The sequence below is a fragment of the Canis aureus genome, chromosome 13 (genome assembly GCF_053574225.1).
Source record: "Canis aureus isolate CA01 chromosome 13, VMU_Caureus_v.1.0, whole genome shotgun sequence".
Classification (NCBI taxonomy): Eukaryota; Metazoa; Chordata; class Mammalia; order Carnivora; family Canidae; genus Canis; species Canis aureus.
Window position 1 is genome coordinate 20,633,563 of NC_135623.1, and position 104,423 is coordinate 20,737,985.

The 104,423-nt window shown below is 45.7% G+C and overlaps 4 protein-coding genes, 3 long non-coding RNA genes and 1 pseudogene across 20 annotated transcripts; 5 read left to right on the forward strand and 3 right to left on the reverse strand.

Moving 5' to 3' along the window:
• Positions 1-4,170: 4,170 nt before the first annotated feature.
• On the forward strand, positions 4,171-7,404 carry LOC144282040 (uncharacterized). 2 transcript variants are annotated; one of them, XR_013350409.1, is made up of 3 exons: positions 4,171-4,472; positions 6,433-6,656; positions 6,873-7,404. It is a non-coding gene; the product is annotated as an uncharacterized LOC144282040 (long non-coding RNA). The 2 variants fall into 2 exon arrangements; XR_013350410.1 differs by having other exon boundaries at positions 6,513-6,656.
• Positions 7,405-14,691: 7,287 nt separating this feature from the next.
• On the reverse strand, positions 14,692-32,465 carry NSUN4 (NOP2/Sun RNA methyltransferase 4). 3 transcript variants are annotated; one of them, XM_077845115.1, is made up of 6 exons: positions 32,310-32,465; positions 27,819-28,162; positions 22,451-22,605; positions 19,782-19,942; positions 16,784-16,908; positions 14,692-16,194 (listed from the first exon to the last, which is right to left on the reverse strand). In XM_077845115.1, the coding sequence occupies exons 1-6, from the start codon at positions 32,400-32,402 to the stop codon at positions 15,918-15,920; spliced, it is 1,155 nt and encodes a 384-aa protein (XP_077701241.1). In that variant the 5' UTR covers positions 32,403-32,465; the 3' UTR covers positions 14,692-15,917. The 3 variants fall into 3 exon arrangements, with proteins under 3 accessions (XP_077701241.1, XP_077701243.1, XP_077701242.1); XM_077845117.1 differs by lacking the exon at positions 32,310-32,465 and adding an exon at positions 31,335-31,491; XM_077845116.1 differs by lacking the exon at positions 32,310-32,465 and adding an exon at positions 28,906-31,262.
• Positions 21,077-30,399, forward strand: LOC144282041 (uncharacterized). Its single transcript, XR_013350411.1, has 3 exons — positions 21,077-21,577; positions 27,232-27,345; positions 27,778-30,399. It is a non-coding gene; the product is annotated as an uncharacterized LOC144282041 (long non-coding RNA).
• On the forward strand, positions 32,238-43,327 carry LOC144282038 (uncharacterized). The gene is made up of 2 exons (XR_013350402.1): positions 32,238-32,550; positions 43,103-43,327. It is a non-coding gene; the product is annotated as an uncharacterized LOC144282038 (long non-coding RNA).
• Positions 43,328-45,308: 1,981 nt separating this feature from the next.
• On the reverse strand, positions 45,309-55,179 carry UQCRH (ubiquinol-cytochrome c reductase hinge protein). 2 transcript variants are annotated; one of them, XM_077845119.1, is made up of 5 exons: positions 55,021-55,151; positions 50,838-50,864; positions 50,202-50,349; positions 49,930-50,091; positions 45,309-45,521 (listed from the first exon to the last, which is right to left on the reverse strand). In XM_077845119.1, the coding sequence occupies exons 3-5, from the start codon at positions 50,262-50,264 to the stop codon at positions 45,489-45,491; spliced, it is 258 nt and encodes an 85-aa protein (XP_077701245.1). In that variant the 5' UTR covers positions 50,265-50,349; positions 50,838-50,864; positions 55,021-55,151; the 3' UTR covers positions 45,309-45,488. The 2 variants fall into 2 exon arrangements, with proteins under 2 accessions (XP_077701245.1, XP_077701244.1); XM_077845118.1 differs by lacking the exon at positions 50,202-50,349 and having other exon boundaries at positions 55,021-55,179.
• Positions 55,180-55,228: 49 nt separating this feature from the next.
• Positions 55,229-73,230, forward strand: LRRC41 (leucine rich repeat containing 41). 3 transcript variants are annotated; one of them, XM_077845110.1, is made up of 10 exons: positions 55,229-55,716; positions 59,503-59,589; positions 60,268-60,338; positions 66,603-67,746; positions 70,288-70,548; positions 71,098-71,262; positions 71,355-71,453; positions 71,997-72,119; positions 72,344-72,419; positions 72,520-73,230. In XM_077845110.1, exons 1-10 carry the CDS (start codon positions 55,518-55,520, stop codon positions 72,737-72,739), a joined length of 2,445 nt encoding a protein of 814 aa, XP_077701236.1. In that variant the 5' UTR covers positions 55,229-55,517; the 3' UTR covers positions 72,740-73,230. The 3 variants fall into 3 exon arrangements, with proteins under 3 accessions (XP_077701236.1, XP_077701238.1, XP_077701237.1); XM_077845112.1 differs by lacking the exon at positions 55,229-55,716 and adding an exon at positions 55,851-55,909; XM_077845111.1 differs by lacking the exon at positions 55,229-55,716 and adding an exon at positions 57,373-57,806.
• On the reverse strand, positions 66,538-101,491 carry RAD54L (RAD54 like). 8 transcript variants are annotated; one of them, XR_013350396.1, is made up of 19 exons: positions 100,852-101,491; positions 100,672-100,758; positions 99,414-99,533; positions 92,309-92,369; positions 91,456-91,591; positions 90,940-91,009; positions 90,549-90,837; positions 90,200-90,324; positions 83,535-83,685; positions 79,935-80,061; positions 78,662-78,736; positions 78,389-78,519; positions 77,765-77,875; positions 77,492-77,615; positions 77,062-77,140; positions 76,574-76,753; positions 73,652-73,815; positions 71,676-73,559; positions 67,368-67,805 (listed from the first exon to the last, which is right to left on the reverse strand). XR_013350396.1 is itself a non-coding variant. In XM_077845114.1 (18 exons), exons 1-18 carry the CDS (start codon positions 100,852-100,854, stop codon positions 73,349-73,351), a joined length of 2,244 nt encoding a protein of 747 aa, XP_077701240.1. In that variant the 5' UTR covers positions 100,855-101,491; the 3' UTR covers positions 66,538-73,348. The 8 variants fall into 8 exon arrangements, 1 of the variants encoding a protein (XP_077701240.1); XR_013350395.1 differs by having other exon boundaries at positions 67,368-70,124; XR_013350397.1 differs by having other exon boundaries at positions 67,368-70,124; positions 77,492-77,582; positions 100,852-101,490.
• Positions 73,379-80,743, forward strand: LOC144282037 (large ribosomal subunit protein eL38 pseudogene; annotated as a pseudogene).
• Positions 101,492-104,423: the final 2,932 nt, after the last annotated feature.

The window sequence follows — 104,423 nt, forward strand, 5'->3', positions numbered from 1 at the left end:
AACCGCCGCCCCGCCGCCCCGCCGCCGCCCGGAGCCCCAGCTCCCAGCTCCCAGCTCCCAGCTCCCGGAAGACGCGACCAGCCGAGGCCCCGGCGGGAGAGGCCGGGCCCGACGATCGGGCTCGCGGACGTGGTCAATCCCCGCACACAGTTGAGAAGCATCTTTCCAGGCCCCCCTCCCTGGGCGCCCACCTGCCCCGTGCTCGTGCTCGGGGCTTCCCGGGGCACCGGTGGGAGGGGCACAGGAAGGCCCCTGGGGAGCCCCGCTGCTGCCCCTCCCCTGTCCCAACCCCGGGGCCCAAGTCTCTCTCCCAGGGCTTTTCTTCGTGGCCAGACCACCCATCACTTGTCCTTTGGCTCAGCCACCTCCTACAGACTGGCCTTCTCCCGTCATGGGCCCTCCCGGACTCTACACACGGTGAACGCCTGGTCAGGACTCTGGGGACCCGGCCCTCTTCATTAGGGGGTAGGGGGTGGGTTACCTACAAACAAAACACTCCCATCCAGGCCTCTCTCATAGGACTTTATGTGCTTTTGTCCTCCCAACAGACCTATAAGGAAGGCATTTTTAATTTTTTTAAAGATTTATTCTTACATTTTTAAAAAAGATTTATTCATTCATGAGAGGCATAGAGGCAGAGACACAGGCAGAGGGAGAGGCAGGCTCCATGCAGGGAGCCCGATGTGGGACTCGATCCCTGGACCCCAGGATCATGCCCTGGGCTGAAGGCAGGCCCAGAACCGCTGAGCCACCCAGGCATCCCCAGAAGGCATTTTTTATTCTTATTTTACAGATAAGGTAACTGAAGGCAAGAGGGGTTAAACAACTGTGGGTCACACACGTGGCTGAGTAGGGACTGAAACTCAGCTCTAGTGCCAAACCATTGCTCTTAACCATCAAGCTTTACCATCATTATGGCCCCCTGGAAATGAAACCCTGTGGGATGCAGGGTGGGAATGTGCTTTGTGGCTGGAAATGCTGTCTGCTGAAACCCTCTGCGGTTAACTCCAGTTCTATGTTTACCTCTCTGAATCTGTGCCTTAAGATGTAAAGGGTAAGATGGTTATGATGCCTATCTCACAGGATTGTTAGCTGTATGTGAGGTCCTTTATGATGGATGCCTGACACATAGTAGGTCCTCCATAAATGTTTATTGACTGAATAAAGGCCTACCTGCAAAGAGCCTAGATGTGGTAAATAAAAAATAAAACTATCAGTGGGGTGCTTGAGTGGCTCAGTCCATGCGTCCACCAGCTCTTCATTTTGGCTCAGGTCATGATCTCAGGGTCAGGGGGATGAGTCCCACCACCGGTGCAGCCCTCCCCAGCCCAGAGTTTGCTTGAGATTCTCTTCCTTCCCATTTGTCAGCACCCCCCACCCTCTCTCTCTAAAATAAATAAAAATAAATCTTTAAAAATAAAACTATCGGTTATTTTTAACAGCAAAATGGTTTATTTGAGAATAGCAGAGAGTTGCAACTCCTGACAACCAAGCCAGGCCAAAGCCACAGGCAAGTCTAGGAAACAAAGTGGACTCTCTTTTACAGAGGAAAGGGGGAAGTTAGGAGGGGTTGTGAGAAACAAAAAGTCCATTGGAGTAAACTGAGAAATTGAGGTATAGCGGCTTTTCATTGGCTGAGCTGTTGCTGGGAGAGGAGAAAAACTTTCTTTCCTCCAGCTGGGTAGTAAAATAGTAGGAATTTTTTTTTTAAGATTTTATTTATTTATTCATGAAAGACAGAGAGAGAGGGAGGGAGAGAGGCAGAGACACAGGCAGAGGGAGACGCAGGCTCCATGCAGGAACCCTGACATGGGACTCGATCCCGATCCTGGGTCTCCAGGATCAGGCCCTGGGCTGAAGGCAGCGCTAAACTGCCGAGCCACCCAGGCTGCCCAAAATAGTAGGAATTTTTAAGATGTGTCTCATCCTGTTGGTTGTGCAATTGAGGAGCGATAGGGCGGGAGAGCTCTTCCCTCTGACCTGGTGACTCCACTTGAAATGAGGTTTTCCAAGGCACCTGGCCGGCTCAGTTGCTAGAACATGTGATTTTTGAGCTTGGGGGTCATGAGTTTGGGCCCCACATCAGGTGTAGAGTTTACTTTAAAAATAAAATAAGGGATCCCTGGGTGGCGCAGCGGTTTGGCGCCTGCCTTTGGCCCAGGGCGCGATCCTGGAGACCCGGGATCGAATCCCACGTCGGGCTCCCGGTGCATGGAGCCTGCTTCTCCCTCTGCCTGTATCTCTGCCTCTCTCTCTCTCTGTGACTATCATAAATAAATAAAAAATTAAAAAAAAATAAAATAAAAAATAAAATAAAAATAAAATAATAAATGCAGTTTCCTTTTGTGAGTTTTCACACATGGTATTGGAAGAATCTGAACCTGAGGGTCTTCTTGTAAGTCGCTGTCAGGCCCTTGAGCATATTCTGGAGGGGTCCAAGGCCTTGTGTTTTTAAGTCTTCAATCCCATTTGAAAGCTGCCGAGTTCCTACTTAGTAACCCTTTGTAAGTTTCCCTGGACCTCAGTTTCCCTAGGAGAGCTGATAAAGCAGGATGATGGAAACCCCAATCTGAAGTAGGTCTTGCAAGGTCATTTAAATCCATTTCCTGATAGATTAAAGGGATTCTAGCCCTCGATTCAACAATTAAACGCTTGGCTTTCTGGGTGACCTTGGGTAACTCAGTTTTCCCTTTTGTAAAATGAGAAGCATCCTTTCTGACACGCTCTCCCTCTCAAGAAAGAATTTAAGATTAAAGTGGAGACACCATGGCCATTCTGAGGCTTAATCATGAAGTTTGTAACCTGCTGTGAGTTGGGCCAAAATTTGTTAATTTAGGAGCACCATTGACAAAATACTCACTTGTATTTCTTTGCTGTGATGATGGTTGCTCTAAGTAGTAGCTTCCTGGGGGCATATTAAACAAGATTTAATTTATTTTTTTAAAGATTTTATTTATCCATGAGAGACAGAGAGAGAGAGAGAGAGAGAGAGAGGCAGAGACACAGGCAGAGGGAGAAGCAGGCTCCATGCAGGGGGCCTGATGCAGGACTCGATCCCGGGACTCCGGGATCATGTCCTGAGCCAAAGGCAGGCGCTCTGAGCATACCAAGCGTCCCAAGATTTAATTTATGGAACAGATCTGGGGGATCTGGGTGGGGTCTGGAAGCCAAGATAGCAACTCCTGGATCAATTCTAATGTGCAGGTCAAGGTGGATGCCACTTCATTCCTCTGAGAGAGGGTCCCTTCACCTTCTGACGTTCTGTGGTTTGATTCAACAGACTGCCACTGACTCCTGCTACTAATTAATAGAACTCTTGCTGTGAGCTGGGGAAATGGAGGCAAGTACCAGACCTCAGATGTGGCCTTGTGGAGCTCAAGGTCTGGTTGGGAAGGAAAAAACATGCATAGACCAAGAGACAAAGATATACTTTGGTGGAAACGCAGCAATCATACTGCATAAACCCAAAGAGCCTTTGGATGCTGGGCCCTGGGCTAAACAACCCTTGGGGGAAGCAGATAGAACAGATACATAAAGCTCTGCTCTGAGGTTAACGTGTCTGGCAACCCATCCCTGTTGTGTGACTGTGCCCACTTCCTTACCTATAAAATGAGGACAATAATGGTAACCTCTCCCTCAATTCTAGTATTATAAGAATCAAAATGAGTTAATGCACATAACACAGAACAGGACCTAACATATAGCAAGGGTTCCGTGCATGTTAATCATTGTATTATTATTATTATTATTATTATTATTATTATTTATCATTAAAAAAAATAGAGACCTACAGAGAAGGGTTTTCTGGCCTGAGAAGCCCAAGCTCAGGAACCAGACTGCCTGAGTTCAACTCTTAAGTTTGACACTTGCTTACCAAGTAACCTTGAGGGATGCCTGAGTGGCTCAACTGGTTGAGTACCTGCTTTTGGCTCAAGTCGTAACCCCTGGGGTCCTGGGATCAAGTGCCACATAGGGCTCCCCATGGGGAGCCTGCTTCTCCCTCTGCCTGTATCTCTGCCCCTCTCTGTGTGTCTCTCATGAATAAATAAATAAAATATTTTTTAAAAACCTTGAATAAGTCACTTTAACCTCTTGTGCCTCAGTTTCCTTATCTGCAAAATGGGGGATAATACTAGTGACTACCTCATAGAACTGGAAAGATTAAATGAGTGTAATCAAGGCAAGAGGTTAGAATAGCACCCGGCCCACTGTAAGAGCTCAGTAAACATTAGTTCATTAGTAACCAGAAATGTGATGCAAGCCTACCAGTGTCTGGAGAAAGTAATGTGGAGGAGGAGCGGGAGGCAGAGGCCATAGAATGGAAGAGCGAGCACATGCGAGGATCCAGGGGGGATGGTTCCCAGGGCTCCACCTGTGTTATCCAGAAAACATCCACTAATCAACACCATACCATTCTGTGAGCCAGAACAGCATGTACCTGCACTCAGGTGGTACAGGGAGAGTTGTTCCAGGTAAGAGCAATCTCTCAGGCAGGTCCTGGTGGCTCCTGGAGCAGGCGCAGGGTGTCCTCCCCCATTAATTGGTGACCTTCAGCAAGTCATCCCTGTGTGTCCTCCGTGGTTGGGAAGACAGGTAATACCCTGCCAGGTCCCCTGGGTGGTGGGAGCAGGGTTGCAAGAAGGGCAAGGAGAGCTTGTAGAAGGGAAGGGAGTTTCTCAGATTCCAGAGGGTTTAAAGTCCATCTTTGTTCTGGGGGTGAGAACACAGAGTGTACCCCTGTTGCCAGCAACTGCTCTGCTTCTCCATTTCCTTTTTTCTTTTTTCTTTCTTTTTTCTTTTTTCTTTTTTTTAAGATGAGGCAGAGACACAGGCAGAGGGAGAAGCAGGCTCCATGAAAGGAGCCCGATGCGGGACTCGATCCCAGGATCCCGGGATCACCCCCCGCCCCAAGCCAAAGACAGATGCTCAACCACTGAGCCACCCAGGTGCCCTTTCTCTGTTTCCTTTCGCTTATCTGAGCCTTTCCTCGGTACTTCAGGGGTGGGCAGGAGAGGGACACAGCCCTGCTCCAAGGAACTCACAGTCCCACAGGTAGGATACCATACTCTGAAGCATTACTTGTGAGGTGCTTTATAATTTTAAAAGCACTGTCTTTGACCTCAGTTGTCTGAGCCTCTTTACCACCTTAAAGACCCCCCAACCCCTACACTGTCCTCTGGGTTAGGGAAGTCTGTCTCCCATGGTAAGATGATTACATAAATGACCCCAATACTCCACCCCTTTCTAGCTCTATGCTTTTTGTAAAATAACTTTATAGCTCCTCCCGTCAGGGGGTGTAATCTATTTTCTCGCCCTTGTAAGCCTGGGCTGACCTTTGGGGCTTGCTTTAACAGAGTGCAGTGCAAGGCATGCTGTGCTAGTTCTGAGCCTAGGCTGCAAGAGTATTTTCTTTCCCTTTCCTGGAAGCCTGCCACTACCATGAGAACAAGTCATGGCAAGCCAGACTGCCAGAGGATGAGACCATATGTGAAGGAACCTACTCAGCCCAGTCGTCCCTGCTCAGGCCCTTAACCCAGAGGAGAGGGCCCAGCCAAGATAAGCAGAGCCACTCACATGCAAATACACGAATGAGTCTAACCAAAACCAGCTTAGCTCTGCAGAACCACCAGTCCCCCAGTAGGCTCAGAGAATAATAATGGTGCTTAAACCACTACTGTTGAGGCTAATTTGTCACAAAGCAATAGCTAACTGATCCCCATTGCCCACATGACAACAAGAGACTTGCTCAATGCTAATATAGCCAGTGTGTTTGTCTGGGGCGGGGGGGGGGGCAGGGGTCCAACCATCCGTCTAACCTGATCTTTGAGACTCGCTGCTGACACAGATATCAAGACTTTTTTTTTTTTTTAAGATTTTATTTGTTCATGAGAGACACAGAGAAAGGCAGAGACACAGGCAGAGGGAGAAGCAGGCTCCATGCAGGGAGCCTGACATAGAATCTGATCCCAGGTCTCCAGGATCATGCCCTGGTCCTAAGGCGGCACTAACCGCTAGGCCACCCAGGCTGCCCAGACATAGAGACTTTAGAACTGTTATTAAAAGTCCCTATTTGTTAGCTTGGAAATACATCAACCACACCTCACCTTAAATCTGTGTTCCTCAACCTGCTGTAGCCCATGCCCTATTTGGACATTCATACATGCTCTGCTTTCTCGTTCCTAAATGTATTTGAAACTGTGGGGTAAGTTTCCTCACCATTCTGCCCCTAAGATTCCTTATCTGTAACATGGGGATATTGTACTACCTCAGTGGTTATGAGAATTAAATGAGTTAATGTCAGTAAAGTGTATAGAACAGTGCCTGATGTCTAGCAAAGGCCTTATTAAATAAAATAATAAAATAATGTGACTAGAAATGAGCCACAGCAGTAGCAGTTTTACTAGGGAAACATTTTTATTTTGATCCTGAAAGCTGCATATTTTTCACTTGGATCTGGTGACATCAGTATGAGTGTTGAGTCAGCTCATATGCCATAAGCTCTTCTCTCCAAGACGGCGTGGGAGACATCACCTCGTGGGTGGCAAAGCAGTTCTTGAAAGCCAGACGTGCGGAAAAGCACACGCATCCCTTCTTGAGAAGCACTGGTGGACCATTATTACACATTTACCTCTTATTCCACAGAGAGCATATTCCTGGTAGGTTGCATGGAAGTCAAATCCTAACATAAATCTGTGTTAAAGCTCATCTGGGGAATCATTTTGCAAAGTGAAGATGGCTTTTGTAAAGCAGATCAGTATCCCTTTGAGGGACATTCGAAATTTTGACTAGAGATGGATTTAGTTTCTTTGTATCTAAAACAAATCTGCCACCCAAGGTTCCCTCAAGGGACTCCAGTCCTTCTCTCTTTCCAGGATCCCCCCACAACTTCCAGGGCTGTCTGCTGCTGACCCTCAGTACAACCCCAAGAGGCCTCCTCTCACTTGGCCTCTTGCCCTTGGCTCTCCAGGGCTGGGACCTGTGTGATTCCTGGCTCTACCGCGGTGAATCTCTTTGAAAACTGCAGGTGCAGAGCTGTTCTCTGCAGTGATTCTGATGTCCCTGTGCTGGCAGTCTGGACGGGCAAGTACCAAGCTCTCTGGCTTCTTCCCTAGCAGGTAACAACCTGCTTAGAACTTCCTTCACAATGTGGTTTATGTATACAATGGAATATTCCTCAGCCATTAGAAGCGAAAAATACCCACCATTTGCTTTGACGTGGATGGAACTGGAGGGTATTATGCTGAGTGAAATGAGTCAATCGGAGAAGGACAAACATTATATGGTCTCATTTATTTGGGGAATATAAAAAATAGAGGGAATAAAGGGGAAAGGAGAAAAAATGAGTGGGAAATATCAGAAAGGGAGACAGAACATGAGAGACTCTGGGAAATGAACTAGGGATGGTGGAAGGGGAGGTGGGCGGGGGGTGGGGGTGACTGGGTGACGGGCACAGAGGGGGGCACTTGACGGGATGAGCACTGGGTGTTATTCCATATGTTGGCAAATTGAACACCAATAAAAAATAAATTTATAAAATTAAAAAAAAAGGAACTTCCTTCACAAACTGGGGCATCCAAGAGAGAACCCACAGTTCTAGCAGATGCCCACTTTTGGTTCTGGTAGTTGGGTAAACACAGATAGGGCTAAAACTCAGTATCTCATGATTCTGGTAGGCTGTTGGGATGAGCACAAGTATGAAGAAGGGTCCTAACTAACTTCTCAGCCTTCCTCAAACACTAGTCCTCAGTGTTGTCCTGTGCCTTTGATACACTATTCCCTTGACTTCTTTTTAAATTTTTTTAAAAGATTGTATTTATTCATGAGAGACACAGAGAGAGAGAGGCAGAGACACAGGCAGAGGGAGAAGCAGGTTCCCTGAGGGGAGCCCGATGCAGGACTCGATCCCAGGACCCCGGGGATCATGACCTGAGCCAAAGGCAGATGCTCAACCACTGAGCCACTCAGGTGACCCTATTCGCTTGACCTCTAATGCCCAGTGTTCCTCCATACTCTTCTTCTAACCACCCTTGCCTGGAACACACAATGCCTGGAAACTTCTATTCATCCCTAAAGACCCAATTCAGAGGCCTCGGGTTCCAGAAGGCAGATAAAGCTCACAATTATCTTCTCCATTAAAATAAGAGAGGAGGGGCAGCCCTGGTGGCATAGTGGTTTATCTCCACCTCCAGCCAGGAGTGTGATCCTAGAGACGGAGGATGGAGTCCCACATCAGGCTCCCTGCATGGAGCCTGCTTCTCCCTCTGCCTGTGTCTCTGCCTCTGTGTGTGTGTGTGTGTGTGTGTGTGTGTCATTAATAAATAAATAAATAATCTTTTTCAAAACTAAATAAATAAGAGAGGGGATCCCTGAGTGGCTCAGCGGTTTTGCGCCTGCCTTTGGCCCAGGGCGTGATCCTGGAGTCCCGGGATCGAGTCCCACGTCAGGCTTCCAGCATGGATCCTGCTTCTCCCTCTCCCTGTATCTCTGCCTCTCTCTCTCTCTCTCATGAATGAATAAATAAATCTTTTAAAAAATAATAAATAAACAAACAAATAAATAAAGTAACAAAAATAAATAAATAAATAAAATAAATAAATAAATAAAGTAACAGTCCAGCTTTGAGTCTGGAGAATACTCTGGAAATAAAGTGCTCCAGTCTGGGAAGAGCAACCAGTAAGGGCATTAGGGCTTAGTAGGAATGGAACAGAAAGGAGTTGTACTCTGGTCCCCTATGATAGATCCAAAAGGAGGGGGGGACATTGATATTGTAGGAGTCCCAATGAACTGCCCACTTCTTGGTCACACTCCCTTCTCCTGACCAGTCAGCCCTCTGGATCAGGGGAGAGGCCTCCCGAGAGGAGGCCATCCTACTATCCTACTCAGCTCCATAGGATATGCACATCACCAGCACCTTTACCCGCCTTTGCCTGTGGTCCAGTCTTTCTTTTGTTCCCTCGGGTACAGATGATTGAGTCCATCACATTCCTCAGTTTATAGCACATTATCATAATGGATCCATCCAAGCCCCCCTCATATTTAATCCATTTATTCTTTTTATCTTTGCACCCCAATCTGGTCCTCCCCTTAGCCCACCTAGGCAACCACTGATCTGCTGTCCATCACTACAGATTGGGATGCATCTGATATTTTCTCTTCTTCTTTTTTTTTTTTTTTTTAAACATTTTTTTAAATTTATTTATGATAGTCATACAGAGAGAGAGAGAGAGGCAGAGACACAACAGGCAGAGGGAGAAGCAGGCTCCATGCACCGGGAGCCCGATGTGGGACTCGATCCCGGGTCTCCAGGATCGCGCCCTGGGCCAAAGGCAGGCGCCAAACCGCTGCGCCACCCAGGGATCCCTTTTTTTTTTTTTTTTTTTTTCTCTTCTATTCTCTCTTTAAAACGTGGAGGTGGGCAGCCCGGGTGGCTCAGTGGTTTAGCACTGCCTTTAGCCCAGGGCATGATCCTGGAGATCCAGAATCGAGTCCCATGTCCAACTCCCTGCATGGAGCCTGCTTCTCCCTCTGCCTGTGCCTCTGCCTTTCTTTCTCTTTGTGTGTCTCTCATGAATAAATAAAATCTCTTATAAATAAATAAATAAATAAATAAATAAATAAATAAATAAATAAATGTTTTTCATAGCTGACTATGCCTGCTGCATCAGTCAGGACAGACCAAGTTCTACTCCAGTAACAATACAAACTTTCCGTGGCTTCACACAACCATGGCTATTTTTCACTCTTGCCACAAGCCTCATGCAGGTCCATGAGGGCTCCACTTAGCACGGTCACCTGGGCACTCAAGCAGATGCAGATTCCATCTCAACAAATGTTCCTGTGTTGGGTATGATACAGTGAATCTGATGCTCACGTTCAAAGCTTCCATCCAGAAATATAGAAGAAAAACACCATTTCTGCTAATATCACATAAAGCAAGTCACAGGGCCATGCCTGACTGCAGAGGGAGTGGGGATGGCAACTCTGCCCAGGGCCTGGGAGGATGAGTAACTTGGGAATCTATGAAAAGTCCTATGGCCTACCATACCCGCAAAACTGATTTCATGGCCACTGATGAGTCATGCTTGTGAACCATAGTTCAGAAAATACTAGCTTCAGGGCACCTGGCTGGCTCAGTCAGTGGACTGTGCGACTCATGATCTTGGGGTTGTGAGTTGGAGCCCCATACTGGATGCAGAGATTACTTAAAAATAAAATCTGGGAGGAAAAAAAAAAGAACACACTAGTTTGAAGGTTTCTTTTTTTTTTAAGGTTTTTTTTTTTAAGATTTATTTATTCATGAGAGACACAGAGAGAGAGAGACAGACAGATAGACACAGGCAGAGGGAGAAGCAGGCTCCATGCAAGGAGTCCGATGTGGGACTCGATCCTCGATCTCCAGGATCACACCCCAGGCTGCAGGCGGCGCTAAACCGCTGCACCACCGGGGCTGCCCAGTTTGAAGGTTTCTTATGGTGATCTGCAATCCGGACCACAACTTCTTACTACTGGCCCAACTCTACCCCTGCAGACACTCAACACACCTCTGCCCACCCTGCCTCAGAACAGTCCTACTGAGGAAGGCGTCTCTCTTCCCCAGGTGTTCCCCTCTCCTGGCTTAATACTCTCAATCCCCTCAACTCCTCTTCCCAGGCTGAGATTTTCAGTTTCCTCTCCTCCTCAGGCCCTCCCCACCTGCCCATGTACCTCCTAATGTGTCATCTCAAAATGCAGTCTGAGCTGCCTGCATTCAGCGACTCTCATACTCGGAGGGATGAAGCCTGAGCAAGCTGAAAGAGAGGACTGACCTTCAGAGGCAGCTTTGTTCAGCCTGTTATCTAATTTCCTCATTCAGCAAATACTATTGATATATTCCCAGCGGGAGGCCCAAGGAAATCTGATCGGATCATTTTCTGGCTTAAAAATCCTATGACGGCTTCCAATTACTCAGGATAAAACATCACTCCTTCAAGTGGCCTGCAAGGCCTGGGTGCAGTTGGCTTCGGCCTGCTTCTCTAACCTCGTGTTCCACAACCATCCCCTTCTGTTTCAGCACACTAGGCCACTTTCAGGTCCTGGAATATACCCTCCCTTGCCTCACAGAGCAAGCTTCACAGTCATATGCCTTGTTCTCTTGAACATGCCCCACATCCCCTTCTGCCTCCTTAACTCCCTCCTCCTCATCCTCAGGCCTGTTTAAACCTCTCTTCCCCCAGCTAGGTTAGGTCCCCTGGGTGAACGCACTCCACATTTTTCTCAGTACTCTGCTCACTTTCCACTTAGTTGAAATTCATTGGTAGTTACTTGTCTAGCTTACCCACTAGATTATACAACCTGTGAGAAGAACCACCTTGTCTGTTTTGTTCACCACTGTCTCCAGCATATAGGATTGGACCTCACACCCAACAGATACTGCCTACCTCATTAGGTACCAAGCGTGTTATTGGCGCTTGGGGGTTAGGGCTGCAAAGAATACTAGCTTCCTACCCCAAATAATTCCTAGTCTGGGGATTGGCCGAGGAGAAAAACAAACATAGGAAGTGCTACATTCATAGGATATACAGAATGCGAGGAAGCAGAGAGGAAGGAATAATTCGGTCTACTTTAGAGAGAGCAAGAAAGAATTTTCAGATTGTGTAATTTTTTGAAAGTGACAAGTGGTCTAAGCTTGTTTCCTTACCTATAAAATGGAACTACAAAGAGTATCTATCTCTCAGGGTTTTTGTGAGGACAAGAAAGAATGATGTCTATAAAACAGGGCTTAGCATCAGCCTGGGACAGACAACCGCTCAGCAAGCAGTAGTGATTACTGCCACTGCTGTTAGGAGTGAGGCATCAAGGGTAGCAGCAGTTCCCAGCTTGGGCAGCAGGCCCCTAGCAGCACTGTGTTGGGAGGTGAGGACTGCACATGGGAAGGAAGAGCAGGTTGGCAGAAGAGAGAATAGTGATTTGAGTTATTCCCCTTGCCCTCCTCTAAAGACTCTCAAATCCTGAGACCTTCTAACCCAAAGTTTTTGGTTATTTCCCTAAAAGTTTTCACCTTGGGGTTTGTGGATGGTCTTCAGGGAATGCTCAAACCCCTGAGACTATGTGTAAAATGCATTTTCCCCTGAGAATGCCAAGGCTTTTACCAATCTCTCAGATTTATTATCTCTGCCCCCCACAAGGTGAAGACCACAGACCCAAGCCATCTCTCTAATGTAACCCATGGCTGCCCCAACACTTGGTCCTCTGCCAAGGATGGGTTGTTGGATATCACACAGAAAGGGAAACTCACAAAGCAAGACTGAGGCACATTGCTAGGCTTCCAGGTCTCTAGATAGAGCCCCTCCCACAGTCCATATCAAGCCACATTTGGCATTATTATACTTTGTGACCTTATTCTCTACCCCCTCCTCTATTTCTTTGATCATCACATGCACAAAATTGAATTAATCATAGTCCTTTTTCATTATACATTTTTTTCATGTACATCCTTTAATGCATAGCTTTTTACTAATTTAGTTGACAATAACCTAATCTAACAATATGTTCCCTCCAGCTCCAACCAATCCCCCTTACCTGGGAACCATTATCTTGAATCCCACAGTGAGAATCCTTCCATCCTTTTTACGTAGTTTTACTGCATATATGTTCTTTAAAAAGGTTTTTAAATTCTTAGTTGTATTTAACTCTAATAACATGAGAGAGATGCAAATTAAAACAATGAGATGCTCAGAGATACCAACTGGAATATAGTTTAAAACTGACAATACCAAGTATTAGCAAGGATGTGGAACAAAGCATTCTGTCTTTGGTTTGAATCACCATGGTCTGTGTAAGGAATCTTGGCTTTGAGGGAGCTCAAATTAGAAGTTCACGGAAAGGTTTTTATGCTACTCTGGCCATATAATCAATCAAGCCAGACACCCATAACCAGTTAGGCCAGTTATAAACCATCAGTAAAGAAAGTGACCCTGGGAGTCATCAGGGGAGCTTCAGACTTTTTTTTTTTTTTAAAGATTTTATTTATTTATTCATGGGAGACACAGATCGAGAGAGAGGCAGAGACACAGGCAGAGGGAGAAGCAGACTCCATGCAGGGAGCCCGATGTGGGACTCGATCCTGGGTCTCCAGGACCATGCCCTGGGCCGAAGGCAGGCGCCAAACCGCTGAACCTCTCAGGGACCCCGAGCTTCAGACTTTAAATGGCATATTAATAATTCTAGAATAGGCTAAACTATAGTGAAAGCAGATCAGTGGTTTCCTGGGACCAAGAATGGGTGGGGGGAAAGGAATTGAGTACAAAGGAGCACGAGGAAGGTTTTTAGAAGATAGAATTATTGGAGATCCCTGGGTGGCTCAGCAGTTTAGCACCTGCCTTCCGCCCAGGGCATGGTCTTGGAGTCCCGGGATCGAGTCCCACGCCAGGCTCCCTGCTTTTCCCTCTGCCTGTGTCTCTGCCCCTCTCTCTGTCTCCCTCTCTCTGTGTCTCTCATGAATAAATAAGTAAAATCTTAAAAAAAAAAGAGAGAGAGAGAATTACTTTCTATACTTTATGGTGATTGTTATTATGTATAATTATCAAAATTCATTAATCCATTTAAAATTGATCAATTAGGGAATCCCTGGGTGGCTCAGCGGTTTGGCGCCTGCCTTTGGCCCAGGGCGCGATCCTGGAGTCCCGGGATCGAGTCCCACGTCAGGCTCCCAGCATGGAGCCTGCTTCTCCCTCTGCCTGTGTCTCTGCCTCTCTCTCTCTCTCTCTAAGTCTATCATAAATAAATAAATAAATCTTTAAAAAAATAAAAAAAAATAAAATTGATCAATTATATTGTATGTAAATAATAAATTTTTGTTTTCTTTTTTTAGAGGGCATCATTGCTACATTTAATCTTTTGGGATTGAACTTTTTTTTATTTAATATTTAATTATAAAGATTCATCCATATCATTATGTAACACTGTGCTTCATTCGACAGCCATATAATATTCCATTGTGTGAATATTCCAGTTTATTTGTCCACTCCACTGCTCATGGGCATTTGCATTTCCTTTTGGAATTGCTATGAACATTCTTGTACAAATCTTCCAGTGTATATGGAGGAGTTTCTCTTGGATTTACTCCTAATATTGGAATAACTGGGCTGTAGGGTAAGTAAATGTTCAATTACAGGAGATATTCAAACTTCTTTCCAAAGTAATTCTTTGCTTTTCCAAGCTGGGTCAGTCTGTCCAGGTTAGACTGGGACCCCAGGGGCAGGAGACCCAATCTCTTCCTGAATTAGCATTGCTTAGCATTCAGTTAGCACCAGGCTGGATACCCAGGAGGCCAAGGGCAGAAACCCAGGCACCTGAGGCCTCCCAGTCTCAGCCAATACTAAAAGCAAACAGCAGGCAGGCACCACATATCACACACAGAAGATAATTAAAGTTCTACTCCCTAGAGCTCCCTCTTCCTAGCTTCACTTGATTTTGAGTATGAAAGATCTTCTACGGCCCTCAGTTATACTGCAAATCCCAAGAAAAGAGAAGGCTTAACCTTATCCAAAATCCTTCTCAGCTGACACCTCTAATACCAAAACAAGAATTGGCAGGAAAGGTATAAAGAGCAAAATGAGTGACAGAAAGAGGAAGAGGAGGGATAAAGAAAGTGGGGAGAACCAAGAACACAAATGTTCTAGAATTATGCTCCCTTTTCTACACAAGGATCAGTTTTTCAGAAAAAAAAATTTTTTAATTAAAAAAAGCAGTATTTTGCAAGTGACCACGAGCAATTTTTAATATCTCTACCATTAAGGGATTACCTTTTTATGTTCAAGTTACAAAAACAACATAATGAGCACACAGTCAGCAATGATATAATATTGCCCCAAACTTCACATCCTCTGGAAGGTGAGCCCTTGTGATACTGGGGAATAGCTCTCAGGGATTTGGTCGTGGGCCAAACAACTGGAGCTCAGCCACAGATCAGGAACAAGAAAAACAAAGCAAAAAAAGCATAACATAACAGAAAAAGGCATCAGGAGATGCCTAGGTGCTCAGCAAAAGGAGGAGAGCTGCCATAAAGACAGATGAGTCTCATCTCCCAGCTGCTACTACACCTCCAACAGCTCCCTGGCTACCTGTCCTACAGGAGCTCAAGGAATACTTGCTAGATGAATGAAGAATGACAGAAACACACAGAAGAGGATCATAGCCCTGTGGTGGCAGCAGCTTTCTCAGCCACACGGGGCAGCAGTGCTGTGGACAGCAGGAGGTGGCTGCAATGATGCAGCTCGGGAGAGCTTTCTCCATGCAAGTAAGCAGATTATCATGATTGGCTTAACATTTTTAGTTGCTTGTTCCTTAAATTAGATCATGGGCCACCTGAAGAAACTACGGAGGCTCGCTTGGGCGTGTTGGTTGCTGAGGACTGATCACACAGAACTCCAAGTGTGAGAGGTGCTCTGTAACCAGAGGTCTGTAACCAGGCCGAGTTCCTGGGCTTCGGGGCCCTAGGAGCTAGAGCACAGTAACAGCAGCTGGTACAAATGGAACTAACAGTACTTGGACCAACGTGAGGCCCCAACTACAGCCCCAGTGTGTGGAGCTTCAACAGTTTTATTGGCTAAATGCTTCTTCCCAAGTTTACAGCTTAAAGCATGGGCCTCGTCACTGGCTCCTCCTCCTAAGCCCCTAATGGGGCAGGAACCTTTAGCACAGGCCTAGAAATGGGAGGAGAGGGTATAATAAGTGAGTTAGAAACCTGCTGATGCTCCACAACTGGACAGCAGGATGGAAAAACTCCTATTTTCTAATGATGGAAACTCTCTCTAGAAAGACAAACAGGATGGAGATAGGACCCAGGGTGCAGCTTTGCCACTGGTCTCAGTTTCTGGTGCCGCCATGGGAGTATACCCTTCACCTCCCCACACCAGGACTTCGGGAATAGTGTGATGCTAGGTCAGCCTACACATTTTGCAAAAGTACATGGGCCCAAAATTGGCCAAGAGGTTTGGAATTACCAGCTCCCCAACCTGGCAGGATGGGAAGAAAGAAAATGTGTCCATGAAAAGCTTTCGGAAGTGAGTCAGGTCTTCCACCTGAACCTTGATGCTGTATTGATTGGCCAGGAACTCTATGGTGCCTTGCACCACATACTCGTTCTGTAAGTGTGACAGTGAACAAGTGGAATAGACAATGTGGCCTCCTGGTTTGGTGGCGAGGAGTCCAGCCCTGAAACCAGAAAGAGAAAAACAGGTGACTACTGAGTTCCCAGAAGCAGGAGGACAATGGAAGGAGCTGGAAGCATGGTGAGTGGAGTCTACTATGGGATGGGCAGCTGTGTTAGCCTCTGAAGCCCCTTCCACAAAGATGCCCCTGGAAAGTCATTCTCAAAGCAGGGAACAACCTGGCCCTACTCCACAGGCCCTCCTCCGGAAGCAATCCCCTGAACTCTGACTCTGGTTATGGTCCAAATTCTGACATTAGCTGTGCATCGAGTCTTTACCAGCCCTACAGAGCCTTGACTTCAGTAACTTTTTTCAAGCTCTCAAACTTGTGCTACTCACTGGAACTGGGACGAGCAAGGAGGTAAGGTAATGTAATGAATCTGTGCGGCCCACCGTGCTCTGTGTGTCCTACCACGTAGGGCTTTCACACTCCAGAGGACCCTCCTATCACGTCTGTCTCCTCTAGGTTGTTCCTCAGCCAGAAGACCCTTCTGTGAGTGATGGTTGTGGCAAGAGCTTCCAATCCCCCAGGTGACCAGCCCCCCGGAGCCCTGTGGCACCGGGGCCTGAGTTTTTGTAAATCTGTTACTCACGCGAGCAGCTGCACCTGAAGCATAGGCAACATCTGCCGTTCCTTCTTCCTCGACCGCTGAAAGATGTTGTTCTCCTCCTCACGAAGAGAATGGCGGTCTGTGGTACAGGGCACATCCACCAGCACCTGCCAGAAGTGTTGAAGGGTATACAGTATCAGAGCTCCTTACAGGCTGTCTTCCTTATACCCTTGCCCCGAGAGGTTTCACGCAGTGCTCCCTCTGCCCATCCTTCAGATGCAGAGAACCTAACAAAGCTTCTCATTTTAACCTGGTTATTTCACAGATAACTGTGAAATAATGAGTGGTAACACAGTATATTTAGGTATACTTGTGGCTGGTCAAAAAACCAAAGCCAATGCCCAAATAACTATAATTAAATAACTAATATTGACCTAGAAAGAAGTCTTTTTTTTTAAAAGATTTTTATTTTTAAGTAATCACTACACCCAACATGGGGCTCGAACCTATAATGCTGAGATCAAGAGTTGCATGCTCTACCAACTGAGCCAACAAAGTGCTCCTAGAAAAAGTCTTTCATCCTTTAGGGTTCTGTCTTTGGCTCCGTCTTTAGGTACTTGAATGAAACATCCAATTTACAGATGATACAATGCCCAGAAGGTAGCTAATATACTGAATAACAGGATCAGGATTCAAAATTATTTTATGCTGAAACATCATATCCAATATGGAAAAATTTTAAAGTGAGAAATATAAAATCACTCATGCATCTCCACTAAGAGCCTATATATTCTGTGCTAGGCACAAGAAACAAAAACAAAAATTAAAACAACAAAAAAGGGCAGCCCCGGTGGCGCAGCGGTTTAGCACCGCCTTCAGCCCAGGTGCTACCTCTTTCTGTGTCTCTTGTGAATAAATAAAAGCTTTAAAACAACAACAACAAAAGTCCTATATTTATGTTTCTTTTTTTTTTAAGGTTTTATTTATTTATTCATGACAAACAGAGAGAGAGAGAGAGGGAAAGGCAGAGACACAGGTAGAGGGAGAAGCAGGCTCCATGCAGGGAGCCCAACATGGGTCTCAATCCCAGGTCTCCAGGATCACACCCTGGGCCAAAGGCGGCGCTAAACCTCTGAGCCACCAGGGCTGCCCTATATTTATGTTTCAAAAAAAAATCATCTGTGGAAGAGATCTATGAATTTTAGTTAAGCAGAAACTCCAAGTAAATTAATAATGATAATGAAAGCATGCAAGCACAAGTTGAGTAATGATGATGGCTATGTGTCTAATCTTTATGGCCAGGTACATGGCCAGGTACTATCCTATGTGCCTAATCTTCATGGTCAGGTACTACGATGATGGCTATGTGCCTAATCTTCATAGGCCAGGTACTACGATGATGGCTATGTGTCTAATCTTCATGGCCAGGTACCATGATGATGGCTCTGTGCCTTATCTTCACAGGCCAGGTACCATGATGATGGCTATGTGCCTAATATTCATGGCCAGTACTACTATGATGGCTATGTGTCTAATCTTCATAGTCAGGTATTTCCTAAAATACTCTCAAGGAATTGTCTGGATAATCCTATGTAGCAATATTTCCTACTTTACAAATGAAGAAGCTGAAATTTCAGCAAGATGAAGCAACTTGTCAGAAGTCAGTAAGTGGCAACCCTGGGGTACAGAAACAGGTTAGGTGGACAGGAACGGTCATGCTCTATCCACTCTGTTCTGCTGCCTCCATGTCAAAAAAGCTGAATACGGGATCCCTACACAGGCAAAAAGCAGGCCTCTTAAGCCTATCCAACATTCTATAAGCCTTAGAGTGGTTGAGGCAGAATGGTGAAAACGGAACAGGTCAGATCAACGAGTCAGATGACAAGAGAGACAATAGCTATATATTTTTTATATTTTTAGAAGCATATGTTTTAATAAATACTTTTATAATATGCCAATTAAAAGAAAATGCAAATAACTTAAAAATAGGAAATGACTTTCAACATCATTCATAATAAGAGAATGTAAATTAGATGCTATCAGTTTGGCAAAACCCAAAAAGTTTAATAATACTAGTGGTGGCAGGATATGAGAACACAGTACTCTTACACATTACCAGTAGAAACAAAACCAATGTAACCCCCCCAGAGAGTGATTTAGTACCCTCTGTCAAAATCTTGCATCCATATAAACTGTTATCCAGCAAAGATACTTAAAAAGCATAAAAGTAAAAAGGACTGAACCTCAGGGTATATTATTAAATGAAAAAACTACAAAGTTCAAATAGTGAGAATAATACACCACCATTCCTTTATTCAAAAATACACACACACTGGAACACCTATGTGGGCTCAGTCAGTTGGGCATTAGACTCTTGATTTCAGCTCAGGTCATGATCTCAGGGTCATGAGATTGAGCCCTACATCAAGCTTGTACTGAGTGTGAATCAAGCTTGTACTGAGTGTGGAGCCTGCTTGAGACTCTATCTCTGCCCCATGCTCTGCTCACACACATGCATGTGTGCACACACTTTCTCTAAAACAAACAAAACCCAACAACACACATGCACATTTGTATTTGTATATCCACAAATAATACTTCTTAAAGGATACAGATGAAAACAAGCAATGATCATCTGTGGGGAGAGGAAAGATAGCTGAGAGACAGAAGTAAAAGGGAAGCACCTTCTGAATTTTACACCATGTGCTGTATTAATATTCAAAAATAAATTAGGTTATTCATACTTATTTTAATGAGGGCTTCTCACCAACCAAAGAAGTTGAGAAATAAAATAAGTCTAATAACTCCTTTCCCACTCAGGTTCAAACTCTTTCCTGCTAACTGTCTTTAATGAAGATAACACCAATGATTGTGCAGATGTGCAGACTCTGTTCTCCCAATCACCCACAGAGCATGGGCCAGGTCCAGAAATGACCGTACATCCTCAAACATGGAGGTCTGGATCCCATGAGAATTCTCAGGGCCTGGTGCTGGGATGGGAAGGCCAGATTTGGCTAGCCGGATGTCAGGAATCACTTACCCGGTCATAGGTGTCTCCCTCCAGTTCTCCCCACTTCCTGCCATCCCATGAGGTGACTCGAACCCGATTTCTATCCCTGATATCTTGAGGCACATAGCTGCGAAGGACCCTCTGTAGTCTGCCTGTTCGAGAAGTGGACAGATCATTGGCAGCGAGATTGCCTGTAGGAATAGAAATTTTTTTTTAAAGATTTTATTTATTTATTCATGATAGACATAGAGAGAGAGAGAGGCAGAGACACAGGCAGAGGGAGAAGCAGGCTCCATGCCAGGAGCCTGACGCGGGACTCGATCCTGGTACTCCAGGATCACGCCCTGGGCCAAAGGCAGGTGCCAAACCGCTGAGCCATTCAGGGATCCCCAGGAATAGAAATTTTAACATTGTGAGCAGCCCCGGTGGCTCAGCGGTTTAGCACCACCTTATGTAAGAGAGAAATAAACTTTTTTTTAAAAATATTTTAAATGTTTATTTATTTATGATAGTCACACAGAGAGAGAGAGAGAGAGAGAGAGAGAGGCAGAGACACAGGCAGAGGGAGAAGCAGACTCCATGCACCGGGAGCCCGACGTGGGATTCGATCCTGGGTCTCCAGATCGTGCCCTGGGCCAAAGGTAGGCGCCAAACCGCTGCGCCACCCAGGGATCCCTAAAATTTTCTTCTTTAAGCCAGTTCATTGATTTTCTATTGAATATTACCAAACCTAATCCATCTATCTTCTACTTTCCTTTTTGTGACAGACACAAATTCAAGAAATTGGTCACTTTGGGGCGCCTCGATGGCTCAGCTGGTTAAGCATCTACCTTCGACTCAGGTCGAGATCCTAGGGTCCTGGGATTGAGTTCCACGTCAGATTCCCTGCTCAGGAGGGAATCTGCTGTTCTCTCTCCCTCTGTCTTTCTCCCCCGGCTCATGTGCTCATGCTGTCTCTCAAATAAATCAATAAAATCTTTAAAAAAAAAAAAAAAAAAAAGCTTGCTTTGCTCTTGACTCTACCATAAGAAAAACCTTACTGCAAGTTTGATGATAAATGGTGATTGATACCTGGTCTCAGAGTCAAGAAGTGAAAGAGTGAAAGGGAGAGGCAGAACAATGGTGAAGAACTAGAGGGCACACCTTATCCCTTATCCGATGGGAGCAATCCACCATGCACCAGTTTAGTGTTTCCACACAGACCTAGAGTCCCAATTTTTGAGGGAACTCAAAGAAGTAAAAATTGGATTCTTTGCTCAGGAGGAATTTGTAAAAGGATGTGAATGGAGAACAGAAAAGCTGGGTTCTGGTTCTGGCTCTATCTCCAACTCAGGTAAAAGTTAAATTCTTAAATCTCTTCAGAGTCAATTTCCCCCTCCATAAAATACGAGGACTCTCTTGGTGAGGAGCTGGCATGGGGGCAAGGTGCTGGTAACTTAATACAACTTACAAGAGCAACTCTCGATTACTTCTCATTGGCCCTTCTTCTGCCTCTTAGAGTCCAGATCCTCCTCTTCTAGGTAACCCTACCTCACTCAACCTCTTTCTGATGGATTCCCACAGCACTGGGTCAGATCAGTCCAGCACAGAGGCTGGGCTCCTACACTGGACTCCTTAAACCATACTAACACTTTTTCTCCTCTGCCTCTGCACTACCAGAAGGGAAGACAAACATGGTACCATGCAATCACCCACAGGGCCTACCGTGAGGCTGGAAGCTAACTCAAACTGTGCAAGTAATTGGCTGATGAGACCTGGAAGACAAGGGGCCCAGCCCATCAAAAAGTCTAAGGCATAAGGCAAGAGAAGCCTGGCTGAGTTCCAAGGTGAGTGGAAAACCCATAGCCCCCCTCTGGATATTTCTCAGGTCCCTGTGGAACGAAAGGTGCCCATTTTAAGGCAGGATGTCAGCAAGTAGATAGCTGAAGTGAACATCATGGCGCACATGGCCCTGGCTGGTGGCTGCACTACTGAGATGAACAAGACTTGTGCCTGTCCCTAAGGAATTCATGCTTAGAGCAGGAGAAGATGCATACACCGTAAAGCTCTGACACAGGCTAATGTGCTAACAGTTGCAAGAGTGACGCCCGCGGCATGGGAGTGTAGGAGACTAAGGCATCACTTTGCAACCGGCTAGCAAAAGTCATAAGGGAAGACTTCCAGGAGGTGGCACCCTTGAGCTGAGGCTTGAAGGCTGAAGGCTTCAGACAGGCCAGCTGGGATAGATAAGGTGGCGGGTATTCTAGAGAGAAAATGGAACATGAGCAAAAAATGGAGGCTTATTCAAACAACAGAGAGTAGCAGAATGTGGCTGAAGCACACAAAGTCTGGGGAAGAATAACAAAGCTTTAAAGGGTGGCTGCAGCCAGATCTTATTGCTTTAGTTGGCAGACTAAGGAAATGAACTTAATCTTAGAGACAAAAGAAAACAGGAGTAGAGGAGTGAAAGTGTCATGTGTAGATTGATCAGGGCCCTGGTTTAATCTGCCTTCAGAGACCTTGCTCTGCTCAGCAATCTTTCTTGGCCAATTGACAGAGGAAGAGAGGAGAAAACTGCAAACAAAAATCCACCACCTTAGCAAGCAGGCACTATACCCCGCCTCTGACCTTAGGACCAGAGAGCCCATCCTACTTGGCAAGTCCCTGACTGGGTGAGGTAGGGGGCCCTCCCTGCCCAAGACACCAACCCTCTGACTTACGGCAACAGCCAGTCTGAAGCAGTGCTAGTGTCTTCCCCCCAGGGGCTGCACATAAGTCAAGCACAGTGTCACCAGGCTGCAGACCAAGGGCTAGGACAGGCAGCAAGGAAGCAGCATCCATCAGGTAGTAGTCCATGACACCCAGGCTGCCAAGCCTAGAAGAGAAGAGACCACCTTGAAGTCAAATTCCAAGTCAGGAGACCCACTGGAAGTCAAGGCCACTAAACTCATGCTCTCGGGGACTACTGAGTCTACTCAGCAAAAACTCATTTCTCAGAACCACTCACTCACTCATACAGCAGCCAGAGTAACCCATTTAAAACACAGATCGAGGGGTGCCTGGCTGGCTTAGTCAGTGGAGCATACAACTCTTGATATCAGGGTTGTGTGTGTGTGTGTGTGGGGGGGGGTGTTGCTGTTTTGTTTTGTTAAGGATTTTATATATTTATTAGAAAGAGAGAGACAAAAAAAAAAAAAAAAAAGAAAGAAAAAGAAAGAAAGGGAGAGACAGTGCAGGCATTAGGAAAGAGAGGGAGGGGCAGCCCGGGTGGCTCAGCAGTTTAGCTCTGCCTTCAGCCCAGGGCGTGATCCTGGAGACCCAGGATGGAGTCCCACGTCGGGCTCCCTGCATGGAGCCTGCTTCTCCCTCTGCCTGTGTCTCTGTCTCTCTCTCTCTGTGTCTCTCATGAATAAATAAATAAAATCTTAAAAAAAAAAAAAGGAAAGAAAGGGAGCAGCAGAGGGGGATGGAAAGGGACAAGCAGACTCTGCACTGAGTGCAGGGCCAGATGTGGCACGCAGTCCCAGGACCCCGAGATCATGATCCAAGCCAAAACCAAGAGCCAGAGGCCCAACTGACTGAGCCACCCAGGTGCCCTGAGATTGTGACTTTGAGCCCCATGTTGGGTGCACAGATCACTTAAAATCTTTAAGGAAAACAAAACAGCTCACAGATTAATTCACTCTTATCCAGCCAAGCAATCCATTTCTTAATTGCCCTTCCTTAATTAAGCCAGGCACGTTCCAGTCTGAGGCTTTTGTAGCTGCTCTACTTTCTAGCTATAAAACTCCTTCCCTGGGACGCCTGGGTGGCTTAGTGGTACAGCGTCTGCCTTTGCCCCAGGGCATGATCCTGGAGTCCTGGGCTAGAGTCCCACATCGGGCTCCCTTTATGGAGCCTGCTTCTCCCTCTGCCTATGTCTCTGACTCTTTGTGTCTCTCATGAATAAATAAAATCTTTTAAAAAATAAAAATTAAAAAAAAATAATAAAAATAAAAAAAATTAAAATTAAAATTAAAAAAATAAAACTCCTCCTCCAAATAGTCCTGACTTGATTCCTCACTTCTTTCAGTCTCTCCTCAAAGTTCTCTCCATAAAAGTTATCTCACCAGAGAGATACTGGCATTCCCTGACTACTTTATCTGAAAATTAGCACCCCTTACTCCCATCACCTCCTAGCTCTCTATGTTACATTATTTTTCTTTAAAGCACTTATTGTTCAAAAAATTAAATACTTAATTAAAAAATTACAAAAGCACTTATTATTCACTTTATATGTACAGGGGTGTGTGTGTGTGTGTGTGTGTGTGTGTGTGTATACTTTCCTTCTCCTCCTCTCCCTTTAGAATGAAGGCAGAGACTTTGTTCATTCACTGTAATAACCCCAGCACCCGAAACACCACCTGGCATACTGGAGGAACTTGGTCTTACTGGAGTACGTATTAAGATACAAAATGCTTTGTTGCCTTAGAGAAGAATGCCATCTGTTGTGCCTCTCACAGTTACCTGAGTCAGCCTGCTGAAGAAATAGGCCCTCATTAGGTAAAGGAAGGGAAGGAAGGGAAGAAGGGAGGAAGGGAGAAAGAAACGGGAGCACCCCAAGAGAAGAAAAAAGAACAAAGCAAAAGCATGGAAGCAGGCAAACTCATAGCTCCTTTCAGAAACAATGAGAAATCTTGTGTCATAGAAATACAAAGTGGATGAGACTGAGGTTGAAAAGCACATAGAGGCTGGATTCTAAAAAGTCTTAAACCCTATGCTAGGGAGTTTGGACTGTAACCTGCAGGCAGCTACCCAAGTTTGTGAAGAAAGTAACATGATCACCTAAATAGAATTTTAGAAAGCTAGGTGGGCCAGAAAGAACAAATTAGAAATCAACACCAGTGAGAAGGCTGTGATGAGTCCAAGGCAGGAAGACAGGAGCCATGTGAATAGAGAGAGAGGGATGATGGACAACAACCTAATGGGCACAGAAGGACTCTTCACTCCCAGGCCAGTTGTCATAAGCCATTTCCTGCTCCCGAGACACAGCTCAGCCACTGTGGACAGACTCAAGGAGACAGAAGCCTGATCCTTGCTGCTCTGATGGGAAGGCTCTAGGAGAAAAATGTGACAAGACAGGAGACATAGTACCCTGGAGGGTCTGCTACAAGAGCTACAGTCCCCAGGCTTGAGGTGGTGACACCTTCACAAATAGGCTCAGACTATGGTGGGATATTTTCAAAGTCGAATCACACTAGGATTATCCCTGAAACTGTGTGCCTCATGCCTCACAGAGGAGAATGACAAGAAGTCTGAGAAAAGCACAGAATTCCTATCACACCAGCACGGGTCTAGAAAACCCATTCTCATCAGTTCCTTCCTTTTGGAAGCATCGTTCAACCTTTTTTTGGGTCACAGACAGAATCTGCTAAAAGCTATAGTCCTTCTTTCAAAAAAAAAAGGGGGGGGGAATCCCTGGGTGGCTCAGCGGTTTAGCGCCTGCCTTCGGCCCAGGACGTGATTCTGGAGTCCTGGGATCGAGTCCCACGTCAGGCTCCCTGCATGGAGCCTGCTTCTCCCTCTGCCTGTGTGTGTCTCTGCCTCTCTGTGTGTCTCTCGTGAATAAATTTTAAAAAAAATTTTTTTTAAAAAGGGACAATTTTTCAGACAATTTCAGGAGATTCCTGGACTCCCTAAATATATCCTTGACCTCCTGAGAGATTAGGATTCCCGATTTATAGGGAACCTATCAAGACAAGAAGGAAACTCAAACCTCTCTGCGTAGAAGCCAAGCACCTCAGGCAACTTAGGAAACCACATGGTGCTGTGTCCACTGTTCTGCCTAAAATCAGTGCCTCCAAACTGGTCTCCAGCCCTGCCCCAATCTATCTCCCTCTCACCCGCATTTACTAACATGATCTTCCTGAAGCATAACTTTGATGAGTAGAACACCGCCAGTAAGGGAGACTGTGAGCCCTATATTGGAGGTGCTGTACTAGTGTCTCAGATACATCACTTCATTTATTTATTTATTTTTTAAGATTTTATTTATTTATTCATGAAAGACACAGAGAGAGAGAGAGAGAGAGAGGTAGAGACACAGGCAGAGGGAGGAGCAGGCTCCCTGCAGGGAGCCTGATGTGGGACTCGATCCGGGGTCTCCAGGATCACGCTCTGGACCAAAGGCAGTGCTAAGCTGCTGGGCCACCAGGGCTACCCCATCACTTCATTTAGACCTCACCATAACCCTGTGAGGCAGGAGAACCCAGATTCCAGAGAGAAACTGTCCGGATCTCAAATCCAGCCAAACTGCTAAACAGTTGTGTGCCTTCGGCAAATTACTTGACTTCTCTGTGCATCAGCATCCTCATCTGTAATAAGGGTGGCTACCAGACAGGATTATTTTGAAGATTAAAGAAATTAATATTAAAAAAATAAATTAATAGAAGCCAAGCGCTTGTATAGTAGTTGGCACACAAGCTATAGTATCAGTGCCATTATGTTCCAGATGAGTTTCCAGATAAGGAAACCAAGAGTCAGTTATCCAAAGCTATGTGTCCAATAAGTCATGAAGGCAAAATCCAAATCTAGGTTTTCTTGACTCCGAAGGCGGTGCTTATAACCACTGTGTGTTATTGCCTTTCCCCTACTCCGTAACCCTTCCCAGTAGTTCTCTAGAACACATCTTAGCAGTTTACAACAATATGGCTAAAGGGTGCATGGTCTGAAGCCATCCAACCCTGGCAAGTACAGCCATTTATAAGCAACCCTGGGCCATCAGGAAAAACCTTCTCCCAAAGCTGTAAGTTCCTGGCATTCAAGATTCCCAAATGTGGCCCCTCCACATACTCTCCAGCTTTGCCTCCTAGTTTTCCTAAGCATGCAGCCTTCCTTCAAACCAGTAGCTAGAACTATATATAGTCTTGCCTCTCTCCAATCTGCTTTCCACACAGCAGCCTGAATTTTGAAAATTCAAAACTGGTCATGTCACTCCCTTCCTTAAAACTTTTCATGGCTCCCTCTTCCTTTTAGAGAAAAAGTCTAAAATCCCATATGTCCTAGAAGACCTTCAAAATCTGGCTCTGCCACCTTCTGTAGCCTCTCACCCCCATCCCCATCCCCATTTAATTCCTATTCATTTTCCAAGCTTTAATTCTTATTCATTTTCAGGTCTTCACTTAAACTTCATTTCCTCAGAAAAGACTGGGTTAGATCTCCTAATTATAAAACTTCATAGTATCTTGTACTTTTCCTTTGTAGCACTTATCACAATTATAGTTTCTTTTTTTTTTTAATTTTTATTTATTTATGATAGTCACAGAGAGAGAGAGAGAGAGAGAGGCAGAGACATAGGCAGAGGGAGAAGCAGGCTCCATGCACCGGGAGCCCGATGTGGAATTCAATCCTGGGTCTCCAGGATCGCGCCCTGGGCCAAAGGCAGGCGCTAAACCGCTGCGCCACCCAGGGATCCCACAATTATAGTTTCTTAATAGAATAGTTTCTCACTATATATAAATAGTTTCTCACTAGACTGTAAGTTCCATGAGGGCTTCAACTTCATATACACCTGAGCACTGGCTGAGAAGACCAGAAGTCCCCTCACCAACAACCCCTCTGGTACTATGTGTCCCAGGTAAGTCTCACTCATTCTTTGCTACTGTGAGTTTATTTGTCCTACTCATCTGGATGGGTGGCTATGAGGGCAAAATAAGAAAGCAGTTGTAAATAATACACATTTTAACTGTAGAGGGTATAATAAGTGCTCAAGTCAGAGACGCTGTCTTCCATAGGGGGCATCAGAGCAGAACAGGTTCAAAGCGCAGGTTCTGGAGTCAAAATGCTGCAGGTCTAAACACTAGCTGTACCACTTGGTATCTCAGGGACCTAAAGCAAGAACGTACCTTAACTTCTCTGCACCTGTCTCCTCAAATGTAAAAGAGGAACAATAATATTACCTACCTCAGAAGGCTGTTGTCAGAACAAAGGAGATAATGCACACACAACACTCAGAAAAACACCTAGCATATATAAGCACTCGATAAATATTTTTTCCGTCTACTTCCAGAAGACACCCAGGACAACCCCAGCCATGGCTCCAGATCCTACCTGGCAGGAGGGAACCGACTGACATCCCCTCTGGCAAAAGTGAAGCATCGAAGGTTCGGGCTGTAGGCCCCAGAAGCTTGAGGTGGAGTTGTAGTTTGGCCACTCTCTGGCTCTGGTTCCCCGTGGGAGATGGCTTCACTCACAAAGTCCCTGGCATTCAGCTGCTCCAGCTCCCCACTCACATGATCCCAGGCAGCAAAGTTATTAACCAGCGCACCATACTTCTGCTCTGAAAGGAGACTGACCCGGATGGATGGCCAAAGATCACCAAATTGCACACTGTAGGTCATGTCAAAATTCTGCAGAGCCAGTTGGGTGGCAGGAAATTTGGGCTCTGTGGCAGCCTGAAAGGAAAAGAATGGGTTTAATGATCTTCCAAGTTTTTTTTTTTTCAAGATTTTATTTATTTATTCATGAGAGACAGAGAGAGAGAGAGGCAGAGACACAGGCAGAGACACAGGCAGAGGGAGAAGCAGGCTCCATGCAGGGATCCTGATGTGGGACTCGATCCCAAGACTCCAGGATTATGCCCCAGGCCAAAGGCAGGTGCTAAACCATTGAGCCACCCAGAGATCCCCCCAAGTCTTGCCTCTCCCTACCACCTGACCTCACCAATACCTCAGAGCCCTGCAGTAAACACAGAACCAGCTAGTGCCCACTCCTGCCTTTGCATCCTGCCTCTGCCAGCCAGAAAAGAAGTATGAAAGAGAAAAGTACTGGGTGCCTGCCTTTCTAAATCAGTTCCATGAGGGCTCCGAGTTGTGAGGAAAAAAGCTGTAGCTCTCACAACACCATGTGTGGGTCACCCAGAAAGGGGGTGATCCTTGAGGCCCGGGAGGAAGAAGAACTTAAGAGAACTGGGAGCTCAGGATAGGACTCTGAGGAAAGTCTACAGAAGGTTGGAAGAAACTACGAAGGCCCTGGGGGAAGCTTCAGCCTGAAAAACAAAAGACGCTTTCTTTCTCAACAGTCCTTTCATCTTCTAAAGCATTTTCTTGTCTCCTAGCTTCTGTGGGCACCAGAACAGCTCAGTGAGATACAAAAGATACCCACCTTCCACATTTGGTGGAGAGATACAGTAACTTACCTAAGGTCATGCGATGACGGACACCATAATGCTTAGAATCACAGGGCTGAGGGTCATTTGGGGAGAGTTCCTAGACCCCAGGAAGGTGGGATAAGGAGAATTCACAGAAACCTCGTGGTGTAAACAAAAAATGGGGACTTCTGTGGGGGTAGCAGAGCAGGACTGGAATCAGGCTTGCAGAGCAGAAACACAGATTAAAAGGAAAATGAAGATGTTGGCTGTGGGGTCCCTAGGTCGGGCCAGGTTGCCACAGCTGGGACACTCGCTCGGGCTAGCAGTCCTAATAATATTAATTTTGCTCCAGCCTGCACTTTGGGTTTGGTCCTCTGGCCCTCATTTCTTGTTATGGCGGGGACTCTTGCTCCGACCATGACTTCTGCTGTGACGACCATGACTTCTGCTGTGACAGGGACTCTGGCTCTGGCCTTGACCTTTGCCAGGGCGGGGACTCTTGCTCTGGCTCCTGCTGTGGTGGGGACTCTTGCTCTTGCCCCGCCGTCTGCCTTGGCGAGGACTCTTACTTTGGCTCTGATTTTTGCTACACTGTGAACTCTCACTCTGGCCCTGATTTCCGCTACCCTGAAGATTCTCACTCTTATCCTGATTCACGCTTTGGTGGGGACTATTGCTCTGGCTCCTACTTCTCTTTCGACCAGGACTCCTGTTCTGGCTCTGAGTTCTTTGAGGATGGAAACTCTTGCTTTGACTTCGACTTCTGGGGTGGTGGGTATTCTCATTCTTGCTGTGGCTGTCACTACTCTGGCATTCACTAATAATAACAGTTGAACTACGGCTGAGATTAGAGCTACAGCTAGAAGTCTTGGATGAAGACAAAGGACTGCTATAGGGGACCTGAGGGCACTCTTTGCGGGGGCCTCGAGGGGCCACAGAGTAGACATGGAAGCCACAGGGCATAGTATCAGGGTGGCATCGGGGTTGGGGGGCAATGGGTAAACACTGAGGATCAAAGGGTGTCCGCAAAGGGATAAAAGAATAGATGTGGGTGGAACAGGGAGGTGGCACAGGCAGGCGACGAGGTTGGGGTGGGCACTTGGGAGTGCTATAAATGCCACAGGGGGACACTATGGGCAGCTTATGACACTGAGGGGGGCCAAGGAGTGGGCAGGGATCAGAAGTTGAGGGAACCACAGAATATACATGGGTATTGCATGGGGGTCCTATGGGGAGCCCACAGGGGCTGCTCTGAACATAAGTATTGGGTGGGACAGAACAAAAAGGAAGGCGAAGGGGAAGACAAGTGGGGATAACAGGTTTGAGGGTCCTAGGGATCACAGTAGGTAAGGCAGTTCTTTGGGGAAGTTCTTTGGGGCAGGAATTTGAGCAAGTGGTAATGGATGTCACCATACAAGAAGGACCAGAAGGGTGGGAGGGAGGTGGAGGAGAGGCACAGGCCTTAGGAGGCCTGGGCTGTTCAAGAGGACTGTGCTGGAGAGGAATGATCAGGGAGCGACATCTGTGGGGAGGACACGGTGGTTTTAACTCTGGGCATTTGGGGGACTTCACTTGTGGGCAAGCTGGGGTAGGGAGAGGTGGTTCATTATAGCTTCTGTGGGGGGGTGACTGGGGTGGAGATATGAACTGGTTGCCGAGGGGGGAAGGGAAGGAGAAGACAGGATAGGGACAGTGAGAGGACAGGGGAAGAGGCAGTTCCGGGGGACAGGGGGAACAAGAGAGTGTGGTGCCTGGCTCCACAAAGAGGCAAGAGCTCCCACCAGTCTCCCAGGTGAAGACGGACTCACAGCAAGGCTTCACAGGAGCCTGGGATGGGGGTGAGCAAGGAGAGCCAGTAGTCCTAACAGGCAGGCGGATGGCACAGCAAGGGCCAGCAGGCGCAGGGGTGTGGGCCTCTTGAGAAAAATGGGAATGGTGAAAGGAGCCCTCCTGAGACGAGCTGGGAGGGCAGGATGTGCCTGCCTGAGAAGAAAGTGGGGGGCCACAGCAATTTTTCCCAAGGGGCAAGTCAAGCTGTGGTTTAGGTTCACAAGAGTCTGGAGGCTTAAGGCAACCTTGGCAAAAGCTGCCAGAGGGTGGGGAACATGCTGGGGAGAGAGGAGGGTCATTATAACTTTTGCCTGAGGACCAGGTGCAGAGCACAGGTGAGAAGATGGGCCCAGTTTCCAAAACCCTGTGAGAAAGGGGTGGAGAAACCACAGATCTGATCTCCATGGGCCGGTGAGCAAGAGGAGGTGAAATAACCAGGCCAGTTGCCAGGGGCCTATGAGCAACAGTAGGTGAAACAATGGGGCAAGTCCCCTGGGGCCCAGAGGTGACAGAAGGTGAAATCATGGGGCCGGTTTCCAAAGGCACATGAGGGAGGACCGGGGAAGTCACCGGGCTGGTTCCCAAGGGCCGATGAGGAAGAGGAGGGGAAGTCACCGGGCTGGTTACCAGGGCCGAAGGGTACCCACCACAGTAACAGAGGTAACTCGGCTGGTCAACGCAAGGGCCTCGGGGGCAGGGACGCGGTGTTCTCGGGGGACTGATCCAGCTGCAGTAAGGCCTCTGCGGACGAACAGGGGGGGACCCCAGAAGGCCGAACCGGTCAAAACAAGGGCTCGAAGGAGGCGAACGCAAGAGGATGGGCTCGCGGCAGCAAGGCCTGGCAAGGACTGGAGAACAGGGTTCTAAAGAACATCTCACGGGGCGCAGCGCGGGCTGGGGCGGCGGGGACGGGGGCGGCGGCGGGGAGGGAAGCCGTCTGGGTCGCGAGGAGGGCGAGGCGGTCAGCGGGGAAAGGCCGGGCCCACAGGGGAGGCCGCAGAAAGGGTCCCCGGAGAAGTGGGGGGAGTCGAGCGGGTGGGAGGAGTCGCTGCACGCTTCGCCTGGGTTCGGGGAGAGGCCGGGAGGGTGCGCAGGGTGATCGCTGTAACCCTTCCTGGGCGCCAGAGGCACCCCGAGGGTAAGGATGGGGTTGAATCCTTTCCCGGGGGGCGGCGGAGACCCAGGGAGGAAGGGGTTGTCGCTAAAACATTTTTCGAGGGGGGAGGTCGGCCGGGCTGAAAGTTCTAGGAGGAAAGGCGGAGGAGAGGTCATGGGGGGGGCGGGGTAGGAAAGGAAGGGAGGGAGGGGCGCAGGGAGGGATAGTGGGGGCCAAGGGGAAGGTCGCCCGGAGGCGGGGAGCAAGGGGCTGTGACATAACTGAAAGAATGAGGGCGGGCGATGACGTAACTTAGAGGGGCGGAGTCGGGAGGGCGCTGACGTAACCGCGGCGACAGCCCCAGCCTTGTGACGAAATAAAGGGGCGGACGGAGGCGAAGACGTAACAGACAGGAAAGGGGGGGGCCTCGTGACGCCCCTGCGGGCGGGGGAGGGCGGGGGCGTCCCGGAGGCCGGGCCGTGGAGGCGCCGGGGCAGCTTTGCGGGGGGCGGCGGCCCGACGTTACCCATTTCTTCTTGTGCCGGTGTCTCCGCGGGACGGTCGCGAAGTGCGCGCGCTTCAGCACGTCCCGAGCTCGCCTCCCGACCAGCGCGGCCATCGCCCGCGTGCAGCGCCGAAGAATTCCGGCCGGAACCCGGACGGCGTACGCGCGGGTTCCGGAGACGCGGCGGCGCCGCTCCGGGCGCAGAGAGGCGGGGAGTCGGGCGGCCCCTGGAGCCCCGGGGCCCGGCCCACCCTGCCAGCAGGTGCCAGCCCGCCCGCCAGGGGTCTTCCGTGGGTGCTCGGAATGGGGCCCCTGCCGGGAGGTCTGGGCTTTAGGAGAGACTCGGTTAAAGCCCCAGCCCACCGGTTGGGGGAGGAGCGAGGCCTGGGACCGGCGGGTGAGCCTGAAGCAGCGGGGCGGGGGCCGGGGGGCCTCCAGGCAGAGAAGGCGAGGCCAGACTTGTGGGCAGAGGCGGCTTTAGAGTGAAGCCCACGAAGCTTGAGGTTTGAGAACCTGTCACTTGCGGCGCTCCTTTGGCCCTGGGCTTAATGATTGTTTTAAAGAAGGCCCTCGAATTGTGTAAGCGGTAGTCGCCACAAAACTTGACTCCACCGTACGGGGCCAGTAGAAAGGATATGATCAGGTAGGGACTTTTAAAAATGGGGATCCCTGGGTGGCTCAGCGGTTTAGCGCCTGCCTTCGGCCCAGGGTGTGACCCCGGGGTCCTGGGATCGAGTCCCGCGTCGGGCTCCTGCATCTCCCTCTGCCTGTGTCTCTGCCCCTCTCTCTGTCTCTAATGAATAAATAAATAAAATCTTAAAACAAAAACAAAACAGATCATCCGGGGGCTTACTGGTTGGTGCATACACGTGTACTAGGTGTTGGGAGAGAGCGTGGGAGCTCCGTGTCCCTTCCCTATACTTTGCACTATGCATCTCCTCCATCTGACTGTTTCTGAGTTATATCCTTTTTTTTTTTTTAAGATTTTATTTATTTAATCATGAGAGACACACAGAAAGAGGCAGAGACACAGGCAGAGGGAGAAGCAGGCTCCACGCAGGGAGCCCGATGCGGGACTCGATCCCGGGTCTCCAGGATCAGGCCCTGGGCCAAAGGCGGCGCTAAACCGCGGAGCCACCTGGGCTGCCCTGAGTTATATCCCTTAATAATAAACGAGCGATCTAGTGAGTAAGGGTTTCCTGAGATCTGTGAGCTGCTCCAGCCAGTTAATAGAGCCCAAAGATGGGGCCCTGGGGACCTCATCTCTAGGCAGAGAGTCAGCAGTACAGATGTGAGCGGTCAGTAAAGCTGAAGTATTCAAAAGATATCAGCCACTATTTCAAACTCCATCAGAGTCCTGTCAGTTTCAGGAGGCAGGAAATTAGGTACATTTTTATTGGAGTTACAGGAGTGATGAAGCAGGTGTGAATTTTAAGACCACAATCTCTTCGCTACCATAGAAAATTAGAAGTAGTGAGGAACCCTTGTAGCACTTTGAGCTTTTCCAGTACTTTATGGATTGTGAACTCCCAAAGCTGCATGTGAATGAGGGAATTTTTAGCCTCTGGTCAAATTGTATTCTTCTTGATGTGGGTTGTAAAGTCCCCGTGAAAAACATATACCTTTATTTCCTCATTTACAGGAATAGTTACCGAAACTTTAAATATCATAAATAGAATCTTGTGTTTATCACTAAAAAAAAAATCATCTGACAGTTGATAATTATAGTAAGTAGGCTTACAGCAGGGAGATCAGATGAGAGAAGATGATTCTGGATTACTGTGGTGCCAGTAAAGGTAGAGAAAAGGATTGATTCCACTTAAAATACAGGGAGAATTAACAGGACTTGCTGATTGATTGGCCCTATCTATCTAAACTAGTATATCCTACACCACCAGTTAATAGCTGCCCTCTTAACCTGCTTTTATTCTTATAACATGTATTTTTTCATACAGTCTGCTAAATTATAATTTTCAAAAGGTGGAAACATAATCCTTATACAAAGATAAAAAATACCAAAGATTTTATTCATCATAAGAAACTGCTCCTCCATCATTAGCCTAAGTAATGAGGGAACCAGTTAGATGGTAAGGCTTGTTCAAATGAGAACTTGAGTTTCAGAGATTTAGGTTATCAGCCAAAGGAATGCTGAAATGAATTTGTTAATAGTTGCAAAAATGTTGATATCTTATTAAGTAATAAACTGTAATGTTTGGGATTATTGCTTCTACCAGATGGAAATCAATCCCATCTCTACTGATCAAAATTCTATTGCATCACTACGGCTAGGAATCACTTGCATTGCCATTGGTTTTCTTTTCTTTTCTTTTTTAAGATTTTATTTATTCATGAGAAAGAGAGAGGGAGAAGGGCAGAGACACAGGCAGAGGAAGAAGTAGGCTCCACGTGGGGAGCCCGACATGGGACTCAATCCTGGGTCTCCAGGATCACTCCCTGGGCTGCAGGCAGCGCTAAACCGCTGAGCCACCTGGGCTGCCCGCCATTGGTTTTCTACAAATTAACCTAACACCTACAAAGTTGTGCAGTACCCTAGTCAATATAAAGTTGATCCAAGGTATATCCTAGCACTATGTAAAGGAGCACCCAGTAATTCTCTTCTGCCCATTTACAAATTCTGAACAATTCTTCTTACCAGTTTTGCCCTCACTAGAATGTAAGATTTTAAAAATCAAGGATTTTCTTTAATTCATTGTTGAATTATCAGCACCTAGAACTGTATGTGGTACATAGTTGGCTCTCAATAAAAGTTTATTGAATGAGTGACTGAGTGAAAGATGAGTTTGTTACAGGGACCTAGGAGTTGTAAGATGGAGGAAGGTATGTACATAGAGAAAAGCCTTTAAAAAAAAAAAAAAAAAAAAAAAAAAAGCTCATGGCAGCCTTTTCTGACCACAGGTCCTATCCTCATTTAGAAATTTAGAAGAGTTACAAATGCATTATTTTACAAATATCTGGCAAATTAATGTCTGGCTTTTTTTTTTTTTTAATTCATGAGAGAGAGAGATATATATATATAGAGAGAGAGGCAGAGACACAGGCAGAGGGAGAAGTAGGCTCCGTGCAAGGAGCCTGACGTGGGACTCGATCCGGGGTCTCCAGGATAGCGCCCTGGGCCAAAGGCAGATGCCAAACCACTGAGCCACCAGGCATCCCTCCAAATCCTAATTTTGCTTGAAAGCTTAATTTTTATCTAAGTACTATCAATTGTTTTTCTTGAAGTGACAGGCTTACATTGTTCATTTTTCAAGAAAATGCTTTTAAAATATATTTGATTTCAAAATATATATATATATATATTTGATTTCTATTGATGTTCTATCCTGACACTTTGCTAAGTTAAATTATGTTTTGGGGGCAGGCCGGGTGGCTCGGCGGTTTAGCGCCAGCTTCGGCCCAGGGTGCGATCCTGGAGACCAGGGATCGAGTTCTGAGTCAGGCTCCCTGCGGAGCCTGCTTCTCCCTCTGCCTATGTCTCTGCCTCTCTCTTTCTGTGTGTGTCTTTAATGAATAAATAAATAAAATCTTTTTAAAAATTATGTTTTGGTAACTTTTTTGGAAATATCTTCACCTTTTCTATACATAATGTCATGTCTTCTATAAAGACACTTCTTTACAATCTGAATTCATTTTTTTCTTTGCATTATTTTACTATTTATGATTTACAGTACACTGTTCAATATAGGTGGTAGTAGTAGAGTGCCTTGTTCCCATTCTTCAGGGGAAAGCATTCAGTATTTCATCATTATATATGATGTTAACCATAGTTGTTTTTACAACAGATGTCCTATACAAGATTGAGAAAGTTGCCTTCTTTCCTAGTTAAGATTTTTTTTTAAGATTTTATTTATTTATTCATGAGACACACAGAGAGAGAGAGAGAGAGGCAGAGACGCAGGCAGAGGGAGGAGAAGCAGGCTCCATGCAAGGAGCCTAATGCGGGACTTGATCCCAGAACCACTGGATCAAACCCTGAGCCAAAGGCAGATGCTCAACCACTGAGCCACCCAGGCATTCCCCAACTTTGAATTCCTGTAAAAAAAAAAAAAAAAAAAAAAAAAAAAAAAAAAAAAACAGTTCATGATGTATTACTCTTTTTATATATTGTTAAATTCTTACATCTCTGTTGATGGAGGATATTGTCCTGAAATTTTCTCCTTCTGTAACGTCTTTGATTTTGATATCAGGGTGATACTGGATTCATAACATGAGTTTGGGAAGTCTCCCATCATTTCTATTTTTTGAAAGAATTTTTATAGAATTGGTATTATTTCTTCCTTCAGTTATTACTTTTTCGTTTTATTTATTTATAAATAAATGACCCCAAGATCAAGAGTCACATGCCCTTCTGAGTCAGCCAGGTTCCCCACTTCCTTAAATTATTAATAAAATTCAGCAGTGAAGCCATCTGGGCCTGGAGTTGGGTGTTTGGGTGTTTTTTATTTTTGTTTTGTTTTGCAGGGGTGGGAAATACAGGGTGAGAAGGAAGGGAAGGTTTTTTAATTATGAAGTCAATTTCTTTCATTGATGTAGGGCAGTGAATTTCAACCAGAGGTGATACCCCTTCCCAGGGGACATTTGGTAGCATCTGGAGATATTTAGGATTATTATAATCAGATGGTGCTTCTGGCATATAGTAGATAGAAGCCAGGGATACTGCTGAAAACCCTATCCCCCACACAAAGAATTATCTAGCCCCAAATGTCAAGACTGCTAAAATTTGAGAAACTGTTACAGGGCTATTTGAATTTTTTAATTCTTCTTATAGCAGTTTTAACAATTTGAAACTTTTATTTTTTAAAGATTTTATTTATTTATTCATGAGAGATACAGAGAGAGAGAGAGGCAGGCAGAGATACAGGCAGAGGGAGAAGCAGGCTCCATGCAGGGAGCCCGATGTGGGACTCGATCCCGGGTCTCCAGGATAACACCCTGGGCCGAAGGCAGGTGCCAAACCGCTGAGCCACCAGGGATTCCCCCCCCCCTCCTTTTTTTTTAAAGCAATTTGAGACTTTTATTTTATTTTTTTTTAATTTTTTTAATTTATTTATTTATGATAGTCACACAGAGAGAAAGAGAGAGAGGCAGAGACACAGGCAGAGGGAGAAGCAGGCTCCATGCACCAGGAGCCCGATGTGGGATTTCATCCCGGGTCTCCAGGATCGCGCCCTGGGCCAAAGGCAGGCGCCAAACCGCTGCGCCACCCAGGGATCCCAATTTGAGACTTTTAAATAATGTGTTCATGTAAGTTGGAGATTTCTTCCTTTTAGTGTCTGTAGCAAGGGGCATCAAACTATAGCACAGGCCAGATTCAGCCACCCAGGCTGCCCTACTATCTGAATCTTTATAGAAAAAGGCTGCTGACCCCTGATTTGTAGGATCTGTAGAAATGTCCCCTCTCTCATCACTGATATTGGTAAATTGTATCTTCTCTCTTGGGTACTTTTATCAGCCTAACTAGAGGTTCATTTTATTGAACCTTACAAAGAAACAATTTTGGGGGGACGCCTGGGTGGCTCAGCAGTTGAGCATCTGCCTTTGGCTCAGGGCCTGATCCTGGGATCAGGGATCGAGTCCCACATTGGGCTCCTTGAATGGAGCCTGCTTCTCCCTCTGCCTATGTCTCTGCCTCTCTCTCTGTGTCCCTCATGAATAAATAAATAACTTTAAAAAAAATAAATAACTTGGGGATCCCTGGGTGGCACAGCGGTTTAGTGCCTGCCTTTGGCCCAGGGCGCGATCCTGGAGACCCGGGATCGAGTCCCACGTCGGGCTCCCTGCATGGAGCCTGCTTCTCCCTCTGCCTGTGTCTCTGCCTCTCTCTCTCTCTCTGTCTCTCTCTCTCTGTGACTATCATAAATAAATAAAATTTAAAAATAAATAACTTAAAAAAATTTTTTTTGGTTTTGTTGGTTTTCTCCTTTCTTTTCTATTTCACAGATTTCTATTCTTTATAATTTCTACTTAATGTGTTCTTTTTATTGCTAACTACCTTTTAAATAAATTTTTAAAATAAGAAAATATTCTATGTACCCATGTTATTTTGTTTCTTTCATTTTTAAAAATTCTAGTTAACATTATACATATATATATAATGTTATAGAATTATATATATATATATATATATATATATATATATATATATATATATAATTCTAGTTAACATATTGTGTAATAGGGCAGCCCGAATGGCTCAGCGGTTTAGCGCCACCTTCAGCCCAGGGTGTGATCCTGGAGACCCGGGATTGAGTCCCACGTTGGGCTCCCCGAGTGGAGCCTGCTTCTCCCTCTGCCTCTGCCTCTCTCTCTCTGTGTGTCTCTCATGAATAAATAAATAAAATCTTTTTAAAAAATTTACCTCTTTCAACACTACTTTTTTTCTTTCAACACTTTTTTAAAGATGAGTTTTCTTTTTTTGTTGTTGTTAAATATTTATTTATTCATGAGAGACACACAGAGAGAGGTAGAGACACAGGCTGAGGGAGAAGCAGGTTCCATGCGGGTAGCCTGTTGTGAGACTTGATCCCAGGATTCCGGGATTATGACCTGAGCCAAAGGCAGATGCTCAACTGCTGAGCCACCCAACCGTCCCTAAAGATGAGCTTTCTTAAGTGGGCAGTAATTCTTGTCGTGCCTCTGTATGTAATGCATCTTTTCTTTTTCAAGATTTTCTTTTTTTCACTGGTTTTCAGCAATTTGGTGATAAGTGACTTGATGTGATTTCCTTTTTCTGTTTATTCTGATTGGAGTGTTTTGAGACTAATTGGAGTCTGTTGAGCTTCCGGTAAATAAAGGAGCTTATAATTTTCGTTATACTTGGAAAATTTCAACCATTACTGTTTCAGATTTTTTTTTTTTCTGTTCCAGAACATCTACTTAAGCTCTTTCATTTGTACATTCCTCCAAATAAAGTAATTTGGGGCACCTGGGTGGTTCTATTAAGTGTCTGCCTTTGGCTCGGGTCATGATCCCAGGGCCCGTGATCTAGTTCCACATTGGGCTGACTGCTCCACAGGAAGCCTGCTTCTCCCTCTCCCTCTGTCTGCCACTCCCCCTGCTTGTTCTCTCTCTCTCTCAAATAAATATTTTTTAAAAATTTGGTATCCCCCGGTGGTGCAGCGGTTTAGAGCCTCCTGCATCCCAGGACATGATCCTGGAGGCCTGGGATCGAGTCCCACGTCAGGCTCCCTGCATGTAGCCTGCTTCTCCCTCTGCCTGTGTCTCTGCCTCTCTCTCTCTCTCTCTGCATCTCTATGAATAAATAAATAAAATCTTTAAAAAAAATTTGGTATCCCCTGCTCAGAATTTTTTTCCCTCTCTTCCTTTCAACTCTCTCCCACCCCTCAACTTCCTCCTCTGTCTTCTGGGCCATTTGATACTGTCTCACAGCTTGCTTTTTCATTGTTCATCTATTTTTAGTGTTTTTCTCTTGTCCTTCAAGTTTGTATAGTTTCTGTTGCTGTATCTCCAAGAACATACAAGTACACCTATTCTTTTTCTTCCTCAGTGTGTAATATTTGCCAGTCTTGTCCAGTGAATTTTAAATTTCAGATATTGTGCTTTTTTTTTTTTTTTTGAGAGAGAGAGTGTGTGAGTGTGAGTGGGGGAGGACAGGGAAAAGAGAGAGTTTTTTTTTTTAAGATTTTATTTATTCATGAGAGACACACACATACACACACAGAGGCAGAGACATAGGCAGAGGGAGAAGCAGGGTCCTCGCAGGGAGCCCGATGGGGGACTCGATCCCAGGACCTGAGATCACGCCCTGAGGTGAAGGCAGACAGTCAGCCACTGAGCCACCCAGGCGTCCCTAAGAGAGAATAACTTAAGCAGACTTGGCGCTGAGCACAGAGCCCATCCAAGGCTCTATTCACAATCCTGAGATCATGACCTGAGGCAAAATCAAGAGTCGGACGCTTAACCGACTGAGCCACGCAAGAACCCCCAGATATTGTACTTTTAAGCTCCAGAAATTCTATTTGATTCATTTTATATTTTTCATTTCTCTCATTATGTTCATTTCCATTAAATCCTTGGGCACATTTGTAATAGTGCTTTTTTTTTTTAAGATTTATTTATTTATTCATTCAGAGAGAGCGAGAGAGAGGCAGAGACACAGGCAGAGGGAGAAGCAGGCTCCATGCAGGAAGCCGGACGCGGGACTCGATTCCGGGTCTCCAGGATCACACCCCGGGCTGCAGGCGGCGCTAAACCGCTGCGCCACCAGGGCTGCCCTGTAATAGTGCTTTCAAAGTGCTTGTCTACTATTTTTATCATCTTATCATCATGTGTCTGTTTTTATTGACTATTTTTCTCCTGGTCACATTTGCCTACTTTTTTTTTGCATGTCTAGCGATTTTTTATTGAACACTTGATATTGTGAAATTTACATTGTTGAATGCTAGATTTTGTTGACTTCTTTTAAAACATCTTGAACTTTTTTTTTTAAGATTTTATTTATTCATGAGAGACACAGAGAGGGGGCCGGGCAGAGACACAGGAAGAGGGAGGGGAGAAGCAGGCTCATGCAGGGAGCCTGACATGGGACTTGATCCCAGGACTCCAGGATCATGCCCTGAGCGAAAGGCAGGTGCCAAACCACTGAACCACCCAAGGATCGCCAACATCTTGAACTTTGTTCTAACAGGCAGTCAGGCTTTTTGTGAATCAGTTTGATCTTTTCAAGGCTCCTTTTTAAGATGGGGTATAGCCTATCTTGAGTGGCCTCTTTCTAGAGCTAATTTTAGTCCTATTACTGAAGTATCTTCTGGAGTTTAAGTTCAATGCTCTAGGTGTTTAACAAGTTCAAAAGGAATTCCCCACATTGGCTGGTCAAAACTCAAACATCGCCCAATCCTCTGCTAACTTTGGGAATTATTCAGTTTATGGATACCCAGTAGTTCATTGCCTGGCTACACGGAGTTTTGCCCTATTCATTTGCTGCTTAATATTTAGCAACAGACTCAAGCATCCTCTAAGCAGAATTCTGGAGCTCTTTCTCTGGGTAATTCGTTCTTTCTATGGTAACACTAATTAACACATTACTAACCATTCACTAAAATCTGAGTAATGAGTTTAGGGATGTTCACTATAAAATTTCAGCTTTACTGTATGTTTGAAATTTTAATGAGATGTTTGAAAATAATCAGATTATATACAACAAATACAATGCCACCATTTATAAAGGTATTTGTGAGATTATACATCATCATGAAATGAGTTCTAAATCAGAAATGGCTGGGAAATACAGGCCATCCCTGTAACTAGGACAATAGAGTGAAAGACCTTCTAGATTCAAGTGGCACTTCACCCTATTTTTCCAAACATAATCCTTCAAGTTCTCAGAAGCTCCACATTTTCATCTATGAAGCTTCTGCAGTCTTGCTGGCTATACTGAATATCAGTTACTTCTGAAGCACAAGGTACTCATTTTTGCCATGGTTCACTTTATAACTATTTGCATGTAGTCTTTTTCATATGCAAACAGATTGCAAACTAGTGAGCCAAAGACAGCCCATAGATGTGTTTTATTTGTCCTAACTTGTCCTACCTAAAAGTTAGCTGTCAGATTACCTGGGTGGCTCACGTCATGATCTCAGGGTTTTGGGATTGAGGCCCGTATCATGCTCACTGCTCAGCAGGGAGCTTGCTTCTCCATCTCCTTCTGCTACCGTTCCCCACCCCTACCCCCACCCCTGGCTCCTGCTCTTTCTCTCTCTCAACTAAATAAAATCGTTAAAAAAAAAAAAAGTAAAAAATAAACTGTCTACATTCAAAAACTGGGAAATGGGGAGGGGAAAAATAAATAAAAATTAAAATTGGGAGGGCACCTGGGGTGGCTCAATTGGATAAGTGTCTAACTTAGGCTCAGTTCATGATTTCAGGGTCCTGGGACTGAGCTCTGCATTGTGCTCCCTGCTCAGCAGGGAGTCTGCTTCTCTTCTCTCTCTGCTCCTCCCCACCCCACTCATTTTCTTTCAAGTAAATAGAATCTTAAAAATAAAATCTTCACAAAAATAAAAATTGGAAGATTTCATATAAAACTTGGATTTCTGGCTCCTTAACAAGTAATCTGGCAACACTGGACGTACATTTCTACATAGCAACAGCTGACTGCATTTGGAGAAGCCTTTCTCCAACACCTACAGGGCCTAATTCCCTCAGTTACTATTCAGGTGGTTGAATCTGCAACTCCTAGACCTCTGTTGTCTAATATGGTAACTACTAGCTACATGTAGCAATTTGAACATAAAGTAATTCAAATTTAAATTATAATTAAATAAATTTAAAACCTCAATACCTCAGCCATATTTTGAGTGCTTAGTAGCCGTGTGTGGTTAGTGGCTACCATATTGGATAAGACTCTGCCACAGGGCACCTGGGTGGCTGAGTTGGTTAAGCATCTGCCTTTGGCTCAGGTCATGATCTCAGGGCCCTGAGATCGAGCCCTGTGTCTGGCTCCCTGCTCACCGGGAAGTCTGCTTGTCCCTCTCCCTCTGCTCCTCTCCCAACGCATGCTCTCTCTCAAATTATTTGACAGAGCCAGTAAGCACAAGCAAGGGGAATGGCAGAGGGAGAGGGAGAAGCAGGCTCCCCACTGAGCAAGGAGCAGGATGCAGGATCAGGACCTGAACCAAAGGCAAATGCTCAACTGACTGAGCCACCCAGGTGCCCCTAAATAAAATCTTAAAACTCTGTTCTGTCTCCCCAGTTAGAAGAACATCTTCCCTATCTTTTGAGTAACATACGTTACTAGCAGTACTGTGGAGACTCACCACTATTTTCTGTTTTTATAGGAAAATATGCCAAGATCTAACACGAGACGTGGGCTTGCGAACCGTTCACAACACTGGCTGTTACGTCTCAAGTCTGCCCCTATTCTACACACTTATTGAGGTGGTTTTTTTTTTCATAATTTCATTACACTAATTATGTTAACTGCCATCTAATTTCAGACCCCATTTGTTTTACCAATTGCCCCAATAATGTCCTTAATAATAAAAAGATCCAGTTTATAATCACATGTTGCCTTTAGTTGTCTCTTTAATCTCCTTGTGTCTGAAGCAGTTCTCTCTCTCCTGGACTTTTACCAACTTGAGACAGTTAGGATTATTTTGTATTATATCCAGTTTTATAAAATGTCCCTCAGTTCATCTGTTTAGATTTAGCGGATCTGTTTTTTTGTAGAAATCACGGTGATGCTGTGTTTTTCTCATTGCTGCCTACAGTACAGCTATTGGTCTCCTTAGTGTGATGTCAGCTTTCATTTCAACTATAGTGTATACATTCTCCTTTTGTATTTAAGATGTATCAACTTCCTCACCCTTTTTTTTTAAGATTTTATTTATTTGACAGAGAGAGAAGGAGCACAAGCAGGGGGAGTGGCAGAGAGAGAAAAGCAGGCTCCACACCAAGCAGGGAGCCCAATGCAGGGCTTGATCCAGGACTCTGGGATTATGACCTGAGTTAAAGACAGATGCTTAATTAACTGAGCCACCCAGGTGCCCCTCACCTTTTAATTGATTCATTTAGCTATATTAGTATGGAATCATGGCTTATTTTATTCAGTGAGTTTAAATCCAGTATTATCATTATATATTATGATGCTCACATTGTTCTGGATTTGGCTAGTAGTTTTTGTGTACTTCCGACATGTCCCTATTGTTCTTTGAGCATTTTTTTTTGCTGGAACAAACAAAATGTTCCACGCTTATCTTATACTTTCCAGTCCTGGATTCACCCATTTCTCCAAGGAGCCTTGGTTCCTTTTACTGGAGAATTAAGCCTTCTATGGGCTGAGCTAGAGAAATATACATTCCCTACATATACACTCTAATGTCTATATATACTTACATCGAAATCTATATTTATCTAGTTTATAAAAATACCTCAATGCTGCTGGGTTCCTTCTGGCTTTTTCCTTTTCCCTAATTGTAACTCCATTCTCTGCTAGTACTTATTACCTTCAATATATTAACTAAGTATTCCCCCACCACTCTATGTATGTAACCAATCTCCCATTACCAGCACTGCCTACCCCAGTGCCCTTTTCTCACCCGTCTTAGAATCCAGTACCTCTCCCTTCACAAACGTGTATCTTCCTCATTCCTTCTTAAAACACGTATATTTTTTTTAAAAAACCACCTTGTGGGGTGCCTGGGTGGTTCAGTCAGTTAAGCATCTGCCTTGGACTCAGATCATGATCCCTGCGTCCTGGGATGTAGCCCCAGCTCAGGCTCCCTGCTTCTCCCTCTGCCCACCCCCACCAACTCATGTTCTTTCTCGCACACTCTCTCAAATAAATAAAATTTTTGTTTTTTTGTTTAAAAAAACAACCTGGTTGGACACTGAGACCAAAAACTGTCAAGACACTTTTGTGCTAGGAGATTTTCATATGGACTGGGTATTCAATGAAATTAAGCCATCACTGTTCATTTTAACTGTGACTTTGGCATCAAAGTACATTTTTTATTTTTTTTAAGATTTTATTTATTTATTTATTCGTGAGAGACAGAGAGAGAGGCAGAGACACAGGCAGAGGGAGAAGCAGGCTCCATGCAGGGAGCCCAATGTGGGACTAGATCCAGGAACTCCTGGATCACGCCCGGAGCTGAAGGCAGATGCTCAACCGCTGAGCCACCCAGGTGTCCCAACATACATCTTTAAAAAGTCTTTATCATTACACATTGTCCTTATCATTACACATACACATTGGCGGGTGCCTGGGTGGCTCGATTGGGTAGGTGTCTGACTTTGGCTCAGGTCATAATCTCAAAGTCCTGGGATCAAGCCCGGTGTTGGGCTCCCACTGAGCACTGAGCAGTTGGCTTGTCCCTCTGCCCTTTCCCCCAGGTAGTACCCTTGCTCTATCAAATAAATAAAATCTTAAGAAAAAAAGAGAGATTTGCTAGGTGATGAGTACCAGGGAGTTGATTATTGTTTACCTAGTCTTATGTTTGAAATTTTCAAATTAAAGAAAAAAAGGAAAGGAGGCAACAGGTCTGCAGATCATTGGACTTTATTAAGAGGAATCACTGCTAATTACTTAGAAGCTACTGTCTAAGCCAAAATCCATGAGGTCCACATGAACATACAGTTAGACGGATACGAAACAAATGCATGGTCAAAACCATGAAATATCCTGATGCCCAGGTGATGAAGGCTGGGGTGAAGTATGCACATTTATTTCAAGCTGTTAAAGAGTTTGTGGGCCACCTAGATGGGAAAGAAAAGGATGTCATCAACTGGCAGCTTTAATGCCATAGCTTACAAGGTCCTTCATGACCTGGAACACACTACTGCCCCTTCTCTCTCCATAGCGTTCCCACATACCCACACCCCTAAGTGCTAGTGAACTACTTTTAGTTACATGAATACTATTTCCCTTCTACCTAGAACTCTCTCCCACTTTTTCACCTTTTAGCTTTCCTTTAGAATTTAAGTTTACATGTCATTTCTTGTAAGCCTTCTCTAAACGAACTCCTACCCCACACGTCTGTCCCTCCTCTGTCTTCCCCACAGAAACTTATACCTCCCATATCAGTGTTTATTAACGTAACAAATATTTATATAATATCTACTATATGTCAGGTGCTAAGGGAGCTACATTGGTAAACCAGGCAGTATCTCTGTCTCTTGAGGAACTTAGAGACTAATAACAGAAACATAATACACACATGAGGTTAACTTACTGAGAAATGCTCTGAGGAAATTACGAGAGCAGGGGGTAGCGGAGTGGGAGAAGTGGCTTTAAATAGGAGCATCAGTGAAAGCCATCCTGAGAAGTTTATACCCGAAAGAGTTAAGTATTCTACTTTTTTTTTTTTTAAGATTTTATTTATTTATTCATGAGAGTACAGAGAGAGGGAGGCAGAGACACAGGCAGAGGGAGAAGCAGGCTCCACGCAGGGAGCCTGACGTGGGACTCGATCCGGGGTCTCCAGGATCAGGCCCTGGACTGAAGGCGGCACTAAACCGCTGAGCCACTGGGGCTGCCCTCTACTTGTCTTTTATGCTGGTTCAACTAAAGGAAGGGACCATGCCTATTTCATTCATTCCTACATCTCAACCCAGTGCTTGGCTCATAAACTATTTAAATAACATGCAATTTATCATTTTAACTATATATTTTTAAAGTAAGCTCCGTGACAAATATGGGGTTCAAAATCACAACTCCGAGATGAAGAGTCACACTCTCCTCTGAATGAGCCTGCCAGGGGCCTTTCTTTTAACTATTTTTAACTCTACATTTCTTTCTTTCTTTTTTTTTTTTTTAAAGACTTTATTTATTTATGAGAGACACAGACATAGGCAGAAACACAGGCAGAGGGAGAAGCAGGCCCCTCACAGGGAGCCTGATGTGGGACTCGATCCGAAGACCGGGTTCATGCCCTGAGCTAAAGGCAGATGCTTAACCACTAAGCCACCCAGGCGTCCCTAACTCTACATTTCTGTGGCATTAATTTACACTAGCAACTATTAATTTTCAGAATTTTTTCATATTCTCAAACTGAAACTAAATAATCCCCCATTTCCCCTCCCTGAAGCCTGACAACCACCATTCCACTTTCTATGAATTTGATTACTCTAGGTACCTCATAAGTGGAATGACATGTTTTTTTGTGATTGGTTTGTTTTACTTAGCATGTCTTCAAGGTTCATACAGGTTGTAGCACGTCAGAGTTCCTTCCCCTTTTAAGGCTAAATATTTCATTGTATGTCTATACTGTAATGGATATTTGGGCTGCATCCACCTTTTAGCTATGAATATCGCTATTAACATGCATGTACAAGTTTCTGTTCAGCTGAACAGAGTTTCAGTTCTTTTGAAACTATACAACCAGGGATCCCTGGGTGGCGCAGCAGTTTGGCGCCTGCCTTTGGCCCAGGGCGCGATCCTGAAGACCCGGGATCAAATCCCACGTCGGGCTCCCGGTGCATGGAGCCTGCTTCTCCGTCTGCCTGTGTCTCTGCCTCTCTCTCTCTCTGTGTGACTATCATAAATAAATAAAAATTAAAAAAAAAAAAAAAAAAAAAAAAGAAACTATACAACCAGAAATGGAATTGCTGGATCATATAGCAGAGTTTAATTTTTTTAGTAAAGTGCTTGATTTCTTTTTATTGCCAAATAATATTCCATTATAACAGATATATTACATTTATCGGTTTCTCAATTGGTGAACACTTAGGTTTCCACTTTGTGGCTATTGTGAATAATGCTTCTTTGAATATTTGTGTACAAGCTTTTGTATAGACATATCTCTCCATTTCTCGAGTATATACCTTGGAGGGTTACTGGGTCATATGTTAACTTTTTGAAAAACTGCCAGACCAGTTTCTTTTTCTTTTCTTTTTGCCAGACCACCTTCTATAGGGCTATACCAATCTATATCCCCAACAGCAGTATATGAGGTTTCCAATTTCTCCACATCACCAACACCCATCTATTTTTAATGATATGAAGAATTACAGATGCACATTTTGTATATAAATTTTCCTTCTTTGGGGCAGCCCCAGTGGCGCAGCGGTTTAGCGCCGCCTGCAGCCAGGGCATGATCCTGGAGTCCTGGGATTGAGTCCCACGTCAGGCTCTCTGCATGGAGCCTGCTGCTCCCTCTGCCTGTGTCTCTGCCTCTCTCTCTCTCTCATTCTCTGCATTTCTATGAATAAATAAATAAAATCTTAAAAAAAAAATTAAAAGTTTAAAAAAAAATTTTTCCTTCTTTCCACTAAAATTATGTTGAAAAAGGAATGTAATACCTCTATTCATATTTTATATTTAAATGTACTTATGATTCCATTTTGTTTAAAAATCTGATAGTATATACAAGAAAACAGGGTTATCTCTAGGCAGTATAATTCAGTTACATTTTTTTTTTTTAATTTTTATTTATTTATGATAGTCACAGAGAGAGAGAGGCAGAGACACAGGCAGTGGGAGAAGCAGGCTCTATGCACTGGGAGCCCGATGTGGGATTTGTTTTTTTTGTTTTTTTTTTAAATTTTTTTAAATTTATTTATGATAGTCACAGAGAGAGAGAGAGAGAGAGAGAGAGAGAGAGAGAGAGAGGCAGAGACATAGGCAGAGGGAGAAGCAGGCTCCATGCACTGGGAGCCCGACGTGGGATTCGATCCCGGGTCTCCAGGATCGCGCCCTGGGCCAAAGGCAGGCGCCAAACCGCTGCGCCACCCAGGGATCCCCCGATGTGGGATTCGATCCCGGGTCTCCAGGATCGTGCCCTGGGCCAAAGGCAGGCGCCAAACCGCTGTGCCACCCAGGGATGCCAGATTTTTCTATCTTTATAAAATATCTTCCTTAATGGTCACAATGTGTTTAATGGGTGGGGTGCATATGCATTTGTGTATTTCCACTGTATATTACAGAATTAAAACAAAACACCTATGTTGGGATTTATTTTTTTAAGTAAGCTCCACACCCAACATGGGGCTTAAATTTATGACCCCAAGATCAAGAGTTGTGTGCTCTATGGACTGAGCTAGCCAGGTGCCCTGGGATTTTTGAAGCATAAATAAAATTGGTTGAATGGAGATCATTAACTTTTTCAGAGGGGGGGAAAAAAAGTCATTTATTTTTTCTTTTTTACCTTTGACCCCCTTCACACATTTCTCCCTATGTTTTTGATTATAGCCATCCTGATAGGTGAACTGATAGTTCCATTGTGGTTTTGATCTGTATTTCCCTGAGAGCTAATGGTGTTAAGCACCTTCTCATATGCTTATCAGCTTTAATATAAGCAATCATATCAAACTTTTGCCTACTCTGTAATTTATTTAAAATACCTGTTACATGGGGGCACCTGAGTGGCTCAGTCGGCTGAGTGTCTGCCTTCAGCTCAGGTCATGATCCCAGGGTCCTGGGAGTGAGCCCCACATCAGGCTTCTTGCTCAGTGGGAGCCTGTTTCTCCCTCTACCTCCACCTGCCACTCCCCATGCTCGTGTGCTCTCTGTCAAATAAATAAAATCTTTAAATGAAATACCTGTTATATGTAAGAGTCAAATACAAATTTACTTAAAAAAAAAAAAAAAGAAAAGAAAAGAAAAAGAAAACTTTTTGGGATGCCTGGGTGGCTCAGCAGTTAAGCGTCTGCCTTTGGCTCAGGGCATGATCCTGGAGTCCCAGGATCGAGTCCCACATTGGGCTCCCTGCATGGAGCCTGCTTCTGTCTCTGCCTCTTTCTCTCTCGGTGTCTCTCATAAATAAATAAGTAAAATCTTTTAAAAAAAGGAAAATAATACTTTTTGGACCAACTGCAATGTATAAGACATACTGGAGAATGTAAACGATTTTAAAGAATAGCCTACCACTTAAAGGTACAAAATCCAGCGTTTCCACTGTTTAGCAGTCCAAGTTGGGACATTGTTTCTCTTCTTTAAGCCTCAGTTTCTTAGTTTCTGTAAAATGGGGCTAACGACACCTATCTCCAGTGAAAGTAGTAGAATTAGGTAAGATTATTTACGTAAAGTGCTCAGCACTGTAGCTGACGTGAATGGGCCAATAAGTAAATGCTTACTGACAGAACTGCCCCTAGTGTGGAAGGTTGTCAGAACCAGGTTGGCCTGGCCACCAGAAGCGTTCCCCTTCCTGACTTCCAGCTAACTTACACAGTGGTCCCTTGCATGCAGGAAGTCAAAGAGCTCCTCTGTGCAATCCTCCTCTGTCTGTGACCTGGAGGATACACGCTGGTCACAGAGCTCTAGCCGCTCCCGAGCCTTTACACATTTCTCCAGCTGCTCGCATTGCTCTCTCACTGTTGTTAGGGGATCCTAAAGGAGAAACAGAGAAAAGAACCAAAATGGGGGTTTTAGGAGGAGACTCACAAACCATCTGCTTTGATTAATACAACCACCAAACCAAGGTGCTGCCTCTGAATTACCGTGCAGAAGGCCAGCTGGCAGAGCCACACTGCCGCCAGAAATGGCAGAATGGGGTCTCCCATTCAATTCTGATGCTAAGTAGTAGGGGAAAGTTTCACATTCCTGCCTTCCAAGGTTGCCAGTATGCACTGAAAGCCTCAGTCCTATCTGAAAAACAAGGTGGTAAAGGAAACCTAGCCAAACTTGAAGTAGATCTATAGGAGGCCTCACTTATTAACACATTATTTTGGGATATGTAATGTCTGTGAATTTGAATTCCCCTCATCTGAGAGCCAGGCCTACATGCCCCAGCTGCCCAGCTAGAAGGGCAATGTTAATAAGGAGAAGGGCTACATAAGAAAAGTTCCTTCCAGAATCCTTTATTAAACCGCAAAAAGCAGATAGAAAATTGAATACCAGGCCCTCAAGATGCTGCTGTGCTCTCTCATACCATGACTAAAGCAGCTCCAAACCCAGAAGATTCAGCTTCCCAGGCCCACACCCCCAAACACTCCACAGCACAGACAGTACTAAAGGCTTTTTCCACTTCCATTCTCTCCAAGATGTCAAGTAAAGACTCCTTAAAATGCCCTTAGAGTTTCATGAAGCTCAAACTTCCTTTTACTGAGATGTTCCAAACCTGAGACGACTCTTACCACTAATTCCTCCTCCTCCTCTTCCTCCTACAAAAGGAAAACAAAATTAATGTCAGCAGCAATTTAGGACATATATTCCTAGTCATACTGGTGTTGTAATTACTGAGGAAAAACACTGTATTAATTGTTTTTAAATTTTCTCTATTTTATGATGCTTTGACATTTTAGAGGTTTTGCTAATTCTGGTGTGAAAGCTCCTCCCAGGGGACAATACCTTTCATATGTAAACCAACCTATCCAAAACACCACCAATCACTTCATCTCCTACACTAAACCAATTATTGCTCCTGCCCTAATCACCCTAAGGGCCAAGTACAAATAACTAGACCACCCCTATTGCCCCAAATTATTCAAATAATCCAGTCCTAAACTTTCCAGAGCTAACCTATCCTGCCTCACCCATTCTTTCCCTCAGAAATCAAGAGCTGATTTCCCTTGCTCTTTCTACTGGCCCAGACACTTCTCCATGTGGCCCTGGGTAGTATGCCTTCCCCTCCTTCTCTTGGGATCCATAAATAGTAAACTCTTCTTTCAAAAAAAAGTGTCTTGGGATCCCTGGGTGGCTCAGAGGTTTGGCGCCAGCCTTCAGCCCAGGGCGTGATCCTGGGGAACGGGATCAAGTCCCACATCGGGCTCCTTGCATGGAGCCTGCTTCTCCCTCTGCCTGTGTCTCTGCCTCTGTGTCTCTCATGAATAAATAAATAAACAAAATCTTAAAAAAAAAAAAAGTGTCTCCATGTCTATAGTCTATAACCTTACCATGCCTAATTAAAACAAACCCAGAGTACATTTCAACAAGGACATACTATCCACTTTCATTAGCAACAACCTAGTGTGTAGGACACTCTACATAAAGTAGGGCAACTGGGGGCTTAGTCAGTTAAGCCTCGGCCTTTGGCTTAGGTTGTTATCCTAGGGTCCTGGGATCCAGCTCTATGTTGAGCCCCACATCGGGCTCCCTGCTCAGGGGGAGTCAGCTTCTCCCTCTCTCTCTGCCCCTCCACCCTGCTCACACTTTCTCTTGATTTCTCTCTAACAAATAAAGTATATAAATTACTTTCATATCTGTAATTTGATTAATCACAACAGCCCCTTAAGGGCTCCACTTTACAGATAACAAACACTAATTAGACATTTTCTTTCTTTCTTTTCTAAAATAAGCTCTACGCCCAACATGGAGCTTGAACTCACCAACCACCCTGAGATCAAGAGTCACATGCTCTTATCTACTGAGCCAGCCTGGTGCCCCAATTAGACATTTTCTGATATAAATTCAAGCTGATGTTCACATGAAATTTTTGTTTGAAATTCTGGTAGGCCCTAGTATTACCAGAAATAGCTCAGTTTAGTCCTTCTATCCAAAACGAAATTAGGAAGAAAACTAACATTTTTTTCTAGACTCTGAACTTGAACTAGGAATATGAAAATAGCCAAACCTAAACTTCGTTAGCCAGAGCTTAACTAAAAACGTTAGTCACTGCTTTTTGACTTGCTGAATTTCCAGGTCTCTACATAGACTATGAGCCTAAGTGCATCAAAGGTCTACAGTACAGTGCTCCATTCACAACCTTGGAAATACCACCTTCTACCTATTTACTTCTGATTCAGGTACACAACCTCAAACTTTGTTTCCTTTCTTCCTAAGAGAGCAAAAAAATCCCTATGGAAGCATCATTATAGGTCTAAATCTGGAGCACAATAGAGTCTGATCAATATTTCAGCCTGTTTGCCTGCCTGCACATCCATGTATCCACATTTGGGGGAAGGGAAAGAAAAGGTATATAGGAAAATACCAAGAACTAGTTCAGCAATCCCTCATTATGTTTTCAAAAATCCAACACAATCTGCTTGTCCCTACCATGCCCTTTGGGGAAGAGACCAAAACTCAGGAAAGCTGGGAGGGCTAAGGCTGCTATTTATCCTCAAAATTAGCAAAGATCTCTTCTAAACATGAAGATTTTTAGGATGTCAAATTCTAGATTTACTTTTTTCTTTTTAAAAAATTTATTCATGAGAAACACACAGAGAGAGGCAGAGATACAGGCAGAGTGAGAAGCAGGCTCCTCACAGGGAGCCCAATGTGGGACTCGATCCCCAGACTGGGATCACACCCTGAGCCAAAGGCAGATGCTCAACCGCTGAGCCACCCACGCGTCCCAAATTCTAGATTTTCATTAAGGTTTCTTACCCTTGCTCTTTAAAAAAATTCATACTGAAAAAATTCTTCCAAAAAACGGAAATCAGGGATCCCTGGGTGGTGCAGCGGTTTGGCGCCTGCCTTTGGCCCAGGGCGTGATCCTGGAGACTGGAGATCGAATCCCACATCGGGCTCCCAGTGCATGGAGCCTGCTTCTCCCTCTGCCTATGTCTCTGCCTCTCTCTCTCTCTCTGTGACTATCATAAAAAAACAAACAAACAAACAAAAACACAAAAACGGAAATCATATTGTTTCAGTTAGAGACCCGAAATTTGGGCAGCGGGGGGCGGGGGGCGGCGGGCGGCTCAGCAGTTTGGCGCCGTCTTCAGCCAGGGGTGTGATCCTGGAGACCTCGGATCGAGTCCCACATCGGGCTTCCTGCATGGAGCCTGCTTCTCCCTCTGCCTGTGTCTCTGCCCCTCTCCCTCTCTCATGAATAAATAAATAAAATCTTAAAAAAAAAGAAACCTGGAATTTGTATCCTAGAAACAAGACCTTTGTATCATTTCTCTACTAGCAATGCTACTACATTGATCATTTTGATAATATTGTATGAAAAAATATTAGGACATGTAGAAAAACAAATCCAAGTCTGAATATGGACTACTTCATGTAAAATTTCCAGTCAATAACAAAAACCAAGGTCACACTAAACAAAAAGATGTAATGTCCAAAAGGTATAGGTTCTTCATAAGCCCTTAGTTTTTAAATATATTTTATTTGTTAGAGAGAGAGTGCCCAAGTAGGGGTAGGGGTGGACAAGGGGCAGAGGGAGAGAGAGCAGACTCCCCACCAAGCAGGAAGCCTGTCGAAGCTGGATACCAACACCCTGGGATCATGACACAGCTGAAGGCAGACATCCAACCAACTGAACCACCTGGGCGCCCCAAAGACCTCAGTTTTCTTAATTTTAAAACTGACTCCTTGCTTTTTCTCATCTACTGCTGTGGTAGGAGTGCTGAACTTTCTGGTATACTTCCTGCTGAACATCCTGAGGCTGGTTCCATTTCATTCTGCTCCTCTTTCTGAAAATAATAAGACTAGGAAAAATCTTGGGATAAACTAGTTTCCATCTGTTTTGAACCCATAAACCTGGAACAGCTGCCCTGAAGGGACTAGAGAACAAAGGATAGGAAATGTGACTGGAAAACAAAGGTAGCTGGCTTCTGTAAAGCTGTGAAGCACTGTGGCTAAGTCTTGGTTGGGTCAGAAACCATGCTGCTTGGGTTCAAGTCCTGGCTCCATGATTTCCCAGCTGTGGTCCTTAGAAAAGACATTTAACCTTTCTGTGCTAGTTTTTCATCTGTAAAATGACAATAAGAACAGTACCCAATACTCACCTTCTAGGACTAGTGTGTCGCTTAAACGGATTGGTACATATAAATAACTTGGAATAGTAAGCAGTCAAAAAATAATTATTAAATTGGCATTCTTACTCTGGCAAAGAGCTCCCTCTTCCATCAGCACAGAATTATACTGCACATTCCTACACTGTCCTCAAATATATCTCCCACCTTCACCCCTACCGAAAAAAAGAAACCACCACTTCTTTACAGAAACTAGCATAAGGCCAGATCTTCGGAACCTGCACAGAAAATGTGGCAGGATTCTTGACCCGAGTGGAGAGAAGCACTAGGGCTGGTCAGCCTGCTCTCTAAACCTGCCAAACTAGGGTCTCGGAACACCTGACCGACTAAAAATAAAAATACAATTTTTACAAAAGTTTAGGCGACACAGCATTTCTTTGTCGCTACACCTTCACTGCATTCACAGACGGGGGAAACCAGGAGCTAGAGAAAGGCTAGTCATCTACTTGTCCAAGATGAATCGACAAATTCTGGGGAAGGGTCAAGGGAACCAGCAATCCGGACGGTGCAAACTCCAGGGGCGACTCCAGAGCCAACAGGGCCCGGTGGGTTTTGGCGGGCTAGGTGTTGAGCCTCCCTCCGGGCAGCGAAGAGGGTCGAGTCGGTCGCCCTGCCTTACCTCCTTGGGATCTCCGGACCCGGTCAGCATCTTTTGCTCGTCCTCCAGCCCCATGTCCCGCTACAGTTCTGAATTCAACACCAGCAGCAACAGCGGCACCTACTCCACTTCAGGATCAAGAAGGACTTGTAAGGGTCACTCGGCGGATATCCGGCGGTCTGGCCGGAAGTGCGGCAGACTCGTCGTAGTCGCGAACACACGCTCCGATTGGCATCTACTACCGTCCATACGCAGGGGATGGGGGGAGCTGGTATTTGCACCTGAGGAGGATTTGCTAAGAAATATCCCCTTCACGGCGCCGGGGCCAACTACGTCGATCTCCGAATTTATTTAAGATTTTGGCTCCTAAGAGACTTGGGAAGAATTCGGATTTATTCGGTGTTCCTTTAGCGCAGTTCCCAGTATTACCCACATCGCTGATGAAACCGTCCTAACTGCTGACCTTTTCAAGATGGCGGCCCGCGGGCGCCACTCTCGGGCTCGCGCACCTCCCCAAGATGGCGGCGCCCGAGGCCTGGCGCGCCCGGAGTTGCTGGTTCTGTGAGGTAGCGGCGGCAACGACCATGGAGGCCACGTCCCGGGAGGCGGCGCCAGCGAAGAGCTCGGCCTCGGGCCCCAGCGCTCCCCCCGCCCTGTTCGAGCTGTGCGGGCGGGCGGTGAGCGCCCATATGGGGGTTCTGGAGAGCGGGGTGTGGGGTAAGTCGCGGGGTGAGGGGCTACCTCTGGCAACGAGCGGAGGCGGCCCAGCGGCCGGGGGGCACGGGGGGCGAGGCCGGGAGGCCTGGGGCAAGGCCCAGCCCGGGGCACTAGAAGCCACACCGTCGGGTCGGAACATGAATTCCGTGACTGACCGGGCTGTGCAGAGTAAAGGCGGGGAGCAAATCGGCAGGTGGAGCCGCGCCGCGGCCTGGCTGGGGGGCGCGGGGGGCGAGGCCAGGAGGCCCGGTCTGGGGCCAGACGGGCAGGGCCCGGGCGGCAGAAGCTGGAATGACGGGCCGGCCGTGGGCACCGAACTGACGCTCGGGGCCAGCGGGGCTGCGGAGTCTCGGATGCCGAACCGACGGCCAGGGATGGCCCTGCCGCTCGGGGGCGGGGGCCGAGGTTGGGAGTCCCGGCCTAGGGCGAGGAGGCCAGGCCCCGGGCCACCTAGCCTGACTGACGCGCGGGGCCTCCCGCGTCTGCTTGACAGACCGCGGGTGCCGAGCCTCGGGAGGGCAGGCTGATGGGCGAAGGCAGCCCGGCGGATGGGCGAGCGAGGGGCCGGGGAGAGGCCAGAAGGCTTGGAGCGCCGCGGCCTGTCCGACGACCCAGGCTTGAAGGGAGCGCACTGACGACCGGGGCCTCGGGTGCCAAACTGCTTGAGCGCCCGACTGACGGGCAGAGCAGCGAGCGCCGGAGGCCACTCGGATGGGCCTGCGCGGAGGAAGGGCCCCGAGCGGGGAAGGGAGGCCGGAGCGGGTCCAGCAATCGAGGGAGGCTCGAATGAAGGACAGGCGGGAAGGGCCAGGGAGGCCCCCCCGATCCCGGCGAGGAGGGGGCGCGTCGCGGCGAGGAAGCCTTGGGCTGAGTGGGAGCGACAGGAGGCCCCGGCCTGAGCTGCCGGGACGGTCGGGCCGGGGCTGAGCGGCAGAGGCGGGCCCGCGGCGCTGGGCGGAGGGGCCCGGCGGGACAAACTGACGGGCCGGGCCGGGCCGGTGGGCCTGGGAGTAGGGCGGGCGGCGCCGGCCAGGTAGCGCCGGAGAGGAGGCCCGCAGCCGACGGGCACGCGGAGGCCGGGCTTTGGGGTGGGCGCCCCTGGACCCAGACTGGCAGCTGATGAGAAAAACTCGAGTTGGCCTTGTGAACCCTGATGGTGAGAGTGAAAGAGGAGAGCGAAGGCTCTGGGTGGGGAGGGGAGGGGGGGTAGGCCTGCCCGCACAGGGGATGAGGGCTGAGGGCGGCCTTGGGCCTGACAGACTGGTGGTGGAGGGGGTGGGGTCCGAAGTTGGGTGAGGAGATCCAGGCCAGGCCTAGGGCCCAGAGAAGGGGGAAGGAGTGGCAGGAGAGGAGGCCTCAGGCCGTGAGGGGGTGGGGTTCTGAAGAAGGCCTCGGGAGTGGTGGTAGTGTCTTGCCAGGAGGAAGGCCCTGGTAAGGTCAGGTTGAGGGCTTGAGATCCTGGGATTGGGGGCATTGGGGGGGTTGCACCTGGGGAGGTGGCTGTGAAGAAAAGGCCCTGGAGTTTGGGGGGTTGGGCCTCCAGGAATAAGCTCGGAGACTGTGGAGACTGGCTAAAGAAGGCCCAGGGATGCGGGAAGGCCCTTGGTGAGGTGGGGGTGGGGCGCTGGTCCTAAAGAGGCCCAAGTGTCTTCCTGTAGTGGGAAAGACTGTTAGAAGTCCTCAAGCTGGTAGGGGGAGGGGATTGTGGAGGCCCTATGCCAACAGCTGAGAGAAGAAGGGTCAGACTGACCCATGGGGAATAGGAGAAGCCTCAGTGGAGCTGGGCAGGGGGCTCTGGAAGGTCCTGGGAAGTGGAAGAAGGCAGAGAAGACTGGCTGTGTCAGCCTGGAACTTCTAGGATGCTAAACTTGGCTAGGAGGGAAGAGGACTGGGTGAGGAGGCCTGGAGTAGAGAAGAGGAAGCATTAAAGGTATAGGCTGGAAAGACGGAAGAGCCTTGCTTAAGAAGAATGGAGAAAAGAAGAGTGTGAATAACAGGGGATGAGAATCCCCAGTGGCTGTGAGAGAAAATGGCTAAACAGAGCAGATTGGAGGGGCAGAGGAGAAAGAGCTCCTATGGGCCTTGCCCAGGTAAACACACAGAAAAAGCTGAATCAAGGTAGGCCTCTTAGGAGAGCCAAGTAATAGGCCTGCTGAGAAGCGCTGTTTTGGAGGAAGGTCCCTGTGTGGGCTAACAGCCAAGAAAGGCTTCCTGGAGGCAGAGGACTAGGGTTGCTTTGTGTAGCGAGAGAGAAGGGTAAAGTGAGTAGAAGCAGCAGGAAGGGACACAACGAGGAAACAAGTAGAATCGGTATGTTGTACCTTGAATGCCAGGATATGGAGCTTGGACTTCATCTTGAATGCAGTAGGGGGCCTGCCTACGTTAATGTAGTAGCTTAGGGAATTAATACTTTCATTCAGGAGGTACATCGAGTACTATGTACAAAGAATCATACTAGACTCTTGGACATCAAAATCCAAATATTCTACAAGTAAAGAGAAAGGGAGATCATAGAAACAAAGTTTTGAAAGATTTTCCTTAGAGTTAGTATACTCTAAGATTTTAGACTTGTTCTTGACAGGACAGAGGCTATTGACAGGATAAGAATAATAATAGACAGACGCCTGGGTGGGTTAGTGGTTGAGCTTCTGCCTTCAGCTCAGGTTGTGATCCCGGAGTTCCAGGATCGAGTCCCACATCGGGCTCCCTGCATGGAGCCTGCTTCTCCCTCTGCCTGTGTCTCTGCCTCTCTCTCTCTCTCTCTGTGTCTCTCATGAATAAATAAATAAAATATTAAAAAAAAATAATAGACAACATTTAGTGAGCTTATTAGAGCCAGGCATGGTCTTAAAAAGATTACAAGCATGAAAAAAAAAAGATTACAAGCATGATCTTCTTTAATTTTTATAACAATATTATGCGGTAGTTATTATTACCTCCATTTTAAAATTGAGGAAACCAAGTCTTAAAGATATTAATTTGCCCAAGGATTCATGATTAACTAAGGATTAGAATCAGAGTTTCCCCCAGTTTTGTCTAACTCTAGAGACTAAACCATTTAGCCACAATACTATAAAGTCTCTCAAATCTAGACATCAGCAAGAGCAAGTTGTTCTTATGATATGTTGAATTTAGAGTTAGGGCCTAGTTATTTCTATCGTTCATAGGAAAGTACTAGTTCAGGATATAGTAGGGGCCCAAAGAATGGGAGTTGCCAGCCTGGAAGAGTGGGATGGGAATTCAGGAAAGGCTTAATGAAGGGCACATGATACTTGAAAGATGAGTAGTTGATGTGCTGAAAATGGCAAGGACATTCCTGGTAGAGAGCAGCATGACAAAGGTACAGAGGCAGAAAGCAGTGTAACATGTTAGGTTAGTGAAAAAATTAGTTTAGTATGGCTGAAGGAGAGGAGGCAAAGCACAGAGCTGGAGAATTAGTTGGGCCCAGATTATGTTGGAGATTTTTATTACCCATATTCAGTAGGAATGGTGTTAAATGCAGAATGGTTCATTATGCTGGGCAGAAGTGAACTGACCACCTCCTCAATGAGCATATCATCCTGCCTTATTATCTCACCCTTGAAGATGTGCATGCCCCTGAAATTCCAGCTGCCAACTAAGTGGCTGAAGATAAGTAGACTAGAGTTTGAATTAGACTTAGGTTAACTTCTACGGGATTTATTTGCCAAATGAGAAGTCTGCCCTTCTTTTTTCCTTTCCAATAGGGTAAATAATGCTTGGAACCCTGGGAGAAAAAAAGTAAATTTTGTGTTTTGGTTTTTGTAGCCCTCCCAGGCCCAATACTCCAAAGCATCTTACCTCTGCTCAATATATATTACTTGGAGAGGATTGAGGAAACTGCCCTCAAGAAAGGTGAGTGTCTCTCTCTCTCTCTTTCTCAGTCAGTGACTGTAAGCAAGGCACCATGATGTTCTTCAGGTAAATATTACACCTGATACCTGTGTAGAACTTTGTGCTTTTCAAAAAATTCCCTCATACTGACTTTCTTAGGTTATTCCTCACAGTGTCCAGTGAAACACAAAGCAAGTAAATGATTCCAGTTATACTAATAAAATTGAAACCACAGGCACACCACATGAATAACTAAGCTGGCTTAGCTAGACTGAAACCTAGATCTTCTGAATCTTAGTTTTTCTATTTTACCTTGCTGTCTTCCAGACCCCTCATTGTACAGATCTGTTAACAGCTAACATTTATCTAATCCCGATGTGCCAAGTGCTGTCCTAGACACTTCACCTGGAGAAACTCATTTAAACTTTCTAACAATTTTATGAAATAGCTATTATTAACTACATTTTACAGATAAGGAAACTGAGGTACAGAAAAATTAAGTAAACTTGCCCAAGATCACACAGCTAGAATGTGGTTTGCTGATATTTAAACCCAGGCAGTCTATCTGTAGAGCCAGTGTTCTTTACTGGCCTGCCATATCGCTCCTGTGAACCCAGAGAAAGACAGCATTAAAGGCTAATGTGCGAGATTCGTGGTGGCCAAAGAGCAGCCAAGTAAATGTGATATTTCTCCCCACAGGCCTCTCCACTCAGGCCATCTGGCGCCGACTATGGGATGAACTGATGAAGACAAGGCCTTCCAGTTTGGAAGTAAGTGAAGGCACCAGGGAGAACTCTGGCTTGACCCTGCACAGTGAAAGCAGGAGTAGCTTACAGACGCAAACTGGGGACTGGGAAAGTGCAGGACCAGGGGTGGCGTGACTTTGGGAGGAGGGCTCTGATGGCTTGTCACCAGGTTCTTTCCATTTGGCATTTGTCACTGACTTGCTTGCTCACCATGTTTGCGGGTAACACAAAACAGGGAAGGGTAGTGATCACAATGGATGGCAGAACCAAGACTCATAGTGGTCAAACCTACCAAGATGCAAATTAGCAGAATAAACCAATTCTTCACTTGAATCTAAAAAATTCTAATTGCATGACCTTAGGGTAGGAGGTGCAGGGGGTCTGGCTTACCAGCAACTTGTATGAGAAAGATTAAGGTGGTTTAGTCAGTAGTGTGCTAAAGCCACTCATATAATGACTCTACTCTAAGCTGTGTGAATTAATCTAACTATAAGCTAAAGGACTATGGGGATAATAGACCGGCCTGGCTCTGCAGTTGGCAGGCTACCCCTGGAGTATGGAGAAAGAAGCCAAGGCCATATCACGTGAGTCACGTTTGGAAGACTGGAGATGTTTTTCCTGAAAAAGAGAAGACCTGGGGAACATGAACTGTCTTGAAATATTTGAATGATTCTCACATAAAAAAGGAATTAATAGACTTGTTCTGGTAGAAGCTAAAAGAGAATAAATTTCTGCTAAACCGAACGTAGAACTTTTTTTTTTTTTTTTTTAAGATTTTATTTATTCATGAGAGACACAGAGAGAGAAGCAGAGACACAGGCAGAGGGAGGAGCAGGTTCCCCATGGAGAGCCCGATGTGGGACTCTATCCCAGCACCCTGGGATCACTACCGGAGCCAAAGGCAGACACTCAACCACTGAGCCACCCAGGCGCCCCCTGGATGTAGAACTTTTAAATTCTGAGCTTATTGGTGATGAAACAAGCTAATGCCAGAGGTAATAAGCTTCCCATCTTTAAATGTTCAAAAAGAGTCTAGATAACTACTTGACACAAGGGTAAAAGACTTTCAGCATTTTAAAAGAAGTCGGGCAAGATGACTTTTAGGGCTCCTATTAGTCCTAGATTCTATTATTCATTGGTTCAGATATAGCTCACTCTTACTTAAGTAGAATTTCTTTTGCTGCTCCTTATAGTGATAGGACAGACTGAGTTCAATAAACATTTACTAAACTTAACCACATACCAGGTCTTATGTTAGATATTGGAAGCACAGACATGGTCCCTTTCATGTTTAGCAAAGAAATCTGCAAACAAATACATTGTGCATGGTATAAGGATAAGTGGTTCAGTGACAGTAGCAAGGAGGTTGAGTGAGAAGGGAGCATGACAGTCTTTCCTGGGAAGTAGTATTTGAACTGGGCTTTAAATGGTGGATGAGGCCAAATGATAAGAAAACAAGTTCTTATCAGGAATTAGAGTCTTAATTTCTGGGGATGCACTGGGTTCAGTAACATTCAGCTCCATATCCTTCAGCTTTCCCATTTCTAGATCTGGACGTCACTCCTGAAGCTCAGTGTGATAATGCTAAGGCCCAAGAAAATCCTCAGGCAGCATGTACATGAATTGGGCCTTATGAGGAGGAGAAATGGATGCAAAATAGAAAACAAAGTTTCCTGAAACTTTTAAAGATGCATGAGATTCACTTTTTCCCAGTGTTTCCCAAATAGTATGGTTGACTAACAGATGATGGAGATCATAAGGTCTTTCACATAGAGTAAGCTTTTTTCCCAATATTATCTCAAGCATCCTGGTAGTTTGTTATCTTTTCTTGTTCTGGAGCATTTCAGAACATTAAGGAAGCCCCAGGCTTGATGGCCTAACAGTCTCCCTAGACAGAGGTCCTTACTTGGATCATATGCATTCCAAAGGGTACTGCCTTCTGCTTCCCAGTTTTACATGACAGTAACCTTAACTTTGTAAATCAGAAACACTTACTGAGTGCCTGCTCAATTCCAGGTGCTGTTCTAGGTTCTAGGGATATAGTGGTAAACAAGATAGGGATAGCCCCTGATTGCTTATAAAGAAATATAATTTCAAACTGTGTAGTACTAGTGTATGTGTATTAAGAGATCTGTAGAATAAAATAAAATAATCTGTAGACAAAGCAATGGGGAAATGAAGGAGTATTCAATAAAGGATTCTCTAGTTATTAACTATTTGGAAAAGATAAAATTAGAGCCTCATTTTACAATATACTTAAATTATTTCTATATAGATTAAAGATTAAATTGTAAAAAGTAAAAGCACAGAACAACTAAAAAAAGAATAAAGGTGACTGATTATCTAACCTCAGGATGGAGAGTGTTAATTACTAAATTACACTTTTTTAAAAAAAGAAGGTATGGACATATTTGGCCATATAAAATGCCAACACTGTAAACACAATTTAAAAGGTACATAAACTAAGAAAGAATGTTTGCAACACTATTTGTAAAACAAGAGGATAGAGGGAATGAGACAAAAGCAAACTATCCTAGTAGAATAAGTAAAGACGGGGCCAAGTCACAAAATATACAAAAATCTCCAATAAAGTGAAAAATACTCAACCTCAATAATTAAAAAATGGGAAAGTATATAACTCTTAAATTAGTAAAGCCTTGGTTTGTTTCAAAAGATAATTTCAGGAGTGGGTAAAACTTGCATTTTAATTTGTTATTGGTGGGAGCAAAAATGTTATGTAACTTTCTTGGTGGGCAGTCTGGTGATAATTATCAAGAATCTTAACAATAATTATTAATTATTAATTATTAATTTAGAATCTTAAATATTAATTCTTTGGGAGTGCCTGGGTAGCTTAGTTGGTTAAGCATCCAATTCTTGATCTCGGTGTCCTGAATTCAAGTCCCGTGTCCAGTCCCATGTCCAGCATGGAGCCTACTTAAAAAAAAAAAAAAGTTATATATGTACACTTATATTATTTGGGTAGAAATTCTATTTCTTAGAATTTATAGTATATAAAAATTGAGATACTCCTGAAGATTTCCAAGATGTTCATTATAGCAACTATTAAAAATCTAGAAACAAACTTATTCAGTAATGCAGGAATTATTAAGTATATAGTACATTCATATTTTCAACATATTAATAAAGTCATATTTTGAAAACATTTAAATATACCATGGTACAGTATTTTAAAAGCCCAGCATCTGAAACTGTTCAGAGTTGTCTCAACGTTATAAAAACAATTTTCTATAGCTATTCACATTTACATATACCCTCCAAAGAATTGGTTTACAGATTTTATCTTTCCAGAAACAGTATTTCTGTTATCAGAAAAATAGTGGACAATAGTTAATGAACATTTGCTCTTGTTTACAAGAAAATATTATTCCCTAGTTTGTACACACACTTCCTCCCCAACTATGCCTGAGCCACCAGCCTGTGGATGGGCCAAGGATTGTGTTGGTAGGTAAATGTCATTTCACCTCGGTGGTATCTCATTTCCCCTACTCTTGCCCAAAAGAACATGTTCAAATCACTTTGCATTCCCTGAGCAATACTGTACAAGCCCACGAAATGAGCAGCTTGGACTAGATCTCTTAGCTGTTTTTCAGCTTTGAAATTTTAGCAGAGATTCTTCTAAAAGGTGATGATGGAATAAAATGCAGTAATTACTGTTGATAATTGATTGAGATAGTTGTCATAACCAACTTTAGATACTCATTTAATCTTTACAACTCTATGATATAGGTAGGATATATTCCTCACTTTATAGGTGATGAAACTGAAGCAGAAAGAGGTGAGGTGGCTTGTCTGAGGTTATAGTTACTGATGGCAGACCCAGGACTCAACTTGAGGCATGTGGCTGTGGAGTGCATGCTCCTAACCACTATGTCCTGCTGGTCTCACTGCAGTTATTGTATCTGGGGTGTTCCAGTTTCAAATATTCTCACATTGTCTTCATCAACCAATGAAATGTGGGGGGGGGGGGGACCACACTAATAGTTATCTAAACTACATGTTCCACATGCCTTATGGTCAGAAATAGCTACAGTATCTTGGTTCATATCTTTGTCCGTATTTTAGGCCCAGAATGTCTCACTTATGAAGTTGAAGCCTTGCTAGGTTACCTGCAAGTGTTTTCCAAGGCTGTGAGCTTGGGCCAGTAAATGTGTTAGCAAAGTGTTAGAGGTAGAATTCAGAAATACCCTCTCTGCTTCCATTTTTCCATTTGAGGCTGAGTGGAGATTTGGTTCCCAGGTATTTTTTCCTGGTCCCCCAATTCCCCCCCACCCCCGTTGCTAGTGAGAGAAGTCCCTCCCTCTTTTTGCTGCCATGCAGTTCAAACATGAAGAAGTCATTCCTAATTATTACCACAGCAGGCAGTGTCATGGGGAATAGGCAGGGCAAAGGGAATGACACTTCTGCTGAGAACAATGGGAGCCCAACTCCTGCCAAAAACCTCAGACATAAATTGAGGTCCACTCAGGTATGAGGGAGTGCATAGAGGAAGGTTAAGTACCAGAGAAGTGCCTTTTAATCTTGGGGAACCTCAGGCTCCTGCTACCATTTGCTTCAGGCTAAACAAGCACCCTGCTTAACAGGCTCTGCCTCCATCAAGTCCATTTCATATTGCCCATCTGGACTAATTATTAGCAGGAGCAGAAATAACATTTTGTATTTTAGTTTATGAAGTGCTTTCACTTGCACTCATTTGATGTTCACAACAAACCTGTGAAGTGATATTATCCACATTTTATAGATGAAGAAAGGTCTAGATAGTGGCAGAGATGACATCTGTATCAGTTAACAGACTTTCTCCTGTACCTGAGAGAATGGAAACTTAAGGACGTCTCTGCCCTTTTGTGGTGGTAGGATGGGGGTGGAGGCAGTAATTGCTAACCTTCTCTATACATCAGAATCATCTGGAGGTGGTTTAAAAAATAAAGGTGCATGGGCCTTACTGCAGATGTAACATAGAGAACCCTCAAGTCTGGATACCTGGCATATGAATTTTCAAAAAAGAAAAGCTCCACAGTCCGTTCTGATTTGCACCAAAGGTTGAGAAACACTTGCATTCAGAGTTCTTCTAAATGTACTGGAATAGTCTGATGAAGTCTCATGCATCAAAGCCAATAACTACTGCCTGGAGAAAACCAAAGATTTGGACCCTGATCTCCAGGAATTTTTAATCTGGTTGGGATAAAACACGTACACAAGCAGAGACTCGACACCCTAAAGACAGGTCTACCAATGTTTAAGACCTGAGTCAGAGTATCTGAGGAGTCCCACAAGAGGCAGAGCAGAAAGAGGCTCACGGAGAGAGGCTGAAATGAACAGCCTCAACAATAGTGAAAGGTTAGTAGGTCCTCTTAGGAAGCCGGCAATGAACAGCATTTCTGGCAGATGTAGGAAAGGGCAAAGGAGGCACGTTTGGGTCAGTGTGGTGACCAGTTTGGCTGGAGCATAGCATTCACGTGAGCAAGATGTGGGAGATAAAGCTGCTCAAATAGAGGTCATTTTGTACAGGGCTTTCCCTGCCAGGCTGAGGAACTTCAGATTGCCCCTCAGTAGTGGATAGATATGGGGGTGGTGGGCACTAAAGCAGAATGTAATCAGACAGGTTTTACAAAGATTGAGTCCAGTGGATTTGTGCAAAAGTTTGGGAAGGGGAAAATGAGATAGAGGAACAATCTGGAAACTAATGAAGTGGTCAGGTGTGAGGTGATAAGGGTCCAAACAAAGGTGGTAATGGTAAGAATGGAAGGTTGGGACCAGGTTCTAGAAACAGACATGGAAGAAGTTACGGGATTGTTTCATCAGCACTAAAGCAAAAGCATCTCTGGAACCAAATTTCCTGAGTTCGGTCTTGATTCTACCACTTATCTGTATAACCACAGGCAGTAACCACCTTTGTGCCTCGTTTCTCCTGCCTATAAAATGGGGCTAATAGGGACGCCTGGGTGGCTCAGCAGTTGAGTGTCTACCGTCAGCTCAGGGCATGATCCCGGGGTCTGGGGATTGAGTCCCGCGTCAGGCTCCCCACAAGGAGCTTGCTTCTCCCTCTGCTGTGTGTCTCTCATGAATGAATGAATGAATGAATGAATGAATGAAACAAAATGGGGCTAATAGTAACACATACCTCAAAGATGGGAAGATTAAATGAATTTGTATAAATAGAATGTTGCCTGGCTCAGCAAATAGCTATTGGAAGGAACCCAGGATGATGATGGTTCAACAGGTAGCGCTCTTAGTATCACAGCTGTCTGGCATGTTCTCTACTTTCAGAGTGTGACCTGTTGGCGAGCCAAGTTTATGGAGGCCTTTTTTTCCCATGTTCTACGTGGGACCATTGATGTGTCTTCTGACAGGCGTCTCTGTGACCAGCGCTTCTCACCTCTTCTGCATAGCTCCCGCCATGTCCGGCAGCTCACCATCTGCAATATGCTGCAGGGTGCAACTGAGCTGGTGGCTGAGCCCAACCGCCGGGTTCTGGAGACCCTGGCCAGTTCCCTGCACACCCTCAAGTTCCGCCACCTGCTGTTCTCTGATGTGGCTGCTCAGCAGTCACTTCGGCAGCTGCTGCATCAGCTTATTCACCACGGGGCTGTCAGCCAGGTGTCGCTGTACTCCTGGCCTGTGCCTGAGTCAGCCCTTTTCATCCTTATCCTCACCATGAGTGCTGGCTTCTGGCAGCCAGGCCCTGGTGGTCCACCTTGCCGCCTCTGTGGAGAGGCCTCCCGAGGCCGGGCCCCATCCCGAGATGAAGGGTCCCTCCTACTGGGCTCACGCCGGCCTCGCAGGGATGCTGCTGAGCGATGTGCTGCAGCCCTCATGGCATCCCGGCGGAAGAGTGAAGCCAAGCAGACAGCCAGAGCTGCACCCACCACCCGGGTAACACGCCGGAGCACACAAGAGAGCCTGACAGCAGGTGGGACAGACCCTAAGAGGGATCTGCACCCTCCAGCAACCTCCTACGAGGCTCCTGGCACCAAGCAACCACCCTCTGCTCCAGCCACCACCTCCTCTGCCTCTGCCTCCTCTTCCACATCCTCATCCAAACGGGCTCCAGCTAGCTCAGCCCCACAGTCTAAGCCGCTAAAGCGTTTTAAGCGAGCTGCAGGGAAGAAGGGTCCTCGCACCCGTCAGGGGTCCGGTGCAGAGTCTGAAGACCTGTATGACTTTGTTTTTATTGTGGCTGGTGAGAAGGAGGATGGGGAAGAGATGGAGATCGGGGAAGTGGCTTGTGGAGCTTTGGATGGATCAGATCCCAGCTGCCTGGGGCTTCCGGCACTGGAGGCCTCCCAGCGATTCCGCAGCATTTCCACCTTGGAGCTATTCACAGTTCCGCTCTCCACAGAGGCGGCTCTGACACTGTGCCACCTGCTGAGCTCCTGGGTGTCTCTGGAGAGCCTCACACTCTCCTATAATGGTGAGTGCCCTGCAGGGGCAGGGATGGGTCTCACAGCAGCACCAGTTGTGTGCCCAGTCCTGTGAAGGGGAATAGGGAGTATGATCAGGAAGCTGCAGATGAGGCCCTGCCGCTTCACAGCAGGGCAGAAAGCACATACTTGAAGTAGGGGCAGACTTTTAGTCCTGGGGAAGAACATGAGGTCTGTAGGCTTGATTTACAGTTATAAACAGGGGTTCCTGAGAGGCAGTGAAAACCTGAAGAGTGGGTACATTTTAGCAATGGTAAGCAATCCATGGGCAGGTGGGAACAATATAGTATATGCAAGCCCCCCCCCCCAATCCTATCAAACCATCTGTACAAAGTGTGTGTACATTTTTTATCAGACCAGCAACCTGTGAAGGAGTCCTCAGTTCTTACCTACCTGGCTGCGCCCAGCTAGGCAAATTTCAACTCTGGGTAAATCCACCAATCTACCCAGGTTGCTGAGCACAGATGGAGAAAATCACACAACTGTGCCAACTGGTGCTACTACACATACATTCAGTCATCAACCTTATATGAATCCTGTGTTTGCAACATTAGTTCCCGTTCCTCTTATTTCTAAATGTTTCCCTCTTTCTCAGATGACTACCTCCTGCTTCAGAGAAAGCCATCACATGAACTTCAGCTTATTGTTACCAACCTATTAATTCTATGTCTACACTCCTTTCCTCTTCCACAATAGTAGAGATGGCCATCCTAACCAAGACTAACTCTTTTACCTATGCTCTGGATCCATACCGTCTTACCTTAGGAAAGCTTGTTTCTCAAATGCTAAAGAACTTTTATATACTGCCTATGTGTCTGGCATAATTTAAGTATTCTATTAATTGAATCTTTACAACAACCCTAAGAGGTCAAGTGGCTTGCCGAGGATAACCTCACTAGTAAGTTGTAGAGCCAGGATTCAAACCCAATCGGATTCCAGGATTCCAAGATTTTAAATCACTACTTAATGCTGCCTTCCTTCTCCAGTGAGATGCTAATACATACTTTTCAGTCCTCTTTTATTCTCGGTGGCATTTGCTGCTATGATGCAGTCTTCATGAAATACTCTCATTTCCATTACCTCAAAATCTTTCTTCTCCCCCTTTGAAGATTACTTCTCTTATCAATGTTCAGAGTTTCTGCCATTTTACATTCTTCCTGATAGTTTTGTCCATTCCCTTGCTTTAAAAGCCAAGTATGCTGCAGACTTCCCTATCTATGACACTGGCCCAGATCTTTATCATAAACTCCAGAACCATTTTAGCTGGCTGATTACTAGATATCACTTCATAAACCACAGCTCCCCAACCTGAATGCATCTTCTCCCCATGCTGATCCTCCTCCTATCAGTGACATCACAGCTCTCAGCTGCTCAGAAGACAGCTGGGTTCTTTCTTTTGCACATCTGTTTTTAAGAAATCTCAAATCTATCTCTTTAATACCTCTCCAGATCTTTAATTCAAGCTACCATTACTACTTATTTGTATTCATCATTTCAACAGTTCCTGACTCCATACTCACCATATAATTCACTGTCTACACTGTAGCATTTTTTAAGTGCAAAGAGCATTCATTTATTCACTCAAAAACCCTTCATTGGTTTCCTGTCACCATACTTAATATTCTTACAGGTCATTCATGTTCTCACCTCTGCTTACCTTTGTAGAGGCATCTTGAACAACCCCCTACCCCCTGTACTTTACACACAAGTCACATTACTTTTCAGTTCTTGAAACCTGTCACCTTCTTCCTTCAGGCCTTTATATATACAGAGTTCTCCCTGCCAGTCACTCCTCTCCCTCCTTTTAGCCTGTCTCCTTTGTGTTCTTTGGGACTCCACTGGAAAGATTTTACTGATAGAAACCGGACTGGGTACCAAGTACCCATCCTTTGTGCTTCCACAATACTCATACTTCCCCAGTTCCCTTCACACATTTTTGTTCATCAGGCTACACAAGCAGGAGTAAGATCTGTTCACCGTCTAGCAAAAACTGTATTTACTGGGTGCTGGTGAGGTTTTACGGAAGGAATGAATCCACAGGAACTTGCTCAGTCCAAGGGGAGATATTTGCTTTGTGGCCTTAAGCCTCTCCAACCCTTCTGTGAGATGGTTGTCCTTTTTTGGTCTATTCCCCACCCAGTTAATCCTTTAAAGTATTGCCTACTGGGTCATTGTCACTCCCCTGCTTAGATTTCACGAGTTCATTGTGACCTATAAGAGTCCAGAGACTGCTGCTGCCCTCTGGGCCTGGGCCTGTCATTCAGCTGGCAGCACAAGATGCCCCACCATGTCCTATCTTGTTTTGTGACTGCCCTTACTGATGCTTGGGGGCATGGCCCAGTATAGTAGACATCAGTTTGCTGGTTACCTGAGGAAAAAGCAAGACAATGGATGAATAGTTGAGATAAATGATTTTAAATAAGCTGATCTAAAACTCAAGAAACTTATCAACATAAATATTTGGAGTGGTCTCTGAATGTTACTCCTGCTGACACTCCCACATGACTGATCTAACTTCTTTCCTGCTATAGGCCTGGGCTCTAACATCTTCCGCCTGCTGGACAGTCTGCGGGCCCTGTCAGGCCAGGCTGGATGCCGCCTCCGTGCCCTGCATCTCAGTGATCTGTTCTCACCACTGCCCATCCTGGAGCTGACACGTGCCATTGTGCGAGCCCTGCCCCTACTGCGGGTCCTCTCTATTCGTGTTGATCACCCCAGCCAGAGGGACAACCCTGCTGTACCAGGGAATGCAGGGCCCACTAGCCACATAATTGGAGATGAGGAGATACCAGGTGAAGCACTGCATATGTGTGTGTGTGTGTGTGTGTGTGTGTGTGTGTCCACACAAATGTGCAGGTGCAGTTGTGTGGAGAAGGTAGGAAGACCTCTAGTCCAGGCCTGGCACCACTCATTCCTTAAAGAGGGAATGAAACCCATTCCCTCTTTAGAGCCTGTTATTCAAAGATAACCATGGGCTGGAGAGGGCCCAACCACTATAAGCCCAGTAGGAAGTGACCATGGTAGATCAGTTTCTAGTAAAGTGGTGTAGGTACCTCTTCTGTATATTCCCTTAGATCCAGTATGTTTCCTATGTCACTACTCTGCACACTCATATTTGCTTAGTCTTCCTGAACTAAAGGCTCCAGCAGGGCAAAGACTAAATCTCCTATTTAGTGCTTTGCTCCCAGAACCTAGCATAGTACCTAATGTGGAGTACACACTACACTCAATGACAAGTAGATGAATGAGATTTTTTTAGTGAATCTCTAAAGGACAGGATGGGACCTGCTGCGGGAGAAGAGGGATGGCCAGCTAGAATCTTTCCTCCCTACTATATCCAGAAAACTGCCTGGAACAGCTGGAGATGGGATTTCCACGGGGAGCCCAACCAGCCCCACTGCTCTGCTCTGTACTGAAGGCCTCAGGTTCTCTGCAGCAGCTGTCTCTGGATAGTGCCACCTTTGCCTCTCCCCAAGATTTTGGGCTTGTGTTACAGACACTCAAAGGTAGGACCCAGCTGAAATGGTAAAGGGAGGGTAGGAGACCTCCATACTGTTCTTCAGGAAAGCTAAGGCACATGGCCTCTGCCCCCATGCAGAGTACAACCTAGCCCTGAAGAGGCTGAGCTTCCATGACATGAATCTGGCTGACTGTCAGAGCGAGGTGCTCTTTTTGCTACAGAATCTGACTCTTCAAGGTAAGTTCTTTATCCAGAACCTGGAGCATTCCTGGGTCTCCACTGCAGTTCTGCCACAGTCTCACTAAATGAGCAAGCCACTATTCTTTTCTTGCCCTTATGTCCTCACCTATAAAATGGGTTAGAGAACCTGCACAATCTTCTTTCTAAAAGGTCCCAAACTCCATTCTTCCTAAACATTGGAAGATTACTCACTTTTAAAGTGCCTCAAGTTTTTCTTACCTTTAAATAGCTGCAGAAATAATGGTGGTGGGAAGGATAAATACGCTGTTTGCCCCTAATCCCCACCCCTGCATAGAGGGAAAAGAGGTGAATGAAGAACTGTTCATGCAGAGAACCTCCCAATAGTGAATATCTGGGCTCAGTCTCTGTTTTGAATCTGATTAGTTCCAGTCTTCCTTGGGGTCTTAGACAAATTCCCTTTTCTGGACTTCTATAAAATGTTCACCACCACCACCCCCTTGCTAGGGCCAACTGGGGTAGGATGGGTAGCACCAAATCCTAACGTTAGCCATCAGAATTTATTCTAATTTCTCTTGACAGAGATTACCTTCTCCTTCTGCCGTCTCTTTGAGAAGCGCCCGGCCCAATTTCTGCCTGAGATGGTTGCTGCTATGAAGGGCAACTCCACACTGAAGGGCCTCCGGCTGCCAGGGAACCGCCTGGGTGGGGGCAGGGCCCTGGGAAGGGACAGGGGGAAGGAGCCAATCCTTTGACTTAGAAACTTAGTGGATGAAAGCACAGGCCTTCCCACTGGGGAACATGGGGGTTGGAATATTGTTGTGTGCTGAAGCTTCAGGAGGGTGGGCTTCTCCCTACCAGAACGGGGTTGGCATCCCCTTGTTCCCCTGTTCTTGGGTGGTTGTAGACATTTCTCCCCTTCTTCCCAGGGAATGCTGGCCTGCTGGCCCTGGCAGATGTTTTCTCAGAGGATTCATCCTCCTCTCTGTGTCAGCTGGACATCAGGTACATGGGGCTGGGGATGGGACAAGGGATGGAACTGCAGGGATATAGACTAGGGATTAATTATTTCCTAGGTGTGTCTAATCCATCTCACTCCTACCAGTTCCAACTGCATCAAGCCAGATGGCCTTCTGGAGTTCGCCAAGCGGCTGGAGCGCTGGGGCCGTGGAGCCTTTGGTCACCTGCGCCTCTTCCAGAACTGGCTGGACCAGGATGCAGTCACAGCCAGGGAAGCCATTCGGCGGCTCCGGGCCACTTGCCACGTGGTTAGCGACTCGTGGGACTCATCCCAGGCCTTCGCAGATTATGTCAGCACTATGTGATGGGGCCCATGCTTCACAGGCCCATGCTCAGTACCATCAGCTTGCAGGGGCTGAGACCTGGGTTGTGACATGGGCTGCCCAGAACTCCCAAACACCAGTTCTGTCTTTCTCTTTCTGCCACCTTTTTTTCTCTTTTTTCCTTCTTCCCTTGCACTGAGGTCCTGGAGGCCTTGATGGGACTCAGCAAAGGCATTTCCACAACTGGGTGTAGAGCCTTTGGGCCCCTTACCCCAGTACTCTGGGAACCTGGGCCAGGTTACAGTGCTCATCAGTCACTGGGGACAGCTCCCCTCCCCCTGCCTGAGGTTCCTGTTTTGCCTCCTCAAGCAGATACCCAGGCTTTAGAGAAGTTTAGGAGTGTCCATTACCAGGCCTCTTCTCCACTGGGCTTACCATGCTGCTCCCAGGCCTCAGTCCCTTTCATACCTTTATTCCTTTCTTTTTTTTAACCAAAAAGGTTTTCTTATAAAATAAACTTTGGGCAAACATCATGCAGCCCTCCTTGATGATTTTTGTCCCAGAGAACAAAATTCAGTAGGGTCCTATAGGGCAAGGAGCCCCTTTTCCCTGTCTCTTTCCTCTGACTGCTACACCCAGACCAGCTGGTTATCAGCAGAGGCCCCGCTGCTCCTCATGGGAACGCTGGTGGAAGACGAACGTGATGGCAGTAGAGGCAGCATCCCAGGCAGCCTGGAGTACCTCATCCTTGAGCCCCCGCTTATCAGTGTTATGATTCCACTGAGCCAGGTCTGAAGTACAGTCAGAACCATCAGGGGGTGGCCGGACCTGGTGGTTGTTGACACAGCGGCGGCAGCGCAACCTAGGGGCAGAGGACAGAGTCGTGGTAACTACAGAGCCCATCTCTATGCTGTGCAGGGAGTTCAGAGGTAATGGCCAGTAAAGGCCACCTACCTGTCATGTGTGTCACTAAGGCTAGCCTCATCCAGGGTAAATAGCTCCTTCAACTCGCCCAGAGAGAAGTGCCGTTCCACATCCTGCTCTTCATCCACCACACAGCTGCTCAGTGCCTTCTTGTGGCTCTGGCGCTGAAAGATCTTCTCCTCAATGGTTCCTGCCTGGGATGGAGAGACCCAAGAACCCATGGCTAAGTCATCCCTGTACATAGGGTGCAGGAAAACCTAGTGTTTGAAACTACAGCCACCCAGGAGAAGGGGAAATAAAACTAAAAATCCTACAGCAGCACATCTGCTCTGCTGAGCCCATTTTCCCAGTCTGTCTGTTGGGAACATGACTTGTACATATCAGTTCCCCCAGGATATTTTCTGTACAAATGGGAGTGTTTCATGGCCTGGCTAAATTCCTTCAGAGTGAGCTGGGTTTGCAGCAGCTTCACCAGAGCTCCACACCAAGCCCAGGTCTCTCTCTCTCACTAAAAATCATTAGCATATCACAGGCCATGCCCTGTGCACGAGGATACAAAGAAGAATCAAAGATGATCCCTATTCCTGACCTCATAGGCTAGCTAGTGGGAGAGACATAAACTAACTGTATAATAATAGAAACCTATACAGGATAACCAAGGGCCCACAGAGGGATGGTAGGGGGAAAGAGTGTTGGAAAGCTTGAAAGATGATCCTTGAATTCAATTTTTAAAAATGAATACATGGTTTACAAGGGGAGAGAGAAGGGAAAACTCCTAGGTAGGCCCCACACAGGAACAAAGGAATAAGCCTGACCTACTAGAGGACTGAGAACTTGAGCCTGTCTAGAGGATGGTGGGAATGTAGTCAGATTTGAGAAAGTCAGCAGAGGTCATACTGGAGAAATAGGAATGCCAGGCTGAAAGAGCTTGGTCTTGTCCTATAAGTGACAAAAAGCAAAATCAAAATTTTTCTCAAGTTCATTCTAGAAGCAGTATGTAAAGAACAGATTAAGACCAAAGGTAAAGAATTAGGAAGTTGCTGTAGGAGAGGGCTGTGACATTGGTATGGGACAGAGAGGAAAGTTGAAGAAATTTCCAGAAGGTAAAAATCAATAGTAATTTGTTGTTAGGAGACAGAGAAATTGTCCAGTAGGAGATACCCAGGTTTGGGTTGGCTGGATAATAGAGTCATTAAATGAAAAAATTCAGAAAGGAAATTAATTTAATCATCATGCATCCAAAGTATTCATAAGACACCCAAGCGGAAATGTACAACACGGGATGGAAATGTGGGTCTAGAACCCAGGTAAGAGATCCAGGCTAAAAATTTAGAGATCTGTCAATATAATGAGTGTATATAATCACAGAGATAGGAAAACCAGAGTGGAATTTCCAAAGCAAACAGAATTTTAAAGATTAGTGGTCAACAGTGTCAGATACTCAGAGGAAAAATATCAAGAGTTTCTTGTTTTGGCAATTAGGAAGCCAACAGTACATTCAAAAGCAGGCTGAATGGCATAAGTGGTCTGATAAGTGAGTGGAACGTGAGGAAGTGAAGTTAGTTTGTGAGCTTTGGAAAAATGTGACTGTGAAGAAATAGAAAGTAACCCAAAGTAGTGGCTACAACTGGACAGAAGATTAAGAAACTGTTTTAAGGTGAGCACTACTCGAGCATGCTTATAGACCTGGGGAAATAAAGGAAAATTTAACTAAGAAAGGAAAGTATGGGAAACAGTCTAGGGCAAGGCTAGAATGATAAGCCTCAAACAAAGAAGGAAATTATCTTCCTCTGAAATGGGAAGGGAAGAGCAGGTGTGGAGATTTACAAAAGAAAGGCTAGAAAATTCAAGCCTGGTAGCCTGCATTTTCTGTAAAGTAGAAGACAAGGTCTCTGCAAAAAAGAAATGAGAGACCCTAATGAGGGTTAGGTAAGAAACTTGAGGCAAGTGGTGAAGGCTTGAAGTGGCTGTTGAAAGAAACGAGATACAACCCAGCCCAAAATGGAACATGTGAATGTTGTAATAGTGATGATCTATACCTGCACATTTTATCTGGTGCAGAAGCTGAGAACAGCTGTAATTATCCAAGTGGAGAAGGTATTACGGAAAGAGTGGCTGAAAGGATACATAGTAGGAATCAAGCCAAACAGAAAGAGAAGTCAAGCCAGATTGGGGGGAGGTAGGGTACAAAGCACATTAGGTTGAAGCAGATAAAATGTGTATCTGGGTGGGTATGAGATGGGTGTGTCTCATGGGTATGAGAAAGTTGGAAGGATAGGAAGTGAGAATAGAATGATAGCTATTAAAGTTCTGGGTACTAGGTATAGTTTTGGTACTATTTAAGTTCTAGAGTATGGGCTTGGGAGTAGTTAAATGAGAGGTATTAGGAGGTCAAAGAAACATGAAGGGCAAGAGTGCTAGATAACTCCATGGTCCTTGAAGTCAAGATGATTTGGGAAAAAAATGAAGACTGGGCTGGCATCCAAAGTCATCAATGAATTAGGAAAACAGCATAGGATAGAGGACTATAACAAGGAAGAAAAGAGTAGTGAAGTCAGATAACATGAGCTTTAAAAGAGAACTATAGGTGGATGGTCTGAATGACAACACAGCACTTGGCTAATGCCAACACCACTTCTTAGCCCCATGGGACACAGGGACTGTAAGAAGATTACAAGCCAAGTGGCCAGACAGAAATCAGGTATGAGGGAAAGCAGGTGGGAAGAGGCTGCAGGGGTTTGTTAACCATAGAACAGGTGTCCAGACGGCATAGTAAGGTTTTGAAGAAATGGGGTGGAAAGAGGAAGAAAGAACAGAATAAAGGACTGGCTAAGCCTATAGCCTGGCTACTGCTAGAGGCAGAGGGGCCAATAAGAGGCACTGAGAAAAACATAAGATGGTCCTGAAGATCTCATGACCCACTCCTACTATGACCACTGTCACCATCCTTACAGACAGCAGGCGATAGATATAGCAGGTCTTCTTTTGACCGTCACGCCAGACCCGGGCCATGGCTTGTTCATCATTGGCTGGGTTCCAGTCAGGGTCAAACATGACCAGTCGGTTAGCCCCGATGAGATTGAGGCCACAGCCTCCAGCTTTGCTGCTTAGCATGAAGACAAAATCAGGGCTCTGGAAAGAGAGGAAGCAAGAGAAGAAGAACCTCGTGCAGCCTGAACTAGAATCCTACTCTACCCAGCCGACTGTTCTCTCACACATCTGTATTCTTATGCTGTAAGGACCACTAATTTGTCTGCCTACTAATTTCCCCACCCCGCCATCACCAACCAACCTAACCCTGCCACACCCAGCAGAAAAGGAGGGGGAAAAAAGGAAAAATCAAAGAGACCCTAAAGCAGAGCACCCTTATAGCTTCCCTATCACCCCTTGATTCTGATGGTACTGCATTGGTAGTGTGGGAACAGAGGTTGTACATTTACCAGCGGATTGTTAAAGCGTTCCACAACCTTGGCTCGCTTCTTAATGGACATTGTGCCATCCAAGCGGACATATAAGTACCTGAAGGGGAATCCAAAGATCAAAACACAAGAAGGTGCAGAGCCCTGCTACTAAAGGAACTAAACAATGCTTGAGGCTATTTGTGTACAGCCTGGGGCCCTAAACTCCCAAAGGGACAGGCAGGGAGCTAGGGCCCAGGACTCTGTTCGCTGGGATTACCTGAAGGACTAGGGGGCTATTCTGCTTAGAGGTGGAACTGGGACCATCACAGAAATAAAACAACAGATGTTTTCTGGGAAGCTCCTCCCATACCCACATCTTGGCCCATATCCACCAGTCAGAACACCAACTCTTCCTAGCAGGACAGTTGGGGAGGCACCACTTTAGTAAACCAATTAGGCTCTTTCCTACCTTCGGGCCCGACAGAGCTTCTCAAAGAGGTCCAATGTCTGAGTGTAATTGGACACCAGCACTACTTTGTCACTGCTGCGGCTTCGGGTCACTGCCAGAATGTAATCAAGGACCAGCATCTTACCTGGAGAAGTCAGCAAGCATTAGTCCTCAACAGGCCATCCCAGTGCCCCAGGAATCTTACTCTTGATATCAAGCCTTGAGGCAAGGATACATCAGCACAAAGAGACAATCTCCCACCCCTCCCCGAAAGGAGCCCAAAGACTGGCTTACCTGACAGCTGGGGCTCTAGTGCCTTGGCGCTATAAGTAGGGGGGAATATTTCCAAAGCACCTTCAAAGCCATCCTCCTCTTCCACACACTTGTCATAGATTAGAGCTGGATCTGAAAAACAAAAACAAAACACAAAATGCCAGTTATGATGCTTTCGGGAATTTCCACTTCAATGTTCATGGGAACCCCCTCTAGAAGCCTACTCAGCAGACCTTCCTCAGCCCCAGACTTGCTTGTGCCCAAATCCCAGGATACAGTCCGTTCCATCTGGACAATCCTGCTCACTAGTTAGTGTGTTCTCCCAACAAAAACGGAACTATACCAAGAGAGGGCAAGGTTTGCTAATTTTCTTCCTAACATTTTATTATGTACATATGCATGCACAGACGCATACAGAGTCTCACATACACCAAGCATCGGTTGGGCAGAGGATAAGGTAAACTTTCCCAAACAAAGGGTCTGGTTTACGGAGTACACAATGTAGGGTTCATACCTCGGGAAGGGCTAGAATCACATGTGGCCTTTATGAGGACTCTAAACAAATTTGGAAGATGCCTGAACCATATAGGAGCCTATCCTTCCTTACGTACTCTTAGAGGACCTCAGGACATGGACCCAACTCACGATTACAAAGCTTCTTTAGTAAGGTGATGGAAGAAAGGGAAGACACAGTCATCTTGCCCTCACGCAACTCTTCTGCTGGCTTGGCCTGTTTCAGAAACCTCTTGTATAATTCAGTCTGAAGGGGTGTCAGCCTGAAAAAAGAACAGCTGGGTCAGTGGGAAAGGCTGGACCACACTTCAGCCCTGAAGACACCATGAAAGCCCAGCCAGGCTCAAAGGCTGAGCTTTTTTTTACACACTCACTCTATACCCCCTCCTCAGTTGAGTTCAGTACCTACAACAAACCACCTGCTCAATCTTCACAGGCAGGTATTTAGAAAGGATATCAGATGTCCTCCGTATCAAACACCTAGGAAGACAGGGTAAAAAGACAAGAGGCTGGTAAAAATGCCATATTAACTACTGGAATAAAAGCTACCACCCAAAGAATCCAAAAGACTACCTTTGGATGTCAGAGAACCACCAGCCCTATGGCAAAGAAAACTTTTTTTTTTTTTAAGATTTTATTTATTTATTCATGAGAGAGAGAGAAAGAGAGGGGCGCAGAGACACAGGCAGAGGGAGAAGCAGGCTCCATGCAGGGAGCCCGATGCGGGACTCGATCTTGGAACTCCAGGATCATGCCCTGGGCTGAAAGCAGGCACTAAACTGCTGAGCTACCCAGGGATCCCCCTGGCAAAGAAATCTTTATGAGGGTCTCAGTCATGGGAACAAAGACCCTTTCAAACAACCTACCTTACATTGACAACGCTTTGTCTTCCTCTTCAAAAGTTTAGCTGGTCTTCAAGAGAAGGCCAAGACCTCCCACTGAGTCTGGTGCTCAGACAGGGAAAGCAAGCTGCAAACCACTAAATCCTTAGGGGAGTTTTTGTTTGCATTTGCCCAAATACCACTTGGCCCAAGGTTCAAAGAAACTAAGCTCATACCTCCTAGCAGACTAGGAAGGACAGGGATTAGACACCTAAGGAGTAGCTGCTAAGAACGCAGTGATTCTCTTTCCTACCATCTAAAATTGCGGGGGAGGGGAGGAGACAGGACCCCAGGATATAAACCATCAAGTGTATTACCTACAACAGAGGAGTCCCAGATGTACTTGTCCCCTGGATTATGTGGACACTATGGAAAAGCCTTCTTAGTCTGGGAGCCACATCCCTCCTTCAGATCTATTTCTAACTGTCAAAGAAGGCTATGCGGCCTGAGAAGGGAAGGCTGGTGCTTTAACTCTGAGACCAATTGACAGGAAGCTTTGCTCAGGGAATCTAGCGACATCAGAGAAAAGCTTCCTCAATATGATGCTAAGCAGCCCCAAACCAGATAAAAGAACCTAGGCCAGGAAGAAAGCAAGGACTTGGCCTGCAAGACACCTCCATTTATTCAGTGACCCTGATCAGGGCACAGATCCCACTCCCTAGAATCCCAGCCCTTATAGGCCAAGGCCCCGAAAGATTGGACTTGGATGGTTGAGTAGGCAATTCTGATGACCTAACTTGGGGGAAAGTCCTGAAGAAAGGTGCTGCTGCCTAGCCCAGCCCCCACCCTGCCATTACCTATTCACAATGCTGGTGAGCTCCCGCAGCCGCTCTTCGCCTAGCTGTCTGTCCGCCTCACTGGCAGCTGCATCTCGACCCTTCAAAATTGGCAATTCGAAATGCTTCTTGAACTCATGGGCAGTTCCTAAGACAAGAGAAAAGGGAAAATTAAAGCATTAAAGAATGTAAAAAGAGGGAAGACTCGTTCTTTTCCCTCCTCGCTTGTAGTCACGCTGTGCCAGCCACGCACTCCCATGGGGCATGTTTCACAAAATGGAAGAAATCAAGGACTTGCCGCTCATGGCCAGGCAAAGGATGCCAAACCTGTCAAGATCAAGAAACATATGAGTAAAGTGAAGTTTAGAGTTTGTTGGAGCAGATACCTTTATATCTTGGTCATCACACACAAAGAGAAGACAGAGAAACTGAAGCAATCCCTGTCCCTAGGTTTGGCAGTCAAAGAGCTGAAATGAACCTAACACAGTGATCTGAACTGTACTAAAATTTTAAAAATTAAAAAAAAAAAAAAAGAATGTAAAAAAGGAATGATTATCTCACTGCCAATAATGACAGACTACTTTGTTATAGACCACCTTCCTGTCAAGAACAAAGCTGGACAATTACAGGCAATTTTGTTTGAACGGATCAGAGAGCTAGCAAAGCAAGTGGGGACTGAAAGGCCTCAGAGACAGATTAACATTCAAATACATACCTAATTACATTAAATATAAGTGGACCAGATAATCCAATTAAAAGACAATTGTCAGACTGGATTTTTTTAAGATTTTTTACTTATTTATTCATAGAGACACAGAGAAAGAGAGAGAAGAGGCAGAGATACGGGCAGAGGGAGAAGCAGGCTCCATGCAGGGAGCCCAACGCGGGACTCGATCCTGGGTCTCCAGGATCACACCCCGGGCTGCAGGCGGCGCTAAACCACTGCACCACCAGGGCTGCCCTGGAATTTCTTTTAAAGCCCATCTATAGGCTGCTTGTAAGAGATGAAGTAGCATGAACCAGTGCAATGAATGAATGATACCTGCTACAACAGGTGGATGGATGGATGTACAATGAAGTACTGATACCTGCTACAACAGGTGGATGTGATGGATGAAACATCACATACACTAAGTAAAAGTGAGATGCAAAAGGTCACATACTGTATGGTCCATTTATATGAAATGTCAGAATAGGCAAGTCCACGGAGACAGAGCAGACTGGCGACTGTCAGAGTTTGAGGGAAAGGAGAGATAGGCAGTGACTGCTACTGAGTACTGAGTTTTCTTTTGGCCAGGAATAAAAAAGTCAGGTATCTCACAAATGAGGATCTCCAGTGGCCAATAAATACAATAAAAGGTGTTCAATTTATTCAACATTAGGCAAATGGTATCAGGTATCACCAAAAACCCACCTAATAACTAAAATTTTTAAAAATCTCTCAAGATAAATAGTGGTCATGATAGAGAGCAGAGGTCGGCAAACTACAGCCGTGGGCCAGCCATTTGTTTCTTTAAATAAAGTTTTATTAGAACACAACCACGTCCATTCATTTACATTCTATGGCTGCTTTCTTGCCATAGTAGCAGCGCTGAGTAGACAGTATGGCCTGCAAGTCTAAAATACTATTTAGCCACTTAAGAAAAAATTTGCTGACCCCTGACATAGAGCTACTGGAATTCTCTTATACTACTGGCATAATCACTACTAAAGCTGAACACAGGGATCCCTGGGTGGCGCAGCGGTTTAGCGCCTGCCTTTGGCCCAGGGTGTGATCCTGGAGACCCGGGATCGAATCCCATGTCGGGCTCCCGGTGCATGGAGCCTGCTTCTCCCTCTGCCTGTGTCTCTGCCTCTCTCTCTCTCTCTGATTCATCAATAAATAAAAAATTAAAAAAAAAAAAATAGAGCTGAACACATGCATAGCATATGACCTAGCAATTCCACTTGCAGGACAGAGAATGCATATTTACACAAAAGAAATGTACATTATGCTCAGGTAAAGACATACAAGAATGTTCACAGCAACATTATTCAAAAGAATGAAAAACTGGAAACTCAACTGTCCATCACCAGAACACACAAAAAATATTATAGTATATTCATAAAAATGGAATAGTATAAGGGGATGTGCGTGGCTCAGTTGGGTTAAGTATCCAACTCTTGATTTCAGCTCAGGTGGTGATCTCAGGGTTGTGGGGTTGAGACCCACATCAGGCTTGTGCTGGGCATGAAACCTGCTTAAGATTCTCTCTCCCTCTACCTTCTGCTCCCCTCTCTCAAAAAACAAACAAAAGAAGAGATTAGTATACAAAGAAAAAAATTAACTGCCAGGAGCAACAACATGGATGAATCTCATAAACATAATGTTGAACAAAAGAAACAGGAATATATACTGTATATTATTTAGCCAAGGAATATATACTGTATTATTCCATTTATATAAAGTCAAAAATAGGCAAAAACCAATCAGGTGTCAGAAGAGTGTGCTTCCCAGGGAAAAGGAGAGAACAGTGATTAGAAGAGGGTGCTGCTAGGAGCACCCGGGTGGCTTGATTGGGAATCTGACTCTTGTTTTGGCTCAGGTCACAATCTTAGGGTACTGGGATCAAGCCCCCACACTGGGCTCCACATTTAGCACGGAGTCTGTTTGGAATTCTTTTTCTCCCTCTCCCTCTGCCCCTTCCCACTTGTGTTCACTTGCTCACTCTCTCTAAATTAGTAAATAAAATATTAAAAAAAGGGAGAGGTACTCTACTGCAGAGATGGTGGCAGTAATTGATCTGATAGTGGTTACACCAATGTGTTAACTTTATGAAAATTTTGCTACTTAGCTGGTTCTCATGTAAAGTTCTCTTCCTGAGCACTGGCAAGTTGGGGTGGCACGAACAAACCCTCCCACAGATACTTATGTGCAAGAACTACCTACCTGTGGTTGCTAAAGGCTGGGGGGAAGGGACAACGGAGTTATTGTTTAATGGGTAGCATTTCAATTCTTCAAGATAAAAATAGTTCTGGAGATGGATGGTGGTGATGGCTGCACAACAATGTAAGCATATTTAATGATACTGAGGGACGCCTGGGTGGCTCAGTGGTTAAGCATCTGCCTTGGGCTCAGGGCATGATCCTGGGCTCCCTGCATGGAGCCTGCTTCTCCCTCTGCCTGTGTCTCTGCCTCTCTATGTCTCTCATGAATAAATAAAATCCTTTAAAAAAATGATACTGAACTGTACACTAAAAGGCAGTTAACCAACAAAAACAAAAACTGTCCAAGACCAACTGCCTTAAGGCCAATGCTCTTGTGAGGCAGCTAGGCTGTGATGAGCAAAAATGCCTGGGGTAGTGTTTCCATCCCCAGCTCATAGTCACACCACATTGTGCATAGCCCCTGCCACCTCTGCAGTAGAAAAATAGCTGGACTGGGCCTTGTTGAGTTGTTCAGTAGCACCAAGGTCCCCCCCAATGGCTAAATTACTCTCTGACAAAAGCAGCCTTCCTACAAGAGTGCCTAGTGACCTACATATAACTAACATTCCCTCCTTTCTCTCTTCAGCTAGAGTTACATTCCCAAGGCCAAAGCAAGGCTCCTTTCCAATGTAGCAGACAAGGCTGGTTTCTTACCCAGAATGCCTGAATTAACAAAATGTACCAAGCTGAAATACTCAAGGAGATCATTCTGGATGGGGGTCCCAGAGATAAGCACCCGTCGGCTGGTGTTCAAGCTGTCCAGGGCCTGGTAAGTCTGATTCTCAGAGTTCTTAAGTCTGTGTCCCTGCAAGGAAATTAATTTTCACTTAGGCCTCGGCATGATGTGGAATCCCTCATGATAGCAAAGTCTTGTGTAAACAGGAAAAGAGGAATCATAAACATTACAGGTCCTAGGATCTTGGGAACTGGGTAGAGTGCAACAAGAATGAGAATTTACCTGCTTGCCTAGGGAGAAAAGTCAGGTTCAAGAGAGAGACTGTTAGTTTCCAGACCACCAGTGCTACATCCATAAAGCAAGGATTTCCTAGATTCCATTATCTACCCTCCTTTTCCCCGCCCCAACCTCCAGAGCCTTAGCAGGCTGCCTATCCTCTTCACAGACATTTAGCCATGTTCTAGACTCCTGTTTTCAGGGAATCCTCCTTCCCCATAAGCCAAACCAGCCCAGAACCTCCGGAGCCAGATGCCTTCTGGATTGGTCTACAGGCCATCTCTCAGCTGTGAGAGCTAAAGGGACTTGGCCCAGGCTCCTCCTTCCCTCTCCCTGCAGAATCCACAGCTCATATACCTAAAGAGCCTCTCCCGGGATCCCTGGGTGGTGCAGCGGTTTAGCGCCTGCCTTTGGCCCAGGGCGCGATCCTGGGGAACCAGGATCGAATCCCACGTCGGGCTTCCGGTGCATGGAGCCTGCTTCTCCCTCTGCCTGTGTCTCTGCCTCTCTCTCTCTCTCTCTCTCTGTGTGTGTGTGACTATCATAAATAAATAAAAAAAGTTTAAAAAAAAAAAAAAAAAAGAGCCTCTCCCTGCCTCCTTTTGCAGCTGTTCCCCAATCCCTATTCTCCCTGTCACCCATCCCTCATATACACCACTGTTTTATCTCTCTTTTTTAAGCCTTTTTCAAGAGTGTTGTAAAGGACCCTATTATCTTCCCTCTTTCCCCAAGAGCCACATGGGCAAGATCAGGTCTGTGCCTCTTCCATCCACAGGCCCCATTTCAGCCTGTACTGAGCAAGACATTCAAAATGCAATCACCAATGAAAGAATGAACAAGTCAGCATGCCCCCCCTCTGGTCAGCCTTGTACAATGGAATTAAACACAGACTCTTTACTGAACCTCCTGTCTCTAGGATCAGGTCCAAGCTCATTACTTTAGCATTTCTCAGTAAGACCCCAACTAACTTCTCTGACAACTCTCCACAGCTGGTCTTAGTCCAAGAAGCTATAACTCTTCATGCTGGATTTCCTTAGGTCTCTTTGCCCATGCCATTTCTCTGCCCAGAATTCTCTCCCACAGGCCAATTCCTCAAAGGTCATCTCCTTTGCAAAGCCTTCCTCAATGACCCCAGCTCGTTGGTCTCTCCCACTTCCTCACTCCTATGGCACTCCGTACATAATAGTTGTTTGCTGAATCTTTTCAAAGTGCCAGGCACTGTACTAATAGGAAGCACTTCCCTTATATTCTCTTCTGTAATCCAGATAACAATCAGATGAGTGGGAATTGTAATACCTATTTTAGAGAAAATGAAGGTCAGAAAGGTGAACAGTTTTCCAAAATCACACTGGTAGTAAATAGCAGAACTAGGATTTGAACTCAGGTATGTGTGGTTCCAAGCACTTGTACTACTCTGTCTCTCATCTACTGCTATATATACTAGAGACTAATCATACTCTACTATACTTATAAATCTTTTTTTTTTAATTTTTTTTTTTATTTATTTATGAGTCATAGAGAGAGAGAGAGAGAGAGAGGCAGAGACATAGGCAGAGGGAGAAGCAGGCTCCATGCACCGGGAGCCCAGTGATGTGGGATTTGATCCCGGGTCTCCAGGATCACACCCTAGGCCAAAGGCAGGCGCCAAACCGCTGCGCCACCCAGGGATCCCTAGACAGGAACTTCTTAAAGCAGAAATCATGTCGGGCGGCCCCGGTGGCTCAGCGGTTTAGCGCTGCCTTCAGCCCAGGGTGTAATCTGGAGACCCGGGATCGAGTCCCACATCGGGCTCCCTGTATGGAGCCTGCTTCTCCCTCTGCCTGTGTCTCTGCCTCTCTCTGTCTCTCATGAATAAATAAATAAAATCTTAAAAAAAAAAAAAGAAAAAAAAGAAAAAGAAACCATGTCAGATTTGCCTCTATATAATTTGGTGCATAGGACAGAAAACTGTTCAGTAAATGTCTGTTGAATGAAATGAATGAATGAATAATCAGTATTGCTATTAAAGAAGAATTAGGCATAGAATTTCAATCTTTAAAAATGACTGCATGGGGCAGCCCGGGTGGCTCAGCGGTTTAGCGCCGCCTTCAGCCCAGGGCTTGATCCTGAAGACCCAGGATCGAGTCCCACGTCAGGCCCCCTGCATGGGGCCTGCTTCTCCCTCTGCCTGTGTCTCTGCCTCTCTCTCTGTCTCTCATGAATAAATAAATAAATAAAATCTTAAAAAAATAAAAAATGACTGCATGTTGTATACCTAAAACTAATGCAATGTTATATATCAATTACATCTCAAAAAATATTTAAGACATCCAAAACAAATTAAAAAACTAAAAATGACTAGAGGCTATAAGCACTAGCCCTGAAGAAGAGAAGGCTCAGATCTGGAGCCCAAGAGGGAAATGAAACTTGTGAGGAAATTACCCAAAAGACCCTAGGGAAATAGGTGTCAACAACTGGGTCCCCCTAAACTGAAGCTCCCTGAGGGGAGGCATCATGGGACCCCCAGGACCTGACACATAATAGGCACTTAATAAATAATCCAGTAAATGAACTGAGCTGACACATTATCCTTGTGGGTCTCTGTGGAAGGGAAAGCCAATCCCAGCTCCTTATGAGAATACCCAGACTTCAGACCCACCTCCTTCCACTATCACCCAGAGATTTAAAACCCAAACTCTCTGGAGTGGCTGGCTGGTTCAGTCAGAGGAATGGGCTCTTCTTGATCTCATGGTCATGATTTCAAGTCCCACACTGGGTTTAGAGATTGCTTAAAAATAATATTTTATAGAAGGAGAAACAGGCATCCCTGTGGGGATCCTGATGGGGGACTCGATTTCAGGACCCCAAGATCACACCTGAGCCAGATGCTTAACCACTGAGCTAGCCAGGTGCCCCTCTTTTTTTTTTTTTTTCAAGTAGGCTCCACATCCTGTGCAGAGCCCAATGAGGGGCCCAAACTCATGACCCTGAGATTAAGACCCAAGCTGAGATCAAGAGTTGACGCTCAACCAAGTGAGCCACTCAGGTGCCCCAAAAACAAAATCTTAAAAATAAATAAATAAATAAAACCCAAACTCTGACAATTCAGCAAATCAAATATTTGGCCAGATGAAAAGTTGCCAGAGCTCTTATTAATAAGCTGCTGCTGAATTTCAGTTCTGGCAGAGTTCTTCACTTATTCTTTCTGAAAACAATAAACAATGCCACAATTAAATACCACTTTTCTCTCTGACACATGAGCCCTACGAGCAATATTCTTGTTTTTTATGTATTTCCCCACCATGTTTCTTCTGACCTGCTGTGTGTTCTAGCTCTTCTAAAGGAACATATATGGATCTGGATAAGGCACACAGGGCCAGTCCTCCCATACCTAAGCCAGACTTCCCACACCAAGTTTTGGGTTATATCCAAGGGATAAGAGCCAGGTCTTAAAATCTCAGGCCTGGATTCAAGTCCCACCTCACTTGGTCCTGACAGGGGGAAACTGGGCAAGTCATCACACTTCTCCTAACCTCTAAAACTGAGATGATGATGATAATGACAATGTCAATCCCTCACCTATTCATCTACTTTACAAAATGCTTCCATAGATCTCTCTGGATCATATTCTTTTCAGGTTGACCCTATGCCATCTAGTACACAGAAGTAACTGAGACCTTGAGCAGTCTCACCTGCACAGTATCCTTATAAGTGGCAGCCAAGGCTGACCCCAAGTCTTCTGACTTGCCCTAACTCACACTACTATAGGGATAAGAAGATTTTGTGTGCCAGAGAGAAGCACTGGAGGTACTGGGAGGAAGCACTGTGGGTACTGGGAGAAGGAAAGCCTGGGGCAGCATCTTCCCTCTCCAGGGTCCAAACCTGAGAAAGTCCTCTTAGAGTAAGCTATCTTTCCAAACTGGCTTCCTCATATCTCTCACAATTGACAAACTGCTGATGAAAATAGGTAGATGTGGGGTGCCTGGGTGGTTCAGTCAGTTAAGTGTCTCTCTTCAGCTAAGGTCATGATCCCGGGGTCCTGGGATTAAGCCCCGTGTTGGGCTCCCTGCTCAGCAGGAAGTCTGCTTCTCCCTCTTCCTGATGCTCACGCTCTCTAACTTGCACTCTCCCCCTGTCTCTCTCATAAATAAATAAATAAATAAATAAATAAATAAATAAATAAATAAATAAATAAATAAATCTTTAAAAAAATAAAAAAGGTAGATGAGTAAATGGGAGGGCCAGGATGCTGCAATGTGGCAAGAAGCAGCCTGGTCCCTTGTGCCCTGCAGAGTCAGCTCAGAAAGCAGGACAGAATGAGAAAGAAACACTACAGAGCAGAAGGAAATCTAGATTGGCCAGGGCCTTGAACTTCATAGGGTTATCATACATGTAACCCACCTCAACCTGCTAAATCCTTTATTCTTACCAGAAAGAACAGTCCATCAAAGTGTTAGAAGTTGATACACATGCCCAACAATGACAGACTCTTCATTAAAGACAAAAGCACAATAAGGAAAGAGATCATAACTAGCAAGCATGGCATCCCAAAAGTCCCTTAGATATTGAGCTAATCCATAGTTTCCAGAGCACAGTCAAGCTTGCCAAACAGCTGACAAAGGGGACCAAGTCTTTCAGCCACCCCTCCACTAAAGCCCCAGGGGTGTGCAGAGTGGCCTTCACTCTTCCCAAGAGGCGCAATGATAGCAGCCTCAGAGTACCTAAGCACCCTGAAAACCTGGAGAATTCTTTATACTGGGAAGCTCTCAGTCACCCTCATTCCTTTCCAAGTAGTAGCATCTCTACCACCATTCATGCATTGTGGTGGAAAGGCTAGAAAATAACTATTACCATGTTTCTCTTTGTCCCATACAATTAATACAGACTATAAGGTGTATGGACTGTCCACACTAGACTTCCCTGTTTCTGTTCACATGCATCTCCCCAGCCTCGAACAAAAAAATAACAGGGCCTGGATGGCTCAGCCTGCATGGCTCAGCGGTTTAGCACCACCATCAGCCTAGGGCGTGATCCTGGAGACCTGGGATCAAGTCCCATATCAGGCTCTCTGCATGGAGCCTGCTTCTCCCTCTGCCTGTGTCTGTCTCTCATGAATAAATAAATAAATAATCTTAAAAACAAAGCAAAACAAAAAAACCAAAAACCAAAACCAGAGTCTTATGACAATTACCAAAGTCTTATGACATACCAGGCACTGTGTGAAGAGCTTTCCCTCATTCACCTCATTTAATCCTCACAATAATCCCATGAATATTATTTCAAGGATTATTATAAATATTATTATCCCACTTTACTAACTCAGAAACAGAGGCTCAGGTGGTTTATTTTTTTTAAAAGATTTTATTTATTTATTTATTCATGAGAGACACAGAGAGAGAGAGAGAGAGAGAGGCAGAGACATAGGCAGAGGGAGGAGCAGGCTCCATGCAGGGAGCCTGACATGGGACTCGATCTCTGGTCTCCAGGATCACGCCCTGGGCTGAAGGCAGCGCTAAACCACTGAGCCTCACCGGGGCTGCCCCGCTCAGGTGGTTTAGTAACGAGTCAAAGTCATTTTACTGGTAATTACAAGAGCCAGAATTTGAATACAAGTCTCTCTGACTCTAGAACCTATTCCTTTAAACACTGTACTGTGTCTCTCCACCCATCCAAATCCCTCCCATCCTTCAAAGTATTTCCTTGGTCTGAGAATACTGACTGAAGGCAACAAAACCAAATAGCCCACAGTACCTCACCCTCCTTGGGAGTTCCAAGTAATGCTTAATCCCTATTGGTAGGTTGACGTCAAGGGCTCTCCCTCTCACTGTGTCCTCTAAGGCAACAAGCTCTGTCCTTAATATTCCCCAGAGACTGGGATGCCTGGGTGGCTCAGTTGGCTGAGTATCTGCTTTCATCTCCGTCATGATTTCGGGGTTCTGGGATCGAGCCCAGCATCGGGTTCCCTGCTCAGAGGGGAATCTGTTTCTCTCCCTCTGCTCCTCCCCTTGAATCATCTCACTCGTGCTTTCTCAAACAAATAGAACCTTAAAAAATATATACATATGGACACCTGGGTGGCTCAGTGCTTGAGCATCTGCCTTCAACTCAGGGTGTGATCCCGGGATCTGGGATCGAGTCCTGCACTCGGCTCCCTGTGAGAAGCCTGCTTCTCCCTCTGCCTATGTCTCTGTGTGTGTGTCTCTCTCTCATAAAAAAATACATACGTCTTTAAAAAAAAAATTCTAAAAATAAAATCTATATATATATGTCATATTATATACATACATACATACATATATTCCCCAGTAACTGATACAGCCCTTAGATGACAGTTCTTAGGACATTTCAACACTTTTTCCTACCACTCAGACTGCTGGGAGCCAAGTACCTCATCACATATGACCAGTCCAACACTTCCTTTCTGGAGGACTCCAACATGAAGGCGGAAAGTCTCATAGGAAATGATGAGGATGGGAGAAGGCACTCGGGCTCCACGCTGGTTCATGAATCCTTCTACAATAGAAAACATGTCAAGGGAACAAATCTAGAATATCTTAAAGAAAAAGAGTTTGTCGATTCTTTAATTTTGCCTGGAAATAACTATCTCCACTATTTTCCATGGGAATTCTCTTCCACCCCCCTCATTGCCCTCAGCCTGCTGGCCATCAGTGAGCATATATACAAGAAAGGAGCAAGTTGTATGGAAGAGTACAGCCAACTCTATTAAGGCTCCATACCTAGCTTTTGGTCTATCTCGTCCTTAGAGCCTCCGTCAATGGCCAGAGGTTGGATCCTCCCTCCAAGCCATTTCCCGACTTCATTGTACCAGTTCTTCACCAGGCTGGAGGGTGACACCACCACTGCCTTGTCAATTTCTGGTTTGCACTCTGGACTCTGGCGCAAAAGCGTCCATATCAACGTGATGCACTGCAGTGTCTTGCCCAGGCCCATCTCATCAGCCATGATGCAGCCGTGGCTGCCAGGGATACGCCGACTGGTGACACACTCCCACAGGAACTTTACTCCCTGGGGAATAACAGCATTCAGGCCACTTTGGTACCCACACTGGTGCTGCCCCAGGGATGGCAGCCTCCCATCCCATACCTCTTTCCCCCCAGTCCCTTTTACCTCTCTCTGATGAGGCCGCAAGACCTTACTGAGAATAGGATCCACAACCACATGGACAGGGAGTTTTTCCCTAAGAAAACACAGCAAAGAAAACATGTAGCTCAGACATGTACAAGGATACGCCCTTAGGAAGTTGTATCCTGCTGACCCAGAGGCCACAGAGGCAGCTGCCTAAGAGAGGACTTTTGTGGCCTGATAATCATACCATAGCAAATTTTTGCTCTAGGAGTTAGAAAGTGAGGAGAGGGTTCCCTATGTCATCAATCCCTCCAGCTTCCCTGAGCAAGCTTGGCAAGAAGATGAACACCCACCAACTAAACATGCCCACAAACTCTTTGCTACACATTCTCCTTCCCCACCTAACCCACTCTCTGGATGGTGGTACAGTGGTCATGACAGCACTCTGAATACATGCCAGTCCCAAGGAAAAAAATCACACCAAAATGCCCTCTGCCCTTCCAGGTACGTGCACTTAACAGAAGACTAGACCTGCCCAAGAAATACCAATGTACATACTTGTCAAGCTTCATCTGGTCATGGGCGCTCAGTGGGGGAGGCTCGTACAAAACCAAGGCACCTTCTTCCAAGGGGTCATGGAGGGCCCGGCGGACCCCAGCCCTTTTGAGGCCCAATGCCCGAAAGCCCAGGGGACCTAGAAACCAACAATCTGTCACCTGAGCCTCTGTATTGAAGAGATCACTAGGCCCAGCTCAAATGCCTATCCTTCACATAACCTTTCCTAAGCTTGCACATGACCTTCTCTCTTCCAGAACCTCTCCAAACCTAGCTGGGCACCTCTATCTATTATCCTAGTCTGCCTCAGATTAGCGTTTTTCACATCTTACTTATCCCATTTAACTATAAACTTGTGGAGGGCCAGGTCTTGTTCATCTCAAATCAATCCTAGAAAGGTCTAAAACTCAAAGAGGCCTTTGAAGATGAAGAACTCTTAGGAGTTGGCCTCCTCCCTCCCCAGCCCGTTTTAGCACTATGCTAGGTCTTACACAGGCCAGGGAAAAACTCTGTGGAACCCAGGCCTCAGTCAACCTCAGAAACAAGATGCTACTAAATTCACTCAGACTGAATGAAGCCTGGGCCCATCAGCCACCAGGGCCCGCCCCCAGGAGCTTCCCAAGTATTGGCATATCCCACCAAGAGGAGGAGGGGCAGTTAGTCCTGGCAGCTCTTGCTGAAGCTATCAAACACAACCTTCATGCAGGCCTCTGGAGTGTTACCCCACACATTGTCACCACTGGGCTGGCATCTTCAATTCCAAGGTAAGCGTATATTCACAAAAACAGAGGTTTTAAATTATTCAGATACATTCAAACATGATTGATTCAAAAAACAGAAAAGTCTCCATTTTTACCTTGATAATTTGGAATGGGGATTTTAAAAGGCTTTGACAAAATGCTTCGAATAAACGCTTCCTAAAAAAGAAACAGGGATTCAGGACTGATTAGAGATGTTCTAGGATATTTTTACAAATGCAGTCTAAAATGCCTATTTAGGGGTACCTGGGTGGCTGAGTCAGTTGAGCATTTGACTCTTGGTTTCAGTCGGGCCATGATCTTGGGGTCGTGGATCAAGCCCCACATCAGGCTCTGTGCTTAGTGGAGAGTCTGCCAGAAATTCTCTCTCCTCCTCTCCCTCTCTCCCTCTCCTACTTGCACACACTTTCTTGCTCTCTCTAAAGTAAGTAAACCTTAAAAATAATTTTTTTAAATAAAATGCCTATTTTTTAAAAAAATTTTTTTAAGATTTTTATTTATTCATGAGAGACAGAGAGAGAGAGACAGACAGACAGAGACAGAGACAGAGACAGATACAGGCAGAGAGAGAAGCAGGCCCCATGCAGTCCCAATGTGGGACTTGATCCCGGGGCTTCAGGATCACCCTGGGCCGAAGGCAGGCGCTAAACCACCGAGCCACCCAGGGATCCCCCTAAAATGCCTATTTAAAGGTAATATATTCAGAGCATTATATTTTGATTACATCTCACTCAGATGCATCTAGAACAGAAGGAAATGTACTCCATTATTAGGTTATTAGGTTTTATACAACAGCTTTCATCTTTAAGGCTTTACATACAATTCTACAAATACTCAGGGACAGCAAAGTACCACTGGCAAGTGCCCAGCTTCCGTCAGCCACAAGGCTTAGACTCGTTTGTTCATAAAAGGCCATGCCAACAAGGACAACTAACTATTCCCTAGGGTACAGCACCTTAAGAAGAAAGCACCACACACTTACCCAACCCCAGTACTAACAACTCCAATGTCTGGATACAACCACTCTCCTACAGGGCTACATCTTCCCAGGCATACATCACATTTCTTTTGTTGTAACAGTTCTGCCTATTGCATCTAATTACTACATCAGCCTCCTTGGGAACTAACTAGACCTTCAAAAAATAGCAGCAGTAACAGGAACAGTATTATTATTAAATAATATTAACAACAGCAAAAATGACAACAGTCATGATGACTATAACAGTGTATAACAGGTGCAGTGCTAAGCACTCGAGATGCCCGCATTCAGGCTGCCATTGAATCCTCACTACCAGCACTATGAGGCCCATTATTACTGGTATCTCCACTGTACCAGATGGGCATATTGAGACTGAGTGGTTAAGTCACTGTCCCCAGTCACAGGGCCATGACGGGTGCAGGACTTTCCTGGTTTCCAGGACCCTTACTTTAACCAGTGGGCAGTATGGCCTCCTAATCCAACCTGTTTAAGTACAGCCATATGGATCAGCCCAGAGTCAGCATCTTCTTGCCATGGGAAAGCACAAGAGAGGGAACATGAGAAAGAGGATAGGAGAAGGCCAAAAAATCACCAAAAGAAAAATGGGACAAGGGTGCCAAGAAGTAGACATACATAGGTCGTAGAGAAGAGTGGCCTTGCTGCCTCCACCTCAAGGCCTACAGAAGCCTCTGTGCCAGCACCTCAGCCTGGAACCAGCACTGGACTATGGGGCTGGGGCTGAAGAGCAGGCAGGGGAGTCCAAGCACCAGCTCCTGGGGTAACTCTGACAGCTCCCATCAACATTCTGGTCTTCTGGTCTATAGATCTCTGAGCTCTTTGGGGAATTACAATGGTCTGTGAACCTCTACAAAACAAGAGCTGAAACCCAAGAAAGCAAGGAGAAAATAAGAACAGAAACCCTAAAGGTAGTTTTAATGTAAATACATTATTATTGGAAAAAGAAATAATGAAAAATATTACCCTCAAGCAAAATGGTAGTTTAACAAGGAAAAAGCAAACCTATCTTGCCCTGAACTTTGTACCTTTTTATTCCGACCCATTTCTACAAAGATTATAAATTTCTAGAAACTCAGCGTACTTTTTTAAGATTTTATATATTTGAGAGAGAGACAGAGAGCATGAGCCTAGAAGGAGAGGGAGAAGCAGGCTCCCTACTGAGTCGGGAGCCCGATGCAGGGCTCAATCCCAGGACCACGACATGAGTCAAAGGCAGACACTTAACTGACTGAGCCGCCCAGGCCCCCAGAAACTCAGTGTACTTTAAATAGGAAAAATATAATTAATATATTTGATAATCTACTAGAAGATAGAAAAATAATGTGGAGAACTGACCATGACATAAATAACATGATGGGGGAGGGGGATCAAAGAAAGGCCCAAATTGTTTGCCTATTTCTTTGCAGCTGGATGAAATCTTATATTGACTATTTTTAATTACTGTGATTATTCTATCTATGAATGGCAATGATAATGAGAAGCTTGTATATGAACAATGCTAACGCAAAGCCACCCTTAAGTCTAAAGAGAGGAAAAGGATGGGGCACCTGGGTGGCTGCTGGTTGAGTGTAGCTTCTTGATTTCAGCTCAGGTTGTGATCTCAGGGTCTTGGAGTCACTGCATTGCATCTTTTGCATTGTCACTGCATCATCTGCATCATCAGGCTCCACCCTCAGCAGGGAGTCTGCTTCTTTCCTTCTCCCTCTGCCCCTCCCCTAGCTCTCGCATGCATGCTCTCTCAAATAAATTAATTAAACAAACAAATAAGGAAAGGAAAGAGAATTCCTATCTAATTTGGCTTCAATACTAAAACTGAAGTATTATTTTTTAAAGTTTTTTTTTTTTTTTTTTTTTTTAGTAATCTCTACTCCCAACATGGGGCTTGAACCTATAACCCCTGAGATCAAGACTGTCATGCTCCACTGACTGAGCCAGCCAGGCGCCCCCAAAAAAGGAAATATTATTTTCAAAATTGTCAACATAGAAGGCTAGATTTGAGGCTCTGAGTAGCCAAGAATTTAATTTAAAAAGACTTTGGGGACACCTGGGTGGCTCAGTGGTTTGGCGTCTACCTTCGGCTCAGGGCGTGATCCTGGGGGCCCGGGATCAAGTTCCGCGTCAGGCTCCCTGCGTGGAGCCTGCTTCTCCCTCTGCCTCTGTCTCTGCCTCTCTCTTTCTCTGTCTCTCATAATAAATAAATAAAAATTTAAAAAAAAAAAAAAAGGCAAGACTTTAAACTATAAGCTTGTGCGACCACTGTGGCAGAATGAGCATCCCTGGCCAAAAACATGAGGACACAGCCTATAAGACTTACCATGGCCTGAAATCTGGTCTCATAAGATGGGCAGAGGCATGGGAAAGAGCATGCTCTTTCTTTATTTAGTTATGGAAAACTCATACCCTCCTTTCCTTCTGATAGAAGGGGGAGAGCAACCACCTTCCCCACCAAGGTCAAAGGTTCCCTTTTCTGGACGTTCACTCTATCAGTTCTGCCCCATGTCTCCTGTATCTCAACCTCTCCCTCTCCACTGGGTCTTTCTCATCAGCATTTAAAACAAGTTTAGGGATCCCTGGGTGGCGCAGCGGTTTGGCGCCTGCCTTTGGCCCAGGGCACGATCCTGGAGACGCCGGATCGAATCCCATGTCAGGCTCCCGGTGCATGGAGCCTGCTTCTCCCTCTGCCTGTGTCTCTGCCTCTCTCTCTCTCTCTGTGACTATCATAAATAAATAAAATCTTTTAAAAAAAAATAAAATAAAAATAAAAAAAAAATAAAATAAAACAAGTTTAACTCTCTCCTGTCTTATAAACAAAAATTCCTTTGAGGCCCCTGGGTGGCTCAGTCCGTTAAGCATCCGACTCTTGACTTCAGCTCAGGTCATGATCTCAGGGTCCTGGGATGCAGCTCCATGCTCGGCAGAGAGTCTGTGATTCTCTGTCCCTCTCCCCCTGTGCACACACTCTCTCTCTCTAAAATAAATAAATTTTGGGACGCCTGGGTGGCTCAGTGGTTGAGTGTCTGCCTTTGGCTCAGGATGTTATCCTGGGGTCCTGGGATCGAGTTCCACATTGGGCGCCCCACAGGGAACCTGCTTCTCCCTCTGCCTATATCTTTGCTTCTCTGTGTCTCATGAATAAATAAATAAAATCTTTAAAAAATAAAATTTTAAAAAACAAAAGCAAAGATTCCTTTGACCTCTTATCTCCTCCCCTTCAAACTTCTAGAAAGAGTTGTCTGTCTCCCCTTTCTAATCTTCCACTCCTCTGAAATGACTCTAAGATCACCAATGGCCTACATGACCTAAATTCCAGTGGACGTGTTTCTATCCTTATCTGGCTAGACAAAGCTGGTTATTCTTCTCAAATATTCTCTGCCTTTGACTACCATGACACCACTTTCCCACTATTCTGCCTCTCTAGGACCTCATGCTCAGTCCCCTGATAAGCTCTTCTTTGTCTACTTAACCTCCTTAAATGTCAGTGTTCCTCAGGGCTTGCCCCTCAGCATCTCTGACTACACTCACCTTGACACTCCAAAAGACTTTGGAGGAGTCAACCATCATCTCTATGCTAGCGACCCCAAATCTATTTCCAGTGCCTACCTCCCTCCTAGGCTCCACAACTACCCATATTTGCAACCATCCCCAAACCTAAATATCCTATCTTACAAGGCTTCAAACTCAACATATTTATGACTAAGTGCTCATCTCCAGGGCTACACCTTATGATTTTTGTAGGCCTGAAGCACTTTTGCCTTTCAGGCCCCTTCCTCCACAGCTTTCACACAGGCTGTCCCCTCTAGCTAGAACATTGCCCACTATTTTTACCTGGCTGACTCCTCACATCCTTGAGGACTCAACCTAATTGGCACATCCCTCAGATTCAGGTATTTCACCAACTTCCAGACTGTTAGACCCCCTGTTGTATAACACATTGCACTTGCACTTATGTCATATACTTACACGGAACTACACATCTTTTTGTTGTGGTTTTAAGATTTATTTGAGAAAAAACGAAAGCATGCATGCAAGGGGAGGGGCCAAGGGAGAGCGTAAATCTCAAACAGAACCTGCTTAGCATGGAGCCTGATGTCATGACCCTGAGATCATGACCTGAGCTGAAACCAAGAACTCGGCACCGAGTTACTCAGGTGCCCCATACACATCATTTTTAAAGGCTTAATAGTTAACTACATAAATGCATTTAATACATTAAACAATGTTATCACTTAGTGAATTATATAGAGTTCAACTATCACAAAAGGGATGATGAAGATAAATCAGGATAGTGGTTACCTGTCAGAATGCGAAAAGAGATTATGACTTTTTTTGGGGGGGGGATTATGATTTGATGATATTCTAGGGCAGGATGGTGGGTTCACAGGTGTTTATTCTGTGTTTTATATCTCCCATGTTATATACATATTCCTTTGTATTTCTCAAGTTTTATGTAAAAATTTTAAAATGTTTCCTGAATGTACAAATAACTAACGTCCATTACATATTCCTATCAACATATTTGCATTTTCCTTCAAAATGTCCTTATAGGGGGATCCCTGGGTTTGGCGCCTGCCTTTGGCCCAGGGCATGATCCTGGGGACCTGGGATCGAGACCTGTGTCAGGCTTCCTGCACAGACCCTGCTTCTCCCTCTGCCTGTGTCTCTCTCTTTTTGTCTCTCATGAATAAATAAATAAAATCTTTAAAAAAAAAACAAAAAACAAAACATCCTTATAAAGTAAAAACAGACTCCTGTGTCTCCCCCACTTTACCACAGTACTTCACTTGACACTAGATGTGTGGGATTTCCACACACAAGAAATTATTCAGTACCACCTCTGTGTCCTACAATTTAACTCAATTCTGACATTATCTACCTAGAGTCAGCATCAGATCCCACAAGTTAGGGGCTCAGTCCCACATGCCTCCCTCCACCACTTCAGACATCAATTCCAAATCCCGGTTGCTCCCTATGCTTTTGACCAACAGGCTATAAATCAGAGGGTCCCAACCCCTCCTAGGATTCAATTAATTTTCTAGAGCAGCTCACAGAACTCAGGAAAAGTTTACTTGCTAGATTAACAGTTTACCAAAAAGACTATAAAAGGATATGCACAGCCAGATGAAGAGACACATAGAGCAAGGTCTGGAAGAGTCCTAAGCACAAGAGTTTCTGTTCCTGTGGAGTCTGGGGCGGCCACTTCCTGGCACATGGACGAGCGCTTGTTCACCAACTCAAAAGCTCTCCAAACCTTGATCATTTGGGGGTTTTATGGAGGCTTCATTACACAGGCATTAAATACTAGCCACTGGTAGGTTGGTTCCCCTGGCAACCAGCCACAAGGTTAGTTGCTTCACAAATAAAATCTCAGGGCAGCCCGGGTGGCTCAGCGGTTTAGCGCCACCTTCAGTCCAGGGCGTGATCCTGGAAACCTGGGATAGAGTCCCACATCCGGCTCCCTGCATGGGGCCAGCTTATCCCTCTGCCTCTCTCTGTCTCTCATGAATAAATAAAATCTTAAAAAAAAAAAAAATCTCATTAACATAAACTCAGGTGTGGTTGAAATGGTTTTGCTTTTGTTTTTGTTTTATATATAAATAGTAAAAGACATCTTTACTGCTTTATCACCTAAGAAATTCCAAAGGTTTTTGGAGCTCCGTGCCAGAGCTCAATACCATTCTCCTCAGAAAGTTTAGTGGAAAAAGCTTTGGTGAAGCTAAGCAGATCTGACTAGTTTGTAATTCTGGGCAAATTACTTAACCCCTCTGAGACTCAACTTCTGCATCTTAAAACATGAGTTACATAAGATGATGCATAGAACCTGCCATAGTAAACATCATTTTTTATTTTACTAGAGGAAACACGTGAAAGCTGTAGGACTCCGACACTTCTTAAAGCCATATGCTGAGTGAGAGTCTGAGCTGGCATGAGGATCCTGGGTGGAACACCCTGCCACGGCCTTCCCTTTCCTATACCCTCAGGTCCTCAAGAATCCGAGCCACCGGAATCCGGTGCCCAAATAACAAGGGAGACTCCAAGTCAGGCACACATTTTGAAAAGGTCAGGCCTCTTCCAGGTTATTGAGGCTGTGGTTAGACCCAAAGCCTCCACAAAAGTCTGTCTATGGGGTAGAAGCCTCTCTTGACAAAACAAGAAAGGTGCCTCCATAGGGCGCACACCTTCATCAGCAGGCTGCAATTCTGACTTACATGTTGACTACTATCCAAGGAGGGCGGTCGATTGGTTAGTTGAGTCAAAGGTTTCCGAAAAGGAGACAGGAAACACTCCTGGCTCTGAGTCCCACTGCTGGATTTCCGTTTCTTGGGAGTCTAGAAGAGTATTGGGGAAGACGAGTGAAGTCTAGATGACCACAGAGTTCACCACAGTGGCAATTAACATTTAAAACGTTTATTAAATGCCAGGCACTATGCTAAACTCTTCACGTATATTATCATGTATCATCTTCACAGCAATCTTCATAGCCATCTTATGATGTTTATTATTATTATATTTATTTAGTAGGTGAGAAAACTGGAGGTTAATGAGGTTACAGAACTTGTCTAATCTGAAGAGGGGCACTGGACAAAGTGAATAAAGAAAGCCAGTCAGCCCACACTGGAGCAGTGATGTACCTCACACTGAAAGGATTTTCAGAAGCAAACAGCACCATTTATGACCCAGCTGCACCAAGTGCTGCCCCAAGTTCAAGTCTGAGACCCACATAAGTAACAAGAGGCAGCCTTGTTCCTTACAGGGAGAGGGACCCCCCACCTCCCCCACTGCCCCCGGCACACCAGCAGTGGTGCAACTACAGAGCAAGACCCCATAGAAACATCAAGCAAGCTTGTAGCACCTTGCCAAGGTATTTGAAGCTTCAGTGATCCTATAGGACACACCTGAAACAAACATCAGCCCCTTCACCTCTCACATACAGTCCCTGCCCAAAACTGCCTTCTAGATCTTCCTTAGCTAATCCCTTCCTCCGAAGTTCCAGTGGCTAAACCACTTACTTCTTGAACTACTCTTTCTTTCTGAAGTATATGCTGCATTATCCTATTGATATGTGTTTACATAGGTCCTACGCACAGCCAGCCCCAGAAAGCCTCAAAAGCAGGGAACAGAGCACAGGACCCAATCCACAGCAAAAGTACAGCCAGCTTGTTGCCACTGGTGAGCCATTTTTTTCCAGGGGAGCCAAAAGGCCCAACCCAATCTGTTCTTTTGCTTGGGAATCCCTTTGTACCAGAAAAATTGGGGCTACATTAGCTTCTGTAAACACTTTGAAGACAAAAGATTTTTTTTTTAATTTTGTTCAATGCCTGACACAGAATAAGCACTAAGTAAAAGTTTACTGAAAGGGGCTTCTAGAGGTAAGTAGGCTCATTCCATGAAACCCCAGAAACCAAGCCCAGGATTCCTTTCTGCCCAAACAGCCCTGTCCTATCTCCCAGAGGGCAGAGTACTCACCACTGTCCCAGGCTGCCAGTCTTCATCATCACTAGGTCTGCCTTCTGGTTTTCTCTTGGCCAGCTGGCTAGGAGCTAAGCTCTTCCTCTGTAAGGGGAAAACGGAAGCTGAGCACCCGCAGCCCGAGCCTATTAGACCCAGACACAAGGCTACCTACAGTCTCCCTTAGGCCATACTTACCATCCTGGGCTTAGGAGCATGAAACGTCAAGTACCCATCAACCAAAGGTCAAAGGCACCCAGCAGCTGAGAGCGCAGAACCAGCGCGGGTTTAAGCGATGTGCTCTATTACTGAAAGCACGGGCTGATTAAAGAGGGGGCATGGGGCACGGGTGGAGGGGATCCAGCCAGGGTCCAGAGTTCAGGCCCACACTGTGAGCGTCGGTCGCCAGTTACTGAGGCGGGAGAGCAGGCCCAGAAGTATCCAAGCAAAGGAGAGCAAAAGCCTGGGATGCGGGGAAGAGGCAGAGTGGAGCCGGGGTAGTGGTCGCGACGGTAGGGAGCAGTTGGGCGGCGGGGTAGAAGTCACGGGCCGGGGAGAGGGCCCGGTGAAACCCCGAGGCCTGCGGAGGGCGAGGCGCCAGTCTGAAGCGGTTGTCCCAGGTCCGGAGCGCGGAAGCCAGGCCCGGACTTGGGGAGGCCGAGCAGGGGTCCAGGCAGGGCAAGTAAGAGAACCCGCGCCCGGGAAGGGAATACCGGGGAGAGCCGGGGAGAGCCGCAGAAGCGAGGCCGCGCCCCAGCACTCCCGCCAGAACCCTCCTCTCCCTAAAGCGCGCGTTAACAGCCGCCCGGACTCCGCGGCCGCGCCAGGCCCAGTAAATCGAACCTCCCGCGGTGCTGCCGCCGCGACACCCATTGGCTGCGTTCGATGCGTTCGGCGCTCGCGACCCGGGGAAGGGGGCGGGCCTGGCACTGCGGCCTCCGCGGCCCGCGGCGAAGGGGCTAAACCCACCCGCGAGGAGGTGGGACTTGGCGGGGTGGGCGGGGCCGGCAGAGGCGCGAGCGGTTGGGGGAGGTGGGCGGGGCGGGGCGGGGCCGGCTGCGTCGGGCCGGGCTGGGGGCGTGGCCTCCGGTCCGCTGGGGCTGGAGCTCGGGGAGGCCGGCGGGTGTGTGCGCTGCCCGCGCGCTGAGCCCGCGGCTGTGCTGCGGCTCGGATGTCGCCACCCCGAGGGCGGCGGGAGCCTTCCTCCCCTGCCTACCTGCCGCCAGGTCCGCTCCTGCAGGGATCGCGCCCTTGGGGAACAGGATTCTTCGGTCTGGGGTTTCCTGAAGAAAGCTGCCTTTGTTATCTAGGCAAAATCATGTTGGTGGAAGTGTGATTCCTGGAATCAAGCCTGATTCCAGAGACTTAATGACTGTCTCAAAACTACAGTTTCTTCGTATCTAAAATGTACATTCGGGCAATTCCCGGTGGCTCAGCGGTTTAGCGCCTCCTTCGGTCCGGGGCGTGACCCTGGGGTCCCGGGATCGAGTCCCACGTCCGGCTCCCTGCGTGGAGCCTGCTTCTCCCTCTGCCTGTGTCTCTGCCTCTTTCTGTGTGTCTCTCATGATTAAATAAATAAAATCTTAAAAATATAAAATAAAATAAATAAAATAAAATAAAATAAAATGTACCTTCTAGGGACGCATGGGGTGGGAGGGGCGGAGTTAAGCGTCTGACTCGGTTTCCTCTCCGGTGGTGATCCCAGCTTCCAGAGATGGAGCCAGGCCTCCGCTGGCTCAGCATGGAGTGACTCAAGACGCTCGCTTTCTCTCTACCCCACTCTTCTCTCAAACAAATGGGGGCGCTTGGGTGGCTCAGTGAGTTGAGCGTCTGCCTTGTGCTTAGGTCATGATCCCGGGGGTCTCCAGATGGGCGGCGGGGGTGGGGGGTGTCCTGCACAGCGGGGAGTCTACTTCTCCCTCTGCCCCCCCCATCGTGTTCTCTCTCTCTCTCTCATAAATGAATAAAATCTTTAGAAAATAAAATAATCTTTTTTAAAAAATAAAATGTGCGTTCTATTAGTACCTTCCTCACAAGATTATTCTGAGAACTAAGTAAATTAGTGTTTAGGTACTCAACACAGAGGGCTCCTGGCTGGCTCATTTGGTGGAGCATGGTACTCTTTTTTTTTTTTTTTTTTTTCTTTTCTTTTTTTAAGATTTTATTTATTTATTCATGAGAGACACAGAGAGAGAGGCAGAAACACAGGCAGAGGGAGAAACAGGCTCCCTGCAGGTAGACCGATGCTGGACTTGATCCCCACACCCTGGGATCATGCCCTGAGCCAAAAGCAGATGCTCAACCGCTGATGCTACTCTTGATCTCAGGATTCAGTTTATCCCTAAGTCTGGCGTGGAGCCTACTAACTAACTAACTAACTAACTAACTAACTAAATAAATAAATAAATAAATAAATATCTTTAAAAGTAAATAAAGTACTCAACACAGTGCCAGGCACAACCTAGGTGCTCACTAATAAGAATATACATAACACTTACTACCAAGTACTTCCAAGGTCCTGAGACAATAATAATTCATTTAATGCTCACAACTATGAGGTGGATTTATTATTGTCCCCATTTTATAGGTGAAGAAACAGGCTAGGAAAAACCAGTAACTTGTCTAGAGTTACACACCTAGTGTGTGCTCCAGAGTAATTGTTCTTAGCCACCTTGCTAAGTAGGGTCAGAGCCTGGTTTTGTGGAGCCTGAACCTTTTGTAAATTCTTGTTGAGACCCTTTAAAATTAGGTACACATATTAATATTTGCTTAAAATGAGGGAAAAATACCCAATTATGGAATCTTGGAAATTTCGGTCACTTTCTTCTAAAACTTCTTTAGGTAATTGATTAGAAATGCTTCCTGTCACAATCTGGTTTCTTCCAGTTAGAACACTGATTACATATCTCTAGTAACTTGCAGCACTCCCTGTGTCCGTGCAGGTGGGCCCTGAAGCTTACCCTTAGTAAATCTGCCTCTGATGAGAACCATTACTATTTGGGTGGTGGAGGGCAATAATGTTTTACTTACTGATCTTTTTAAAGATTTTATTTATTTTTGAGAGAGAGGGGTGGGAGAGGGACAGAGGGAGAAAATCTTAAGCCAACTCCCTGCTCAGTGCGAGCCTGATGCTGGCTCCATCTCACAACCCCAAGATCATGATCTGAGCCAAAACCAAGAGTCAGACATTCAACTGACTGAGCCACCCAGACACCCCACTTACTGATCTTTTTAATTAAATGTTTTATCTTGAGGTAATTGCGGAGGGCACCAGGGTGGTTCAGTCAGTTAAGCGTCTGCCTTCGGTTCAGATCATGATCCCAGGGTGCTTGGACTGAGTCCTGCATCAGACTTCCTACGGAGCCTCTACCTCTCCGGTCTGCAGGTGCATGCTCTCTCACTCTCTCTCAAATACATAAATAAAATCTTTTTAAAAGGAGAGAGATAATGGCAGATAAATGGCAGATGCTCAAGCACTGAGCCACCCAGGTGTCCCTATGAAACTTTTTAAAATGGCCTTTTCAGCCAGCATAATTCTCCAGGATTCATCTGTGTCATTGCATTGTGTGTAACAATTTGTTCCTTATTATTGCTGGGTAATATTCTATGGTATGGATGTACCTCAGTTTATTTAATTACATCTGGGTGGTTTCCAGTGTTATCAATGTGCCTCAGTTTAATTACATCTGGGTGGTTTCCAGTGTTGGCTATTACGAACTGCTATAAACATTTGTGTGTAGTTTTTGTGTGGGATACATGCCTGGGAGAGC

What these genes read in the sequence shown, in the direction of transcription:
- NSUN4 (XM_077845115.1), bottom strand. Translation starts at nt 32,402, where the DNA reads ATGGCCGCGCTGGTCGGGAGGCGAGCTCGGGACGTGCTGAAGCGCGCG. An exon ending in AGTCGGTTCCCTCCTGCCAG is followed by an intron (nt 22,606 to 27,818) that starts GTAGGATCTGGA and finishes CTTCTCTTCTAG; the next exon opens with GCTTGGCAGCCTGGGTGTCA. An exon ending in CTTCAGGTGCAGCTGCTCGC is followed by an intron (nt 16,195 to 16,783) that starts GTGAGTAACAGA and finishes TTCTGGTTTCAG; the next exon opens with GGCTGGACTCCTCGCCACCA.
- UQCRH (XM_077845118.1), bottom strand. Translation starts at nt 55,074, where the DNA reads ATGGGGCTGGAGGACGAGCAAAAGATGCTGACCGGGTCCGGAGATCCC. An exon ending in GGTCCGGAGATCCCAAGGAG is followed by an intron (nt 50,865 to 55,020) that starts GTAAGGCAGGGC and finishes TTCCTTTTGTAG; the next exon opens with GAGGAAGAGGAGGAGGAGGA. An exon ending in AGGAGGAGGAGGAATTAGTG is followed by an intron (nt 50,092 to 50,837) that starts GTAAGAGTCGTC and finishes TTTCTCCTTTAG; the next exon opens with GATCCCCTAACAACAGTGAG.
- LRRC41 (XM_077845110.1), top strand. Translation starts at nt 55,518, where the DNA reads ATGGCGGCGCCCGAGGCCTGGCGCGCCCGGAGTTGCTGGTTCTGTGAG. An exon ending in ACAGAATCTGACTCTTCAAG is followed by an intron (nt 71,454 to 71,996) that starts GTAAGTTCTTTA and finishes TTCTCTTGACAG; the next exon opens with AGATTACCTTCTCCTTCTGC. An exon ending in GCTGCCAGGGAACCGCCTGG is followed by an intron (nt 72,120 to 72,343) that starts GTGGGGGCAGGG and finishes CCTTCTTCCCAG; the next exon opens with GGAATGCTGGCCTGCTGGCC.
- RAD54L (XM_077845114.1), bottom strand. An exon ending in GAGCAGGTGGTTTGTTGTAG is followed by an intron (nt 78,520 to 78,661) that starts GTACTGAACTCA and finishes TTCTTTTTTCAG; the next exon opens with GCTGACACCCCTTCAGACTG. An exon ending in CTTAGTGACACACATGACAG is followed by an intron (nt 73,560 to 73,651) that starts GTAGGTGGCCTT and finishes CTCTGCCCCTAG; the next exon opens with GTTGCGCTGCCGCCGCTGTG.